The following is a 112,523-nucleotide window of genomic DNA, read 5'->3' as shown; positions in this document are numbered from 1 at the left end:
AGCAGGCCTCTGGGCTGAGGCATCAAGAGATCACTTTTGCCAGTTCCCTTTTGAAACTACAGAGAGAGAAGTTTTTGTCTGTAGAAGACAGAATTCCCCTGTGCCCCTGGAGCACTGCTTGATAACCTCTGTATTTAAGAAGGTTCAAGGACTGACATTTCCCAGCAGACAGGAGGCTGAACAAGAATCCTGACAACAAAGCTGAGCTTAGGTTAAAAAATGATTACATGGAAGTGGAATGAGAGGAGAAATGTGGAAGAAGTCTGAGCAGGCAGAAGCTGAGTGTCCACTCCCCCATTCTTACCTGGTGGGGAAAGGTGTGAGGTGGGCCCAGGGCCCTGTTAGACTGGCTGCTGCCCAGAGAAATGTGCCCTGCTGACAGCACTCCACCTGCTCACCTCCTGGCCTAGGAGGAAAGAGTTGGGCAGAAGAACAAAAGCACTGAAGGGGTGGAGAACAGCCAGGAAGGAGGGAGGTGTTCTGCAGGGGCTGGGTGAAGGCAGCTGTCCACTGAGCCTTTAACACAAGGAGGGAATTTGAAGCAAAGCCCAAGACTCCACACTTCTCTGCTGGCTTCTGCCGTGGCCATTTGCCTGCTCTGTCAGCAGAGGTCAGCCCAAACCCACCAGACAGGCACTGCTCCCTCTGCAGAGCAGAGCCCAGCTGAGAGCAGTGAGCTCTAGACTCAACCCACCCTGCCCCCGGGGCTCTGCACGCTGCAGGGCAGTGCTCAGCCTTCTCCTCACCCCAGGAAGGAGCCTGATTGCTGCCAGGTTCCGATTATGGTGACCCTCAAGGGCTCATGTGATTGATATGGGGCAGGTGACCCTGATTCAGGTGCTTCTGCAAGAGTCTGTCACTGAGTTGAGCCAGGATTGTGCCCTCGTGGCCAGGAAGGCCAATGGCATCCTGGGATGCATTAAGTGTGGTCAGCAGGTCAAGGAGGTTCTCTTCCATCTCTGCTCTGCCCTGCTGAGGCCTCCTCTGAATACTGTGTGCAGTTCTGGGCTCCTCAGCTCAAGAATGACAAGGAACTACTGGAGAAAGTAGTGATAGGACTAGTGGGAATGGAATGAAGCTGGAGGTGGGGAGATTCAGGCTGCAGGTGAGGAGGAAGTTCTTCCCCATGAGAGTGGTGAAGCCCTGGAATGGGTTGTCCAGGGAGGTGGTTGAGGCCCTGTCCCTGGAGGTGTTTAAGCCCAGGCTGGATGAGGCTCTGGCCAGGCTGATCTAGTGTGGGGTGTGGGGTTGGAACTGGATGATCCTTGTGGTCCCTTCCAACCCTGAATGATACTATGATACTATGATAGCCCAGTGGGGAGGCAGCACTGTCTGGCAGCCAAAGCACAGGACTCCTGCAGACCACCCTGGACCTGGGACCACCCAAGGTGGGCACTCAAAATGCCCAAATCTGGATTACAATCTTTGCCCAACAACTGTCCAAGCCTTACAAGCAATACCTGCATAAGACAGACACTAACAAGTCCTTGAAGAAGAAACTGTTTGACATTAATCCCTCCTCAGAGAGCACTCTGGTGACTGGGCTGAAGACTGTCCAAATCTCACTCCTCCTCCTTTCTGTCTCCATCTACCCCAATCCCCCTGTGCTGGAAGCTGCAGCCTTTTAGAGCAGTTTATGCTCCTCAGGAGGGGCTGAGGAGGTCTGCAGGGTGATACTGGGCAGTGACCAAACTTCAGTGCAAGCTCTGGAGCTCCTAGGCACCACCAGATGTGGGGGCTGAGAGCTGATGTGTCCCCTCTGCTGAACTGCAGGAGCAGTGGCTCTCACTTTGGGATTTAAATCCCACAGAATTTTCTCTTTAGAGGCCACAGGTCTCCTCCCATGGATCTGTCCACAGAAGGTGGTGTCTGCCTCCCTCTTCCTCACCTCAAGGAGGCCCAGCTCAGCCAAGGAAGCCCTCTCTGTCCTGAGCAGAACAAGAACCACATCAAAGCATTGCTTCTATTTAAAAGCTGCCATCAGCTGCTGGCTCCCAGATTTGAAACAGTTCAGCTTCTAACTTGGAAGGAGCCCCTGACAATGGATGAACTCAGTCACTCTTTATAGAGCCTGCTGGAAGCCTCCAAGTGCTTGGATCCCTTCTACTCCCCTATTTTCTCTCCTCTACGTCACCTTTGTTGGAACAGGTGCTGTGACTGCAGCTCCTGGCACGTTGTGCAGCCCCCAGGACAGGCCCTCCCCTCAGGAGAGATCATCCACACTGCTCCTTCCCCAGCTCCCCTGCTGTCTAAAAACAGCCCTTCCAAAACCAAGCCACTGGAGGCTGCTCCAGCTTGTAAACAACCCTAACACAGCCACCCTGAGCCTGCTTGGATCAGAAGTACTGGAAGTACAGCAGTCTAGAACATGGCAGGGCTGGAGGTTGCTTTAAGCTTCCTATACATGGAAGGCTGAGAGGCCCCAGAGTTACTGGGAGCAATTCCCACTGGAGAGCCACAGCCTTGCTGTAACCACAGGTTACATCCCACCTTTGTAGGGTCCTCTTTGCTCCCCATGGCAAGGGGGAGAGTTTGCCACCAGTGCCTTGTTTTCACCAGAGTGTACCTGGGACATCCCTCATTACTCCCTAGGTTGGAGCACTGCATCCAGTTCTGGTGCCCCCAACACAAGGATGTGGAACTGTTGGAGCAGGTCCAGAGGAGGCCACAAAGGTGATCAGAGGGCTGGAGAACCTCCCCTATAGAGGCAGGCTGAAAAGAATTGGGGCTGCTCAGCCTGGAGAAGAGAAGGCTCCAGGGAGACCTTAGAGCAGCCTTCCAGTGCCTGAAAGGGGCTGCAAGAGAGCTGTGGAGGGACTTGTGACAGGGGCTGGGAGTGAGAGGACTAAGGGCAATGGCTTTGAGCTGGAATAAGGGAGATTGAGACTGGAGAGTAGAAGAAATTCTTGACAGTGAGGGTGGCTCATTTCAGGGAGCTGTAGAGAGCAAGGAGGTCTCCCCTCAGCCTCCTTTTCTCCACACTAAACACCCCCAGCTCCCTCAGCTGCTCCTCACCAGCCAGATTCTTCATCAGCTTCATTGCCCTTCTCTGGACCTGTTGCAGCACCTCAGTGTCCCTCTTGGAGTGAGGACCCCAAAACTGGGCATCAAGTGGTGCAAGCCACATTGCATCCCTCTCCTGCTTGCTGTGCCCACAGCCCCAGCAGGATGCAAGGCAGGCAAGATCTGAGTCAGCAGAGCAGCCTCCCTGCACACTGCTCCATTTCCATCAACAGATTAAGACAGAGCAGGCAAGGAGGTGTCACTTCCATGTCAGTGTTACCCTTTCTCAGGTGAAATGTTTGCACTTGCAGCACAGAGCAGCTTTTCCCAGGAGTAAACTCAGGATGAAACCAAACCATTCCATCTGTTCCCTTCAAACACTTGGGATTTCCACACCCACCAGTGTCTCAGCCTCAAGAAAGGAGCTGAAAACAGAAGTTTAGCAGCAAGGAGTCCAAGGCATTTGCATTCTAGCAGCCATTTTTTTTTGTCTGTTTTATTATTTAAAGTTAAAGAGCACTCCTCAGCTCACAAATTAACAAATTCCATTCCTGCAGTTTAGTTCAGGTTTCAGCCAAAAGGGAAGGGGGGGGGAGAAAAATAAAACAAAATAAAAGAGAAGGCAGCTACACTAACTGCACTTTACAGCTCAAGAGAAGTTAAACCTCCTTGCTTTATATAGAGTTAACACTGCAAAAAAAAAAGGCCATGGCAGGATCTACAATACCTTGAAGGGGCAGAGAGCATTGGGTTATTGAGGCATATGGAGATGCTGGCTATAAATACAAGTAGAGAAGCTTCAGTAGCAAACAGTGCATGGTTGGTTGTCAGGGCTCTGCTCTCCCAGTCCTGACCTTTCCCAAAGCTCACAGGCAGCTGCTTCACCCCCCCCTGCAACTGTGCTTTCCACTCTGGCCAAGGCCAAGAAATGAGCCCCAGGCTGCCAAGGCCCAGTCACTCCCCCTGCAAGAAGATAAAACTGCTGGAACAGCCTCATGTTTACCAACACTGCCACCCAGGAGGGAAATAACCTACCCCCAGACTAGAGACTGAACAGTTGTGTGCAGATCCTAATTAAAGGAAGGAGCTTGCCCAAACTGGCTCCAAAGGAGATTGCAACTCCAATCTTTAAAGTAGCACCATCCTCAGTGAAGTTGTAAAAAGAATGGAAAGCCCAAACCAGAGGCTGACACAACCCACTCCAGGTAAAACCAGAGGCTAACACAACCCACTCCAGGTAAAACCAGAGGCTGACACAACCCACTCCAGGTAAAACCAGAGGCTAACACAACCCACTCCAGGTAAAACCAGAGGCTGACACAACCCACTCCAGGTAAAACCAGAGGCTAACACAACCCACTCCAGGTAAAACCAGAGGCTGACACAACCCACTCCAGGTAAAACCAGAGGCTGACACAACTCACTCCATGTAGGTCTTCAGAATGGGATAATGACCTGAGCCCAAGCAGCTGCCACTGAGAAACCTCAGAAGAAGGCACCTCTTAACTTTCATTTCTTCCTTGCTCCTTCCTTCAGACCACCCTCATGCAAACATGCCACCACACTCACCTGCTTTAATAATCCCCCTCAAGCACCACCCACACTATGAGGACCTCCCATCCTAGAGGGCTTGCAAGAGCACATCTTCCAAGAGGTTCAAAGTGCACTGGCTTGGTTCTGAAACCCAGCCACATCCACCCTGCACAGCCCCAGCCCTGAATGACCTCTGGAGCTGAAGGGCTTGATGTGGGGAAAGGAGTGAAGATGTGGAGAAAGGGCAAGCTAAGGGCCTGAAGGCCACAGCAGTGTTTTGTTTTTCAGGTAGCAGTTTTTCCTCCCCATTCATTAAAAATAAAAACATCTATCAATGAAACTTGGATAACCAGAACTGACCTTACTACATCTTACAGGATTGAAGAAGTCTTGCAGCATAGATAGGGCCTGGCTCTAAAAGAGAAAAAATAACCCAGCTTTATGCACCATCATTGACATCCCAGGCCATTACCACCACTGGGCCAACCAAGGGAGAACAAAAACCCATCCTCAGCACACCCAGCCCTACTGCCATGCAAGGCAACTACCTCAGCAGAGCACAAGCCACTCGGCTGTTAGACTGCACCACGTCTGAGAAGGCAGTGGGGAAAGAATGAGGTGGAAGGGATTTTATTCCTCACTTGCATTCCTATCTGTTCAGTATGAGGGATGGGAAGGGCTAGAGCAGGTGTGTGATGTGTAGCTGCTCCGAAGCGTAACGCTGAGTTAATCCAGCACTAACGGGAGAGGCAGCAGGTCCCAGGGAATCTCCGCTCTCCTTCCTCCTCAGGACAAGATGGATGGCATGGGAAAGGGCAGGGGCTGAGGCCTTCTCTGGATACAGTGCACTGGAGATTCCTGGTACCTGAAGATGACAACAATGAGGGACAGCCATGAGCTCTCGAGCCTCCTCCTCCCCTACCCCTGCACAGGCCAGCTCGGTGGCGACAGAAGAGGACAAAGCTCGCAGCCCATCTCAGCGCAGCGATGGCCTTCAGCACCTAGGCAAGGACGGCTCGAGGCCTCAGGCTGCGCTACCTCTGCAGGGTGAAAGAGGTGACAGGGAAGGCTGGGGACTTCAGCTCTCCCGCCCTAGTGCAGTTCAATGAAGGCTTCCAGCTCCTCAGGGATGAAACCTTTGTAGGGAATCTTGTGCTTGTCCAGGGCGCGAGCAGCAAGGCACTGGAGGGTGATGTAATTGAAGGGCTGCATCATGCTCTTGGTGAGCAGCTTCTCATCCAGCAGCTCGTAAGCAGTCTGCTTGAAGGCGTTGGTGGCATCCATGTGAGCTCCGGCCTCCATCAGGGCGCTCATGATCAGCGGGCAGTTGTTGCGGGCGGCCACGTGCAGCGGGGTGTTGTTGTCGTAGTCACGGCTGTCTGGGTCGGCCCCGCACTCCAGCAGCAAGTTCACGACGTGGAGCGAGGGGAACTTGCCCACAGGGTAACGCCCCACAGTGGTGGTGTCTTTGTCCACAGCCATATGCAAAGGGGTGAAGCCGTTCTTGGCCCGGGGGCTGCACTTCAGCAGGCGGTAGATGGTTTGGCGCTTCTGGTGCTCCTGCTCCGGGGTGCACTCCACCTTCTCCAGCAGGAAGACCAAGTGGAGGATGATGGCCAACGTCTTGGTGAACTGTGCCGAGTCAACCACAGGGTCCTTACCGTGCACGAGGGCCCGCTCCACCTCCCGGACCCCCTTGCTGAGGACGCCCATGAGGTCAGAGAAGCCCAAGTGAGTAGCTAAAGTGCCTTTGGAGCGGTCCTGAAGCACGTACGAGAAAAGCTCAGCAAAGGAAAGGAAACTGCTGGCAGTCATGGGGCTGAGGGGCTCCAGGTTGCCTTGCTGCATGTCCAGAGCATACTTCCACAGGTTAATGCAGCGCTCGAAGTTGCCGGAGTCGGCGTAGACCGCCCCTCGGTAGCGGATGTAGTAGGACGTGTCTGGGTGGGAGGGCCCCAGGATGCGCTCCCTGATCAGCAGCGCCTGCATGCGCATCTCGTCCGGATCCGTGATCAGGGCCTCCAGCTCCTCCAGCGAGCTCACTTCCCGGGAGTAGTCGTAGGCCAGGACCAGCTGCCGGGGCTCGGGCTTGGGCAGGTACTGCCCCCCCTCACACCGCAGCTCCATCGCCCGCCGCCAGTACTTGTGGGCTCCCAGCAGGTCGCGCTTCTTATCCACAAAGGTAGCCCCCAGCAACTCCAGCGCTTCCACAGCAGCCTCTCGAGTGCAGAACACGCTAGGGGCCTGCTGCTCCTCCTGACAGGAAGCCGAGGCACAGCAGCTCTGGCACCCTCCGTCGCAGCCCCGCGGAGCTGCCTCGCCGGCGCCGCCGCACTTCTGCTGGCTCCCACCCGAGGCGCAGGTCCCGCCGTGGCTTCCTGCGCCCTCCTCCTCCTCCTGCTGCAGCCCGCCCTGGATGAGGTACTCCACGATGTTGGTGTGGCCGGTGACGCTGGCGGCGAGCAGCGGCGTCATGCCGTAGCCGTCCTTCTCCATGCGGGCTTTGGAGCGGAGCAGGAGCTGCAGGATCTCCAGGCTGCCAGACTCGGCGCAGTCGTGCAGGGCGGTATTGCCCTTCACGCTGCGGCGGTTGACATCGGCGCCTTTCTCCAGCAGGTACCGGGCAATCTCCCGGTGCCCTTTGTAGCAGGAAATCATCAAGCAAGTGTGTCCGTGCCGGTTGGCCACTTCCAGGTCAGCCCCGCGCTCGCCGACTAAGTACCGCACGATCTCCAGGTGCCCGTCGAAGCAAGCGGCCCGCAGCGGCGTGGAGTTGGTCAGCGTGGTCTGGTTCACCGAGGCGCCGTGATCCAGCAGGCTCCGCACCACCCCCAGGTGCCCGGCCGCCGATGCCGCCCACAGCGGCGGGGCGCCCTCGATGGTCTCCCCGTCGAAGTTGACCGAGCCGCCCTCCTCCACGCGCGCCCCGCAGTGGTCCAGCAGGTACTCCACCACCTCCAGGTGCCCGTGCCGGGCGGCGATCAGCAGCGGCGTGCTCCCTCCCCCGGGGCCGTCACCCCCGCCGGGCCCTGCCGTTAGCGCCTCCAGCTCCTCCCGGCTGCGGCTGCCCAGCAGCTTCTGCAGCAGCTTCAGCTTCCCATCGCGGGCCGCGTTGTACACAGCCGTGCGCAGGTCCATGGCGACGGGGGCCGCGGCGACCGCACCGGCCACCTCCTGGCCATGGACCGGCCGCTCCTCCACGCCCCCAGCTCGGCTCGGGGCAGGAGATGGGCGAGAGCGGCCCGCCGTGGGAGAAGAGCCCTGCGGGGCCGGAGGCGCCCGGCGAGACGCCCCTCACCTCAGCGCAGCAACCTTCAGTCTCTTCGCCCGGCCGCCATCTTAGGTTGTAACAAGAAACAAAATGGCGCCCGCCGGGGCCCGGGGGCGGGGCGGGAGAAGGACGATGGGAAACGCGGTCCCGCGGCCGGCTTGCCTGGCAGGGACGGCTCCCGGCGGACTCGGTGTCCCGGCAGGCTGCGGGAGAAGGCGGGGCCGGGGCCGCGACACCGCCCGCGCGGAGCACTGTGGGAAGCGCTGCCCCGGAGGCCGCGAAGCTCCTCCCCCGCGGTCCCGGCGGCGTCCAGACTGCGCTTCCCAGGGTGCATTGCGCGGCCCGCGGGGGCTGCTGGGGGCGCGGGGCCGCGGTCCCGGCTCCAGTTCGTCTTCCCCGGGTTCTCTTCTCGCTCCTGCTCTCTTGCTCAACCCCTTGCCCCCCCTCCCTTCCCGCCCCTGCCCCCGCTCTCGCCGCAGCCCCTGTGCTTACCCCTGCCGTGCTCGCAGCCAGTGTAGCCCGGTCCAGACCGGATGGTGTGGCCATGGCTCTTAGAGGGTTACGGCCAGGACCGGGCTTGGGGCCGGGCTGACGGCAGGGCGAGGGTGAGGAGCCCGGTGTGGGATGGGACCCTGGTCCTTACTGGGAGTGCCTGGGAAGCATGGGGAACGCGACCCGGGGTCTCTCCCTCCGTGCAAACCTGCGGCGTCTGTGGCTGTGACAGTGTTTCTGTAGCCCCACAGCGTGTGTAAATCTCTGCAGGAGGTTTTATGTCTGTGAGGTGCCTTGAATTGATTAAACTTCACCGAACAACAGCATGAGTCTGACGTGGCTTTAATTGAGATTCCTGGTTTAAAGTACAGCTTCTTCTGCCCTGGAGCAGAGGGGCTGGGGATGGCACTGCCTCCTCTGTGGCAGCAAACACAAATGCATTCCCTTCGGACCCTGCCACAGGACAGTGTGTGCACCTTGAATGACAATGCATGACTGGGGAGAGGGGGAAATACTGAAAGCAATAAATAGCCTGGCTTAGCTGAGCCAAGCTTTAGTTACCAGAACCTATTTTTAGGACAGAAGTCAAATTTAAGCAGCTCTAATCTTTATATGGGGAGCTGGCAGAGGGTTCCTCCTGTTGTTTTATATTTATAGCTGTTTCTTCTCCTGGTTTGTTTTTTTTTTTCTCTTTCCCAAAGAAATGAGATTAGCTTCATTATTTCCATCATTATTATTCTGCCTGTCATAATTATTATTATTATTCAGCCCAGCCAGCCAGCCACCCATTTAGGTCTTGTCTGGAATTACCTAGGATTATCCTGCTAATGCCTGTTGCCTTCACACAGAATATCATTTTTGTTGCTAAGAAACTGCTTTTGCATAACAGACAGCGTGGGCCTCTTTTTTTCCTCTTCAGCAGCTGTTGAAGTCAACAGGAGCAGCAGGTGCTTGGTGCTCCTGAGAGCCAAGAGCCAAAGTGGCCATGGCAGGATTCCCACACAAGGCCTGGCTGTGCCTGTGAGTGTCACCCACGTTGTGTGTGATGTGCCTGGGGACTTGATGGCTTAGAACAACCCAGCCCTGAAGGTGTGTCCCTGCTGTGCTGGGGCAGGAGGAGCAGCTGTGTGTGCTGCCATGTGGGACTGCTCCTGGGTGTGAGTGTGCACCTGTGGTCACAAGGGAAAAGCTAGTGAGTTGTTTAGGTTGGAAAAGACCTTGAAGACCATCAAGTACAACCCTTAACCCAGCACTGCCAGGTCACCACTAAACCATGGCCCTTGGTACCACAGCTCATCGAATCCTAGAATGGCTCAGGTTGGAAGGGACCTCAGAGATCATCTGCTTCAACCTCCCTGCCATGGGCAGGGACAGCTCTCAATTAGACTCTGCTGCTCAAGGCCTCATCCAGCCTGGCCTTGAACACATCCAGGGAGGAGGCATCCACAACCTCCCTGGGCAACCTGTTCCAGAGTCTCACCACCCCCATACTGAAGAACTTCCTCAGCTCCACTCTAACCCTGCTCTCCCTCAGCTTCAAACCATTCAAACCATTAACCCCCCATGGCAGGGGGGTTGGAACTAGATGATCCTTGTGGTCCCTTCCAACCCTGAATGATACTATGATACTATGGTTCTCCCTTGTCCTGTCTCTAGACACCCTCAGGAAAAGTTCCTCCATCAGGGATGGGGACTCCACCACTGCCCTGGGCAGCCTGTTCCAGGGCTTGACAACCCTTTTGGGGAACAAATTCTTCCTCATGTCCTCTCTAAACTTGCCCTGGTGCAGCTTGAAGCTGTTTCTTCACATCTTGTTCCTTGGGAGAAGAGACCAACCCCCACCTGGCTCCATCCTGCTGTCAGGGAGTTGTAGAGAATGAAGCCACAGTCTTGTAAGCAGACAGCTGCCAGCAGTGAGTTGGGGCAGACGTGGTCCATGTTAATATGAACATCTCAGCCCTCCTACATCTGTGTCTGTGTCCCCCAGCTCCCTGTGTGTAAACATCTGAGAGCTGAATGTGAGCAGGCTGTGTGCATGTGGGGCTGTGCCCCTCTCTGTGAACCTGTCCCCCACTTGTGAACATCCATGTGTGAAATCCACAGCACTTAGGGCTGTTTATGCTGCAGGTCAAGGCACACGCAGGGTGACATTTCCTCTCCCTGCTGGCTCTTTCATGTTGCTATGGTGATCAGATGCACTCACCCTTTTATCTGAAGTATCTATTAACTAAAGCTTCCTATTAATTTCCCCTCCACAGAGCACATATGGGATTCACCAGAACACCAAGCAGGCTTTTTGAGGTCCCAAATTTACATCAGAGCCAGCCCCCAGCTCCTGGGGGGCGAGGGGGGACTGTCAGAGACATCAGAAGGTAGAAATGCAGCTGATGGAAATGGTTTTTCCATGAATAAAGAAATTGCTTCGTAATGAGAGAATAAAGAGCACGAGGAGCAGTGTCACAGCAGCCTCTCCCTGTAGATCCATGAGTGCCAAACCTACTCCAGCCTCAGTCCCTCACTCCCAGCCCAGCTGTGAATGGAAGACTTGGTTTGGGAAGCCAAAGGAGCAGGGTGTGTGGGTGTGTGTCTGGGCTGTGACTGCTCCAGCCTGAAAGGGCTGGGCAGGATTTTGACCCTGTGAGGGGCAGAAACCAGAGGTGATCTGCTGCAAGTCCTTTGTCACACCGGTTCTGCTGCATTGCAGAATCACAGAAGGCATTGGGTTGGAAGGGACCTTTAAAGGTCACCTTGTCCAACCCCCCTGCAGTCAGCAGGGACAGCTGCAACCAGAGCAGGTTGCTCAGAGCCCCCACCAAGCCTGACCCTGAATGTCTCCAGGGATGAGATCTCCCCCACCTCCCTGGGCAACCTGCTGCAGTGTTCCACCACCCTCAGAGCAGAGAACTTTTTCCTAACATCCACCCTTCAGCTTCTTTTACCGAGGCCAGCACCACAGGAATTCATGAGCCAAAGCAGGGCTGCAGGGCGATGGGGGCATCACCCAAAGGAGCAGGCTGCCTCCTGCACCAGGCTGGCACCAGAGGCACAGCTCCTCCTTCCCCTGCCACGACGATCAGGATGCAGCTCTGCCAGCGTGTGCCACCCCATCTGGCAGCGTGGCTGGTGCCCACACAGAGGGTGCTCCCTGCGTCCTCCTGCGGAGCTTCAGCTCCTGCTGCTTGTCAGAGGAGCTGCCAGGAAACCTCCCTGCACGGCTGACAGCTCTGAGCAGCGCAGGCTGGATCTGAAGGTCTGGGCTAGACATGAAAGGCTCCAAACCGTCCCATCCCTCCAGCTACAGGATGCGTCCTCCAGGAGGCCCTGGAGACTCCTGTGAAGGTTTTGGAGGGGAGTGCAGACAAAGCCCAGCCAGGATGCTCCGAAGGGAGAGGGAAATTAAAAACCCTCCAGAGGAAGAGAAGATAACAAATGAGACATTTTGACAGGGCTGCCAGACTGTGTGGCAGGAGGGCTAATTTTTTTCCAAACTGCCATTTCATATTCCCTTTCAGACAAGCTGAATTACACACTGCTGGCTGCTGCTGCTGCTGGAGGAGTTGCATAATTTTCTTCCCAGAAATAATGACAGGTTACTCAAAAAGCAAGTGAAGGGATGGCTAAAGTGTTGGGCAGAGACTTCAGACAACGTAGGCTGAGACCTCCACCTTTGCTAGAGGCTCATTTTGGTGACCTTGGGCTGGTCATTTAATCTTCCTCCATCCCATTTCCCTGCCAATAAGGTGGGAGTAACAACTGCTCTTTGCCTGTCTGGCTTATTTAGCAAGACTCAGAACTTGCAGGTTGCATTTTCTGTGCTTACAAGGGCAAGCAAAGCCAAAGAGCTTCAATCCAGGCTGAAGGGTCTGAGACAACCTACCTTGCAGGTGAGAACAAAAGGGCTTGGCTGTGTATTTTGCAGCCTTTTTAGGGCTCAGGGTTTCCTCATCCACTATTCCACACCTTCCCCCTCCAAAGGTGGAGAAGTTTGGATCCCAAAGCACATAAACAACTTCAGAACAAAGCCTGTGCTGAAGGATTGGAACCCTGAGGTCCTTCTGAGCCCGGGAGGGGAAAAAAACTTGATGCCTGCAACGTTTTCTGCAGGGTGCTCAGTCTGTCACTGCGTTTGGGCTTGGCAGCAAACTGAGCTGAGATTCTCCTTTTAGTTTAAATTTAGCTTTGCAGGCAGCTGTGCACCAAATTTCTTTTCAGCTGAGCTTTGCAAGGCAGCTGTGCAGCAAATACATGTATTTTATTTGGTGTGTTTTCTCAATCTGCCTTTGCAGGCAGCTGTGAACCAAATATTTTCTCAACTGAACTTTGCAGGCAGCTGTGCACCAAATCCTTTTTTATCTCAATTTAACTTTGCAGGCAGCTGTGCACCAAATCCTTTTTTGTTTCAATTTAACTCTGCAGGCAGCTGTGCACCAAATCCTTTTTTATCTCAATTTAACTTTGCAGGACCAAAATTTAGTTTAATTGACCTCTGCAGGCAGCTGTGCACCAGAGAGTTATTTTTTCTTATTTCATTATGCAGGCAGTTGTGCAGCAAAAATTTAGTTTGATTGAACTTTGCAGGCAGCTGTGCAGCAAAAATTTAGCTTAATTGAACTTTGCAGGCAGCTGTGGACCCAAACCCTTTCTGATGTGGCTTTGCAGGCAGCTGTGGAGCAAATTTTTATCAAGCCCTTCAGCTTTCAGGGCTTTGTCTGATTTGCAGAAGTCAGAGGATGATGGCTGCTGGCTACGGAGGTCCACCGAAGAGAAGATTTTCTCTGTAGTTAAGCAACCACCTGAGAAATTTGCTGTACAAAGAGAACGATTCTAAAAATAGCAAGAAATGGCACAGTGACATTAGCAGGAACAATGACCCAATACCCAACTTGCTGCAGGGGCTTTTGTCCTATAACTACCTTCATCATTAAGCCTTGTGATGACATTATTTTCTGTGCTTATATAGGGCATGAGGCCACAGCTACCTGGAAGGAAGGATTTTGATCAGGCTGCAGAAGATGAACAAGCTGGAGAGGCATGTTGGGGAACACTAAATCAATGGAGTTTCATTTACATTAGACACCAGCCTGGCAATTTCAACATTAATGGCTGCACTGCTGCCCTCGGAGTGGTTGTGGATTTAATCTATCAGTGGGGGAGTAAAAGAGGTGGGGAGCGGGGGGGGAGTGAGTGGTTCTTGCTTGTGCTCAATGGAGATTTTCTTTCAGGAGTTGTCAAAGGACAGCAATTTGGGCAGCTGCTAAGTTCTTGTGGCAATAGATTTCCTGGGATGAGCATCTCTCTGCTCCTGCCTCATGGATTAGCTTCCATGATAACAGCAAGAGGCTGCAGAGGGACTTCTCCTGTGGGTGTCTAGCAACAGGACAAGGGGGAATGGTTTGAAGCTGAGGGAGAGCAGGGTTGGACTGGAGCTTAGGAAGAAGATCTTCAGTGCAGGGGTGATGAGACTCTGGACTAGGTTGCCCAGGGAGGTTGTGGATGCCTCCTCTCTGGCAGTGTTCAAGGCCAGGCTGGGCTGGTTTGAGTAATTTGGTCTTGGGGAAGGTTTCCTATCACTTGTTAGGAAGGACGAGAGGCCAACCCCCACCTCCCTCCAACCTCCTCTCAGGGAGTTGCAGAGAGCAATGAGGTCCTCCCTCAGCCTCCTTTTCCCCAGACTCCACAACCCCATTTCCCTCAGCTGCTCCTCACCAGCCCTGTCCTTCAGACCCTCCTCACACCCAAGCGCTTCAGCCCAGACTCAGCTTAGGGGTCCAGGGTGGCCGCAGCCAACACGGAGCTCTCCAGGGGCAGCTGGGCAGCGAGGGTTCAGGTCTGTGCTATGTGGCAGGCTATGATTTGTTGTCACCTTTATAAATCAGAACAACAAAATCACTAGTCTTCCACACAGAGCCAGACCACCAAGAGCAGCATTTCCTCCTCAGGGACATCCTCCTTCGTGTCTTCTGCTGCTGCCCTTCCTTGGTGGCTGTCATTCTTTCAACCCTTGCTTCTCTTCCTTTTGCAGGGAAGGCAAAGCTGTGTTCTTTGTGTCAAACCTCACCAGCACTGTCTGTCCAACAACTGTACCTGTTGAGTTTCTGCTCCATCTCCTCCCTCTGGAGACTGATAACAATTTGGATAATGATGTTTTGGGTTGGGTTGGTGGTTGGGTTTTTGTTTTGTTTCTGCTGTATTTTTTTTCAGGGATATCAGGGCTCAGCAGGGTTTCCTTTTTCCTTACCCTAGGATAAACTCCTCCAGCAGCAGTCTGTCAACCTGTCTATTCCTCAGCTGTATGTTGGTCTGACTGAAATGAGGCTGGAGAAAGGGAGGCAGTTAGCAAATAAAAAGATAATGACAGCGCTGAGTTTCCTGGGATCCTGCTGAGAGCCTGATTTAAGCATGGAAAAAAAACAAACCCTGGTTTGGGGGTTTGGGTTTTGCTGCTTCCTTTTTTGGTGTTTTTTTTTCTCCTCCCCCTTCTGAATTTGTTGATCAGCAAAGCTTTGTTTTATTTATTGTAACTTTGCTTTCACTACTCAGCTTTCTTCTGTTCATACCTCACATATGGCAGGAATAAGGTGTGAAAGGACAATGCTGGCTCACATCCACGGAGAGGAGCTGACTTGGTTCCTGCTGTTGCCTGAGTGAGGCTTTTACTTACCTCAGCTGCTGAAAGCAGAGGAGGGGACGGTGTCCTTCCCATCTCCAACCCAAGCCTGTTAAATGTACTTTTGGAAGCAGTTGTGAATGAATAAATAAATAAAAAGGGAAAAGAAACAAAAGTGTCCTTCAACAAGCCTGGGCTCTGCAGAGCTGCTGTGCTGAAAGGCTCCTTTCAGAGGCAGAGAAAGGGCTCAGCAAAAGGAGAGGGTTCGCTGCTGCTGCTGGCAGAGGTTGTGCCCCATGGAAGCTCAGAGCAGCCCAGTCCCTCTTGTCCTCCCTCCCTCTCTCTGTTCCCCCCTCCCTTTTAACATATGTGCTTTCTATGGGCACTTTAATCAAACTCCAGATGGGTTGTTTCAATCTGGGGATTTGTGCTGCTCAGGAGATAACAGCCCATTGTGCTAGGCTAGGTAGCAAGAGTGTTTGTGATAGCTGGAGCTGATACCAGGAGATGTCCAGGTGGTCTTATTTAACAGGGGGTATTAGTGATACTGCCATTGTCCAGGCAATCAGATAAAACTCTGCTCCAGGTGTTACCCTACACCCTGTTTGTGTAATGACATTGCCAACTGCTGATTGCTGCCTCCATTAAACAGAGACCAAACGCTGCAGAAGGCTGATATTTTCTTCTGGGAGATTGCCCACAGCCCCAAACTTCCTCCACTTAAAGTGCCAAATTCAATCTGAACAGCAAGTGGAGCAGCAGTGAGTGTGCTCTCAGCTGGACTCTGAGTCCTGCCTGTGCCTGGCCTGGGCTTGCAGGTCCTAAACTAAGGGAGTTTCTAAACTGAGATTTCCTAAGCTAAGGGAGTTCTTAAACTAAGGGAGTTCCAAACTAAGGAGAGTTCCTAAACTAAAGACAGTTCCTAAACTAAAGAGATTTCTTAAACTAAGGGAGTTCCAAACTAAGGACAGTTCCTAAACTAAAGAGAGTTCCTAAACTAAGGGAGTTCCTATACTGATTTCCTAAACTAAGGGAGTTCCTACATTAATTTGCTAAACTAAGGGAGTTTCCTAAACTAAAGATTTCCTAAACTGAGGGAGTTCCTAAACTAAAGAGAGCTCCTAAACTAAAGATATTTCTCAAACTAAGGGAGTTCCTAACCTAAGGGAGTTCCTAAACTAAAGACAGTTCCTAAACTAAGGGAGTTCCTACATTGATTTCCTAAACTAAGGGAGTTCCTAAACTAAAGAGATTTCTTAAACTAAGGGAGTTCCAAACTAAAGAGAGTTCCTAACCTAAGGGAGTTCCTATACTGATTTCCTAACCTCAGGGAGTTCCTAAACTAAAGAGAGTTCCTAACCTAAGGGAGTTCCTATACTGATTTCCTAACCTAAGGGAGTTCCTATACTGATTTCCTAACCTCAGGGAGTTCCTAAACTCATTTTCTAAACTAAGGGATTTCCTCCAAGCCATCACACATTTTCCCCTCATCCCTATCACAGAACATTCTCAGATAAAAGCCTTTTGGAGGGCAAGATGATTTTTGCCCAGGACAATTCGATGTTCTGCCAAGGGTAATGAGAAGAGGGAATGAAGTGTGGTGATGAATGAACTTGAGAGAGAGAGAGAGAGAGAGAAGATATTTTAGGAAGTGCTACCCTGGACTGTAATTTCAGATGACAACAACACTTTACTGTCCTTGTTCTGGAACAAAGCTGCCCAGCACAGTGATTCACCAGCTCCAGGAAGGGATTTGCCACAAATTGTCACTAGAAAATTGTGTAATAATCAAGGCAGAATTATAGAATTCATAGAATGGGTTGGATTGGAAGGGACCTTCAAGAACATCCAGTTCCAGCCCCATTGCCGTGGGCAGGGACACCTCCCACTAGCACAGGTTGCTCAAGGCCTCATCCAAGCTGCCCTTGAACACCTCCAGGGAGGGGGCACCTCTGGGCAACCCATTCCAGAGTCTCACCACCCTCATACTGAAGAACTTCTTCCTCAACTCCAGTCCAACCCTGCTCTCCCTCAGCTTCAAACCATTCCCCCTTGTCCTGTTGCTAAGTCACCCTCACCACCAGTCCCTTTGCAGCCTTCCTGGAGGATCCCTTCAGGTACTGGAAGGGAGCTCCAAGAAGCTTGAGCAAGGGATGAGGTCCTCTGCTGCTTTTGCAGTGCTTTCCCTTTTGGAGCTGGTTGGTTAGTAGAGAACCTCCCTTCCAGGCTCAGAAAGGTGTGTGAGCCTTTTGTCCAGGCTTCAGCTGGCAAGCTCTGTCTCTCCAGGGTGGTATTTCTCAGTGTGATATTTTTCAGGATGGGATCTGCCACTTCTAAGTTTATCCCAGCGATTTCAGCAGCCTGGAAGCTTTAGGAAGCTCTTTGGAAGGCTGGCAGACGACCCCCCTGGCTCTGAGAGGCTGCTGTAAGTTTCTTTGCAATTGTTTCTATAGAGAGGATCTAAACTTAGCTACAGAACATGGGGCAGGGGAAATGAAAAAAACCACCCAAACAAACAAACCCAACCTGGTTAGAAAGGATGGGGACTGCAGAGCTTAGCCTCCAGCTATCTTGCAAGAGGCTGGCTCATCACTGAGAGCTCCCCAGCTGCACTTCCAGGCTGTAAATTAAACAAACAGCATTTCCTCCAGACCAGACCAGGGGGATGGCAGAAAGAACAGCGTGGCCTTATTGCTGTCATTTCCTTTGGTTTCAATCTCTGTCCTCTGCCCCCTTCCACCTCCTTCCTCAGCCTGGTGTTGCCCACTTTACCTGATTTGTTATTTATTACAAAGGTTTAAAGAGAGGCAAGGGGAAAGGGGGTGGGGGGAGGTAGGGAAGGGTGAGGGGGAATGCTCAGTGCAAATTATATTTTGAGCTGTTGTGCTTTGCCTCTTTGGTGGATAATAAATCTCTCTGGCAATGCTCCTCCGTATAGGATTTGTCATTAAATGCAATTAAACAAACCCTGCAGGTGTCCATGATCAGGCCTGCAGCAGCCCATTCACAACTGCAATGTTATTATCATCCTGACAACAAAACACCAGATATTTCCTGAGCTCCTCTGATCGATGAGCTCGCCTGACTTGGAACCGGAGGGAGGAGAGAAAAGGGGAGAGGAGGTGGGGGGGTGGGGGGACACCAGAGTGGTTCAAATGCTCTTTAGCCCTATTGATGGCAAAAGTCAAAAAGCTGCTCAGCAATCAAGAGAGAAGGTGGAAAGAGGTAAAAAAAGAAAAGGCAGAGGAACGAGGAAAAGAAAAACGAGAGGAGGGTTTGGGAACAAAAAGATAGAAATGAGGCAAAGGCATCACCTGGCATCCATCCACCCAGGGATCCTGGTAATGAGCAAGGCTGGGGTTTGGGAGGCAAGCAAGGTGGTTTGGGTATGGTCCTCCTCATGTTGGTGGAGCCTGGTAACAGTCAGGTTTTGAGGGTTAAGTGAATCATGTAGGCTTCCTTAGCAGGCAGGGCAAAACCGAATCTCACCCTAAGACAGGACTGGACTGGTAGGTGGACCTCTGTCTGCCTGCCTCATCTGTAGCTCAATGGTTGAATCAGACACTCAGCTGCCACAGAATCACAGAGTGCCAGGTTGGAAGGGACCTCAAGGCTCATCTGGTTCAACCTTTCTAGGTAGTAGTAGAGTTGAAAGGAGCTGGCCCAGCCCCGTGGCAAGCTGAGTCTGAAAACTGCCCCATGTAAGGACGAGTGAGTGCAAATCCCAGCCCTGGCAGCCAGCTGGCTGTTGCTGAATGGATGTTCCTTGCTATCTTCATTCACAAGGAGGCTTTTCCTGGCACACCTTGGAGGAGAGCATGCTACAGAGGCATTGCTAATAGCCTTTGGAGCAAGCAGATGCAACAACCTTTGCACCAGACACGTTGTGCGCTCTGACAAGCAGGGAACAGGAGGAGAAAGTCCTGTGGTTTATTGCAGCCATCCCAGGCAGCCTGCAGAGAATGAAGGTCAGGGATTCACAGGGGACTTGCTGCCATCATCCAGTGAGAGAGAGAAAAAATTTGCAAACACCAGGCAAATTATTCTGCCTGAATCATTTGTTCAGCTCAGCCTCAGGGTGCTCTCAGGATGAACCTCTCTCCTCTGCTGTGCTCACCCCAGGAATCCTGGCTTAGTCTGGTTGATTGCTGGGGCAAGAATAGAACTGCAGTGACAAGGGACTGTTAGCAGCACTTTTGCAAAGGTGGAGTAGCAGAGAAAGGTTGGATGAAGGGAGTTAACTGAGCAGGCTTCAGGGGTGGCTGTGTGTATGTGGAGTGTAAGGGATGAGTACCTCCTTCTGCAAACAAAAAGCTGTTGCCAGAGCTTTGGGGCTAAGTTTTTACAGCCTCATCTGGAATGCCCAGCAGAGCAAACAGCACAGTACCCTCCTCAGTGGCATCAGAGGTGAAGTTGGGATTACTGCAGAAGGAGACAGGGTTTCTGCTACCAACCCTTGGGGCTCAGGATGACAAATCCCCAGGCCGTGCATCTGGATCGCTGTGCAGCACTGGTTCTGGCTCCCTGGTTGCTAGAACAGTCCAGATCTGTGTCATGGGAACACAGAATGATCTCAGCTGGAAAAGATCTTTAAGATCATCAAGCCAAATCATTCTCTAACTCTGCCAAGGCTGGGGCTAACCCATGGCCCTCAGCACCACATCTCCGTGTCCCCTCCACGGACGGGGATTCAACCACCTCCCTGGGCAGCCTGTTCCAGCCTGTGAGAACCCTTCCAGTGAAGAAGTTTCTCCTAATGTCCAACCTAAACTTCCTTTCTCTCTTCCTCTCCTCCTCAAACACTTGCTGTGCCCTTCTTTCTACCCCTTAATCTGCTTGAGGTGCCATTGGATCAGGACCTTTGGGGTCCATGCACGTAGGCAAAGCCCCTCAGCCTCACCGGTCACGCAGCACTGCACCTCTCTAGGTTCTTCCATTTCCTCCAGCTCTGCCTCCTCTCTGCTCTCAGCCACATCTGCCAAAATCTCGAAACATCTCTGCTTTCCTCCTCCAGATGCTGGAGGATTTGCACAGGCGTGACAGAGGTGACACAAAGGGATGTGCTCCCTTCTAGGGAAAAGAGAAAAAGACGACAAGAGCTGGCATGTCCTGGCTGCCAGCCCGAGGAGCCCAGTGACTGCTAATGAGTGTCCCTGGGACAGATCTTCAGCTGGTGTAAATGAGCACTGGCTGATTGCAAGTCCACAAGGACTTCAGTGGGACTCTGTTGATTTACACCAGAGAAGCAGCTGCTCCAGAGCTTGGGCTGGCTGGGGAAAAAACCCCTGGAGTTTCCATCAGTGGGTGTGAGAGTGGGCCAGGAGCTGGCTGTGCTGAGAGGGGGTGCAGAAAGCAAATCAAGGGAGGAAGGGGAAATGCACATCTGACTGCATCGACTTCTCCAACAGACACAGGGTTGATTTTTTTCCCCCCTCTTCTTTCCACCTCCCTTCATCCCCACCTCCAGCAGCTCCTCTCACACGCTCCCTCTGCACTGCTCATCCCCCTTTGTGCACCTCTTCCCTGCACTCTCCTCTCTAAACAGGTGCAGTTGCCACTCAATAGACTTTAATTACCACTTCAAGGGCTCTCACCGGGGTCTGCTGGGAGGGTGGAGATGAATTTTCCTGAGGATTATGCGTGTGCTGGAGTTGTTTTTAGTCAGATGGCAACATAGCTCTCAGGCTGTGTATCCTTCCAGAGATTGTTTCTCCATGTTCTCCCTGCTTGTGTTAACAACAAAAAACCCCACCACCACCACCAACAAAAGGCAAAACTGCTGATGAAAGAAGAAAACCTCAGCCATTAGCTACATTAATTATCAGGACAGCAAATTGGTCTGGAGAAAAAAAAAGCCAACAATGTTATGGACAGCTTGAGAAGACAAAACCCAGGAGCTTCAGTTAGGCTTCCAAAACATGATTGGAGACCTGGTTTTCACAAGTGAAGAGTTCAGCATCTCCAAAGATTTCTGTGGGAGACCAAGGGGCTAGAAATCCAAGTTGTTTTTAACCACTTTACCTGGCTGTGGTTTTTATTCCCCTCCATACTCTTCCCATCACAGCTCACTGGAGGAGCTCACAGTGAATGCATTCTGCTGGTACCCCCCAGGGCTTCCTCCAGAGGGAACATCAGTTTCTGTCTTCAGCAGAGTTTGCCTATGGTGGAGAGTTATTCCCAATGTTTAACTAGGAACCTAGGAGTTGTTGTGGTTATTCAGATCCCCTTCAGAAGACAATCCTGGAGGGTGCAGAGCAGAAGCTGACCTCTGTCAGATCTGCTTGGAATCAGTGGCACAGCCTGCAAGGGTGGATTTGTGTCTTCAGGGAGAGGAGATCTGAGGCTGCTGGAGCCCTGGAGCAGGCTGCCCAGAGAGGTTGCGGAGTTTCCTTCTCTGGAGGAGGTGTGGTGATGTGCCTGCAAGAGACCTCTCCCTGTGCAAGCACAATTGTCTGTGTCATTTGCTCTGGACTCTCTCCTCACTCTGAGGGATTCATTCCCTTCTTCCTTTACTTCTCCACCAGGAACCCTGCAGTCCCTTCCTCTCCTATTCCTGCCCTTCTCTGAAGCTCTGCCAGCCCTGCTGATGCTCCCATTCTCATTTCTCAGCTTGTGTCCTCCTTCTCCTCACCTTGGGCCTTTCTCTCAGCTTCTGGGATTTAAAAATCCTTCTGTCTTCATCGTCTCCTCCTCCCTCCTTCCTTTTCCTGTGCATTTGACTTTCCAAGCTCATCTGCCACATGCTCTCCTGCCATTTCTGCGGGCCTGGGATGAACATTGATCACAGCCATCTCAAACCCATCTCTCTCCTTTCCCAAAGAGCCAATGAAAATGTCACCCATGAGATAATCACCATGTTGCTCACGTCCCTTAATTGCTCTCAAAAGTACACATCGAGGCTGCAGAGCCCCTTTGAAAGGCAGGTTCTGGCCTTTGGCACGTTATTGACAGGCTGTTGATGGGCTCCTTTGTCGAGGAGCAATTTTGTCCCTTTTGCTGTACAATTTTTGGGTTGTATTTTGTTGGTTTTTGGTTTTTGTTGTTTTTTTTTTAAGAGAGAGCCCTTTAAGAAAGAGTAGATTTTAAAGCCAGAGCTGAGCTTTGAATGAGCAGGCAGCCAGGAAGAAGCAGTGGCATAGATGGGAGAGATGAGAGCTACGTCTCGTGCGAGACGAGAGCTGCCAGCACCTTTCAGGCAAGACTCCATCCAAGCTGCAGGGACCGAGAGCTTCATCATGGTTGCTTTTTTTTTCCTCCTTTGATTCCTTTCCCCTCTCAGACCTGGTAATTAGATGTTTACTTGCAGTGTGTTACTAAACCATTTAAATGTCTTCTGTGGTCCCAATGTGTGGCCTTTGGTAAACAGGTAAGGGAAAGTTGGCGCTCAAGCTGTGCGGCGACTCATTTGCCTCTCCGAGCGGTGATTCTTTTGTTTAGTTAATACCTGCTGATTAAAATGGGCTAAGATTGCCCCAGCACAGCAGCCCTTGGCTGCCTCAAAAGCTGCACAGGTCTGGGGCAATTGCTGGTGTGCCTGCTGAAAGGGAAGGTTGAGAGCAGAACAAAGCTCTCCCATTACTGTCATGGGCAGAGATCCTCCATTAGCAGCCTGCAGCCTGTGACAGGTAGCAGAGCAATTCTCACGTCAGCTCCTGATTCCTGTAGTAGACACAGGCTTTAAAGCCACCTCTTTACTACAGATTTATTTTAATGTGCCCCCCAGCTCAAGCAAGCTGGGGTCCCACCGTGGGAGATGCTCCATGACCACCTCAAGTTAACCCTGTGAAAGCCTTCAGCGTGGGGCTGAGCTCTGCTCTCCATCTCAAGGAGACTTTCAACACAACCCTGAGCAAAAATCTCCAGGCTCTATGCAACAACAACAACAACAACCACCAAAAAAACCCTCCCAATCCTGACTGGAACGAAATTCTTTCCTCTCTGAAACAATGTCCCTTGGAATGATTTGGCTGTTAATGAACCCTGACTGAGCTGCTGTATTTTGGAGCCACTGGTGTGCATTTTAACAAGGAGCTCTCTCCGTCTGGATGTGCATCAACATAGCCAGCCCCATAATGGGAGTCTGTTCAGCATTGTAAGTCCTGCATTAGGCTCTGCCTGTAGGAACCCTGGGATGTTCCACTGAGACTGCCTGAAGGTAATCAGCTCTCCCAGCCCTCCTGGCTGTCCCTAACCAAGTGCTCCTCTCACATCTATTCCAGGAAACAGCTCTGGAGATTACAAAGTTTAGGCTCTGATGCGTTCACTAGGAACAAGGGGAGGGAAGTGCTGTTTGATTAGGGATGGGAAAGGAAAATGCAAAGGGGTTTGGTATTCAGAGACATCTCCAGCGTGCTGCAGTTTGGTTGTCGAAGCCAGGAAGGGACTGGAAGCTTTTGTGCTTTGTTGTTTTCTCTGAGTCAGCTCAGCCCAGTCATAAGCAACACTCAAAGAAAACATCCTCCACCTCAAATTCAACTTAGCATACTGCATGATGAAGGTGATGCAGCCCAGTGCTTCACAGAATCATGAAGGTTGGAAAAGCCTTCTAAGATCTTCGAGTCCAACCTTCTACCCAGCACCTTCATGACCACTAAACTATGTCCCAAAGTGCCACATCTGCTCTTTTTTTGATCACCTCCAGGGATGGTGACTCCACCACCTCCCTGGGCAGCCTGTTCCAATGCCTTCCCATCACAGAAACCTATTTCCTATGCTACATTGCCTTAGAGACACATTTTGTGTGTGTGTGCACATCAAACACACATCCCAGGGAGCAGAACACCTCTGCACCCTCAGAGTGGTGTATGTCACACAGAATGGAGCCCATCCTGTCCAAACTCAGGCCAAGGAGTTCTTTCACCCCCCTGCCAAAGCAGGATCACCCAGGGCAGGTCAAACAGGAAACACATCCAGGGGGCTTTTGAAAGTCTCCAGAGAAGGAGACTCCACAACCTCTCTGGGCAGCCTGCTGCAGGGCTCCAGCACCCTCACACCAAAGAAGTTTCTCTTCCTGTTGAGGTGGAACCTCCTGGGTTCCAGCTTATACCTGTTCCTGTACCTATCACTGGGCACCACCAAAAAGAGCCTGGCACCTTCATCCTGACACCCATCCCTCAGATACTTATAGACATGGATCAGATCCCCTCTCAGCCTTCTGAGCCCCAGGTCTCTGTTTTGCCTCATAGGGGAGATGTTCAAAGCCCTTCATCATCCTTGTAGCCTCCATTTGCCTCTCTCCAGCAGATCTCTGTCTCGCTTGAACTGGGGGAGCCCCAAACTGGACACAGTATTGCAGGTGTGGTCTTACCAGGGCAGAATAGAGGGGGAGGAGAACCTCCCTAGATCTGCTGGACAGATTTTTCTTGATGCACCTCACTGAAGAACACTGAAGAACATCCAGCCTGTCTTCTAGACAAAAGCAGCCAGCTCAGTTAGCCTGTAAAAGCTGCGACCTCATTAATTAGCATCTCTTATTCTACCTACCTGTGCTGGGCAAAACCTGCACATCCCTCTGCTGCCAACCACAGCAGCAGCAGCAGGCAGCCAGAGCTGTGCTGAAAGAAAATGTTGAGCTGAATTAGATGGAGGAGATTAGAAAGATGATAAAAGATAAGCCAGGAGAAAATAAGACGATAAATAGGTCTGGCAAGGTAGATGGATAATCTTCCTCCCAGGCTAAACATGACAAGATAATAACCTTTTGCTTTTCTCTAGTTCCATTTGCTCCTGGATCTTCAGAGCTTTATGAATATCACTTAATTTGGTCTTCTGGTAGCCTGGGAATTAGGTATCACAATGTCCTTTTTGTACAGGAAAGGGAAAGAAAGGGCTCTGAGCTGCCTGGCTTAGGAATGGGTTGAAGTTTTCAGGTGAGGATTGCAAAAATCAACCTGACCACTCTGGTGGCTTGGTTCAGTCCTCAGCTCTTGCTGTGCCTTGGGCTGTGCTGGAGACAAGCTGGGAAAACCAGGGAGCTGCAGCCACCAACTCACCTCTGCCAAGCTGCCTGCACAGCCCAGCCAGAGCAGGAGAGAGTCTTGGCCTCTCCTTCAGAGTGGCACTGCTCCTGTCACCAGCTGGGGACAGTGGCTGTTGCAAGAGGCAGCAATGCCGAGAGCTGGCTGCAGCTGCAGGGAACAGCAGAGCTCTCCTCCTGCTCCTTATCCTGCTGGGATCTGAGAGGGATGGCTGCACCTGCCGGTGGGATCAGGTAACTCCTGGCCCCTGGGCTTGCACGATATGGATGATTGCTGAGCAAACCTAAACAGCCTGAATGAGCAGCTGATAACTCGTTAAACATTCAGGACTGTGCCTTTCTGAACTCGGAGAGGGCTTGTCTGGATGGCACTGTGCTCAGGTGGCCCAGAAAGCCACCAGCATCCTGGTCTTTATCAGCAATAGTGTGGCAAACAGCCACACTTTGAGTACTGGGTCCAATCTTGGGGCTCTCATTCCAAGAAGGACATTGAGAGGCTGGAGCAGATCCAGAGAAGGGCAACAAAGCTGGGGAAGGGTCTGGAGAACAGGGCTGGGGAGGAGCAGCTGAGGGAGCTGGGGGTGATCAGCCTGGAGAAGGGGAGGCTGAGGGAGACCTTCTGGCTCTCTACAACTGCCTGGAAGGAGGTTGGACCAAGGTGGGGGTTGGTCTCTTCTCCCTAGGATCAGGTGGTAGAAAGAGAGGAAATGACCTGAAGCTGCACCAGGGAAGGTTTAGGTTGGAGATTAGGAAAAATTTCCTTGCTGCAAGAGTGGTCAAGGACTGGAACAGGCTGCCCAGGGAGGTGGTGGAGTCACCATCCCTGGAGGTGTTCAAAAACTGCATAGACAATGCCCTTGGGGCCATGGTTTAGTGGCCAAGCTGGTGCTGAGCTGATGGTTGGACTTGACAATCTTGGAGGCCTTTTCCAACCCAACCAATTCTATGATTCTGTACCTGCCCTTTGCTCTCCTCACCCAGGAGAAATTCCTGTTGCTTCTGCCAGGTTCAGTGCAAGGTCTCAGCCTGCAGCCTGCAAAGCTTTAGGTCCTTCTCTGGAACCTTTGCTTTCCAGGCAGTGCTCTCCCAACAGAGCAGGAAGGCCAAAACAAAGTTTTCTCCTGCTTTCTGCCATCGATTTTTCCATGCACCTTCAACTGGCAACTCAGAGCAATGGAATATTTGATTAGAAAGAATCACAGACCACAACATGAATAATTTTGTGAGCTTAACTGGCAAGATTTGCTGTTGTTCTCCCTGGGAGCTCTGCAATTTTCTCCTTCTTCTTAAGAGAAACTCTCTTCTTGATGCAGGGAGCAGCAGCAGCAGGTCAGCAGGTCCTGCCTGTTGCTCCTGATTCAGGGGGCTTGAGTCTGTGTAGTTTCCATCTGGGCTGGAACCTTGAAGGGGTCTCCCCTCAGCCTCCTTTTCTCCAGACTGAACACTCCCAGCTCCCTCAGCTGCTCCTCCCCAGCCCTGTTCTCCAGACCCTTCCCCACCTTTGTTGCCCTTCTCTGGATCTGCTCCAGCCTCTCAATGTCCTTCTTGGAATGAGAGCCCCAAAACTGAAGCCAGTACTCCAGGCATGGCCTCAGCAGTGCTGACTCCAGGGGGACAATCCCCCCAGTCAGTCATGTTGGGCACCTGGAAACAACAAAAGCTTTGGAAAATCACAGAGGGCTGCTCTGGTTCTGAACACAGCTTGAGAAGACCTCCAGCAACACAGGACAAAAAGATGATCTTGGTAGAACATGATGGCAACTCCCTTAATCCTCAGTTCAGCCAACTTCAGGCATGTATTTGATTCCTGTGGGAGTTAAGTGCTGAGGTTCCTGCAAGTGCAGCTGTGTTCTCCTGCAGTGGGGCCTGAGGTTGGGGAGGTTTCTGCAGGTTTGGTTAATCAAAATAGAATTCTCAATTAAGAATGAAACAGAAGGCAAAATTCACCCCTGAAGGAGGGGAAAAATCCTCTTTCCCTGAGGAGAAATGCTGAGAAGGATACAGAAGGCTTTGGCATGTCCATGCATTCATGTGTGGAGCCACAGACTGCCCCATGCCTACTCTTTGCACTTCATAAAAGCCCCAAGCCCAAGCCACAGAGGGGCTGAAGTGCTGAGCAAACACTGAACAAAATGTCCATGCCCCAGCCTGAGCACTTGGATCTGTTGGAGAGGATCCAGAGCACCACAGATAGGATCAAAGGGCTCCTACAAGGACAGGCTGGGAGAGTTGGGGCTGTTCAGCCCAGAGAAGAGAAGGCTGCAGGGAGACCTTAGAGCAGCCTTCCAGTGCCTGAAGAGGGTACAGGAGTGCTGGGGAGGGACTTGTGACAAGGGCTGGGAGTGACAGGACCAGGGGGAATGGTTTGAAACTAGAGCTGGGTAAGTTTAGATTGGACATTAGGAAGAAGTTCTTTGCTATGAGGGTGGGGAGACACAGGAACAGGTTGCCCAGAGAAGTTGTGAACACCTCATCCCTGGAAGTGTCTAAGACCAGGCTGGATGAGGCTTTGAGCAACCTGGGCTAGTGGGAGGTGTCCCTGCCCAAGGCAGGGGGTTTGGAACTGGATGATCTCTAAGGTCCCTTCCAACTGAAGCCATTCTGTGATTCTATGATGCAGCTGGGATGAAGCCTTCAGATATCCTGGGGAGCCTTGGGACCCTCAGGCACAAGTATCAATTCTGAAGATTGCATTAACTGTCCCTTAGCTCTTTTATTTTTCTTCTCTCCTTCTCTTATTTCATTCTCTAGGCTTCAGAAGCTTTTATTGTGTTACTGTCCCGGCAGCTATTTCACTGAGGGCATTTACAAAGATATTGCAGCAGCTAAAGACAGCTCATTTAAATAGAATTCACTAATGAATTTGGAAGCCCACTCCACTTATTTTCCAGGTGAGATCTGCACTGTCTTGGTTCACAGCTCCCACCAGAACACTAAGGTTGGTTCTAAACTCCTCCAGTTTTAAGGAGCTGTTAAGCAGTGACGCACTCGGAGGCCGCACAAGGATCACAACAGCCTTTGAGGGAAGGCCACTGCAATTTTATCACCTGCTTCTCATCTCTTCAGTGCTTTGGGTCCTTTGCAGGGCCTAGGGGTAGTTCCATGGGAGGTTTATTTCTTTTGCTTTCCTAGTAACAGGTTCCTCTGGAGGGGCTGATACCTCAGTGGAGACAACTCTGTTGATCTCCGCGAGCTGAAAAGCCAAAAGCTTTGCTCAGAATTCTTCCTTAAGATCCCTTTCTGGCCCCAATTCAGTTGCACTCCTAAATCCTGCTGAAGTGCTTGCTCAGCTCAGAGGGGGGATGTTGGTGTTCCAGCTCCTGGCTGAACTAGAGCCCTCATCTCCTGATATGGCCAGTGGAGAGCATCGGGGGAGGCAGGACCGCACTGGTGTCGCAGTGCGGTGCTGGACCATGGCGCAGGCAGGGACAGCCACAGCCTCTCGCTCACAGACAGCCACATTTCTGCAGGTGTCCAAAGGAGCCCACGGGTAAAATGCAGTGTGGGATGCAGGTGCCTGGAGCAGCCATGGTGCCTAGCTCTCTGTGCCAAGTTCAGGTGTCTGGGGTGGAGCAAATCTCTGCCAAGGCGAGGAGGACCTGGCTGTGTTTATCCAGGCTGGTGCAGATCCTGCGTCTGAAATCCACTCTCCTTTTCCTGCTGAGATTCCCAAGCACCTCCCAGCTACTCCCAGCTACTCCCAGCCTCAAACCCTTCCAGATGCCACGATTGCAGTGGAAAAGCAGCTCATTACTGGAGTGGCAGGCAAGGCACAGACAAATATTTGTGCAAGGCACCCGGAGCCCAGCGACTGGAACACATTGTCTCTGTGATGGAGGAGGAGAGGCGAAGGAGGATCTTGCCTTCAGCAAAATTAAATAACAACAGCCCAAAAAAAAAATCCCAGCAGTGTTTATTTCTAGCAAAACTTAACAGGGTTTCCTTCCAGCAGGCAAGGTGAGAACCTCCTGCCAGCTCGATTTCCAGCTTATGCATTTTGCTTAACTAAGGGTCAGGAGTTAAACTGAATTAAGTTGAGCTCCTGCCCTGGGTTCCCTCTTCTCCAGAGCCCTCTGAGTTTATGCATTTTGCTAAATAAGGCTCAGGAATTAAATTGAATTAAGCTGAGATCTTAGCCTGAATCCCTTGTTCTTCAGAGCCCTCTGTCTCAGGGCTGCTCAGACAAGAGGCAGGATTTTATCCTTCTGTGAGATGCATTTGCTTTGAGCTGGGCAGAAAAACTGCCGGGGGGGGGGGGGGAAGACAACAACAACAAAGAGGTGACAAAATGCTCCCTAGACAGCTGGAAATGTGACCTGGGCTAAGCAACATAGCTCTGCATGATACCAAATGCAGTTAGCTGTGGGGATGTGATATCATCAGTCCTAATAGTTTTGATATCAGATCTGAAATCTGATTAGGCAGTTGCCCAGAGTGCAGAACACAGCCATAAAGGCAGGAGGAGGTATTTGCTGCAATATCATTTTCTGGCTTCTCCTCAAGTTCTTTGCACGCCTGTGTTGGGGTAGGAGATGGAGGAGAAGGTTTCTTGCCCTTAGTAGACAGCTGGACTTGAAAGGGAAAAGACTTTCCAGTGATGTTGGAAGAGAGAAGGCACCACAAGCACTGAACCCCAGCTTCGTGCTGCACGGAAGGGAGACCCCAAGCAGAGCCACTGTGCAGAGCCAGAACTGAGGGAGGATGGGAAAGGATTTACAGGTAGCTAAGAGGAAGAGATCTCAACATTCCATCCCAGGGAGCTCTCCATCCCAATCCCACAGGCAAAGCATTTCCACCACTGCTTTGTTCAGCATAGAGATGTGGTGCTGCTTCAGGATATAGTTTAGCGTTCATGGGAGCTGGGTTGTGGTTGGGTTTGATCATCCTAAAGGTCTTGTCCAACCTAAATGATTCTATGAAAGCAAACTCTGAAGAGAAAGAGCATTTCTCTCTCTTTTTTTTTCCTTTCCCCCTCTTTTTCCCTTTTTTCCTCCTTTTCCCTTTTTGTCCTTTCCCCCCCTTTTTCCTTTCCTCTCCCTTTCCTCCCCTTCTCCCCCCAACACTCCATTCTAAAGCACCAAATGGGAACTTCCTTGAAAGGGAGAACAGCTCTGTTCCCCTCTGCCTCCCTCAGCCCAGTGCCACTTCAGAACAACATTGGTGTAGAATCACAGAATGGTCTGGGTTGGAAAAGGCTCTTAAAGCTCATCCAGTTCCAACCCCCTCTGGCATGGTGTAAAGAGAGAGATCAGAGCCCTGGATTCTGTCACCTTGTTGAGCTTTCCTTCGGCAAAGGCTTTCAGCCTGTGTTTAGCAGAGCTGGGGGAGGATTTTCAGGGAGCAGGACTCACTTAGTCCCAGCTTCCAGACATGGAGATAAAACAAACACAGACAATCTCTCACAGCTGACAACAGGGCTGGGAAAGGCTTCCTCCTCTAAGTGCTCTCTTTGCCTTTTCTATTTTCTATATATCATCCTTTCAATGAGATCCATGATTTAATAAAGCTAATCAGGGGGGGGAAAAAAAACCCCAACCATTTTCTTCCAGCTTGCTCAAATTCCTGAGCTGAGGCAGAGTCAAAGACTTTGTTGGTTTCATTTTTGTCCCAATTAAAATGGGAAAACTTTGTTTCATTTGATCCCACTTGATCCAGGGGGGAGGGGAGGGGAGGAGGGGGAGGGAGGGTTAAGGATTTTGTGACCAAATCCACTCTGATAGAGCCACTGAGCACTTAAATATTGCAGACTCTGCTGATGGAGCCTTAAATGTACCACTGAAGCAAGACAAATGTTGAGTACTCAGAATAAATTATTGAGGAGAAATCTCTTTGAATCATTGTTCATTAAGAACTGGCTCCCAAGAGCAGCAGGCTGAAAGATTTCTCCTTCTCCCCTAAACCAGAACATGTTAAGAACTTCAGACACCAGCAACCAGACCACCACATTGCCAAAGGCACCCACTGGAGCTTTCCAGCACGAAGCTTTGAGCTGGGAGCAGCTGGACAGTGAGGCTCCCCTTCAGACCCACACACTCTTGGCTTGCTCAATGATTTCAGCCCCTGCCCTACCCCAGGCCTCATGCTGTGGTCAAAGCTTTCCCAGGGCTGTGAGGGGAAGCACAGCTCCCTCCATCCACCCCCAACTCCCTTCCCAGCCCATTCCAACCTTGACTCCTGGCCACATCCCAACTTTCCCAGTCGCAGCCTCCCCAGCGCCCTTCTTGGTGGAGCTTCCTGTGCTGGTGTGGACCATGGATCACAGTTGGACCATGAAAGAGCATGGGCATTTCTGCCCCCACACTGGGCACTGGGCAGGTGACTGGGGCTGTGCCAGCTCCCCTTCCTGCCTTCTCCAGACACGCCTTGCCACTGTCCCCTCCAGGACTGGACTCACCCTGGCCCAGTTCGTACCCAGGGAGCAGTTTAGCATCAGGCTCTGGGAGGGGGACCAAGCAGTGGTGCCCCAGGGAGAGTCCTGCCCCAATCTTCTGAGCCTGGAGCTGGTGCCTGGTGCCAGTGCCTGGTTCCAGTGCCAGTCTCAATGCTGGTGCCTAGTGCCTGGTGCCAGTTCTAGTGCTGGTACCTAGTGCCGGTACCTAGTGCCTGATACACAGCACCCAGTACCAGTGCCTGGTGTCCAGTACCTGGTACCCAGTGCCAGTCCCCGCTGCTCAGTGCCCAGTGCTGGTTTCCAGTGATGGATCCCAGTGGGGGGTGCCCGGTGCTCTGTGCCAGTGCCCAGTGCTCATACCTGGTGCCCGGTGCCAGTGCTCGGTACTCGTACCCAAAGCCCTGTTCCCGGTGTCGGCGGCCGGTGGCAGTGCCGCTTTGCAGTACCCGGTGCCCGGTACCTGCTACTCGGTGCAGGTACCCGGTGCCCGGTACCCGGTGCCCGCCCGGACCCGGCGCTCGGGCGCTGTCCGCGGTGCTGATCCGCGCTCCGCAGCCCAACCCAGCCCAGCCCAGCCCAACCCAGTCTAGCCCAGTCCAGCCCAGTCTAGCCCAGCCCCCTTCCCTTCTGCCCCGGCTGCCCCCAGGGCAAGGACCGGGGGAAGCCGAACCTTTCCCCTGAGCTCCCTCCGGGTGCTCCCCACGACCCTGCCCGGGGTCCCTCTGCCCCTCCCGGAGCTGGCAGCGGTGGCACCGGCTCCACAGGTGCCTTCCCCCGGGCATCGTAGCATCCCCGTGCTGGAGCTCACCTGTCCCCGGGTCACCCTTGCGAGCAGAGGGGCTGGGAAAGCTGCCCTGCCTCTGCCTCGGGGCTTTTATCAGCCGTGGCGGGGGGCGGGGGGGGCGGCGGGAGGAGCGCCCGGGCGGGGACTCTCGGCTTTGGCCAACGGGAGGCGGCTGCTGCCCGCCAGTGCCGCGGCGGCACCGATTACATCATGGAGAGCCGCCTGCGCTGCGGCCCCAGCCTCCTCCCGCGGCCGGGCGGGCAGCGGCAGCGCTGCCAGAGAGCAACAGGTCTGGGCACAGGCAGAGAGGCGCCTGGAGCCCCTGGAAAGGGGGCGGTGGAGGAGAGGAGAGGAAAGAAGCTTTCCCCATGCACGGGTGGGACGGGAGAGCCGGGGGGATTCCTCCTGTGCTTCAGCTCCGGCAAGGACCTGCGGGGTTTGCTTGGTGGCTCTAAGGCACTGCGTGTCTCCCAGGACCGAACCCTACCCAGCCTGTCTGTTCCATCCCACTGCAGCATCCCCCGGTGCATGTGGCTCATCCCCTCTGTTTTCCCACCCCGAGGGGTGTGCTGAGTTTCACCCTACACCCCCTTTTATCATCCTGGCTTTGGAGCTTGCACAAAACTCCAGCCCAACTCCAGCCTTCCCAGGGATTCTGAGCCGAATTGCAGGACAGATCTGAGTATCAGGCATCAGTTTGGCTCTCATATTCTCAGAGCAAGGAGGTCAGACAGCTATTCCCTCGAGCATGCCAAAGAACAAATCACTCTTCAGAGAGAGCAGATTTCTTCCCTAACCCTGGCTCACCCAGCACACATCTCTCTGTGGCTGTGGCTGGGGGGTGTCAGCTGGGATGGATTTGTGTTGCACCTCTTGGGCTGCCAATGCACAAGTTGCAGACACCAATTCCTCAAGGCTGCCCTGGATGGTCAGAGGGTTGAGGCAAAGCTTTGTCTCCCAGTCCATCCTGTGCACAGGATTTATTACCACATGATACCAAGGGGGAAATAATGATTGTAATCATAATTAAATAGAAATAGAAATGGCCCAGAGTTAAAGGCTTGGTCTAGGTCATACTTGAGGTCCATGTTGGGATCTGATTTGGTGAAGCTGCTGCCTGCTATGAAAGGATCTCCTGCAGTTAAGTAGTGAGGTCTCATGATCTGGATCTAAAAGCAGATGAGATGTGGGGAGCTCATTTTCATTGATTCACAGAATGGTTTGGGTTGGAAGGGACTTTCAGGATCATCCAGCTCCAACCCCCCTGCCATGGGCAGGGACACCTCCCACTAGTTCAGCTTGGAACCTGACCTCAAACACCTCCATGGAGGGAGCATCCACAGCCTCCTTGGACAACCTGCTCCAGTGTCTTCCCACCCTCACTGTGAATTTTCAGTGGCACTGGATGTTATTGCAGGGACGCCAGCATCAGAATCAAGCCAGGTGCTCTGTTTCCAACTCTTATTTTCTGTTCTTCCATCCCATGGTGGATTTGGGGCCAAGTTCCCAGGCTGGGTTACATGGGTCCAGAATCCCACCGGCCACGGCGACAGTTCTGCTGCTGCTGAAGATGGCTCTGAGCAGAATGTGCCAGCATGAATCAGTGAAGACCCTGGGAGCCTTCAACGCTGATCCCTGGAAGGAGGAGATGGAGACTGAGCAGTGCCCAACGACCTTGCACTGTATTAGTCACAGCAGCAAGAATGCAGCCTGGTGTTTGGGTAAAGGATGTTGCAGCCTTGCTAGTGCCTGGCCTTGAACGTGTGTCTGCGAGAGCTTTTCAGTCAGGAGCCAAATCTCAGAGCCTTTGCTCCTTGGCTTTGTCCAGGCAGAGCAGGAATTTGGGGGAAATGTGAAAAGCAGAGGAGCTGAAACTGTAAAGAGCATCTCTGGGGGTGCCCAGGTCCCTCCAGAACACAAACAAAACAGCACAGTGAGTCTTGGGGACCCTTAGAAGATGCTGCTAGAAAGGAAGGGGCTGAGATCAGTCCCAGCTGGATCTCTTCATCCTTAATTTTCCCTTTCCCTCATGTGCTCACCAGGACTCTCCCAATTTGTTATCCCTTCATTCTTTATGTGGGAACTGCTACTATCTCCTGGCCCAGGCTACAGCTACAAAATCATCTTTGATTTTCCTCCAGCTTCTGCCTCAGAGTTTCTGCTCCTAAGTCAAATGGGCAATGGTCTGAGATTCAACCCAGGTTAAACCTGGAGTTTATTTCTTAAACCTCAACCCTCATTCCTTAAACCTGAGCCTAAAGAAATGGGCCATGAGGGATGATGAAGAGAGAAACCTTCCAGCTGCACATCTACCAAGCAGAGCCATTTTGCAGTTGTTGACAAGGGATGAGAAGTGTACAGGCACTGCCTGTCCTCCTGAGAGCTGTGCCCTCTTTGTTCAGAGGTATCAGGCAGGACCTGGGGCTCGAGTCCTCCCTGTGCCACCTAGCCAGCAATTTTGGCCAGCAATTTCAGCTGAGACTTCAAAAAGTTGATTTTCAAAGGGACCTGAGCTGTGAGCCTGAGGTGCACCTGTCAAGCCCAAGCTGTTTCAAGCCTGAGCTACTTGTTCAAAAGATGTATTTGAGATGTTGGGTGAGAAGAGCCCTGGAAACTCTCTGTGTCTACAGCAGCTTCTTTCTCTGTGGCTGTTCCACCTTGGGGGACTCCCGAGCCTCACTCATTTGCAGTCTAGATCCGTTTCAGGGGAAGGGGGGATCGGACAGCTCTTTTTATCTCCTGGAGAAAGTCTGGGATGAACTTAGAAGCCAGAAGAGGAAAGGTCAAGGTTTTATTTAATTATTTCAAGTTGTTTTCCACCCCCTACTCAGAGCAGCCTTTAGGGCTCGGTAATTAGCAAGGAAGTGAAGGGGGGAGCGAGCTGGACTTTGGCCCTGACTGACCTGATTCATACAACACGTCTGATTAATGTACCTGGTCACATGGCAGCTGCCAGCGACTTGTTGCTGGGCATCCAGAGGTTTCCAAGGGAACCGCTCCTGCTCCTGCCGATGCTCCTCAACGAGCGCCGGAGAGCCGCAGCTCCAGGGGCCTGCCGCCCCAGCCGGCTGAAAGAGAGAGCAGAGAGGGGCGCCGAGAACCACCCCGAACAGAAAGATCCTGCACCAAAACTGAGGGAGCAAAGCAGCTCAAAGAGGCGTGGGGCTGCCTCTGCTCAGCCCTTCCCAAACCCCCTCCCCTGTGCGGGCAGCCGGAGCTGGCGCTCCCCTCTGCCAGCCCACGCACGCTTCGCTCATGCACGATGCCAGCTACGCCCCAAAGACACCTCACAAACAACACAGCAGCGCCCTGCTCCCAGCCACACGCTCCCAGCCCCCGTGTTTCCTCCTCCTTTTGCAGAGGAGCTCCACCACGCCTTCCAGATCCTTTCCCGAGGTGTGCTTAAGAACTCTCTTTCATCTCCGAGACCTCAGCGTCCCCTAGAACACTCCCCTCCGCTGCAGGCGCGGATCCAGCCTCCCTCTGCGGGCTGGCACACAGCTCCCACCTAGACCAACCTCATCTCCCCCCTCTCCCGCTTCCCAGATCCCCCTCCCTGCACGCACAGCCAGAGTGCTGCCTACCCACAGCCGTGGTGGCTTCCACATGCCCAGCTGCTCTTCGTGCCTCCCCTGTCCTTCCACATGCACACACACATGGCACTGCCTGAGGGCATCTCCCTCCCTGCACACACTCCTCCCACCTTACACCCTTCTTTGCAGACAGTCCTGCTTGTTTCCTCACAGGTGAGGCACCCTCATCATAGCACCACAGATAGTGTGTAATGGTGAGGGTTGGAAAAGACCTCTGGAGATCACCCAGTCCAAACCCCCTGCCGGAGCAGGATCACCCACAGCAGGTTGCACAGGATGGTGTCCAGGTGGGTTTGGAATGACTCCAGAGATGGAGACTACTCCACAACTTCTCTGGGCAGCCTGCTCCAGAGCTCCAGCCCACTCAAAGTGAAGAAGTTCCTTCTCATGCTTAGATGGAAGTTCCTGTGTTCAAGTTTGTGCCTGTTACCCTCTCCAGCTCTCCTGTAGGCTCCCTTCATGTACATTCGGTGTCCCTGACACCTCTGGCAGGGCCTTCTGCTAGCACACACCCTCCATCTCAGCTCCCCTTCCCTGTAGCTGCAGGGGGGTGTCTCTGCATGGTCTCACAAGCTCAGCATGTGCTATACACATCCACACAGGCCAGCAGCTCTTGGCAGGAAGAATCAAGTCCCTGAACTAGCAAACACAGTTGACTTGGCAAGCAGCAGCTCTGGAGCTCCAGCCTTCCAAATGCAGCAGGCAGGCTCATGGCAGCCTGGCTTCCCTCATTTCCCCTCTCTCTGGTGCAGGAGGATGGGCAGGGTGTGTGTATTTGTGCTGTGTGCTCCAGCAGGGACTTCTCAAGCTTGGTAAGGCTGCTCTGGGTTTAGAATCATAGAATTGGTTGGGTTGAAAAAGGCCTCTAAGATCATCCAGTCCAACCATCAGCCCAACACCACCCTGGTCACTAAACCATGGCCCCAGGTGCCATGGCCACACATTTCTTCAACACCTCCAGGCATGGGGACTCCACCACCTCCCTGGCCAGCCTGGTCCACACAAATAAATTCTTCCTCATCTCCAGCCTAACCCTCCCCTGGCACAATTTCAGGCCATTTCCTTTCATTCTACCTCCTGATCCCAGGGAGAAGAGACCAACTCCCACCTCGCTGCAACTTCCTCTCAGGCAGTTGTAGAGAGCAATGAGGTCTCCTCTCAGCCTCCTCTTCTCCAGACTATACACCCCCAGCTCCCTCAGCTGCTCCTCCCCAGCTCTGTTCTCCAGACCCTTCCCCAGTTTTGTTGCCTTCCTCTGGATTTGCTGCAGCCCCTCAATGTCCTTCTAGGAGTGAGAGGCCCAAACTGACCCCAGCACTCAAGCTGTGGCCTCAGCAGTGCCCAGTACAGAGGGACAATCCCTGCCCTGCTCCTGCTGGCTGCTGTTTGTTACTTGTGGGATGAGCATTGGCCGCAGCCAGGCTCCAGCAGTTGTTAGCACTGTGCTGGGGGAACTTCCATTCAAACCTCACCTACCCCTGGCCCTTGGCAGCTGACAGCCAGCCTCATTCAGCTGATTTTTGTAGAGCCACATGGCTTTATCCCTGCTGACACAATGGTTTGCCCTCCTGAAGGACATGAACTCTCAGGGAAGCAGCTCTCAAACACACCTGGTTTCCTCACAGCCCTTTGCCTTCCAAACTCTTCCTCCTTTTCCCCAGGGAGGCAAAGCCTCCTCGCTGACTCCCAGGACCAAACTGTGTTCAGGAGATGCTTATCCACTATCTTTTATCTCATCTTCCAGACTAGAGCATGTGCCTGCAGGAGTGTGAGATGGGAAGGGCTTCGTGAAGCAAACTGGATTTACATGATGGGAAGAGAAAGCTTCCAATGGTCTGGTTCCTCTGCCTCTTAACTCTGCTTTACACCAGATCAGAACATTTGATACGGGAGGTGTACCAGACTGAGCAGAACTGTTTGGACTAGGCTCAAAGGCTTAAGCAAGAGGAGGCACGTTCCAAACAGCACAAAAGAGAGTGGAAGCTGCTGCGAGCAGTGAGCACAACTCCGCGGAGGGCAGGGAAGGCTCCGAATGAGCAACTGCTCATTAGAGCCTGTGTCAGGACTCAGATGTGCTCGTGGCAGGGGGAGCTTCTCCCTCACCCCCTTCTAATTCCATGTGTGAGCAAGCAGGGCTGTGAAAGGACAAGGGCATGGGGATGTGTAATGAACACACTTCTAATGAAGTGTCTGCAAAAGGCGCAATCAAGGAGCAGCAGAACCTGCTCCTGCCCCGGGGGAGTGCGGGGAAACTCTATCTCCCTGCCTTTATCTCTACCTTGTATTAAGCCCCATGTGCATGCACTTGAACTGGTGACACTGAGACCATCACAGATATAATGAGGAGAAAGAGGTCACTCAGACAAACTCGCCCAGCCTCGGCTGAGCCTGCTCTCGCGTCTCCAGCAGCAGCCTCTCCGCTGCTGCAGCAGCTAAAAGGAGAATCTTGTAGAAATAAAGCCCCTGCTAACTGGGTAAACAAGAGAGCTTGAGCACTGGATCTGTCAGGGGCTCGAGCAGCTTGTCAGCAGAGGTTAGAGGGAAAATAAAACAAATACAAACAAGCTGAAGAGCAAACAAGAGCACTGGAGGCAATATTTTCGTAAGCATTAAAAGCAGGACCCGAGTTCCATTTTCAGAGGTGGTTTTAACACTTGGAAGTCAAAAATCACATCACCTCTCAATAAAATCCGGGGTTCTGTGCCCTGGTGATGGTTCAGATGCTGCTTCTCTCCAGACAAGGAGTTGGTGCCCCAGTGAAATTATCAGGCAAGTTGAAACCAAAGCAGAAGAGGAGCTTTTTCACACAGCGTGTAATTAAGTTTTGGAGCTCGTTTGCCACAGGATGTTGTGGAGACTGAAAGGATAAAGAGGTTCAAAAGGGTTTAGACAAGTTTATGGAGGTTTGGTCTATCTGTGTTGATTAAACTTAATAGTCTGGATGAAACATCCAGGCAGTGCTCACAGATTGCTGGAAGCTACAGAACCACAGGTAGGAGAAACCTTGGAATCAGAATTGTCAGGGCTGGAAGGGACCTCAAGGCTCAGCCAGTTCCAACCTCCTGCCATGGGCAGGGACACCTCACACCACAGCAGGTTGCTCACAGCCACCTCCAGCCTGGCTACAAACACCTCCAGGGATGAGGCTTACACCACCTCCCTGGGCAACCTGTGCCAGGCTCTCACCACCCTCATGGGGAAGAATTTCTTCCTTTCATCCAATCTGAATCTCCCCATTTCTAGTTTTGCTCCATCCCCCCCAGTCCTATCCCTCCCTGACACCCTCAAAAGTCCCTCCCCAGCTTTCTTGGAGCCCCCTTCAGCTACTGGAAGGCCACAAGAAGGTCTCCTCAGAGCCTTCTCTTCTCCAGACATCTGCTCTGGTCACAGATGTTGCTGCTGACTGCAGGTGTGCCTGCTGACCTTTAAAGGTCTGTTCCAACCTAAAATGTTCTATGATTCTGTGATGCTCTGCTTCTGTGATGCTCTGCTTCTGTGATGTTGATTCTATGATTCCATGATGCCCTGATTCTATTATTCTATGATGCTCTACTGCTCTGATGCTCTGATTCTGTGATGCTCTGATTCTATGATGCTGATTCTATGATGCTCTGATTCTATGATGCTGATTCTATGATGTCCTGATTCTATGATACTATGATGCTCTGATTCTATGATGCTGACTCTATGATTCTATGATGCTCTGATGCTATAATTCTATGATGCTCTGATGCTATAATTCTGTGATGCTCTGATGCTGATTCTATGATGCTCTGATTCTATTATTCTATGATGCTCTACTGCTCTGATTCTGTGATGCTCTGATTCTATGATGCTCTGAGTCTATGATGCTGATTCTATGACTCTATGATGCCCTGATTCTATGATACTCTGATGCTATAATTCTGTGATGCTCTGATTCTATGATGCTGATTCTATGATGCCCTGATTCTATGATACTATGATGCTCTGATTCTATGATTCTATGATGCTCTGATGCTATGATACTATCATGCTCTGATTCTATGATTCTGTGTTGCTCTACGCTCTGATTCTGTGATGCTGATTCTATGACTCTATGATGCCCTGATTCTATGATACTATGATGCTCTGATTCTATTATTCTGTGATGCTCTACTGCTCTGATTCTGTGATGCTCTGATGCTCTGATTCTATGATGCTGATTCTATGATACTCTGATGCTCTGATTCTATTATTCTATGATGCTCTACTGCTCTGATTCTATGATCCTTTGCCCTCCCTTCATTTCCCTTCCCCTTCTGCTCTCATCCATTCTCCTTTCCTGCTCTCCTCTTCCCTGCTGTCTCTTACCCTCCCTGCACCCCACTCCAACTCAAACATCCAAGCTTAATTTTTTCTTGGTTTTTTTTGGATGAAAATGATGACAAATAAACCCCTTGTGAGGAGCTGCAGCATGTTCTGTGCCAGAGAGTGGTCTTGTTCATTAAGGGAATGGTCTTGTACGCATTTGGGCATGTTATCAGTAACACTCCAAAGGGAAACAGACTACTTAAACCTATTATATCACTGCTTTATTCACCATGTGCTGCCATTTACCTCCTACATGACACTGGGCTCTAATAGCAGCAGTTCTGAGAAACCCTGCACATTAGCCACAAGCAGCTCATTAATCCTCTGTTTTCATTCTTACAAAACAACCCCCAAAAAAATTAATCAAAAAGAATGGAAAAAAAAACAAAAAACCAAAAAAAAAGAGGCTCCAAGCACAGGAGAGCTCAGCTGCTGAGAGCTCAGCCAAAACCAAAGCAGCTTTGCTGTGCCAGCAGCTCTGAGGTAGCCCCAAGGAGAGCACTGCTTTCTGGGGCGCGCAGGGAGTCTTTGGGGCCAGGGATGTGCACTAAGGAAGGGGATCAAGCTGTCAGCCAGCGAGCTGCTGCAGGGAGACTTGGAGAAGCCAATTACTGGGGGCTCCAAGCCAGGGCTCTGCATCCTTCTGGCCTGCTGAGACCACAGCTGGAATACTGCGTCCAGCTGTGGGCTCCTCGGTTCAAGAGGGACAGAGATCTGCTGGAGAGAGTCCAGTGCAGAGCTGTGAGGATGCTGGAGGGACTGAAATGGCTCTGCTATGAGCCCTGGGGCTGTTTAGTCTGGAGAAGAGAAGACTGAGGGGGGACCTGATCAATATCTGAGGGGTGGGTGTCAGGATGAAGGTGCCAGGCTCCTTTTGGTGGGCAAGGCACAGTGGGTACAAGCTGGAACCCAGGAGGTTCCACTTCAACCCATTGCTGTGAAGGTGCTGGAGCCCTGGAGCAGGCTGCCCAGAGAGGTTGTGGAGTCTCCTTCTCTGGAGACTTCCAAAACCCATCTGGATGTGCTCCTGTGTGACCTGCCCCAGGTGACCCTGCTTGGGCAGGGGGTTTGGGCTGGATGGTCTCTGGAGATCCCTTCCAACCCCAACCATTCTGTGAGTGCCTAGAATCAGGTCCTGGCTGTTGATGCAACTCCACCCCAGGATATCAATTGTCCCAGAGAGAAGAAAGAGAAAGGAAGATGTCTCTTGAACTCCAGCATGGGCAGCCTGTGAACAGACAGGGGATGGGCAGAATTAATTCAGAGCAGGTAGAGAGAGCTCTTCCTCAAGAGCCCTTGAAGGAAATGAAAGGCCCCATGCCCCAGCCCCGAGCCACAGCTCCGAGAGCCTTTTTGCTTCGCCTGCAGCACACAGTGGCTGTGGCACAAAAAAGCAGTCCCATCTGCTTCATCAAAGAGAAGAGCCCTGCTAAGGGCCCAGCCTTTCTGTCCCCAGTCCCTTGATTGCACCACGCTGAGGAAGCAAGCTGCTCCATCTCCTGGCTGCCTGGGCTGCCTGGCCAGCTCCTCTCCATCTGAGGGCAGAGCTGGCTGGAGGCTGGGGCAGGTGCCTCCAAACGTGATTGTTTCTGCTCGGGTCTCCAAGGCTAACAAACAAACCCTCCTGACTAGAAGATGTGCAGCTCGTGGACAGCAGCTCACAGGGGGAAACGACCTCCACACATCCTTGTGGGAATAATGGAACATCTGTGTCCACACAGCAGGCACAGAGCAGAGACAAGAGGCAATAGCTGTTTGTGAGTGGGACTTGAGGAATCTGGGATCTTCTGGGACCTCTTTTGGTCACTTTTTTTCCTGCCCTATTTGTCAAGCCAGCTGCTGCTCCCTGGCTGCAGGTCCCTGCTTTCTGGCAGAACAAAGAGAAACAGAAAGGCAGGAGGATCTGGCCAGGGTCAGTGGTGGAAACAGCAGCAGACTGCAGGAGCTGCTGCAGTATTTCACAACCCCAGTCTGAGCCCTGCCTTCCATTTCAATCATTCCAGTTCATCTGCAAGCTCAGCCACAGTTCTGCTCTGTCATGGCCAGCCCCAAAGCCTCAGCTCTCCTTTGCACTCTTAGGGAAAGCTGTTGCAGAGGCAGTGGATCTAGAGATGCAAATCTCAGCCTTCAGCGCCTACAGCACCTCGTGCTCCTCTTCCAACCAAAGGGATCCCTTTCCCAACCAAAGAGATCCCTTTCCCAACCAAAGGGATCCCTTTCCCAACTGGGAAGAAGGGGAGAGATGCTGCTGCTCACAGAAGAAGAGGAGCTGGATGCAGGATTCAGCCCTGGAGATGGAGTGGGGCAGAATTAACTGCAAGAAACAGTCATCAAAAATTGGATCTCCTCTGCTTCGAGTTCCAAGCTGCTGCTCAGCAAGCAAGCCCCCAAACACTGCCTCCCTGCCAGATGTGCACAGCTCTGTCCTGCTCCCAAAGCCCTTCCAAAGTCACTGGGGGGTTGGTGTTGCTCTGTTTGAGATGGCTCAGTGAAAAATCTGAGCAAGGAGAGAGAGCTTGGAGGTGTGGACTGAATTAATTTCTGCTCTTGGGTGAGGACATGAAGCTACAAGAAAGCTGGGGAGGGACTTTTGACAAGGGCTTGCAGGGACAGGACAAGGAGCAATGGTTTTCAGCTGGAAGAGGGGAGATTGAGACTGGAGATTAGGAAGAAGTTCTTTCTATTGAGGGTGGGGAGACACTGGAACAGGTTGCCCAGGGGGGCTGTGGATTTCTCCTCCCTGGAGGTGTTCAAGGCCAGGCTGGATGAGGCCTTCAGCAACCTGGGCTGGTGGGAGGGGTCCTGGCATGGGGGTTGGAACTGGGTGGTCTTGAAGGTCCCTTCCAACCCAAATCATTCTGTGATTCTGTAATTCTATGAAAAGGGAGGTTAGGGGTGGGAGAATTCCAGCCTGGCTGGGCTAGGAGGTCTGCTCAGGAGAACCTACAAGCACCCAGTTCAGCCTGCCCAGGGAGACCACGGCTGATCAAGTCCCTGCTGCCAAAAGGAGATGTGGTTGCTGGCCTGATCCTGCGCCCTGCCTGCTCCAATGTGCCTGTGCAGAGCTGCTCACAACCAGCACAGGGCTGAGAGGCACTTACAGAGGCATTTAGTGGAACACAAAACATTCTCCTGGGGCACAAGGGGGGTGGAGCAAGGCTGGGCAGGCTGCTCTCCATTGAGCTCAGCTTCATTGAAATCAATACATTATTATGGCAGCGACTCCAGCCCTTAATATCCCTCCTCTGAACAGCATCATGTTTGTGTTGCAGAAGGAAGGCTTAGGCTAAACACCAGGCAAAATTCGTTGTGGTGAGAGGGGCAGTGAACTCCTGGAGCAGAGCCCTGGGCAGGGGCTACAATTCCTGGTGCCCAAGGGATTTAGAAAGAAGCTGAGACAGAATTCTTCCAGAAGGGATGGGAGGGAGGGAGGGGGCTTGAGGGCAGCAGGATGGGATTTCTGCACAAGCCTGCTTCTGCTCCCAGGAAACAGAGGTAGAGCAAACTTTACAGAGCTGCAGGAGGATCTCCTGGCAGCTCTCTGGACAGCACAGGTGCTGGGCCCTGGCTCAGCTGTGGTCTCCCTGAGCAGGCTGAACTGGGTGCTTGTAGGTTCTCCTGAGCAGACCTCACAGCCCTGCCAGGTTGGAGTTCTTCCAGCAGGAGCAGCCCTCTACTGCTCACCTCCCTTTTCATAGAATCACAGGATGGTTTGGGTTGGAAGGGACCTTCAAGATCATCCACTCCAAGCCCCCTGCCATGGGCAGGGACACCTCCCACGGGAGCAGGCTGCTCCCTGCCCCTCTTTCCCACCTCTCTTTTCTAGCCCTTCGCTGAAGCTGATCTGCTAACTGACACAGACACCAAGCCCCCCTCTCCCCCTGCCTCTGCCTCTCCCTGCCCCGCCTGGAGCCTGTTTTCCCTTTCGATGCCTCTAATGAAACTAAAGTGGCTGCAAGCAGAAAGTTTCCACTTTCTGCCTCCGGGCTGATTACCGCGGAGCTGACACCGGCAGCATCCTGCGCCGGAGCCTCTCTGGATGGGAACCCTCGGGGGAAGGGATAAAGTAATGCTCCGTGCCCTCGGCTCACCGAGCACCATTAGAGCACTGCCTGCCTAACCTGGCAACCTAGGAGAGCAGGACCTCAGCAGCCTGGCTTCTGGGGCCAAGGTCCCTGGAAAACATGAGCTGCTGCACGGCTGAGTGATATAGAGCCCAGAATCGTTTGGGTCCAACCTCTGTGTAACTCCATGGCTGGTGCTAAACCATCCTCTGCAGCCCCCAACGCAGGGACTTGGTATCAGGACCTACAAAAGGCTAAGTGAAGCTCTTTTATCAGCCACACTGCTGCAGTCTTGGCTGAGGCTGCTGCAAGGGAGCTGCTCTCACCTCATGGCTTCCTGTGGGCTTCGTGCTGTCTAGAGACAGCTCCACGGTGCTGCTGGGTGGAGACTGCTTACAGCCTCAGCAGGGACCAAAGCAGCAGCTGGAAGGTTCTGGGCCACCTCTCCAAGCCCTCTCCAAGCTGGTGAGGGAAGAGTTCAGCATGAAGACCACTTCAGGCCCTTGGTTTTCCTGCCAACAAGGGGTTTGGAGCAGCCACCAGTTTCTGCCTGGCCAGCAACACAGGGTGAGTCAGCTGGGCTCCCCAGGGCTCCCAGATGCCCAAGACACCCTGAACATCACACACACTTGAGCTGTAGAAGGCAGGGTGCTGCCTTGTTGTTCCCCTTCCCCCTGCTCAGGAGTGGGGATTGCAGGCACAGAGCTTGGCTGCAGGCAAGGTAAGGGCTCCACCAAACACACCCTGTGGTTCCTCAGCAGTCTGGGCACTAACCAGTTCACTGCCTGTTGCTCCTGGCACTCTCCTGCACCTCTCCTCACCTTGCCCCTTGTGAAGCTTCACTCTGGATTTCTCCTTTGGCCCCTGTGCTTGCTTCTTGCACGTGAATCCCAGGCACAGCATCCTGAGCTGGCACAGCATCTTGGGCTGCACTCTGGCTGAGATCAAGGCTGGCTGATGCCACAGTGCCTGATCCCCTCAGAGATGGCTCTCAGGTTACAGTCCTGCACCTCTGAATCCTGGCCACTCCTGGAAATCCAGCAGGGCTCAGCTACCCTACATATCACCTTGCTGACACGAGGGGAAAGTAAACAAGATTCTGCTCAGCACTGCAGAGACCAACTGCTCCAGTGTTGCCTGGCAGATGGGGCCCAAGAGGGAGGCCATCTGTTCCTGAGTGAGGCCCTAAATTTCTCCCTGGGAGCTTCTGGGCTGAAGACATCCAACAGAGTTCAGTGGGTGCAGAGGGGAGCAGCCATGACCTCAGCTTCAGTCCTTGGTGCATCCTGCAGAGCTGTGCCAGGGCTGGGACCTTGGTTCCAAGGGTTGTTGGATTCCTGCAGCATTCCTGTTCCCTATATCAATTTTGTTGTTTCTCTCTCCACATCTCCACCCTCTTCTCCTCTCTGCAGTCCTTCCCACATGCATGCAGTGCTTCAGTACAGTTTGTGTTCCCTATTGCAGAGCTGGGCAGAGGCTCTGTAGTTCCTTTCCTTGCAGCCCTCAGAGCTGTCACGACTCTGTCTTCTACCCACTCTGCTCTCCTTGTCCAAAAAAAGGACAACTGTCCTGTGCAAAGGCCTGAAACCTGGCTGCTGACAGCTCATCTGGCTCTTCCAGCACATTCTGGTGGCACCAGAGGGTAGGTTAAAATGAGGTACGCTGAGGAGGCTGCAGAAATGCTGTTAGAGCTCAGGGAAGGGGCCAACATCTCAGAGGGAGAGAAGGGGATGACATCCAGGGCAGGCTGGGGAAGGAAAGAGCAATCTGCTGACAGTCAGCCTGTCTGAGGAGCGGGGAACATACTGCACTAAACCAATAATACCTTGAGCAGCAGGGTGGGAGCTTCCATCTGGCCTCATGCTGAGCTTGGTCTCTCTCACTTCTTGCCCCCTACAGCCAGGGAATCTAAGGTGCAGGGCTAGCCACAGGTCACCCAGCCTGGCTGCGGCAGGGCAGGGACAAAGAGAAGAGCCCCCAGGGAGAGCAGGGTGCTGAGGAGCAGCAGTGCAGCCTCTTGACTCTCCTTTCGCCCCAACTAGATCCTCCTTAGGCCTGGGAGGTGGGAAGGCACTAGAGCTCTTTGCTTAATTAGTAGCAACAGCTGAAGCACTTGAGAAACAAAAGCTCCTCTCTCTCTGCCCCACTTTCACTTGGGAGCCAGGGGTGGGGAGCAAATTGCTTGGAAGCCAGAAAGCGCCCTCGATCTTGTCACCATGGCTGCACAGACACAGCCTCCTGTTATCTCCAGAGGAACAAAACCCTCCTCCCACCCTCTCCTGTCTCAGCTGGAGCTGATAAATGAAGAAGAAATCAACAAAACAAACAATAATAATAACAACAACAATTAAATAAATAAAACTACCCCGGGCCCAAAGCAGCAAATAAAGCTGCAGGGAACCAAACCAGCCTGCTGCAAAGCAGCATTGATCCTGCCGGGGGGGTGCTGGAGAGCTGAAGGGCTCAGGTGAGCACTGCAGGTTAGAGCCCATCTCAGTGAGGCTGGGACTTACAAAAACCCCAATCTGGGCACACCCCAGGTCCTGCCACTTGCTTGAGAGTAAGGACCTCCAGCTCTCTCAACATCTCACTCTGTGGCTCTGCTCTATTTGTACGGAGATGTTTGTGCTCTGGACACGATTAGAGACCCTCTTAATGCCTCCTTGTTCAAAACCCACAGGGAGCACATCTGTAGGGTTGTCTGAGCCAGCTGGAGTCTTGCTCTTCTGCCTCTGCATTGCACCAGGAGCAGGGAGAGACACCAGAGGTAGCAGCAAGCCAGCGGAGGGAAGCAGCAGAGCAAATCCTCGAGCAGAATTCTGCGCTCCCCCAAACTTTGCTGGCGGTGCCTGGGCACCTCCAGGGCTTCCTTGGGTGGGGGGGGGGGGGAGGAAAAGGCCCTGCAAATACAACTGTGGGACTCTGTTGTGGTGGTGTTTTGGTTGTGCTCTCACCACCACAACAAAATAAAAAGAGCTAAAACTGTGCCAAGCAGCAGAGCAGCGAGGCAGCGAGCGCTAGCAGCCCTCTGTTTGTGTTTGGAGAGGAATTAGGGCTATTATGGGCGCTGCAGACGGGCTTCCTGCAGCAACTGGGGAGATAATTTCACTTAGTGCTTCATGCATCACAGCTCTGACCATCTGGCTGAACGTGAACATACCTTTTAGCAGCATGTCTCATGTTGGCTTGGTGCCTTCAGGGCCACCTCCCTACCCCAGGCAACTATTTCAGTGCTCGATTACGCTCGCCCCGCAAAAGAAAAACCCCCACCCCAACCCCCCGACAAACTGAGTCTTATTTTTAGTGTGGGACTTTGCAGTATCAGCTTCTGGCCACTGAAGATTCTGCTGTCTGTCTCTGTGTGTGTGTGTGCATGCAGGAAGCTGCCTGCTGGCCCTGCTTCTCCATGGATGAGGTTCAGGCACTGCTGTAGAATCAAGCAGGGTGGAAAAGACCTCAGAGATCATCAAGTCCAACCTATGACCTCATACCTGACACCTCCTGACAACTAAACCAGGGCTCCAAGTGCCACAGCCAAGCCTTTTTTTGAACACCTCCAGGGATGGGGACTCCACCACCTCCCTGGGCAGCACATCCCAAGGGCAAATTACTCTTTCTGGGAAGAACTTTCTCCTCACCTTGAGCCTAAACTTCCCCTGGCACAGCTTGAGACTGTGTCCTCTTGTTCTGGTGGTGGTTGCCTGGGAGAAGAGACCAACCCCCACCTGGCTACAACCTCCCTTCAGGGAGTTGGAGACAGCAATAAGGTCTCCCCTGAGCCTCTTCTTCTCCTCTTGTCTTCCATGTCCCAGGACAATGGTTTTCCACCTTCAGTGCATCACTTCTGTGGTAGCAATCAGCTCAGCATGGAGCATTCCAGGTGCCTGGAAGTGCTGGGTGCTACCTGAAGGCTGGACTCGATGGTCTTGGAGGTCTTGTCCAACCACAGCAATTCTGTGATCCTTCTGAAATGAATGGAACAGCTGAGTGGACAGGCTGAGGGAGCTGGGTCTCTTTAGCTTGGAGCAGAGGAGCCTGAGGGGAGACCTCATCCTTGTGCATAAAGATGTGAAGGGCAGGAGCCAGGCTCTGCTCAGTGATATCCAAGGACAGGGCAAGGGTTGGATGTTGTGGAGGCTCCAAGCCTGCAAAGGCAGGCTGGATGAGGCCTTGAGCAGCCTGGGCTAGTGGGAGGTGTCCCTGCCCATGGCAGGGGGTTGGAACTGGATGATCTTGAAGGTCCCTTCCAACCTAAACCATTCTAGCATCCTATGATCATTGTTGTCACATCTTTGCCTCTCAGCCAGTTACAACCAAAGACCAATTTCCAGGATGCATGGCTGTGCTCTCTCATCCCTAGGTGACAATTTTACTCCTGCAGAGCCAGGGTTTGACCTCTCCATCCCCTGCTGACCACATTCCCCCTTTTATCTGCTAGCATCAAGCGCTGGCTGGAGCGTCTGCCCCTCTGCTATCACTCATGTCCCGATAGCCCTCATCTCCCAGCACTCACCAACTCTGAGCATCTGTGCCACTTGCTTGGCCTCTTTTCCTTTATGCTGCTCCCCTCCACACTCGTGTGACTGCTATTGTGTGGTCCCTGCCACACAAAAGCCAGCCTGACCTAATTTAAATCAGTGCTATTGAAGCCGTTCTTGTTTTATCTCCCACCACAAGGGCTCTGCTCCCCATTTCAGAGGTAGGAGAAATGAATGGCTAATTGGGGGGGTATTGTGCAAGGCAGCCGTTGTCTCCCAGCCCCTGATTGTCAGCTTTCCTGCTCCACGGTGCTCCAGAGCATCCCACTCCTGGAACAGCCTTGCAGGCTCTTCAGGGAGCGGAGGGAGGAAGAGGGGAGAAGGGAACTCGGCAGCAGCCATCGCTGCATGCCAGGCAAACAAAGCCCAGCGAGGCTGCCATGCTGAAAGGGCTGGCTGGGGGAGGGCTGCCTTGTTCAGAAAGGGCAGATGCTGGTGATAATAGTAGAGAATATCCATCCCTCACCTCCAAACAAACCAATATCCATCCTTCACCTCCAAATAAGCCCCCTGCTTTCTGTTTCCCAGCTATCTATGTGACAAATCCTTCCCAGCACTGTGGAGACTGCCTGGGGAGAGAGTTGAGGCGGGGGGGGAGGTGTCTGGGGTGTGAGCAGTGCTGAGGGGTGGTGAGCTTGGGGAGCAGAGGAAGTGGGATAGGTCAGGGGCTGGAGGGGAGAGTGAAATGCTGAGTCTCTTTGTCCTGCAGGGTGAGTGGATCCTTGTTAGTAAAGCAAGAACATCCCCAGAAGCCATTCCAGCAAGCAGTGACCAGCATGAAGAGGGAGCTTTGTCTGGGCCCTCTGAGGCAGAGTTGTCCATGCAAGGAAGATCTGGAGCCCACAAACCACCTGCACAGTGTGCCAAGGCTACCAGGGCTCAGTCCTGCCTTCGTGAGGAGCGACCACAGCATCTTAGTTAGGCAGGTTTGGGAGCTAACACCAGCAGCACAATGTCTGTGACGTGCTGTGATTCTCTCTCTCATCTAACTTCAGAGAATCATAGAGCATCAGGTTGGAAGGAACCTCAGGGATCATCTGATCCAACTTTTCTTGGTCTAGGTGAGATGTCCCATCACCTGTCCAGCTGAATCTTAAAAGTGTCCAGTGCTGGGGACTCCACCACTTCTCTTGGGAGGTGATTCCAGTGGCTGGGGACACCACCACTTCCCTTGGGAGATGATTCCAATGGCTGATTGCCCTTGTGAACATTTTTCCTCCTGTGTCTAATTGAAGTCTCTCTAGGAGCAATTTGAGCCCATTACCTCTCATCCTTTTCATGTGACTCCTTGCAAAAAGGGAGTCTCCATCTTCTTTGTAGCCACGCTTTAAACACTGGAACATGGTGCTAAGGTCTCCTCCAAGCCTGCTTTTCTCAGAGCTGGATGAACTCAGTTCCCTCAGCATTTCCTCTCATTTCAGCCTTCCCTGCCATAGGGAGCAATTTTTTCTGCCATAATTTCTGCCTCCCACAGGCACTTTCTGAGAGCTTCCTCCCTGGGGCTGCCTGGGCTACAGCTCTCCTTCCTTCCCTCATCATCAGACTGAATGAGCTGTGTGAAAGAAAAACAAACCCCTAAAGCATGTGGATCTTTCCATTGATGGTCTTGGGTCACTTACAGATCCACCTCCTCCCGCTCTAGGGAGAGGACTTTGCCCCCAAGCTATTGATTAGTTTTGCCCCCAGCACACTCGGCAGATGCACAGCACAAAGGTTGCTGCCAGAGTCCTCTCCCTGCAGGCTCTGCCAGCCGCAGGCAGAAAGAGCACGAAACATTGGGATGTTTACCAACAACGTGAGGCAAACACATCCCAAGGCTTCAGGTTTGCCACGGACTTCAAAGCCACGCTCTAAACCTCAGCACAAGTCAGAGCAGAACAAAGTACTGGCAAGTTCTGGAGTTAAAAGATGTGTAGCGACCTCCTCTCTATTCCCTTCTGACCCCAAATCAAGAGACGAGCCACAAAGACGTGAAATTAAAAGTGGGTTCCTTCAGAAAGTGGTTTGCATTAAGTCAGTTTTATGAAAAGTCAACTTTATTTAGAAGTCAGTTTTATTAACAGAGAGGTTCTGCTCCCTTTCATCTGGGCTTGTGATTCACTTCTCCCTCCCCGGCTTTTATCTGCAGCCAGCAGAGCATAAAACACTTCAACAAACAAAGCAAAACAGGAAAAAATAATTCTCACTTTGCCACCTGATTCCAAGGGCTGAGGTTTGACCAGAACAGTTGCCAGGGGTGTGTGGGGTTGTTAGCACTGCACTGAGAGGATAAAAAGAGGAACTCGAATATTCCTCGAACCACCTGGGACTGCCAAAACGTCACCGATGGGAAACTCGGCGATGGGAAGCTGGCATCGCCTCACCCTGCTCTGGCCACAGCAATGACCCAAGGGCTGGAAGCCCTCTGCTGTGAGGCCAGGCTGGGAGAGTTGGGGTTGTGCAGCCTGGAGAAGAGAAGGCTCCAGGGAGACTTCTGGTGGCCTTTCAGTGCTTAAAGGGGCAGAGAAGAAAGCTGGGGACAGGCTTTTGAGCAGGGTCTGTTGGGACAGGACAAGATCTGATGGTTTGAAACTGAAAGAGGGAGACTGAGATTGAAGAGAAGAAAGAAATTTTAATGCTGAGGGTGATGAGAGCCTGGCCCAGGCTGCCCGGAGGTGTGGGAGCTGCCCCATCCCTGGAACCACTCCAGGTCAGGTTGTTCTGGGCTCTGAGCAACCTGCTCTGGTTGGGGATGTCCCTGCTGACTGCAGGGGGGTTGGACTGGATGAGCTTTCAAGGTCCCTTCCAAGCCAAACCAGTCTGGGATTCTCCTGCACGGCTCCCGGTGCCTCGCAGAGAGACACCAGTGCCGAGAACAGAGCCTGGCGCCGTTGTGCCTGAGCGAAGCTTCATCTCCAGCGACAGCAAACTTCACCCCAGCGCAGCGAGAGCCCCGAGGGCTCTCCCTCTGCTCAGCAAACAGCCCCCGGCCCCCGGGCTGGACCCTCTCCCCGTGGAGCAGCTCCGCAGGGAGCTCCGCTGCCTCTTGCCATTATTCTACCGACATCTGGTGGCAGCTGCCTTAGGGAGGAGCGATCCTTCTGCCCGGGGTCCTGCCCCTCCATCCCTGCCCTCGGCTTCCCCGCCCGGCTCCGAGCCCGCCGTGCCCAGGGGATGCGCCCAGGCAGCGAGAGGGAGGCTGGGCATGGAGGCTGAGGCCAGGTCGGGGGCCCACGGCAGCGCTCATGGCTGGGAGTAGGGTGCAAAAGCCAGCTTGGGGGTGAGCCCTTCCTGCTCCCTCCCAGCGGGAAGCGGCCAGGTTCCTTCTTTGAGGGGTGCGCTATCGGTATGCAGCTCGGCAACGCTGACTTCAGCCGCCGAGGAGAGTGGGGCTCTGGAAGCACTGATGACTCTTTAACGCTAATTATTTGGGAGCCCGTGCGGGGTGGTTAGGGTAAGTACGAGTCAGGGTTGCCATCAGGGGAGGGGACAGACGAATGCCTAGAGCCGCTCTGCTGCATTCATCCACAGAGCGCAGGAGGAACCGGCAGCGCGGGTTTCCGTAGTGTAGCGGTTATCACGTTCGCCTCACACGCGAAAGGTCCCCGGTTCGATCCCGGGCGGAAACACCTGTTTTGCCTTCTTCGCACCTGACTCTCCACACCGTTTGATTATTGTTGGTTTTTCTTTTTTTTTTTTTTTTATTCCGCCCTTTTATTTTTTTACTATTTTAATTTTTCACTTTGGTTTCTATTCATTTCTCCACCGTCCCCCAGACTGTTCGGGGCCTCGCTATGGGCTGGCACAGAAGGCACAGCACCGCGTGCGGGACCAACCGGGCAGCGCCCGCGGCCGGCCGACGACGGCCGCCGCGGTTGGGAGGGGTGACCCGCAGCCCGGCTGGGGGGGTTCCCGTGCAGGGGGTCCTGGATCAACCGCAGAATCAGGGAAAGAAAAGAAACAGTGTGAAGAAAGAAAAGAAGCGCTGCGTTGGCCGGGAATCGAACCCGGGTCAACTGCTTGGAAGGCAGCTATGCTAACCACTATACCACCAACGCTCGGCGGGAAAAAGCTCTCTCGGCCTCCCTCAGCAACCTTAACCGCCGGAACCAACCATCCCCTAGAGACGAAAGGAGGAAGCGCGGGGAGGACCGCAAAGCGCACCGCCATTATCTCACGGCGGCAATAAGCGCCCGGCTCTGAAGCTGGGTGGGGATAGAAAATTCTCTTCGCTCGTTTTAACCCTCAGTTCTCTCGCTCTTCGCCCCTCCTTCCCTAAGGAGACTAGCTCCATCCTCCCGCGGCCGCCTCCCACACACGCACCTCCCACTCAGGGCTTCCTCCCCCGCCCCCACCACTTGGTACTTTCCCGGCTCGCGCGCTCCCGCCACTTCCGCCGCCGGGTGAAAGGTCGAACCGTGGCACGGCCGCCGACTCCCCCCCCCCTTTCCCCTCCCCTCCCCCGTTTCCGGGGCTGCCCAGTGTCCGGGACATGGAGCGGGAGTGACGGAGCCGCTGCCGCCGCCGCTTTCCCCCCCCCCCCCTCCCCCGCCCTCCCGCAGAGGAGCCACCCCCCCGCCCGCTGAGGGGGAGGTCGCCGCGCCCCGGGGTGAGTGAGGAGGGGAGGGGAGGGGAGGGGAGGGGGTGTCCCCGGGCGCCCGCGCGGGTGGGCGGCTTCCCCCACTCCGGGAGGGGCTGGGGGGCGGGGGGGGTCTGCCCCGGCGGGGACCGCTGACGGCGGGCAGGGCGCGCGTGGCCCCGGCGTGGGCTGGGGGTGCCGGGGGGGGGGGGGGGGGTCGGGAGTTGGCTGCTCGGCTCCCCCCGAGCCTCGTGTCCGCCGCCCCCGGCGCTGCGAGGCCGTTTGTCCTCCCGGCACGGAGGGCCGCCTGGCCCCGAGGGGGCTGTTCGTATTGCATTACCTCGTCCCCCCGCCGAGGGATGGGGCGATGGGGCCATGGGGCGATGGGGCGAGGGGGCGGGACGCCCTGGCCTGGGAGGAGAGGGAGCCCTTTGCCCACCCCCCGCCAGCAGCCTCTGCTCTGCCCTGCTAGGTGAGAAGCTGCCAGCTCCTCTTTTCCCGCAGGCACACAGCTGCCCCCGGCAGTGGAGGGAGGTGGGGGGCACACGTGCGGGGTGCTGGCTCCCCTGGGCTCCCCCCGGGCCTGGCTTCCCCTCTGCAGCCAGGGCAGCAGCTCCCCGGCAGGGCTTTCCCAGCGCCGCCGGCGGTGCGGAGCTGGCCACGGGCTGCTGGCAGCCTCTGCCGGGGCTCGTAGCTCCGGAGACAGACCCCCCCAGCCGTTTATTCCACCCTCCGTGGCTTTTACTGTGGGTGAAGGACATCCTCAGGCTCCTGCCCGTGGCAGGCACAGGTCTGTCAGGGCTCCTGTCGGGGACTGTGTGGCTTTGGCTCTTCTGAATGCCCCAGCAGGCCCCCGGGGGTCTCGCTGGCAGATGACTGTCGTGATTCACGCTGGGTTTCTGAGCTCTCCTGGCTGTGGTGTTCAGGTTCTGGGTTTGGTCGTTGGGTTTTTCGGTGGTTTTTTTGCTTTACCTCTGAGTCCAGCCTTGGAGGCTGTTATTGTTCCTGCTCTGGGTGCAGTGTGTGAGCTGTGGTGGTGGGCTGAGGTGGGAGATGTTCCTCTGAATCATTAAAAATCGTAGAAGAACCAAGCTTAGAAAGGACCTGGGGGAAGCCTCAAGCCCAGCCCCTTGCTCCAAGCAGGGGCAGCTGTGAGCCCAGACCAGGTTACTCAGCATTCTTCAGCATCCCTCCTGCTGCCCTTCATGCCTACATCCAAAATTGCCCTTACATTACTGGCTGCTGCTCCTTCATCCCTCTCTGCTCTCCCCTGCAGCTCGGGAGCTTCGCTGCTGGTGCCTCTGTGCGACGCTTTGTCCCTCCTGGGAGTGTGGTTTTGGTGGAGGAGAGGCTCCCAGGGCAGAGCAGTGGCCTTGGCAAAGGACAGTGGCAGGTGTTGGGTGTGCCTGTGATTCACAGCTCCCTTCAGGAGGAGACTGAGATCTTTGTGCTGGAGTGTATTTGGGGAGAGAGGACAATGGTGAAGGTAGAGCCTTCTGTGCTGGTGGGAAGGGAGCTGCTGTGGGGAGCTGGCTGAGGCAGAGGGGAGCAGCAGGCTGGCTTGGAAGGCAACTGTGGCTTTTTATCTCCCAGGTGGGACTTGGAGGCTGTTGGCAGTGGGGCTGCTGACCCTGTGTCTGGCTCCTTATGGTGTCCTTTGTTTGACTCTTGCCTGTGAGTGTGGGGACCAGACCCTCTTGTTTTCTCAGCTCCTAGTGCCTGATGCTTCAGAACACTTCAGGGCTTGGGGGGAGGGGGGGGAAGGAATGCAAGGAAGGGTCAGAAGTTGAGGATTCTCTGGTTATGTTTTATAAGAAGAATTTTGTGGGGAAGAAGGGAAGAAAGAGAGCACAGATCTGAGTGAGCCCTATTGTTCAGGTGTCTCTGGCCTGCTAACATCCAGCACGTGCTGGCAGAACACATTTGGACCACAAAGTGCAATCCAAGGGAAACTTTCTTGGTGCTTCCCTCCCTGCTCAGCTGGAAGTGTGACCTGTGGAGGATGCTTTTAGGCAGCCTTATTCCTCTGATGGGAGAAACTGCAGTTATGTGAAATCTGCTTTTTTTATGTGTGTGTGTGTGTTGTTTTTTTTCCCCTCTTCCTTCCCAGTTTCCTGTCCTGCCCAGCTTGCTGAGTAGTTAATGCAGAAGATAAAGAGGGTTCGTCTGGAAAACGAGACTGCAGGAAGTTGGAGAAGGTAATGGTGCCCTGGTTCCTCCCAGAGCCTTTGCTGCCCTCTTGGTTGTGTGGGACAGAGGAATAGTCACCTCCTGGGGTGCAGGAGGCTGCTGACAAACCCCAAGTGTCTAATTCTGCCTGAGGAGCTCTCTGCCAGGAGCTGTGGGTCAGGAAGTGACTCAGGGAGATAACTTCTTTCACTGACTTCCAGTTCCAAGCTTCATCATGTTTTGTTTTTTCCCCTCTGCTGCTCTCTCACCTGTACTTGCTTGTTGCCTTCACAGTAAGGCTTTCCCCTTGAAGGAGGGCTTGGTGGGGGTGTGCCTGGTCCATCTAACCTGGCAGGAGAAGCATGGAGATGACCTCCAAGGGGTAGCTGGATGCTTTGGGGAGTGGGGCAGCAGTGCTGCTGCAACAGCATTTACCAGCTTTAGCAGGGAGGGTGAACTGGGTCATGGAATAGCTCAGGTTGGAAGGGACCTCAGAGCTCAGCTGCTCCAACCTCCCCACCAGTGGCAGGGACACCTCTGAGCTAGACTCAGCTGCTCAAGGCCTCATCCACCCTGGCCTTGAACACCTCCAGGGAGGAGACATCCACAACCTCCCTGGGCAACCTGTTCCAGAGTCTCACCACCCTTGTACTGAGGAACTTCCTCAGCTCCAGTCCAATCCTTCTCTCCCTCAGCTCCGAACCATTCCTCCCTTATCCTGTCTCTAGACACCCTCAGGGAAAGTTCCTTGCAGCCTTCCTGCAGGATCCCTTCAGGTACTGAAAGACAGCTCTAAGGTCCCCCAGGGTCTTCTCCAGGCTGCACAGCCCCTGGTCCCTCAGTCTGTCCACACAGCAGAGCTGCTCCAGCCCTTGGATCATCTTTGTGGCCTCCTCTGGACTTGCTCCAGCAGCTCTGTGTCCTTTAAATCATTGGAATCCCCAATTCACTTTGCAGTTTCAGGTGGACAAGTCCCACTTACACTTGTTGACTCATGTATGTGGTGCTGCCAAGTGCTTGCTCTGTGTTGTCCAGATGGCTGGAGCCATGGGTGAAGCAGTTGGATCTTCTTTTTCCCTCTCCAGCCTGCCAGGACCCAAGTTTTGTGAGGCTCCAGCACACTCCAGCTGTCTGCTGGTGGTATTTCCCAACACCTCCACCTAACTGTGTGATGGCTGCTTTGCTTATCCTGCTGCTCCATTCTGTTCTAGTGTCAAAATCAGCAGGGTGAGAAAAGTTCCAGGCTAAAAGCTGAGCCTTTCACTTCCCTGGTGAGTCATTAAAAAGAGGATGAAATTGGAGAAGAGCAGATTCAGACTGGATGGTAGGGAAAAGCTCTGCACCATGAGGGTGGCTGAGGACTGGAGCAGGTTGCCCTGAGGGATGGCTGAGGAGAATATCCCTGGAGATATTCAAGGTGAGGCTCAAGAGGGCTCTGGGCAGCCTGATCTGGTTGAGGATGTCCCTGCTGACTGCAGGGGGCTTGGACTGGATGAGCTTAAGAGGTCCCTTCCAGCCTGGGTGACTGATTAAGACATGGCAGCACAGTGTGGAAGGGGCTCCAGCCTCCAGTTCAGCTTGAGGCAGTTACCAGTGAGCTGTGTCGAGCCCTCAAGGGTGTAGCTTTCCCTCTTGAGTGCTCAAAGTGGCTGAAGGAGATGGTTTCATCTGCTGGGGGAGAGACCCCCAGGTTTCAGACACCTTGAGCCAAAGGCAGATGGTTTTAATTGCCTGACTTGACCTGCAGGTGGGATTGAGTCGAGAGAATTTTGCCCAGCTGGAGCTCTGGGGTTTTTCTGGGGTCTTCCTGTCATGTGTTTCTGTTAGGCAGCACTTCTGCCTTCAGATGTGATTCTGCTTGCTGAAATGGAGAGCCTGGATGCAGGCAGCAGAGGCCACAGCCACACTCACAGCCTTGGAACATCCCATCACGTTCTCTTCTCGTGGTTCCACTTGGGGCTTCCTGCCTGCCTCTGATTGCAAAATGCTCTTCATTTCCAGGCTGTGGCTTTGCTGCTGGGCAGTAGGTACCAGGAGTACCTACAGAGGTATTTCAGGAGCTTGCTTCTTGGCTCATTACTTGCACTTTTTGTACCATTTAGGGACTTAGCAGCTTGAAGATGTGATTCCATTTCCAGCCCTTGTGCCCTGTGCCTGCAGTTGAAGGAAGTGCTTTGGTTTGGGTTTGCTCATCTCCTGCTGTAATTGCATGAGCTCTTGGGCTGGGTGAGAACTTCCTGTTGGAGAGTTTGTTAGAAGGTGCAGACAATCCCCACAGAACACTTGGGGTGCTCCTGGTGGGTAACAAGTTCTCCAGGGGCCAGCAATGTGCCCTTGTGGCCAAGAGGGCCAGTGGGCTCCTGGGGAGCATTAAGAGCAGTGTGTCCAGCAGATCCAGGGAGGTTCTCCCCTTCTACTCTGCCCTGCACCTGGAATATTGCATCCAGCTTTGGCTTCCCAGTTCTAGAGGGACAGGGATCTGCTGGAGGGAGTCCAAGGGAGGGCTGCAAGGCTGATTGAGGTACTGGAGCACTGCCCTGTGAGGAGAGGCTGAGGGGCCTGGGGCTGTTTAGTCTGGAGAAGAGAAGACTGAGAGGGGATTTAATAAGTGTTTTATAACTATCTGGGGTCAAGAGGGAGGGGACAGGCTCTGCTCAGCTGCTTCCTGTCATATACAAGGGGCAATGGATAGAAGCTACATCCCAGGAGGTTCCACCTTAGCATAAGGAGGAACTTCTTCACTGTGAGGCTCACAGAGCCCTGGAGCAGGCTGCCCAGAGGGGTTGTGGAGTCTCCTTCTCTGGAGGCTTTCAAGACCCCTCTGGATGCATTCCTGTGTGACCTGTGCTGGATTCTCAGGTCCTGCTCTGGCAGGGGGATTGGACTGGATGTTCTTCAGGGGCCCCCTTCCAATCCCTAACATCCTGTGATCCTGCAGAATCCTCCTGGTAGAACATGGGCAGAGGTGGGAGTCTTCTGGTGCTGATGTAAATAACCACCCTTCTCCTTTCCCCTCATTCTCTCTGCTGGGAGAGAATTCCTTGTGCATCTTCCTGGGGCTGAAAGCCTTCAGAGATTTGCTTTCTGTGTCATTCTTGCTTAATCCTTGCTCTCAGAAGCTGCTCTCCTGTCAGGATGCAGGTGGCTGTCCCAAATGACAGGCAGCACTCAAGAAACCTCTCATTTGGCAATGTAAATCTTGGGGCTGCTGAGGACAAGTTGCAATCCTCAGCCTCTGCTTTGCTGTCTGGGTGCTGTGTGGTTCTCTCTCCACACAGCAAACTTCTCCAGCCTCATGGTTGGGTGGTTTTTTTTTTGTCAGTAAACTGAAGTTCTTGTGAAATCCTTTGTCACATCCTTCTGGGTACCCCCAAACCCCCTCAAAACCTCCTCAGGGAGGGCAGTGCAGCTTCTCCGACGTCGCGGAGGGAAATCCGCTCTTGGCTGGGGTGCCCCAAACTGGTTTCCCTGGTCCTGGGCTCATTCCTGCTTTGCAGTAGATTGCATCACTGACCTTGGGCAAGTCTGTTAGTCCACCTTTCCTCACATTAACATGTGCTGTAGTTGCATGTGGAGGTGTTCCTTGGAGGCTCTCCCTCAAGAGCTTGTGTGAGGCATGCCTGCCATGCTGGGCAGGGGACGGCCAGGGTCGGCTGGCTGCTAGCAGAGATCCCTGGGCTCTTTTCTTCCTCTTTTACCATCTCTTCTCCTTCATTCCTGGCTGCAGGAGCTTGTCAGGTAAGTGAGGTGCTGTGCTTGGGCTTAAGCCTCTTCAAGTGATGGGTTTGCTTTCCCTCAGGACAGGAAGGGGACTCCACTTTTGAGGCCTCCCATGCCAGGAGCCGATGTGCCTTTCCGATGGGTCATAGCTTTGATGACTTAGCCACCCACATTCCTGGGGTGGTTTTCCTTTGAGTCAAGCTGATTGTTCTGTGCACCAGAATCTGCTGCTTGTACTTCCTTTTAACAGCTGATCTCTAGAATCACCTAGAATCTGGGAGAGGGAGTTTCTGAGCTCACTGGAAACGTTCAGCCCCTGCCTGGCTGTGTTCCTGGGTGACTTGCTCTGGCAGAGAGAGGGCTTGGACTGGGATGCTCTTTCAAGGTGCCTTCCAACCTTTAACATTCTGTGAGATCTTCATTTAGCAGGACTCTCTGAGGTCAATATCTTCCTTTAACAGGACTCTGAGGTCAATATCTTCATTTAACAGCTCTCAGTATGAGATGGGAGATGGATTTTTCCTTCTGGTGGATGCTCACAATGCAAACCCTTGAGCACAGAGGCTCCTAGGAGCTGCAGTTTGAGTTGCCTGTTCTTTAAAGCTTCTTGCACCCTTAGAGCTTGCTTAAATCAAGCAGGAATGGTTGGTTGGGGCTGTGTGTGGGGTTGGTTGGGGCTGTGTGTGTGTGGGGTTGGGGCTGTGTGTGTGTGGGGTTGGGGCTGTGTGTGTGTGGGGTTGGGGCTGTGTGTGTGTGGGGTTGGGGCTGTGTGTGTGTGGGGTTGGGGCTGTGTGTGTGTGGGGTTGGGGCTTGGTTTGTTTTCTGTGTGTTTTTAAGGCTTCTTAAGGTTTAATTCTTCTCCCTCAGTCTTTTGTCCAGCCCTGAAGGGGAGGAGAGGATGACCGCAGTGGACGCGCTGTCGGACAGCTCGGAAGTGGTGGAGATGGAGGATGTGCCTTCCCAATTCCAGGTGCAAAAGCATTCTTGGGATGGGCTGCGTGACATTATTCACAGCAGCAGGAAGTATTCAGGCATGATAGTCAACAAAGCTCCCCATGATTTCCAGTTTGTCCGGAAGACAGAGGAGTCCAGCCCGCACTCCCACCGCCTCTACTACCTGGGTAAGCTGCCGGGGCTGGGGGACAGCTCCCAGGCCAAACAGGGGAGGGGAAGGATGCTTAGGGGGTGAGGGAGCTGGGATGAGAGCTGCTCAGGGTTTGCATACTCGCTCACCGGCGAAGCCTGCAGCTGCAAGAAGGATGATGAGGGCTAGGAGCGGGCCCGGAGGAGGGCGATAGAGCTGTTTGGAGAACAGGGCTGGGGAGGAGCAGCTGAGGGAGCTGGGGATCTGGTGAGGTTTTGGGCAAGATTTGCTCTGCATTGGGCCAGGCTTTGGCCAAGTTCCTCCCTCAGCCTGGAGAAGAGGAGGCTGAGGTGAGACCTCATTGCTCTCTGCAGCTCCCTGAAGGAATGTTGGAACCAGGTGGGGGTTGATCTCTGCTCCCAAGGAACAAGAGACAGGATAAGAGGAAACAGCCTCAGGTTGCACCAGGGGAGGTTTAGAATAGAATTACCCAGGTTGGAAAAGAGCTTTTGAGATCATCCAGTCCAACCTCTCACCCAGCACCATCTAATCAACTAAACCATGGCACCAAGGGCCTCATCCAGTCCCCTCTTAAACACCTCCAGTGATGGGGACTCCACCACCTCCCTGGGCAGCACATCCCAGTGGCCAATCTCTCTTGCTGGGAAGAATTTCTTCGTAACATCCAGCCTAAATCTCCCCTGGCACAGCTTGAGACTGTGTCCTCTTGTTCTGGTGCTGGGTGCCTGGGAGAAGAGACCAACCCCCACCTGGCTACAACCTCCCTTCAGGGAGTTGGAGACAGCAAAAAGGTCTCCACTGAGCCTGCTCTTGTTTGTGTTGGACATGAGGAACAGCCTTCATCTGTCAGATGTTTACACACAGTGAGCTGAAATGCTCAGGAGGGCTGAGGTGTTCATATTAACATGGACCACATCTGCCCCAGCTCACTGCTGTCCACCTGTAAGAGCACAATTTCATTCTCTGTGACTCCCAGAAAGGAGCTTGGGGCCAGGTGGGGATTGGTCTCTTCCCCCAAGCAATAATAATAATAATATGGAATAATATGGAATGAAGCTGGAGGTGGGGAGATTCAGGCTGGATGTGAGGAGGAGGTTCTTCACCATGAGAGTGGTGAAACCCTGGAATGTGTTGTCCAGGGAGGTGGTCGAGGCCCCGTCCCTGGGGGTGTTTAAGAGCAGGCTGGATGAGGCTCTGTCCAGCCTGATCTAGTGTGGGGTGTCCCTGCCCATGGCAGGGGGGTTGGAACTAGATGATCCTTGTGGTCCCTTCCAACCCTGAATGAAACTATGAAACTATAATAAGCAGCAGGACAAGAGGAAACAGCCTGAAGTTGCCCCAGGGGAGGTTCAGGTTGGACATGAGGAACAATTTCTTCCCCAGAAGGGTTGTCAAGCCCTGGAACAGGCTGCCCAGGGCAGTGGTGGAGTCTCCCTCCCTGGAGGGATTTGAAAGCCCTGTGCATGTGATGTTGAGGGACATGGTGTGGTAATGGACTGAGCAGTGTTGGGGCAGTGGTTGCACTTGATGATCTTAAAGGCCTTTTCCAGCTTAAGTGCTTCTGTGGTTCCATGGCACCTCTCCAGCCCCACACAACCACAGCAGCTCTGCTTGGTGACCAGGGGAAGCACAGCCAGACCTACCTGCTGATGGAGCTGTCAACTCCAGTGTCCTTTGGCAGCCTAGGTGATGGGGCAAGAGAAGGGATGTTCCTCCAACTCAGGGCTGCTGCCTCATGCCTCTAGGCCAGGAGAAGTGGGATTTGCCTGATGGATGAAGGGAGTTTGCTGGCAGGAATTGCTAACTGTGTGTTGCAAGTTCTGTGTGCTCAGAGGGGAGGTGCTGGTGTCTCCCTGCTCTGTGGAGTGCCAGGTAGAAGGATTTCAGGAGTGGGGGTGGAAATAAACCCCTGAGAGCTGAGGTGGGAGCGAGCTGGGGATGCTGTTTGCAGGGAAAGAGCTTTTTTTTCCCCTGTCCCCTCCTCCTTCCAGCAGGACTGAAAGAAGAGCAGCAAGCTGTGCTGCACAGGTCCCTCATTATCCTTGGAGCCAGAGTGTAATTAGTAACAGAGTGGCTGGATTTTAGTAACTGGATAATTTGGTGGTTGGTAGCATGGGGGAAGCTTTATAGGCTTTATAAAGAGTTTGTTATGCTTTGGGGCATGAGCTGATCATTACTGGGGCCAGGAAAGGCAACTCCACACAGCCCTGGCTTTCCTGAGATGACCTTTTTTGGGGGGTTGGTTCCTTGGGTTTATTGCTGCTGCTTGCCTTTGGTTTTTTTCCCAGTTGAGTGTAGGTCAGGGTAGGACACAGGATGCTGGATTTGAGGGCCTGATTTGTTTTGTCATTAAGCAGCTCCTGACTTGACTTGTTACAGCTCCTCAAACATTCTTAGGACACAGGAGCTGCTGTAAAGGGCAGCAGCCAGAGTTAGATCCTTTTTTTTCTTCCCTTCCCCCCTCTTGAGTCTGAAAGGTGAGACTTGATTTAAAGCTGTTTAAAATATTTCAAGGCCAAGCTGACTTTGAGGTAGTTTTTCATCTAGAGGACTAAAGAAATGAGGACTTAAGTGGCTAAATGAAAAGCTTTTGTATGTTCTTCTCTTGGATGAAGTGGCAGCCAGAGCAGCCCTGGCTGGTTGGTGTTCTGCAGGGCTGGCACCTCTGTAGGAGCCAGGAGCAGGAGGGAAGGGAGATGAGTGGCTGTGCAGTGAACAGGGCACAGAGCAGGCTGAGCCATCACTTCCAGATCAGTGTCTGCCAGATGATGCAGGGGAACCTCTTCCAGGCATTCCTGCTGAAGGAGAAATGCCACAGTGATCATCTCTTTGAGTTGAACACCTTAAGTACCAGAGCCTGTTTCAGCAGCTCAGGAGTGGCCAAGACCACTGTGCTGTGGTTGTCATCAGAGAAGCACAGAATGGGTTGGGTTGGAAGGGGCCTTCAAGGTCATCCAGTTCAAGCCCCCTGCCATGGGCAGGGATACCTCCTAGTAGCCCAGGTAGCTCAGGTCCCTTTGAACAACTCCAGGCTTGGAGCCTCCACAGCTTCTCTGGGCAACCTGTTCCAGTGCCTCACCACCCTCCTGGGGAGGAATTCCTTCCTAATGTCTCATCTAAATCCAGCTTCCTCCAGTTTGAAGCCATTGGCCTTCTGCCCCAGCATTAAATCATAGCATCATAAAATGGCTTAGGTTGGAAGGGACCTCAGAGATCATCTGCTCCAACCTCCCTGCCATGGGCAGGGACAGCTCTCAATCAGACCCAGCTGCTCAAGGCCTCATCCAGCCTGGCCTTGAACACCTTCAGGAAGGAGCCATCCACAACCTCCCTGGGCAGCCTCTTCCAGAGTCTCACCACCCTCATACTGAGGAACTTCTTCCTCAGCTCCAGTCCAACTCTATTCTCCCTCAGCTCCAAACCATTCCCCCTTGTCCTGTCTCCAGACACCCTCAGGAAAAGTCTCTCTGCAGCCTTCCTGTAGGATCCCTTCAGGCACTGGAAGGCACCTCTGAGGTCCCCCTGAAGTCTTCTCCTCTCCAGGCTGCACACCCCCAGCTCCCCCAGCCTGGCCTCATTACAGCTGTTCCACCCTTGGGTCATCTTTGTGGCCTCCTCTGGCCTCACTCCAGCTGCTCTGTGTCCTCCTCCTGCTGGGGACACCAGAACTGGAGGCAGGATTGGAGGTGAGGTCTGAGCAGAGCAGAGTCAAGGGGATAGTGATAGTGACTGAGTGCTGAGGAAGAGGATGGAGCCTCCTGAGGAACTTCCCTGCATGCCTTCTGTCCCTTGGGAGCAAATCTGAGTCTCTTTCTGGGAGGGAGGCAATATTCCTCTCGTAGTCAGCCTGAGGTCAGTGTAGAGGGGAGGAGGAGAAAGGAATCCTAGGTCCCAGTCACACAAGTACCAAATGTGGATATATGAGAGGTCATTTGTTCCTATTGCCAGGTTTGGGGTTGGGTTCTTTTTTCCCCCCCTCTTTGGACATCTTAAATCACTCCTGGGCTGTCCCCATAGAGTTTTCTGTTGTATGATGACAGATGCTGCTTATATTAAACACCACATGCTCAGCACTTTGCTGTTTCTCCCTCTCTGAGGGTTCTGTGCTCTCACAGATTGCTTTCTGCTTCCTGAGTCCTTATTAATATTTCAGTTTTTAATTTGAAGGAACTTCCACTGCTGCCTTCTCCAGCTCAGAAAGCTTCCTCTGCCCAGCACATGTGCAGGGCAGACAAAATATCCCAGCCCCTTTGCCCTGGGTGTAATTCTGCTCAGGGAGAGGGGGGAGCCTCAGGAAAGATGCTCCAAGGAGCATATGTAGAGGGCAAGCTCCTGGGCTTTTGATTTTGTGGAAGCTGCCAAAATTCTGTGTCAGGGTGGGTTTATTGATTGGGGGGGGAGGGGTTGGTGGTTGTTTTGGAAGTTGGATGAGGGCCAGCAGCTCTTGGTAGCTAATGGAACATGGCAAGGGCTTTGGAGTGTGCAGTGCTGGGGTTCACACTGGAAAGGCTTCTCCAGGGCTTCCAAGCTTGCTTTTCTTCCCCTCCTCCCCCCCTTTCTCTCTTGCAGGCTGTTGCCAGCCTTGGCCTGAATGAGGTCCCTGTAGCAAATTCCTAGCTGGGAGTTCATGTTGAGTCACCAGGTCAGGGAGTGGCTTCTTGCAGAGTGCATCTGGGGCGTGGGCTGAACAGTCCACAGAGAGGAAAAGTTGGATGTAACCAGCTCTGAGGAGGTTGCTGGGTGGTAAATTGTGCTTAGGGGAAAGCTCACAGTAAATCAGTGTCTGAGTGTAACTCAGTTGGATGTTATTCCTGAGGGAGCTGAGGGCTGCTTGGGAATGACAGCTGGGAAAAGCCTCTGGACAGCCCCAGCTCCTCTGTTACCTGTGTTACTGTTAGTGGTGTTCAGTCTGCTCTTGATCCTGGCTCATTAAGCTGAGGCAGGAATGCTGCTTTTGTCCTCCTGACAGGAATGCCCTATGGGAGCAGAGAGAATTCCCTTCTTTACTCAGAGATCCCCAAAAAGGTACGGAAGGAGGCCTTGCTGCTCTTGTCCTGGAAGCAGATGCTGGATCACTTTCAGGTAAGCCAATTCCTTACACTGAGAGTGGGGAGACACTGGCACAGGCTGCCCAGGGAGGCTGGGGATGCCCCCTCCCTGGAGGTGTTCAAGGCCGGGTTGGATGAGGCCTTGAGCAACCTGGTCCTAGTGGAAACCGTCCTTGGCCCTGGCAGAGGGGTTGGAACTGGATGAGCTTGAAGGTCCCTTCCAAGCCAAACCATTCCATGAGGGTGTGAGGAGCCTGGGCTGACAGTGCTTGGAGAAAGTGGCTGCCTGGGGGGCTCTGGGGTGGGTACAGCTCTGCTGTGCAGATGGAAGCATGGCAGGCACAGAGGATGGTGCTGTAGCAAGGTTTGCTTTGCTTCATAGCACAAAATAGTCACCTGTGTGTGCAGCATGGCTGGCAGTGAGCAGGAAAGCAGCTGATGTGGCAAGCAAAGGGCTGACCTAGCAAAGAGGAATCTGAAGCAGCACCTCTCCAGTCTGCCTCTGGTTCCAAGCTGTCAGGACAGTGCACCTTTCCTCTGGGTGTCCTGGCTGGGCTCTTGGTGTGCTCAGGGCAGTGCCCGTCTGTCATCTGTCCTGCTTAACTTCAATTCAAAGTGCTGCTTCTGCCCTAAACTCCACTGCCAGTGAAGCAGAAAGGAGGTGAATTTTCCCTTCCCTGCTGTCCTTTGTCACTGACAGCACTGCTCAAGAGGAGAGTGGAGGAGGTTTGTCATTCTTCCCTACTAAAAAGGCTCCTGGTGGAAAACCTGCCCCTGTTTGGAATGCTCAGTCCCCTCCAGGGTAATTCAAGCTCCCCGGAAGAGCTTTTGTTTGCAGTGTCTGACATGGAAACTGTTTGTGAAGGCTGTAGATGAAGTCATTAAGTTAATTGGTTACATCTGATTTGCATAAGCAGAGCAAGTGCAGCTGTCCTCAGTGCCTGCTGAAGTGCCAACTGCAGCAGTGACAGGTTGGCAGTTCCTCCCCCTGGTGCAGAGGAGACCTGGGGGCATGTGGTTGGTCTGGTTCCCCTGGAGCACACCTGGAGGCTGGACTGCAGTGGTTGTAGAATCACAGAATGGTCTGAGTTGGAAGGGACCTCCAAAGCTCATCCAGTCCAACTCCCTCTGCAGTCAGCAGGGACATCCCCAACTAGATCAGGCTGCCCAGAGCCCTGTTGAGCCTCACCTTGAATGTCTCTAGGGATGAGGCCTCAACTACCTCCCTGAGCACCCAGTGCTCCATCACAATCATGGAGCAGAACTTGTTCCTAAGGTCCTCTAATTTCAAAGCCTTGCCCCTCATCCTGTCACTGGAAACAGTCCCTCTGCAGCCTTCTTTGTAGGCCTCCTTCAGCCCCTGAAGCCCTTGAGGCACACAGCTTATGGCCCTGTGTGGTGAGGCTGCTGCCTGGCTTTGGATCTGGGGCCTTCACAGACCTGCTGCTGCCAGTCATGGAGCATTCCTGAGTTCTGTGTTGAAACTTCTCTCCTTGCAGATCCTTTCAGGTTTTCTTTTGCTTCCACCCTAGGCAACCCCTCACCATGGGATGTACTCTAGAGAGGAGGAGCTCCTGAGGGAACGCAAGAGGCTCGGGGTCTTTGGGATCACATCTTACGACTTCCACAGTGAGAGTGGCCTCTTCCTCTTCCAGGCCAGCAACAGCCTCTTTCATTGTCGAGATGGGGGCAAGAATGGATTCATGGTGAGTCTGCCAGTGAGCTTACCAGTGTCACTCAATGGTTTGGGCTGGGGATGGCTCCACAGTCGGCTGGTTGTGGTCATCCCTCTCGTGCCACAGGGGCAATGTTGGCTCTTGTTCCCAGGGCTCTGCTCTCTCTGTGGCTGAGACCTTTTCAGTACAGAGCTGTTTGTGTGTTTTGTTGCTGTGTAGGTGTCTCCAATGAAGCCTCTGGAGATCAAAACTCAGTGCACAGGGCCAAGGATGGATCCCAAGATCTGCCCAGCTGACCCTGCCTTCTTCTCATTCATCAATAACAATGACCTCTGGGTAGCCAACATTGAGACAGGGGAGGAGAAGCGAATGACTTACTGCCATAAAGGTAACTGCTGGGGGCAAAAGCAAGCCCCTTCTGCCAGATGTGGGCTGGAAGGGCTCATGTCTTCATGATTTAGTCCCACCACACTGCTCCATGTCACAGAATAAGTTTGGTTGGAAAAGATCTTTAAGCTCATCCAGTCCAACCATTCTCTAACTCTGCCAGGGCTGGTGCTAAGCTGTGGCCCTCAGCACCACATCTCTGTGGCTTCTGAACACCTGCAGGGATGGGGATTCAGCCACCTCCCTGGGCAGCCTGTGCCAGGGGTTGAGAACCCTTTCAGTGAAGAAGTTTCTTCTAATGTCCAACCTAAACCTCCCCTGGTGTTGTTTCCTCTTGTCCTGTCACTTGTTCCTTGGGAGCAGAGACCAACCCCCACCTGCTTCCAACATCCCTTCAGGGAGCTGCAGAGAGCAATGAGGTCTCCCCTCAGCCTCCTCCTCTCCAGGCTGAACACCCCCAGCTCCCTCAGCTGCTCCTCCCCAGCCCTGTTCTCCAGACCCTTCCCCAGCTTTGTTGCCCTTCTCTGGACCTGCTGCAGCCCCTCGATGTCTTTCTTGTTGTGAGGACCCCAAAACTGGACCCAGCTCTTCCAAGTGCATTCTTCCTTTGGACCAGCTGTTTTTTTTTGCCAGGAGATTTAAATGCAGTCTCCTTTGTTCCTCTCCAGGCTTATCCAATGTCCTTGATGACCCCAAGTCTGCTGGGGTAGCCACTTTTGTCATTCAGGAGGAGTTTGATCGCTTCACAGGCTACTGGTGGTGTCCCACAGCTTCCACAGAAGGTCAGTCAGTGTTCTGCTTAGCAAATTCTGCTGCTGCCCCTGCTGTGAATGGTATTTTAGAGCAAGGGTCTGGGGGTTTGGTCTGTTCCTGGGGAGCTCACCTGGAGGAACAAGCCTCTGAGGGATTGGGCTTGAGCTCTGGGGAGTATTTGCAGGTGGTGCTGCCGCAGTGCTCAGGGCAAGTCAGGAGCAGCTGGCAACAGACTGCAGCAGAGGTGCTTGCTGTGTGTCCTAGGTGCAGAGGATTTAAAAACACTGAGGATCTTGTATGAGGAAGTGGATGAGTCAGAGGTGGAGATAATTCATGTTCCTTCACCTGCCTTGGAGGAGAGAAAAACAGACTCCTACCGATACCCCAGGACAGGTAAGCGAAATACCACAGGGCTGCTAATGCTGCTCTTGGCTCCTGCTGTGGGATTTGTGCTCTGAACTCTTGGATGAATCTGGGTACTCAGTGGGGTGTAGAATCATAGAACTCCAGCATCATTTTTGGTTGCTAAAGACCTTGAAGATCCTCCAGCCCAAGCATTCTCTAACGCTGCCAAGGCCGCTGCTGAGCCATGGCCCTCGGCACCGCAGTTAGGAGCTGGTTGTCAATGTTGAGACCTAATTGAGTCTCTGAGCCCCAAAGAAAGGAATGAGGTTTAAAATTCAGCTTCAATGAAAGGATTGCTGAGAAGATGGAATGTGTCTGGTGGAATGCATTTTGAATACCAGCTTTCCTCTCCCTCCTGAGAGCACACCGAGCCAACTGTGCAAGGCAGAAGCAAACTTCAGCCGTGCCCAGTGCAGCTCTTGTGATCACAGTGGTGTTTGCTCACAGCAGTTTGATGTTTGTACATTCACACAGAGCCATTTTAGCAGGAGCAGAGTCAGTTCTCCTCTGGAATCATAGAATCATTAGAGAATGGCTTAGGTTGGAAGGGACCTTAGGGATCAGATCATCCCCCACCGTGGGCCGGGACACCTCTCAACTAGACTCAGCTGCTCAGGGCCTCATCCAACCTGGGCTTGAGCACCTCCAGGGTGTTCCATCCACAGCCTCCCTGGGCAGCCTGTTCCAGAGTCTCACCACCCTCAGACTGAAGAACTTCCTAAGCTCCAGTCTAACCCTGGTCTCCCTCAGCTTCAAACCATTCCCCTTTCTCCTGTCTCTAGACACCCTCAGGAAAAGTCTCTCTGCAGCCTTCCTGTAGGATCCCTTCAGCTATTGGAAGGCAGCTTTAAGGTCCCCCCCCAAATCATCTCCTCTCCAGGCTGCACACCCCCAGCTCCTCAGCCTGTCCTCATAGCAGAGCTGCTCCAGCCCTTGGATCATCTTTGTGGTATCCTGAACTTGCTCCAGCAGCTCTGTGTCCTGCTGGGGACACCAGAACTGGCTGCAGTACCTGAGGCTGTGCATAACCATGGTGTTGAAGTTATTTTGCTGTATTTTCCCTCCCACAGGCAGCAAAAACCCCAAGATTACATTGAAGCTGGCAGAATTTAAGACAGACAGCAAGGGGAAGGTAAGTGCTGCCAACTCACAATGGGGTATTGCAGAGGGAGGGCTCACTGCTGCTGGAGCTCCTTAGAATTAAGACAAGGCCACTAAGAATTCCTGAATGGTGTTCCAGTAGGAATTCCTAGAGAGTGTCAGCCTTTGTTTCCAGCAGCTGGGTCTGTGATGTGTTTGTCCAAGAAACAGAAACACTTCCAAGTGCTGAGAAGTATTGTTCTGGTGGGCAGGCAGCTGGGAGCAGGGAGGGAGAGGTTGGGTTAGGCTGGTACTCCATGCTCAGTAGTAGAGCAGGAGGGCTGAAGCTCAATCTAATCCTGGGCATCAGTCCCTGGCTGTATCCTGTGTGGTGGCTGAATGCCAAAATCATTTTGCTTTGGAGCTTGCTTTTGGCTTTTTTTCCTCCCTCCCTCCCTGCCATTTGTAGGCAGATTTGCTTCTCCTGGCCTGCCTCTTGATGCCAGGAGTCAAACTTCCTTATTCTCCTGTTTCACTGAGCTCCCCTGGGAGGAGGGGGGAGATGTAGCTGCAGTCTGACTTGCTGTTGGACCTTTTTGCTGCAGATCCTGTGTGCCCAGGACAAGGAGCTGGTGCAACCTTTTGCTGCCTTGTTTCCCACCGTGGAGTACATCGCCCGTGCCGGATGGACCCGAGATGGCAAATAGTAACTAAGCTTTGCTTCCAAACTAAGGCTCCCCAGAGCTTTCCTGGCCACTGCAGGCCCTCAGCATGCTTTGCTTTTGTAGTCACAACCTGCTTTGAAAGCTGTGAGTGCCACAAAAGAAAAGGGGCACACGAGGATTTGACTTCCTCAGTGTTACGACGCCCTACAAGCAGGAATTGATCAGATGGAGGCCAGAGTGCCCAGCTGGGGGGGGGTCTAGTTCTCAGCCACCAAGTTGAGATGACATTGGGAGTTTTTTGGGAGTTGAGAAAGTTTAACACAAGCCCCACAGCTTCCTGCTGAAAAGGAGGATGTGCTGGGAGGAGTTTTATCATCCAGCCTGTGATCGATGCTAAATGTGTCAGGGGGAAGGGAGCAGTTTGTGGAGAAGGGGAAAGATTGCTCTGAGACCTGGCTGCTCCCACAGCTCACTTGCTGCATGTGCCAGCCACAGGCTCATGCTGGCCTTGCCTGAGGACTTCCAGACCCCACACCCATCTGACTGATTTCAGATGTTAAAGCTCTTGGTTTGTCCTCCTTGGTTTGTCCTCTTGTGGCCCCTCAGAAGCTTGCTTGACTATGAACCACCTTCCATGCAGATGGAGTCAGAGTGACTTAGCTCTCTTTTTGAGGACTGCATTCTGTAACTCATCATTAACTTTCTGCTCTGGAAACTAAATTCATACAGCTTTATGGAAGATAATCCCCACTGGTGCTGCTGCTGCTGTTCTGCACCACAGCTTATCTAAATGTGCTGAATACATCAGTCCCTGAAATCCACAGGCACTGAGGTGCTGAGCAGAGCCTAGCTCTTTGCAAACTCTGCCTTAATGATGAGGCTTCCCTTGCTGCACTTCCAGGCCTTGGGGTAGCCTCACTATGCTGTGGTGCCTTTGCCATCTGTCATGTTGAGAGACCTGCAGTGCAGCACTGCTTCAAATGACTCTCCTTGGAGAGGAGCAAGGCTGAGCCTGAAGTGGCTTCTTCACTCAGCACTTGTCTTTGGTCTGTGCTTTTCCCTGCTAGAGCAGCCTGGTCCAGCAGGAGGTGTCCCTGCCCATGGCAGGGGCTTCACAGGATGTTAGGGGTTGGAAGGGACCTCTGGAGATCTGTCAGAGCAGGACCTAGAATCTAGGTCACACAAGAACATAGCCAGAGAAGGAGACTCCACAACCTCTCTGGGCAGCCTGCTCCAGTGCTCTGTGACCCTTACAGTGAAGAAGTTCTTCCTCATGTTGAGGTGGAACCTCCTGTGCTGGAGTTTCCATCCACTGCCCCTTGTCCTGTCACAGGCAGCAGGTGAGCAGAGGCTGTCCCCTCCTCCCTGACACCCAGCCCTCAGACAGGGCTTTGTCACTGGGTGATCTTGAAGGTCCCTTCCAACCCAACCCAGCCTGTGATGAGGAAGCCACAAATGGCATCCCTGTCAGAGGGATCACTCCAGCTTGTTAGGAGCTTGCTGGGAAACAAATGGTGCTGCCTGCTGGAGAGGCTGCCCAAGGAAGAGTGATGTGCAGGAGACAGGGTTCTGCTAACAGTGCTCCCTTGGAATAGACACTGGCAAAGCTGTCAGACATCTTGTCTGAGCAATACCCTGGTGAAATCCCAGAGATGTCTGGCAATCCCTGCTTGCTGGCACAGCTTCCAGCAGATTAGAGAGCAGCAATGAGGAGAAGAGCTCTGCATTCAGATGCCTCAGTCCTGTCTGCCAGTGAAGGCTGGAGGGGGAGGGGGGGAGAGAGGAGAAAAACCACCCCAAAACACCAAAGGCTTGCATGCTCTGAGGGGTAGGGAGGGACACCTCTTCTGTGGTGCTGACATTCCCCTCCCACCCTCTCTCCCCAGTGCCTGGGCTATGTTCCTAGACAGACCTCAGCAGCGACTGCAGCTCATCCTCCTGCCCCCAGCGCTCTTCATCCCGGTCCCCGAGAGCGAGGAGCAGCGCGCTGAACTTGCCAAAGCCGTGCCAGAAAACGTCCAGCCATTTGTCATCTATGAAGAAACCACTGATGTGTGGATAAATGTAAGGGCCTCAGGGGCTGGGGGCCCTTCCTCCTTCCTCCTCCTCCTCCACCACCAGCTTGCTGTTGGCTGTGCCTGGCTCAGGCCGTGCTCCAGCAGATTGCTTTGCTGTTTGTTCAGCGGTGCCAGAGTCGGTGTTGCTTCAGGGAGGGTTGTTTAATCCATGGGAGGGATTTCACTTCCATGCACTCAGCACTGGAAGGGATAAGGGTTTCCTCCTCATGAGGGTGGTGAGAGACTGGCACAGCTTGCTCAGAGAGGTGGTGGAAGCTTTATCCCTGGAGGTGTTTGCAGCCAGGCTGGATGTGGCTCTGAGCACTAGTGTGAGGTGTCCCTGCCCATGGCAGGGGGCTTGGAACTGGCTGAGCCTTGAGGTCCCTTCCAACCCTGATGATTCTATGATTCCTGCCCCTTGAAGAGAAGAGGGAGCTGTTGAGGTGCAAGTGAGGGGGTGTGTGTTGGCAGACTGCTGTAGCAGGAGCTCCAGTGACAGTGTGGTGGCCTCTGCTATGGAGACAGACTCAGAGAGTTGGGGCTGTTCAGTCTGGAGAAGAGAAGGATCAGAGGAGACCTTCTTGTGGCCTTCCAGTATCTGCAGGGAGCTACAAGAAAGCTGGGGAGGGACTTCTGAGAGTGTCAGGGAGGGATAGGACTGGGGGGGATGGAGCAAAACTAGGAGTGGGGAGATTCAGATTGGCTGTGAGGAAGAAGTTGTTCCCCAGGAGGGTGGTGAGAGCCTGGCACAGGTTGCCCAGGGAGGTGGTGGAAGCCTCCTGCCTGGAGGTGTTTGCAGCCAGGCTGGATGTGGCTGTGAGCAACCTGCTGTGGTGTGAGGTGTCCCTGCCCATGGCAGGGGGTTGGAACTGGCTGAGCCTTGAGGTCCCTTCCAGCCCTGACAGTGCAGTGATTTTGTTTTCCTGCCATCTCCTTGCAGTTGGAATTGTTCACTTAATTCTTGCTGACATTCCTGGGGAGCACAGGCATGTTGGATGTGACACTGCCATTTGTTTGGGAGTGCTCTCCTGCAAGCTCAAATGGCTTCTTGAAGTGTGAGCAGCCTTAACCCCTGGGACCTGGTGTACTTTTTTTCGGGGGTAAAAGACAGAGAGAGGACAGGGAATAAAGTCCAGCCTCTAAGAAGTGAGAAAGGAGCCTGGAGCTGCCACCATGGCACTCCTAAGGTGCTGGATAGCAGCCACCTGGTGATGCTCTCATGGCTGAGATGTCCCTCTCAGAGGCAGGGCTGCTCTTGGTGCTGGCTGTGGGAAGCTCAGAGCCCCTTGGTGCTCTGTGAGCCCAGAGGCTGTGTGGGAGTGGGAAGCTGTGGGCTGGCTTTTCCCCATTCTCTCTTTGAAAGCCCAGCACTGGCTCCCTGGGGTCTGCACTGTCTCAGCACTCACCACTCATGGGTCCTTTGCCTTCTGTGCCAGGTTCATGACATCTTCTATCCTTTCATCCAACCGGAGGGGGAGGAGGAAGAGCTCTGCTTTATCCGAGCCAACGAGTGCAAAACAGGCTTCTGTCACCTCTACAGAGTCACAGCAGTCCTGAAGCCAGGCAGCCACAACTGGGTGCAGCCATATGTCCACACTGAGGGTAAGAGCTGTGCTTTGCTGCCCTTTCCCTCTCTGGAGGAGGAGTTCCCTTCTCCTGCAGAAGAGAAGACTTTGAGGAGACCTTAGAGCAGGCTTCCTGGATGTGAAGGGGGCCCTAGGAGAGGGACTTGCTACAAAGGGGTGATGGCTTCCAACTGGCAGAAGCTGGATTTAGATGAGACTTCAGGAAGACATCCTTCCCCAGGTGGGTGGTGGGGCACTGGAACAGGTTGCCCAGGGAAGCTGTGTGGAGTCTCCAAGCCTGGAAGTGTTGCAGGCCAGGTTGGATGGGACCTTGAGCAAGCTGGGCTGGTGGGAGGTGTCCCTGCCCATGGCAAGGGGGTTGGAACTGGGTGCTCTTGAAGGTCCCTTCCAACCCAACCCAGTCTGTGGTTCTCTGGTTTGCTGGTGCTGCCTCTGGGGGGAGGGCAGTGATTGATTCTCCTGTTGTTTTCTCCAGATGACTTCAAGTGCCCTATTAAAGAGGAGATTGCCTTGACTGGTGGGGAGTGGGAGGTGCTGGCCAGGCACGGATCGAAGGTAGGTTGTTGTTTTCCTCCGCTGGCAGGGCTGGGGCTGTGCTTTGTCTGCCCACACTCCTGGCCCACGCCCCCTGCTACGCCTGGGACCTGCTAGAACCACTTAAGCTTCATTTTGTTTCTCTTTTTATTGCTGCCTCTGTTTTCCCCAGAAGTGCTGTAGCCTGCTGCACACTGAACTGATTGCCTTTTTAATCAGGCTGCAGATTGCTCCTTAGCTAAATCCCCAGAGCAAGGCAGACCCATAAACCAAAAAGAAATAAAGAAATAAAGGACACAGAAGGCTGAGCTCCAGGAGCCAGCAAAGAGCTGGTGTGGGGAGAGGCTCAGGATTGCTGCAGCATTTTAACCCCAGTGAGCAGTTGTGAGCTGGGGGCAGGTCCCAGGGCTTTGGGTGAACTCTTGGCCTCCAGCTGATCCCCTCCAGAGGAGCCTTTGGGAGGAAGGCATTAGGGATTCCAGAGCAATTCAGGATGTGGAGAAGCTGAATCTTATTGGCTGCAAAAGAGCCAGAGAGGAACTTTTTGAAGCCTGGAGAAGCCCACTTCCATTGCTTGCTTTTTTTTTTTTCCCCTCTCCAGGAATTAACTCTGAGTCTGATCTTTTAATGCTCCCAGCTGACTCCTGTCAAAATAAAGACCTTGTGTGCTCACTTCCAATTAATCTGAGTTTTTCACTTCTCACTTGCTAAAGGGCCCTGCAGCTCCACACATTTTGGGCACTGTTGCTTTGCCTCAGCCTGCAGTTAACCTGCTGTCCCCTCCCCATGTGGGTTCTCACTGTACAGGCTGTTGATTTTGGCCCCAGCTCTTCCCTGCATGTGTTGTGGCTAAAATTGTGTTAGCAGCAATTACTGTGATGCATTTGGTGCTCCACAGGGCTCTGCCTGGTTTCTCTGCCCAATTGAGTTGGATTTTCTTTTGTCCCTTTCTTGTTCCCTGTGCTGTCCACATTGGTCCTCAAACTGTGGCTTAGCCAGAAATAGCATCTGGAGAGTGGAAGGTGGAAAACAGTTCAGTTCCTGTTGCTGGATCAATGCAGTGTTCAAAAGCTGTAGGCTCCTAGCCCTGGTTGGCCCAGGTGGGGTTTGGGAGCAGCCTTATCTGGGCAGGACAAGTCCATTGTGGGGTGGCTTGGGTGCTGTTAGAGCTCTCAGGCTGAGCCTTGCACAGGTGAGGTTGTTCTCAGGGTTGCTGGAAAGAATAGAGAATCCCCAAAATTCAGCACAGTGAGGGTTGGAAAGGGACCTCTGGACATCACCCACCCCCAGCAGCCTGCCCAGCAGGGCACCCCCAGCAGCCTGCCCAGCAGGGCACCCCCAGCAGCCTGCCCAGCAGGGCACCCCCAGCAGCCTGCCCAGCAGGGCACCCCCAGCAGCCTGCCCAGCAGGGCACCCCCAGCAGCCTGCCCAGCAGGGCACCCCCAGCAGCCTGCCCAGCAGGGCACCCCCAGCAGCCTGCCCAGCAGCCTGCCCAGCAGCCTGCCCAGCAGCCTGCCCAGCAGCCTGCCCAGCAGCCTGCCCAGCAGCCTGCCCAGCAGCCTGCCCAGCAGCCTGCCCAGCAGCCTGCCCAGCAGCCTGCCCAGCAGCCTGCCCAGCAGCACAGTGTCCAGGGGGGGTTGGAAGCTCTGCAGAGAAGGAGACTCCACAACCTCTCTGGGCAGCCTGCTGCAGGCCTCCAGCAGCCTCACACCAAAGGAGTTTCTCCTCCTATTCAGATGGAGCCTCCTGGGCTCCACTTTGTGCCCACTACCCCTTGTGCTGTCCCTGGGCACCACTGAGCAGAGCCTGGCCCCAGCCTCTTGCCCCCCACAGCTCCTTTAGCTCTTGCTGAGCATTGCTCAGCTCCCCTCTGGGGCTGCTCTTCTGCAGGCTCTCAGCCCCAGGGCTCTCAGCCTTTGCTCCTCCCAGAGCTGCTCCAGGCCCCTCAGCAGCTCTGCAGCCTCTGCTGGACCCTCCCCAGCAGTTCCCTGTCTCCCTTGAGCTGAATCTATGAACAGCTTCACCCTTACAGCCTCTCCATGAAGGGGCCACATTTAAGCACAGAATCTTCCTAGCTTCACCTGAGAGCCCAGCTTCTAATGCTCATTTAGCAGATCCTTTGAGTCTCTCAGTGGCCACCTCTCATGAGCTCCTGGGCCATGTGCAGTTCCCTGTCCCTGCTGTGTGTGTGTTCTCTGGCCTCTCCCATTAGCAGTGGTCCCCAGAGGTACCTCCCAGTCTGTTGTGGGCTGTTGGTGCTTAAAGCTGCCTCTGCCTGGGGACAGACTGAAGTGGCAGAAGAGCAGCAGTTGTCCTCCTCCTGTTTCTCAGCCCTCTCTTCTCCTCACAGATCTGGGTCAATGAGGCCACCAAGCTGGTGTATTTCCAAGGCACCAAGGACACCCCCCTGGAGCACCACCTCTACGTGGTGAGCTATGAGGCTCCCGGCGAAATCGTGCGCCTCACCACCCCAGGCTTCTCCCACAGCTGCTCCATGAGCCAGGTTGGTTGGTTCTTGGCCACAGGATGCCCTCCTCTGCCCAGCTGACAGAGATCCAGACTGGGAGTGGCAATGAATCGTGGCCAGGGATGAGTCCTGAGGGCTTCTTTTGTCTCAGTCGTTTGGGGCCCCCAGCACTGGAAGGGTCTGGAGGGGCTGGAAGGTGTCCAGAGCAGGGCCACGAGGAGGAGCAGAGGGCTGGAGCTGCTCTGCTGTGAGCACAGACTGAGGGAGTTGGGGCTGTGCAGCCTGGAGAGGAGAAGGATCAGAGGAGACCATTTTGTGGCCTTCCAGTATCTGCAGGGGGCTCCAAGAAAGCTGGGGAGGGACTTCTGAGGGTGTCAGGGAGGGATAGGACTGGGGGGATGGAGCAAAACTAGGAGTGGGGAGATTCAGATTGGATGTGAGGAAGGAGTTCTTCCCCATGAGGGTGGTGAGAGCTGTAGAAAGCAATGAGGTTTCTCCTCAGCCTTCTCTTCTCCAGGCTGGATTGTTAGCAGGAAATTCTTCCCTATGAGGGTGGTGAGAGACTGGCACAGGTTGCCCAGGGAGGTGGTGGAAGCCTCATCCCTGGAGGTGTTTGCAGCCAGGCTGGATGTGGCTGTGAGCAGCCTGCTGTGGTGTGAGGTGTCCCTGCCCAGGGCAGGGGGCTTGGAGCTGGCTGAGCCTTGAGGTCCCTTCCAGCCCTGACACTTCTGTGATTCTGTGATGAGGGAGCTGAGAAGTGCACAGGGGAGATCAGATGTGGGATTGGGGGTCAGGCCTGGTCCTCCTGACTCTGCTCTCTTGCCCCCTGCAGAACTTTGACATGTTCATCAGCCACTACAGCAGTGTCAGCACTCCACCTTGTGTGCATGTCTACAAGCTCAGCGGCTCTGACGATGACCCTCTCCACAAGCAGCCCAGGTTCTGGGCCAGCATGATGGAGGCAGCCAGTAAGTCCTGGAGCCCCTTGGCAATGCTTGCTTCCCTCTCTGGATGCCTTCCCACCGTGCTGGTGGAGAGGGAAGTGGCCTGAGTCACTCCCTTCCAAGGGAGAACGGTTGTGTTGTGTGGCAGGGGAGGGACCTCCAGTGGGAGGCTCATCCAGGAGATGGCCTCTGGGCCTTCAGGGTGTCACTGTGTCATGTCTGGAGAGCAAGCACTGCTCCAGGGGGCAGCTTTACAGGGCTGTGGCTTGAGGTGTTTCTTGATTTCTCTGAAGAGGGAAGGGACCAGAATCTGGGGTGCAGTGGCTGCTTCCTTTAGAGCTTTAGATACAGCTCACAGCAGCAGCTGAACCCTTCCTGCACATTTGCTGACCCCATCCCTGTCCTGAACCTTCCACATCTTGCTGTTGGGGCCCAGAGTGCCTCATCTAACACCCAGCTGATGATCCATAGATTGCTTTGGGTTGGAAGGGACCTTGAACCAACCCCCTGCCATGGGCAGGGACACCTCCCACTAGCCCAGGTTGAGCTCTTCACTCCATGCATTGTACATTGCCCTGTGCAGGCAGGCAGAGGCTGAATGCTTTCAGATTGGTGTGGTTGGCATGGGAGGAGCCCAGCCTAAGGTCAGGTTTGACCAGGATGAGCTCATTGAGGTGGGGTAGGAAGCAGAGGCTGCACTGCCAGGGTCTGCCTGCACCTCCCTCCTGCAGGCTGCACTGCCAGGGTCTGCCTGCACCTCCCTCCTGCACTGCCAGGGTCTGCCTGCACCTCCCTCCTGCACTGCCAGGGTCTGCCTGCACCTCCCTCCTGCACTGCCAGGGTCTGCCTGCACCTCCCTCCTGCACTGCCAGGGTCTGCCTGCACCTCCCTCCTGCACTGCCAGGGTCTGCCTGCACCTCCCTCCTGCACTGCCAGGGTCTGCCTGCACCTCCCTCCTGCACTGCCAGGGTCTGCCTGCACCTCCCTCCTGCACTGCCAGGGTCTGCCTGCACCTCCCTCCTGCAGGCTGCACTCCAGGGTCTGCCTGCTCCTCCTCCTGCAGGCTGCACTCCAGGGTCTGTCTGCTCCTCCTCCTGCAGGTTGTCCCCCGGATTATGTCCCACCTGAGATCTTCCACTTCCACACTCAGTCAGACGTGGAGCTCTATGGCATGGTCTACAAACCTCATGATGTCCAGCCTGGGAAGAAGCATCCCACGGTGCTCTTTGTGTATGGAGGCCCTCAGGTAACAACCCAGATGAAACTGGCTGCTGCCAGGTGTGGGACTGCTGCCCAGGGCAGAGCTCTGGCTGGCTTGGTCACGCAGCAGGACTCACACTTGGGTAGCAGCAAGCTCTGAACCTCTGCTCTGACCTCTGCTTCAAACCTCAGATGATTTTTGCAGCATTTAGTCTGATCTGCCTGGCTCTGATAGCTCCATTAGTGGCTGCTGTCCAGCTGAAGATGCTTCACAGTAGGACAAGCAGCAGAAGGTATCAGAAGGCAGCTGCTCAGCTCTGATACCTTTCTTCCCTCCTCCTGCAGGTGCAGCTGGTGAACAACTCCTTCAAGGGAATCAAGTACTTGAGGCTGAACACCTTGGCATCCCTGGGCTATGCTGTGGTGGTGATTGATGGAAGGGGATCCTGCCAGAGAGGCCTCAAATTCGAAGGGGCCCTGAAGAACCAGATGGTAACCTGCTCCTTTGGCTGAGGAAGCTCTGGTGTCTAAGGCTCTGTGTTCTCTCCTCTCTTGAGTGCTGCTCTTTTTTTCTGCCTCTAGATTTAGAGAGCTGCTAACCTGAGCTTCCCTGTTGCCTTTCCAGGGTCAGGTGGAGATAGAGGACCAGGTGGAAGGTTTACATTATGTAGCAGAAAAATACGGGTTCATCGACTTGAGTCGGGTAGCCATCCACGGCTGGTCCTACGGGGGGTTCCTCTCCCTCATGGGCCTCATCTGCAAGCCCAACGTCTTCAAGGTGAGTCTGGCCATGGAGCTGCACCTCAGGACACTTGGTTCTCTCAGCTTTGGTTGGCTGCTCTGGGGTTTTGTTTTCAGCTTGATGTTTGTGATGCTTGGGGGGAAAAGCTCTCGGCCCTGCCTGCAGCGGCTGGTGAGGCTCTGGGTTGGGCTCCCAGATTGTACCTGGGTGAGGATGAATGAGGATGGAGTTGTTGCCCCAGGGGCTCAGTGGAGGACTGAGCCTAATCCCTTTCTCAAGTCCTCAGCAGAGTTTCTGGATAATTCCACATGTCCTTGAAAAGAGGAAGCCTGTAGTGCTGGTATGGAGTCATAGAATCATTCATGCTGGAAAAGACCTTTAAGGTCCCTGAGCCCAGCCATTAACCCAGCCCCACCGAGGCTGGTGCTAAACCATGGCCCTCAGCACCACATCTGCATGGCTTGTAAATCCCTCCAGGGATGGGGGCTCCACCTGGGCAGCCTGTTTCAGGGCTTAGACAACCTTCTTGGGGAAGAAACTCCTCATGTCCAGCCTAAACCTCTCCTGGGGCAACCTGGGACTGTTTCCTCTTGTCCTCTCTCTTGTTACTAGAGAGAAGAGACCAACCCCATCTGTCTCCAGCCTCCCCTCAGGGAGCTGTAGAAAGCAATGAGGTTTCCCCTCAGCCTTCTCTTCTCCAGGCTGGATTGTTAGGAGGAAATTCTTCCCCATGAGGGTGGTGAGAGCCTGGCACAGTTTGCCCAGGGAGGTGGTGGAAGCCTCCTGCCTGGAGGTGTTTGCAGCCAGGCTGGAGGTGGCTGTGAGCAACCTGCTGTGGTGTGAGGTGTCCCTGGCCATGGCAGGGGGCTTGGAGCTGGCTGAGCCTTGAGGTCCCTTCCAACCCTGATGATTCTATGGTTCCTGCCCCTTGAAGAGAGGAGGGAGCTGCTGAGGTGCAAGTGAGGGTGTGTGTGTTGGCAGATTGCTATAGCAGGAGCTCCAGTGACAGTGTGGATGGCCTACGACACCGGCTACACCGAGCGGTACATGGACGTCCCCGAGAACAACCAGCAAGGCTATGAGGCTGGCTCCGTGGCACTGCACGTGGAGAAGCTCCCCAACGAGTGAGTGCCGCAGCCTTGGCTGGGTCAGCAGCTCACAGCCCCCTCCTGGCTCCTCTGTGGTGCCCCCAGATGCACCCCTGCTGAATCCCAGCGGGTTGGACCGGGATGGGTTGGAGTCCAGATGGGTTTGACCGGTGGCACTGGTCTGCAGCATCACAGAGTGCACTGGGTTGGAAGGGACCCTCCAAGGGCATCTTGTCCAACCCCCCTGCAGGCAGCAGGGTCACCTCCAACCAGAGCAGGCTGCCCAGGGCCTGCAAGTCTGATCTTGACTGTCTCTAGGGCCAGGGCCTCAACCACATCCCTGGGCAGCCTGTTCCAGTGGTTTACCACTTTGTACCCCCAGCCCCTGGGCCAGGGAAGGGTTGAGGACCATGTCTGTGGCCACAGGGCTGTCTGTCCATCACTCAGCTTTGACTTGCTGCCTGGCAGCAGACCTGCTGCAGAGCTGCTCAGGTGGTTTCTCATCCTTCTCTCTCACCTTTCTTTCCCTCCCCACCTCCAGGCCAAACCGTTTGCTGATCCTCCATGGCTTTCTGGATGAAAACGTGCACTTTTTCCACACCAACTTCCTGGTATCACAGCTCATCCGGGCTGGAAAGCCTTACCAGCTGCAGGTAGGAGGACGAAGAGTGAGGTGGGAAGGGCTTTCGCATTTGGAGAGGGGGGTGGGGAAAGTTTTCTGCTGTATGTTGTGGGGGTGGGAGAAGGTGGAGGCAGGCAGGCAGCTGCTGGCACGTCTTGCTGGAGGTAGATGCCAGGAAATGCCTGGGATGAGGCCGGGAGGTGGCACTGTGGCTGTTCCACTGCTGGCAGCTGTGGCCTCTGTCTGAAAGCATTTTGCAAACAGGGCTCCTGCCCTCAGGCCTGGAACTTTCCTTCTGGCTGAACTGCTGCTCTGTCTCTCTTGGCTGGTGGCAGCAGCAGTGGGGAGGGAGGGAGGGAGCTGCTGCTCCTGGCATTCCCTGGCACCTCTTTGTGCCGATGGAGACTGGCTTGAGGGAAAAGGGCTGCCAGGGAGACCTTAGAGCTGCCTTCCAGTACTTGAGGGGGGCTACAGGAGAGCTGGGGAGGGATGTTTGACAAGGGCTGGGAGTGACAGGATGAGGGACAGTGGCTCAGAGCTGGTAGAGGGGAGGTGGAGATTGGAGAGGAGGAAGAAATTCCTGGTATTCCAGTACCTGAAAGGGACCTACAAGAAAGCTGGGAAGGAACTTTCTATGAGGACAAGAGGGAATGGATTGAAGCTTGAGGAGGGGAGATTTAGGCTGGAGATCAGGAAGCAATTGCTTCCAGTGAGGGTGGGGAGGCACTGGCACAGGCTGCCCAGGGAGGTCCTCCCCCTGGAGGTGTTCAAGGCCAGGTTGGAACCTGGGCTGGTGGGAGGTGTCCCTGCCCATGCAGGGGGGTTGGAGCTGGATGATCTTTCAGATCCCTCCCAAGCCATGCCATGGTTTGTCAGGGGGTTGCCGGTGCTGCAGGAGCAGCTCTTGGCTCACTGCTCCACCTCTCCGCTTCCTGCCCAGATCTACCCCAACGAGCGACACAGTATTCGGTGCCCCGAGTCGGGGGAGCACTACGAGATCACGCTGCTGCACTTTCTACAGGAATACCTCTGAGAGCACAGAGCCTCTGCAAACTGGACACTGACAGCTCGCCTGGCCCGGCCCTGCCCTGCCCCGCCGCCCCTGCCCGGCCGGCTGCCCGCCCCGGCCGGCTGCCCGCCCGCGGGCTGGGGGCGCGCGTGCCCCGCCAGAGCCGGGGGGAGGCTGGGGGGCACCTTCCCTTTTGGACAGTGCCACCTTCTTTCACTTCCCAAGCTGGAGGTCTGCCCCTGCTCGGCTGCTCGTCCCCTTTCCTCTCCTCCAGCCTGGCTGTTAATGCTTTTTTTGCTGCTACTCCCTCTTTATCCTGGGAAGCAATGGACCGTGGTCTGTCTCCCGAGGCTGAGGTTTGTGTCCATCTCTCTCTTCCCCTGTCCTCTTTTTCCCCCTCCTTCCCCCATCCCTTTCCACTGCACCTCTGCGGTTCCCACACTCTCAACCTGCAAGAACTCAGTGCCTGTGCTGGAAATGGAAGAGCTGATTCAGCAGCTGCCTTAAGCCAGGAGCAGGAGGGAAGAGAAGAACTCTACCTACTGGTGAGCCCCGGGGAGGGAGCTGAGCGCCGCTGCTGTGTCCTGGCCCTGCTGTGACAAGGTGGAGCCCTGGGGTGCCAGGGGAGCTCCACAGAAGCATGCAACACTAAAGGCTTTTCTTTTTTTTTGGGGGGGGGGGGTTTGCTCTTTTTTTATTTGGGAGCTTTTGTTTGAATCTTGCAGAGCAGATGGAGGGAAGTGGCTTGAAGGTCGCTCAGGGCCTCCTCTGCCACCTTTCTCTCATGGCAGCTCACCAGCAGAGTTGTGCCAACAAGGTAGCACAGCGGCCTGAAGCAGCTGGCTACAAGCAGAGGTCACCTCTCCAGAGCTCACAGCAGCAGTTGGGGTTTTTGCAAGGCAAGGTGGATGATATTTATGCAAATCCTCCCTCCCTCCACCCTCTGTGCTGCCTCCCCCCCCAAACCCATCCCACCTTCTCCTTCCCCAGCTCCCTGAGCTTTCAGATGTGCACTGAAAATTGGCTGTGCTTCAGTTCTCTGCGGGTCAGTGACTGTTCCCCCCCCCTCCCTGCCCATCTACTCAGCAAATGCTCTCTGCTGGTTTTTATTTACCTGCTCAACAGGAACTGCAGTTCTGGGGGGGAGGAGAGTTGGGGGTGGGGGTTAAGGGGAGGGGATTGAGCAACCTGCACCTCAGGGGAGCAAATATACACAACCCCCACCCCCTCCTCCTCAAGCCAAGGGTTCTCCTGGGGGCAAGAAGACAAGGCAGCAGGCAGCAAGCCCCCCAGCCCCCAGCTTGCCCCAGCTGAACCACGCCGACTCCCCCGGAGGATTTTAAGTGCGTATTACGAAAAGAAAATATTTTTATGGATTCTTATTCTTTTATAATTATGAGTGTAAGATGTAGCAACTCAATAAAATATTGGGGAAGAGAGAGAGGAGAGCCTCTGGCTGCCTGTGCCTCTTGGTGGGGAAGGCAGGGAGGAGGAGGAAGCAGCAGCAGCAGCAGCTGGCTGCCCCGAGCCAAAGCCCTGTCTGTGCTGAAAGCAAAGAGCTCTGTTCGCTTTCTGGGCCGAGCAGTGGAGAGAATATTAAAGGCCCTGATGGTCCTCGGGGGGAAAGCATGATCCAAGCGATTGGAGAGGCAGGGTGGAGAGTTGGGAATCCTGGGCTCTGTGTTTCTTTGGCTCTGCCAGCCGGGAGCTGCCTGACCTTGAGCCAGTTGGATTGCTTGGGGCTGCTGGGGGCCAGCCCTGCAGGTTGCTGCCTTGCACAGCACCCCTGACTTGCAGGGGGGGACACAGAGCTGCTCTGCCCCAGCCCCCGGGGGGGGCACAGAGCTGCTCTGCCCCAGCCCCCAGGGCAGGGGGGATGGAGCTGCTGTGCCCCGGCCCCCAGGGCAGGGGGAATGGAGCTGCTGTGCCCCGGCCCCCAGGGCAAGGGGAATGGAGCTGCTGTGCCCCGGCCCCCAGGGCAAGGGGGGATGGAGCTGCTCTGCCCCAGTCCCCAGGGCAAGGGGAATGGAGCTGCTCTGCCCCAGACCCCAGGGCAAGGGGAATGGAGCTGCTCTGCCCCAGTCCCCAGGGCAAGGGGGAATGGAGCTGCTGTGCCCCGGCCCCCAGGGCAGGGGGAATGGAGCTGCTGTGCCCCGGCCCCCAGGGCAAGGGGAATGGAGCTGCTCTGCCCCAGGGCAAGGGGAATGGAGCTGCTCTGCCCCGGCCCCCAGGGCAAGGGGAATGGAGCTGCTCTGCCCCGGCCCCCAGGGCAAGGGGAATGGAGCTGCTCTGCCCCGGCCCCTAGGGCAAGGGGGGATGGAGCTGCTCTGCCCCGGCCCCCAGGGCAAGGGGAATGGAGCTGCTCTGCCCCGGCCCCTAGGGCAAGGGGAATGGAGCTGCTCTGCCCCGGCCCCTAGGGCAAGGGGGGATGGAGCTGCTGTGCCCCGGCCCCCAGGGCAAGGGGAATGGAGCTGCTCTGCCCCGGCCCCTAGGGCAAGGGGGAATGGAGCTGCTCTGCCCCGGCCCCCAGGGCAAGGGGAATGGAGCTGCTCTGCCCCGGCCCCCAGGGCAAGGGGGGATGGAGCTGCTCTGCCCCGGCCCCTAGGGCAAGGGGAATGGAGCTGCTGTGCCCCGGCCCCCAGGGCAAGGGGAATGGAGCTGCTGTGCCCCGGCCCCCAGGGCAAGGGGAATGGAGCTGCTGTGCCCCGGCCCCCAGGGCAAGGGGAATGGAGCTGCTCTGCCCCGGCCCCCAGGGCAAGGGGAATGGAGCTGCTGTGCCCCGGCCCCCAGGGCAAGGGGAATGGAGCTGCTGTGCCCCGGCCCCCAGGGCAAGGGGAATGGAGCTGCTCTGCCCCGGTGCCCAGGGCAAGGGGGAATGGAGCTGCTCTGCCCCAGCCCCCAGGGCAAGGGGGAATGGAGCTGCTCTGCCCCGGCCCCCAGGGCAAGGGGGGCACTGCTCCAGCCCAGCCCCCAGGGCAGGGGGAGCTGCTCCTTGCAGGTGCTGGGCCTGCCCGTGCCTGTCCCCTCTGGAGCTCAAAGCTTACAAGCCCCAACCTTGCTGTTTTCTGTTCTATATGAGTCAGGCATTAATGAAACCACTGCTAAATGCCCCCAGGGTGTGAGCTGGAGGCTTCTGTTTTAAATGCAAAGCATCTCAGAGCTTGGAGTGTTTTGCTGTCTGAACATAAATGTGAAGGTATTTGTTACCCCCTGCACAGAAACTCAGCGGGGTGGGGTGGGAAGGGACCTCTGGAGCTCACTCAGTCCAACCCCCCTGCTCCAGCAGGGCAGCCACAGCAGCTTGCCCAGGAGCACAATTCCCAGGGGGGGTTGGAAGCTCTGCAGAGGAGACTCCACAACTCCTCTGGGCAGCCTGCTCCAGGGCTCCAGCAGCCTCACACCGAAGAAGTTTCTCTTCATCTTCTGATGGAACCTCCTGGCTTCCAGTCTGTGCCTATTGCCCCTTGGCCTGTCCCTGGGTACCACTGAGCAGAGCCTGGCCCCATCCTCTTGCTCCACACAGCTCCTTTAGCTCTTGCTGAGCATTGCTCAGCTCCACTCTGGGGCTGCTCTTCTCCAGGCTCTCAGCTTTTGCTCCTCCCAGAGCTGCTCCAGGCCTCTCAGCATCGTTGTGGCCTCTGCTGGAGTCTCCCCAGCAGTTCCCTGTCTCTTGAGCTGGAGAGCCCAGAACTGGACTCAGTAGTGCAGCTGTGACCTCCCTAGGGCAGAGCAGAGGGGAAGGAGAGCCTCTCTCAACCTTCTTGCCCTGACTGTTGAAGCTGTTTCACCTTCCACCCACATCCCCCCCGTGCGCAGCCCCTGGTGCAGCCTTTGAGGTCAGAGGGAGCGGAAGGGGACAGCGATGGAGGAAATTGCACATCTCTGAAGCTGCCTTGAGGGAGACCTCTGCAGACAGGAGAGTTTCTCCCTGCCGCCCTCAGAGCCTGGTGGGTGCTGGTGGAGGGTAAGGAGCTTGGTTCTGCAGGGGGGTTTTGTTTCTTTTCAGTCTGAACTTGAATTGCTTTTTCCTGTCCTGAATGAGCCAAGTGTTTCTTAAAATGCCTGCGATGCACTCTTGAAACGCTCTTGTCTGGGAGAGTTTACAAAGCTGTCAGCTCCTTTGATCCTCCAAGCTTACATCTGAAGCTGAAGGATTATTTGATGCCATCAAAAAGAGGTGGTTCTGGGTTTTTTGGGGGGGTTGGGGGGGGGGGGGGGGCATGGGAGGGTGGGACCTGAGAATCCTGAGCGTTATTAACTGGGAAAGAACCAACCCCCAGCCCTGAGCTTCCCAGCACGGAGCAGCCTCGGTCAAGGGGTGAAATAAGAAGGATGTGGATGGTGCCCACCACAGCTCTCCTGTGGGGGAGCACCAAGCAGGGTGCAGCTGGGTCCAGGGTGGCTCTTGGAGAGAGGGTTTGCAGCTGCAGAGTGGAGCTGAGTTCATTTCCTGAGCGGGCTGAGGGCTGGGGCTGCAAGGGGTGAAACTGGGCACAGAAAGCTCTTCCTCAAGAAGCTGGACTGAGCCTGGGAGCAGCCTGGGAGGCATTTCTCCTGTGAGCACCCAACATGTGGGGCTTTATTTTTAGGCAGAGGATGTGGAGGGAGAACAGATGTTCCTGGGGACTTATTTTTACAGCACCAACGCTTCTCAAGCCGCAGAATTAGCTCCTGAAAGCCACCACTTCACCCTGAGAGATGCTCAGATGGAAAACTTCCTGCTGTTGCAGTACCTGAGAGAGGGGGCTGCAAGGAAGCTGGGAAGGGACTTTTGACAAGGGCTTGTTGTGGTAGGATGAGAGGGGATGGACTGAAGCTTGAGGAGGGCAGATTCAGGCTGGAGAGTAGGAAAAAATTCCTTCCAGCGAGGGTGGGGAGAGCCTGGAACAGGTTGCCCAGGGAGGCTGTGGATGCCTCCTCCCTGGAGGTTGGAACCTGGCCCAGAGGAAAGTGTCTGCCCATGGCAGGGGGGTTGGAACTGGATGATCTCGAAGGTCCCTTCCAAGCCAGCCCATTCCATGGATCCTATGGCTCTCCACTCCCAGAGCGTGTGGAATCAAGGTGTGACTCCAGCCCTCGCCCTTGGGAGGCCACATCAGTGGAAACTCCGTGCTGAGCGCTGAGGGTGGCCAGAGGCATTTGATCTGCCAGGGCCCTGCTGTGTGCTGGGGGGCTGAGCAGAGCAGCACCCCAGGAATAACTGAAGTTGCTCAGGAATACCAAAGGCCAGCACGGGAGGTGTGGGGCGTGCGGCAGTGGTGATGTGAGGAAGACAAATGGCTGCGGTGGAGGGGGGGCTGGGGGTGGCAGGAGCAGGGCTGGGGCTGGGAGAGGGCTGCCTGCCTGTGCTGGCCCAAAGAAAGGCTGTAAAGTGATACTGGAAAATCCTCAGGGAGGGATTTTGGGTAAGCACGTCCCAGGGCTTCCTGCCCCCCTGCTGGGACAGATGCAAGGCTTCAGTCATCGGCGTGGGGCAGCAGCTCCTCTGCACTCCCACCGCTGCAGGCAAGCCTCTTGGCTCTGCTTCCAGCCCAAGCCCTTTGCTTGGAGGCTGGGGCAGCTTTCTCGTTCTTTGGGGGCAGCTTTCTGCTGGCTTCCAAGTGAAACCAGCTCTGTCCTGGCCCAGCAGCTGCAGTTCTTGCTCCGCTGGGCTCTTCAGAAGCAGCGTGGCCAGAGATGGAGGGAGGGGATTCTGCCTCCCTGCTCTGCTGAGACCTCACCTGCAGTGCTGTGTCCAGCTCCAGGGCCCTCAACACAAGGAGGACCTGGAGCTGAGGGAATGGTTCCAGAGGAGGCCCCCAGGATGATCAGAGGGTTGGAGCACCTCTGCTATGGGCACAGGCTGGGAGAGCTGGGGCTGTTCAGTCTCCAGGGAGACCTTAGGGCTGCATTTCAATACCTGAAGGGGATCCACCACGCTGGGATTTGGGGGTTCTGTGAGCACAGTGGGGCAGGGAGGGGGCAGAGCCAGCAGCTCTCACTGCCCTTTTGTCTGTGTTTGCCTCCTCCTGCCATCCAGGCTCTGCTCCCCGCTGAAGCTGCTCCTTCCTCTCCTAAAAAGGACACTTAAATGCCACCCAAAGGACAGCTAAGACCTCCTAAAGCTCCTGTCAAAACAGCAGTGTGTGGCCAGGCAAGAGCTGATCCAGCTGAAGGGCCCAACCTGTCTCTCTCCCTTCTGGCCTGGCTGCTCTGTTTGCATTTCTTTGCCTCCCCCCTTGCCTCTAATCCAGGGCTAGGAAGGACTCATCCTGCTGCCAGCCCATGGCCCCAGCTGGTAGCTGTGGGGCTCAGCACAGGGACCCCTTTGACCCCACTCTTGCCCTTTCCCCAGCTGGGTGCCATGGCCATGCTGCTGTGGCTGCTGCTGGCGCTGCTGGGCTGTACCACAGCACCAGATCCTGCCCTGGAGGAGATGTGGGAAGGGTGGAAGAGCCTCCACGCCAAGGAGTACCCAGCGGTAGGTCCTGCTCCCCTCAGGCAGGGGCTGGCTCTGAGGCCCTTGCACCCAGAGTCACCCAGGTGCTCCCAGCCCCCTCCTGTGCCCCCATGCTCCTGAGGCAGGTTTCTGCTCCACGGCAGGAGGCTGAGGCCACTCGCAGGGAGGTCTGGGAGAAGAACCTGCGGCGCATCCGGCAGCACAACCGGGAGGAGGCGAGGGGGCAGCACAGCTTCCGCCTGGCCATGAACCACCACGGGGACCTGGTACTGCCCCCCTGCCCACCGCCTCCCCTGGGGACTGCCCACCCCCCAGTGCACCCAGGACTGGGGCTGGGGAACCCCTGCTGCACCCAGGGCTGGGGCTGGGGACCCCTGCTGCACCCAGGGCTGGGGCTGGGGACCCCCTGCTGCACCCAGGGCTTGGGCTGGGGACCCCCTGCTGCACCCAGGGCTTGGGCTGGGGACCCCTGATGCACCCAGGACTGGGGCTGGGGACCCCTGCTGCACCCAGGACTGGGGCTGGGGACCCCTGCTGCGCCCAGAGCTGGGGCTGGGGACCCCTGCTGCGCCCAGAGCTGGGGCTGGGGACCCCTGATGCACCCAGGGCTTGGGCTGGGGACCCCTGATGCACCCAGGGCTTGGGCTGGGGACAACCTGCTGCACCCAGGGCTTGGGCTGGGGACCCCTGCTGCACCCAGGGCTTGGGCTGGGGACCCCTGCTGCACCCAGGGCTTGGGCTGGGGACCCCCTGCTGCACCCAGGGCTTGGGCTGGGGACAACCTGCTGCACCCAGGGCTTGGGCTGGGGACCCCTGCTGCGCCCAGGGCTTGGGCTGGGGACCCCTGCTGCACCCAGGGCTTGGGCTGGGGACCCCCTGCTGCACCCAGGGCTTGGGCTGGGGAGCCCCTGCTGCACCCAGGGCTTGATCCAGGGACCAGTTATCCCCTGATTGTTCCCCTGGAAGCTGCAGGTGCCCCTGGGGCTGGGTGGCTTCCCATGGACTGAGCAGGGGTGAGGAGCTCCAGGGCTGCTGGGCTGACTCCTGGCATCACAGCAGCTTTCCCTTGGTGGCCTGCAGACAGATGAGGAGTTCAATCAGCTCTTGAATGGCTTCAGCCCAGCAGGGTGGGATGAGCCAGCACTGATCTTCAAAGCATCAGCAGCCCTGAAGACCCCAGCAGAGGTGGACTGGAGGACAAAAGGCTATGTGACACCTGTAAAGAACCAGGTGGGCAAGAGCTGGGTGCTGGGTGTCTGGGCACAGAATCATTGAATCAGAGAATTGTCAGGGTTGGAAGGGACCTCAAGGCTCAGCCAGTTACAAACCCCCCTGCAGGGACACCTCATGCTAGAGCAGGTTGCTCAGAGCCACCTCCAGCCTGGCTGCAAACACCTCCAGGCATGAGGCTTCCAGCACCTCCCTGGGCAGCCTGTGCCAGGCTCTCACTACCCTCCTGGGGAACAACTTCTTAACATCCAATCTGAATCTCCCCACTTCCAGTTTTGCTCCATTCCCCCTAGGCAGAACCAGGCAGCAGCATCCTCCCAGTCACCAAAACCATCTCTGGGCAACCCAGAGAAGCATCTCCCACAGCCTGGGCTGCGGCAGTTTTGCAGCTGAGGAGCTGGAGAGCGGCAGCAGGGGGGCAGAGCATCCCCCTCCGGCAGGCTGCGGGGCCGTGCTGCGGGGCCGTGCTGCGGGGCTGTGCTGTGACCTCTCAGGCTGCGGGGCCGTGCTGTGACCTCTCAGGCTGCGGGGCCGTGCTGCGGGGCCGTGCTGCGGGGCCGTGCTGCGGGGCCGTGCTGCGGGGCCGTGCTGCGGGGCTGTGCTGTGACCTCTCAGCCTGCGGGGCCGTGCTGCGGGGCCATGCTGCGACCTCTCTCTGTCCCCCAGGGACACTGTGGGTCCTGCTGGGCGTTCAGCGCCACGGGGGCCTTGGAGGGGCTGGTGTTCAAGCAGACAGGGAAGCTGGTGGTGCTGAGTGAGCAGAACCTCATCGACTGCTCCTGGAAGCTGGGCAACCACGGCTGCAGCGGGGGCTACATGACCTGCGCCTTCCAGTACGTGCGGGACAACGGAGGCCTCAACTCGGAGCACCTCTACCCTTACACAGCCGTGGTGAGGGCTGCCTGCTGGCCCCTGGGAGCTGCCACACAGCCACAGGATGCTAAAAGGGGCTGGAAGGGACCTTCAGAGAGCAGCCAGTCCGACCACCCCCCCCCCCCCAGCCAGAGCAGGAGCACCCAGAGCAGGTCCCACAGGAACACAGCCAGGCAGGTTCTGGGCATCTCATGAGAACGAGACTCCAGAACCCTCCCTGGGCAGCCTGCTCCTGGGCTCTGCCACCCTCACAGGGGAAAAAGCTTTTCCTCATGGTTCCATGGAACTTCCTGTGCCTCAGCTTCCACCCAGTGCCCCCTGTGCTGTCAGAGCACTGCTGGCAGGTCCCAGCCCTGGCACAGATGATTCCCACCAAGGTTGGAAAAGGACTCACCCAGTCCAAGCAGCAACCCAATCCCACCATGGCCCCAAGTGCCCATGGGCCACACATCCCTTGAACACCTCCAGGGATGGGGACTCCACCACCTCCCTGGGCAGCCTGTTCCAGCCCCTGACCACTCCTGCAGCAAAGAAATGGTTCCTAATATTCAACCTCACCCTCTCCCTCCTCTTCAGGACACCTCTAGGTGCCAATACAACCCCCAGGACAGGGCAGCCAACTGCTCTGCCACCTGGCTGGTGGCTCAGGGCAGTGAGGCAGCGCTGGAGCAGGCAGTGGCCACCATGGGCCCTGTGTCTGTGGCAGTGGATGCCAGCAGCTTCCACTTCCACTTCTACAAGTCAGGTACAGTCCTGCTCCTGGTGGCATGGGTGGGGAAACTGAGGCAGGGCTGCCTTGCTGCAGGGGTGGGTTGGTTGTTGAGCCCTGGGGGATGCTCAGGGGAATGGGATCCACCACCCTGCTTTCACCTGGAGAAGGATCCACCAGGGCCAGCTCACCCCAGCTCTGCTCTCCCCAGGCATCTTCAGCAGCAAGTTCTGCAGCCAGAGGGTGAACCACGGGATGCTGGCTGTGGGCTACGGCACGAGCCAGGAGGGTGGCCACAACGTCAGCTACTGGATCCTGAAGAACAGGTAGGGGCTGGGGGTGTCCCCACAACCTGCTGCCCTTCCCCCCCCCCCCCCCCCCCCCCCCCCCAGCCTGTTCCTCCTCTCCTGCCCACGGGGTCCTCCCCAAGCAGGGCTGGCTCTCCATGGGGGAAGGGGGCGGCGAGGGGAGGAGTAGACTTGATGGGGTGCTTGGTGCCATGGGTGAGCTGTTTGGGTGGGTTGGATTGGTTGATGGGTTGGACGTGATGACCTTGAAGGTCTCTTCCAACCTGGTTTGGTTTATTCTAAATAAAGGAAGGGGGCGGCGAGGGGAAGGGGGCTGTGAGGAAGGGGGCTGTGAGGAAGGGGGCTGTGAGGAAGGGGGCTGTGAGGAAGGGGGCTGTGAGGAACGGGGCTGTGAGGAACGGGGCTGTGATCCTGCTCCCTCTCTTCCCGCAGCTGGTCGGAGCGCTGGGGTGAGCAGGGCTACATCCGCCTGCTCAAGGGTGCTGACAACCAGTGTGGGGTGGCCACCCAGGCCAGCTTCCCTGTGCTGTGAGCCAGGACCTTCCTCCCTGCCCTGGCTGCTTCCTTCTGGAAAGAGGCTTTTGGTTGTGTGCTGTGAGAAGCAATTAAAAGTGGCGCTGCCGACGGCTCTGCACCTGCAAAGGGTGGCCGGGCAGGGTGTGGGGGCTGGGGCACAGCTCCCTCCCCACGATGCTCTGCAACCTTCCTTCCAGCTTGGCCATCTCCCTTCTCCCCCTCCCCGCGGGCCCTTTTCCTTCCCGGTGCATCCCCAAGGCCACCAGCCAGGGCTGGATCTTCTGGCTGTGGCTGCAGCTCTGCCCCAGGCCGAGGTCCTCAGCCGGCACCGCTGCCCCACGCCGAGGTCCCGAGCTGGCACCGCTGCCCCACGCCCGGGTCCCGAGCCGGCACAGCTGCCCCCAGTGCCCTGAGCAGAACTTTACCCCATTGAAGCTGCCCCACAGGCACGAAGTGAACCTTCCCCACCCTGCTTTTTATTCTTGTCCCTCTCCAGAGAAGAAATTGTGGGATTTAGTGCCAGGCACGCACAGCTCACAGGGTCAGAAGGGCTGGAGGGCTGTGGGGGCTGCTTGGGCTCCCCACAGCAGTCCCTAACCCCAGTGGGAGCCACCCCACAGCAGAGAGTGGCCCCACGGGCACTGGCTCGGGGGTGAGCTCTCTCTGTCCCCCTTGTTGCAGATCCCAGCGGCTCCTTGCCCCACCGTGCCCATTGCCTTTGTCCCAGCAACCCTGTTCCCACGGCCCCCTCTCCCTGTGGGCTTTGTCCCAGCTGTGCCTTGGCTCCGTGCTCCCCTGCCCCACGGCCCCACAGCCTTTGCTCCGTGTCCCCGTGGTGGCTGCACAGATGATGCCCTGTCCCCGGGCTCCCCTGTCCCCGGGCTCCCCTGTCCCCACGCTCCCCTGTCCCCACGCTCCCCTGTCCCCGGATCCCCTGTCCCCGGGCTCCCCTGTCCCCACGCTCCCCTGTCCCCCCGCTCCCCTGTCCCCGGATCCCCTGTCCCCACGCTCCCCTGTCCCCACGCTCCCCTGCCCGCACCGCGGCGCTCCAAGGGTTAAGCCGCCCGGGCTCGCCGCCCAAACCCAAGATGGCCGCCGGGGCGGCCGCAGCCCGCCTTGACCCCTCCCGCCCGCCGTAGCCCCCGCTTCCTTTCCAAGATGGCGGCGCCCAGCGGGAGGAGCAGCCGGTGGCTGTGGGCCGCGCTGGTGCTCGCCGCTCTGCTGTGCCTGGCGGCCCGGGCCGCGGAGGAAGCGAGCACGGCCGAATTCGACGTGCGGCCTGGCGGGGAGGTTCACTCCTTCTCCCGGAGCCTGGTGAGAGCCGAGGAGGGAGAGGGTGAGGAGAGCGTACGCGCCTCCTCTTCACTGGCTGCGGGGCATGTCGCTCCCGCCTCCCCACACGGGGATTGGCTGTCAGCGAGGGAAGGCGGGACTACCTATGGGCGAGTTGTGGGGGTCCGGGCTGGTGGGTGGGGGGCTTTAGCCTCTGACAGGGTCAGGGAGGGGGTACCCAGGGGAGAGGGATCCCCACGGTGCGGTCTCCAAAGTCAGGAGGCTCCCGGGGGGAAGTGGGGTCTCCAAGGAAAGAGAAACTCCTATCCGGAAATGGTTCTCCAGCGAGAAGAGGGTCCCCGGGTGGAGTGGTCTTCAGAGGCAGGAGGCTCGCAGGCAGAAGAGGGATCCCCTATAGAGGAAGAGAGGTCGTATGGAGGGAGCCCCCCGTGAAGAAGGGAGTCCTTGAGAAGATGTCCCCGAGGGGAGTCTCAAATCGGGAGGCTCCCAGGGAGAAGAGGGATCCCCTGTAGAGGGAGAGAGCCCCCATGAAGGAATGAGTTCTCAAGGAGAATAAAGTTCCTAAGAGAAGTGTCCAAAGACAGGAAGCTCCCGGGGATAAGGGAGGCCCCTAAGGAGAGAGAGACTTCCACAAAGGAGGAGGTCTCCAGAATGAAGTCTTCATCAGGACATCCACAAGGAGAATTGGTCCCCCAAGGTGGGACAGTCCTGTGGTGAGGAGGTCCCCAGGCAGGGAGATTTGCTGTGGAGAATGGCCCCAAAGGAGAAGAGGCTCTCCAGGGGGGTGTCTAAAGGGAGGAGGTGCCCCAAGGGGAGGGAGGGTCACCAGTGGGAACAGAGTCTCAAAGAAAGAGGGTGCCCATGGGGAGGAGACTCACCATGGGGAAGAGGCTCAGTGGAGAAGGGGGTTCCTGGAACCCCAGAACACAAGTCCTCACCACAGGGCATCCCACAGGGGATGAGGACTGCATGGTCCCTGGCTCTGTCTGTGCTCCTCCAAGGTCTGGATGTGGATGTGGTGTGTGCTCCTCCTCCGTCACCCTGGAGTGAGACCACGAGGGGCTGCACCATGCCACCCTGACTCTCTCAGGTGTCCCCAGATCTCATCTCATCACTCAGAAGTGGCTGCTGGTGAACAGTGAGAAGGTCCTGCTTGGGTGAGGCTGCTGATAGTCCTCTTCTCTTCTTCAGGGGGATTACAGCTGCACCTTCACCTACTCAGCTCAGGGAGGAACGAATGAGGTGAGTTGGAGCAACCTTGGAGCTTTTCCCTTGCGCTTGATCTCTACAGCTGGACAGTGAAAAGCTGTTGAGGACAATTTCCTCTGTCATGAGCTGATTCCAGGGGCAGGAGCTGTGAGGAAGAGGGACTGCACCATCTCCAATGCTGTCTGTTGGCAAAAGTAGCTCTGTTGGACTTGCTCCCTGGACAGAAGTGTCCTTCGTGTGGCGCAGCCATGCTGCGGCTCGAGAGGCCATGGCTTCTGTCAGGCTCAACAAATCCCTGGGCTGGATGCCTCTGGAGAGCAAGGGGTGATGTCTTCATACCCCAGTTGGTAGGAAGGACCTCCTAGGAGCAGCTCCTAGGAGGCTCTTGAGGAGCCTTGAAGGTTTGTGTCCCTTGCTGCTGTGCAGACACACAGTTTGTACTTTCTTATCTCCAAGCCCTGTCAGAATCAAGGCCAGGATGAAGGAGGCCTTGAGCAAGCTGGGCTAAGTGTGTCCCTGCCCAGGGCAAGGGGGTTGGAACTAGATGGTCTTGAAGGTCCCTTCCAACCCAAACCATTCTGTGAATCCTTCTCTTTGAGTGCAAAGGGTGCAAAGGCTTTCACTTTTTGACTGTGCTGATGAAGTTCTGGTGAGGAGAGGCTGAGCAGGCCTTGGCTTTTGTGTGACACAAAGGAAGAGCTGTGTTGGTTTAGAATGGTTGAAACTTGTCCTGCTGCAGGTGGGAGGGGAGGTGACTGACCTCAGGGCTGAGCAGGAAGGAGGAGGCTCTTGCCCACAGTAACTGTTTGGACCTTTCCCCTGTGCAGCAATGGCAGATGGACGTTGGAGTCAGTGAGGACAACCTGCTCTTCTCCTGCTCCCTCTGGAGGTGTGTTCAGTAACCCCAAACTCCCTGAGCCAAAAGCAGCAGCAAGGCAGGTGGGATCTGGGTCAGGAACCCTGCCAGAGGCTGTGGACCTTGCCTCCTGCCTGGGTTTGCCTCTCTACAGGGCAGCTCCTGAGGGTTTTTGCCTCTCCCTGTGCCTCTGGGTGGGCTCTTCAGCCAGGTAGAGGGAGCTGCAAATGCTGTGCCTCCCCCTCGCCACCCTCCTCCTCACTGGATAGAGCTACACAAGAGCCAGAGGTGGTTGTGGAGGGAGGGAGCTGTGAATCCTGAGCTCATCTGCACCTCCACTCTCTCTTCTGATGTCAAAGACTCTGCTTTCTTCTTGCAGGCCCCAAGGGAAGTCTTATCTCTTCTTTACCCAGTTTAAAGCTGAAGTGAAAGGAGCCAAGATCGAGCATGCCATGGCTTATGTAAGTCCCAGCTGATCGCTCGCAAGCAGGCGTGTGGGAGGCTGCTATAAAACATGAATTAGACATGGAAAACATTGATTAGACATCTGTGCAATCAAATGTGCTTCATCACCTCCCTAATTAAAGACTGGTGGCAGGCAGGAGAGTGGCTGCAGGTAGGCTCTCCTGCACCACTTCATTCCTGCTCTCTCCACGCTTCGCCGCTGGCTTTGCCCCAGCGTCAGGGAGCCCAAGAGGCTCTGCCCTGCCCAGGGTGCACAGCGTGAGGGGAGCCTTGGTTTGCCCCAACAGGTTCAGGTGTGAGGCAGGGGGGAAGTCAAAACCTCTGCTGGTGCTTTGGTCTGGTTTGTGCTTCCATTTCCCAGTTTTCAGTGGTGGGGTTTTCAGCCACCTGAAGGACCCACATCCATGGTTTAATAGGAGAAGGGAAACCAGCCAGGGATTTGCCTTTAGATTTCTTTTGTGGGCTGAGTTCTTTCACTCCACATGGCTCTAAAACATGGATTCATTCTTTTTCAGCACATGCTGTGCTTGTTTGCTTTAAAGGCAGCAGCTTCTTGGATTGCCTCAACTGCCTAAACTGCTTCTTCCTTCCCATTTCAGTCTCAAGCTGCAGCGGGTGCCCGAAGCGATATCCCCTTAAAACAGGAAGAGTTTGAAGTCACTGAAACAACAGGTCTGTGCCCAGGAGAAGGGGGTCAGAAAGGGGCTGGGGTGGGAGATGAGCCTGGCTGTCCTCCAGGAGACCATTCAAGAGGACAGGGAAGTGCTTGAGAGGGTACAGTAAAGGGCTACAAAGATGAATCATTGCTGAAACTGGAGCAGGGGAGGAGTAGGTTGGGCATCAGGAGGAAGTTCTGGGGAGACACTGGAGCGGGTTGCCTAGGGATGTGGTTGAGACCCTGTCCCTGGAGACATTCAAGGTCAAACTTGCTGGGGCCCTGGGCAACCTGATCTAGTTGGGGTTGTTCTGCTGACTGCAGGGGTGCTGGACAAGGTGGCCTTGGAGGGTCCCCTCTAGCCCAGAGCCTTCTGTGAGTAGGGGTCTGGAACATTTCTCTTCTAGGCTGAGGGACTTGGGGCTTTTTAGTCTGGGAGAGAGCAGCCTGAGAGGGATCTCATCAATGCTGATCAGTACTTCAAGGGTGGGTGTCAGGAGGGTGGGCTCAGGCTTTTTTCAGTGGGGCCCAGTGACAGGACAAGGGGCAGTGGGCACAAACTGGGACATAGGAAGTTCCATCTAAACATGAGGAGAAACCTCTTTGCTTTGAGGGTGCTGGAGCACTGGAACAGGCTGCCCAGAGAGGTTGTGGAGTCTCCCATCTGGAGTCATTCCAAACCCACCTGGATGCCATCCTGTGCTCTGGCTGACCCTGCTTTGGCAGGGGGATTGCACCTGGTGATCTCCAGAGCTCCTTTCCAGCCCCTACCATTCCACAGTTCTGTGATTTAAGCTTCCTGCAGCCAGGTGACAATGTGCAGGAGGTGAGGGCACCTCCTGGAGCTGGGCTGCTCTGGATCCATAGCTGGCAGCTGGATTTTACAGCTCCCATTGCAGTGTCAATGTTGGTTTAGCAGGAGGGGAGAAGAGCTTTATCGCGACGCTCTCCTCGGGGGAGGAAGTGCAGTGCCCGACTTGTGCTGCCTTTAGCCTCCTGGAAGGGGACCAGCAGGGCTGTTTGGTTCCTGCTTTCCCATCTGTTTACCCTCTGCTTGTTTTCTCTCTTTCCCAGTCTCTCACAGGGAAGGCAAGTTCCGTTTTGAGCTCTCCAAACTCATGATTGTAGCGAGAACGCCCCGTGATGAGCTGTGACCCCGTGGCCAGGGGGGCTTGGGCCAGAGGAGCCTGGCAGATCAGGAGGATTTCTTTCTTAACTGAGGGCTTTTTCTTTCTTCTTTCCTTGATTTGGTTTTTTTTCTGTTGGATTTGGGTGGGTTGTTTTGTTTTGTTTTGTTGTGTTTCAGTTGGTCAAACCTTTCCTGTTGTCCAAACCTTTCCTGTTGTCCCTATTGAACTGGTGCTGGGGTCCAACACACAAAGTGAGCTGTGGAGGTGTTGAAGGCAGCTGCATTCTGTCTGGTGTCAGAGTAACAAGGTGCTTTGCAGCTGGAAACCTCCTCTGAGGCTCCTGATCTGCAAGGCAGCCATTCTGTCACCCTCTTGCTGCTTGGTTGATCTGCTGAATATGGTAAAGCTCCCCTCCAACAGGGGCTCCTTATCTCCCTTGCTGGGAAAGAGCAATGCAGAAAGATAAGTGGCTGGATTTAACCAGGGCTGGCAAAAAAAAAAGGGAAGTTAACTCTTTAGTCTCTGGAGGGGAAATGGGCAGGGTTTCTCCCTCTGCAAGCATGGCAGGAGGAGATCATTCAGTTGGGTGAGGGAAGAGGAGGGAAGAAGGGACAGGGTTGGCCAAATCTCCCTTCTGGAGCGTGGGGGAGGGGATGTGCTGGGGCTGCCTCGGTGGAGAGCTGGGAGAGCTCAGTGTGGGGGAAAAGCAGAGCTGACAAACCCAGGAATCAATCCAAGCAGCACTTCTGTCTCAGTACCTGCAGGACTGTTTGCTACCTACAGAAGTGACTTCTTTAGGGTTTTTTTTTAGTTATCTGGAGTACTAAGAGTGAGGGAATGTGGAATTCCTTTCCTCTGTAAACACCACACAAATAAAGAAACAAAGCATGGTGCTCTGGCCTAAGGTTGCTCTGCTCTCTGCATCTCCAGCTGGGTGCCCAGCAAGTGCCACCCCCTTTGGCATTTGGCCAGGGGGGAGCTGAGATGGCCCAGGGGAGTTTGGGGGGTTTAGGGGGGTGCTGCCCACCTGAGAGGAGTCTGAGAAGAAGGCAGCAGCTGTGTTTCTGTGGAACCCAGCCCTGTCATGAGCACTTTTGCTGCCTGGTGATGGTCATGGTCGTTGGTAGCTGCTTTTGCCTGCTTTGGGGAGGGTTCCCTGTGTTTTGGCAGCCCTTTGCACTGGGAATTTAACAAGCTCAGCTTTTCAGGCTGCTCCTAAATACTTCTTTCTCTGCTGTGCAGCTCTTCCAGGATCTGCAGATCATCTGCAGGGGCCAGGAATGGCCTCAGCATGCTCCTGCCTGAGCTGTATTCAGGGTGCTGACGTTGCAGGGCTTTGACTTTCTCCCTCTTTAACCAGTTACTGGGAGAGAACCAGATCAAAGGTTGTTGAAGGGACTGGTTCCCCAGATGTACAGGCAGGGCTGGGGTGGGAAACCCAGGCCATAAATTGGCTCTTCTGGCAGGGGGTGTGCTCTCCAGGGCTTCCCTGGGACAAAAAGGCAGGAGTGTGGGGACAGGGTGGCTGTGGGGGAGAAGTCTCAGATTCAACCCTTGAGCATGGAGGAAAGCTGGTGGCAGGCATGTGGTGAGTTAAATGTGGTCCTGGGGTGTACAAAAAGCCCTGGGGGATGAAGGGAACAGGCATGAGTCAGGGCTCATCTGAGCAGAGATATTTCATGCAATTAAGGAGCATCTTGCAGCTGCCACCACCATGCACCTCGAGAAGGGAGCAGCCAAGCACTGCTGTCACCTCAGCACAGCCACCACTGCAGCCAGCAGCCCCCTTCTGCTCTGCCTGCTCACAGCATCTGCTGGTAGCTCCACTGAGACCACTCCAGCTGCCAGCCCAGGGTGGGACAGGAAGGTCTCTGTTCAAACACTGTGGGCCAGAAGCCACCTTCCCCCTGCCCTCCCTGAGGGATCAGTGCCTTGGTGGAGCTTGGAATCACAGAGCCATTAAAATTCATAAAGACCTTTAAGGTCAGGCTGTTTGGGGCTCTGAGCACAGAATGCCAGCCTGCTGGGGGCTGGTAGGTCTGGAGAGCATCCAGTCCAAGCCCTGTGCTAAAGCAGGGCACCCACAGCAGTTTGCTCAGCATCACAATGGCCAGGGGGGGTTGGAATCTCCCCAGAGAAGGAGACTCCACAACCTCTCTGGGCAGCCTGCTCCAGGCCTCCAGCAGCCTCACACCAAAGAATTTTCTCCTCCTGTTCTGGCTTCCTCTTTGTGCCCATTGCCCTTTGTCCTTTTGGTGGGCACCACTGAGAAGAGCCCAGCCCCATCCTCATGATCCTCCACCCTTTAGCTCTTGCTGAGCATTGCTCAGCTCCCCTCTGGGGCTGCTCTTCTCCAGGTCAAACAGCCCCAGGGCTCTCAGCCTTTGCTCCTCACAGAGATGCTCCACTTCCCAGCCAGCTCTGGCTGCAGATGTCCCTGCTGACTGCAGGGGGGCTGGACTAGATCACCTTGAAAGGTCCTTTCCAAACCATTCTCTCCAAACCATCAACCCACCACCCCCATGCCCACCACCCCACGCCCCCAGGCTCCATGTCTGCACGTTTATTGAACACCCCCAGGGATGGTGACTCCACCACTTCCCCCTTCTCCTCTGTGCACATCTGCCGAAGGGCTTCACCCTCCCCACCCCGAGCTGCCTTGCACAGCTAAAAGGAGCTGGTGCCAGGCCTGTGAAGTGGCAAGAGATGGGGACTTCATTTCTTTTCTCTAATCTTTTGAAGCTGGGACTTATCAGTGCCTTGAGCCAGCGCTGGAAAGGGAGCAGCGAACGGGAGCCGTGGAGCTGCCGTTGGCAGCCTCCTGTGCCTGGAGACGTCTCATGGAACAGGAGGCACAAGAAGGTCACTGAGATAAGGGCAGCTGAGATTGTGCAGCCTCTCTTCTATGCTAAAAGGGCAATTTTTGGTGCTCAAAGCCCAGAGCTGCCTGCTGGAAGCAGGCCACAGCTGGTGCAGCCACGCTCTGGGAGCTCAAAGGCTTTCCAAGGCTCCTCTGTTGAAGTCGGCAGAGCTGCCCGGAGCTCCCTGGGCTCTTTGATGCTCCTGGGATGCAGGGAGGAGGTGCAGGGCAAGGAGCACGTGTGTGATTTGCTCCTCTGGGAATCCCAGCCCTTTGCTGTTGCATGGTGCTGGGGTTTGCACCCTCCCACTGGCTGCCCAGGAGCGGGAGCAGCCTGGCCAGCAGCGATGCCATGGGATGGAGAGTGAAAAGCTCAGGTCACAGAGAGGGCAACCACCCTTTGAAAGACAAAGCCAAGTGTCTCCAGAGATCATTTTTGTCCCTGTCAACAGCCTTTGTAGCGACCACAGGGAGCACCCCAGCCAAAGAGGTGAGTTTTATTTAAATAACTCATCAGGGCTACAGAGTTTGCTACAAAACAACAACCAGGACTCAGTGGAGGACACACAAAAGGTACAAAGTCCTAGGGAGAGCTTTGGACAACCACCTGGGAAGGCGTTGGAGCCATCACAGTGGTACCACCACGGGTGGCTGGTGGGAGGGGGGTCTTGGATGAAGGAGTGTACCTGGGATGCAGGGATGGAGCAGGTCCTTCCAGCTCCCTCCCTGCCCTGAGGGGACAGCTGCTTGCCCAGGGGAGGTGGGATCCTCCTGGATTCGAGGATCAGTCTTTCAGGAGACCAAAGCTCAAGCTAGCCAGTGAGGTGCAGAAGCACCTTCCTACCCTGGGCAACACAAGCCTGGAGCCCAATTTCCTCTCACCTCACCATGGAGCTGCTGAAAGGCAGCCACAGAGCTCCACAAGCCTCCAGCAACAGCTTCTCACAACCATTCATCCAAGGAGCTGCCCACCCACTCAGAGACTCCTCAGAGGTGTCCCACACCGTGAGTCTTTGGTTTGTTTTTCCCCCAGGAGGGTCATGATGGTGTTCAAGGTGAAGAGTCCAGATCCTTGGACTCTGAGTTAAGAGCACTTGGTGAGCAAAGGAAATCCAACTGTACAGCAGGAGCCCAGGAGCACCTGGACTGGGACTCAGCCCAGTGCAGGGAGGGGTTTGCAGACCCTGGGCAAGGGTTAGACAAAGTCAAAGAATCAGAGAACTGTAGAATTGTTTGGGTTGGGAAAGACCTCTGAGATCATTGAGTCCAACCAGCATCATCGAATCCAACAAGCATTGACTCCAACCAGCACCACTGAGTCCAACCTGCATCATTGGGACCAACCAGCATTGAATCCAGCCAGCACTGAGTCCAACCAGCATCACTGAGTCCAACCAGCACCACTGAGTCCAACCTGCATCACTGGGTCCAACCTGCATCACTGGGTCCAGCCAGCATTGAATCCAGCCAGCACTGAGTCCAACCAGCATCACTGAGTCCAACCTGCATCACTGAGTCCAACCTGCATCATTGGGACCAACCAGCATTGAATCCAGCCAGCACTGAGTCCAACCAGCATCACTGGGACCAACCAGCATCACTGGGACCAACCTGCATCATTGAGTCCAACCTGCATCATTGGGTCCAGCCAGCATTGAATCCAGCCAGCACTGGGACCAACCAGCATCACTGAGTCCAACCTGCATCACTGGGACCAACCAGCATCACTGAGTTCAACCAGCATCACTGGGACCAACCAGCATCACTGGGACCAACCAGCATCGTGTCCAGCCAGCATCATTGAATCCAGCCAGCATCGAGTCCAGCCAGCATCATTGAGTCCAACCATCAAGACCTCTGATCCAGGCTGGAAAGGACCTCTGAGATCATCAAGTCCAGAGATCACCAAGAAGAGGTTCAGTCTTTTGCAGACACGAGGAGGGAAGGAGTCAGCACTACAGAGGAGAAGAGGCCACCCAGCCTGGCGAGGGGCAGGGCAGGCACGCGGCCTGCCTTCGGCCTCACCGGGAGGCAGAGTCCAGCGGCAGCTGCCCGTCCCAGCGGCTGCCCAGCTTCATATGGTGTCCTCCTCCAGCATCTTGTTCACCCCTTCGCAGATCCTCTTCAGGTGGCTGCGGTAGGGCTCGGCTGGGCCGTAGAGCGCCGAGAGGAACTCGTAGTCGGCGAAGTGGTTGAAGACGTGGTTGATGCGGGAGTGGGACTTGGCCGTCAGGTGGCCGTTGACAGCCTGGTGCAGGAGGTCCCTGCACTCCGTCAGCACCCCTGCCAGCACCCTGCGGTCGAAGGTGAAGTCTATCTGGTGGAAGCTGACGGCCATCATGGCCAGGGTGTGCACCTTCTTGCGGAAGCGCTCCAGCACCAGCAGCTCCTCGGGGCTGAACTGCCCGTTGCGGTACAGCACGCCCAGCTTCATCACGATCTTGATCAGGTTCTTGATGATCTTCTGGGCCTCCTTGCGGTTGTGGGTGTACTCCTTGGTGGCCCTGTACAGCTCGTCCAGGATCTCGCTGCTGGTGTCGTCGATGAAGACGTTGGCGATGGTCTTGGTGGCCATCTTGCTCAAGAGCTTCTTCTGGGCCTGCAAGGCCAGGTTCTTGGTGCTGAAGGTGTCCATCTCTGCGGAGGGAAGAGGAAGACACAGAGTTCAGCTCCTGGCCTGGGTTGATCCCCGTCCCCCCTCCTCCCCAAGAAGCCCTTTGGGAGGGGAAGGAGCAGCCCCGGGCAAGGGCAAGAGGAGCAGCCCCGGGCAAGGGCAAGAGGAGCAGCCCCGGGCAAGGGCAAGAGGAGCAGCTCCAGAGCTCCGGGCAAGGGCAAGAGGAGCAGCCCCGGGCAAGGGCAAGAGGAGCAGCTCCAGAGCTCTGGGCAAGGGCAAGAGGAGCAGCTCCAGAGCTCTGGGCAAGGGCAAGAGGAGCAGCCCCGGGCAAGGGCAAGAGGAGCAGCTCCAGAGCTCTGGGCAAGGGCAAGAGGAGCAGCCCTGGGCAAGGGCAAGAGGAGCAGCTCTGGGCCAGGGCAAGAGGAGCAGCTCCAGAGCTCTGGGCAAGGGCAAGAGGAGCAGCCCCGGGCAAGGGCAAGAGGAGCAGCTCTGGGCAAGGGCAAGAGGAGCAGCTCCAGAGCTCTGGGCAAGGGCAAGAGGAGCAGCTCCAGAGCTCCAGGCAAGGGCAAGAGGAGCAGCTCCAGAGCTCTTGGCAAGGGCAAGAGGAGCAGCCCTGGGCAAGGGCAAGAGGAGCAGCTCCAGAGCTCTGGGCAAGGGCAAGAGGAGCAGACCCGGGCAACATCAAGACCGAGAGGAGCTTGTGGGTGCCAGGAGCTGTGAGAGCTGAGCTCCTGGCCCAGGTTTTACTGCAAGGGGGGTTTCAGGGTGTTCCCACCTCCCTCCCCCCAAGCTGTGGGTTGAAGCTAGAAGGCACCAAGCAGCCTTGGAGCTGAGCAAGGTCTCCCTACCTGAGTGCCGCCCCTGACCCTCCATCCCCGACTCCCTCCTGCGCCTGCTGCCGCCCTGCTCGCAGGGCAGAAGAGCTCTTGCCCCATCATTTCAGCAGGGGTTTGTTCTGTTTTCCTTCCTTCAAACCTGACTCATTTCCTGCAGGGTGAGCTGGGGACAAGCCAGGTGACGTCTGAGTCACCCACAGCAACCAGCACAGCCACGTGTTGGCATGCAGCTCCCCGAGGCCGCGGTGCCACGGCCGCTTGGCAGCACCCATGAGGTGTGGTGAAGGCCTTCTGCCTGGTGTTTCCCACCCTGTTACACCCACCCCAGGGCTCAGACTTGTTCTGCCACCCACACAGATACCTCCAGAGCTGGCACAAGCATTGCATGGAGGTGACTGAGTTCAGTGAGGAGCTAAAAGGTGGAGGTCATGAGGATGGGGCATGAGAGGGCATCTGATCAATGCTCTGCAAGAGCTGGAGGGGCTGTGGGGGCAAGAGGATGGGGCCAGGCTCTGCCCAGGGACAGGACAAGGGGCAGTGGGCACGAACTGGAACCCAGGAGGCTCCATCTGAACAGGAGGAGAAACTTCTTTAGTGTGAGGGTGCTGGAGGCCTGGAGCAGGCTGCCCAGAGAGGTTGTACAGTCTCCTTCTCTGGCCATTGTGCTCCTGGGCAGCTGCTGTGGGTGCCCTGCTTTAGCAGGGGGGTTGGACAGGATGATCTCTAGAGGTCCCTTCCAACCATTCTGTGATTCTGTGAAACCACTTGGAGCCATGGGTTGATGGCCAAGGTGGTGCTGGGTCGAGGGTTGGACCCAGCGATCTTTGAGGGCTCTGCCAACCCAAACAATCCTATGGTCTGCAGCAGGTGACAGCATTAAAAACCACCCTGAGTGACTAAACCAGCCTCAACCCTGGAGATGCAGCTTGGCCTGGATAATCACAGAGCTACAAATCACAGGGAGGCAAGAGCAGAGGGATCCCAGCCGGCTCCTGCGCCGGGATGGATGGAGGGGCAGAGCTGGGGGCTGCTTATGCAAGAAGCCAGCACGTGGCACGGTCAGCACAGCAAGGCAGAGCAGGGAAGGGCTGGGATCATGCTATAAATACATCACCAGGGAGGGTGAGGAGCTATTTCAGCTCTGAGGATGCTGCTGGTGTGAGAATGCAAAGGATAAATTGGATCCCTGGGTATGCAGAGGGAAGTTAGCATTATTCCATCACAGCACTGAGCCTGGGCAGCCCCAGGGGCACCCTGAGCTGAGCCTCCAGCCAGTCACAGACCCACACTACCCCCAGCTTGGAGCACACAGCAGGCTCCTGGGAGCAAAGCCTGGCACCTGTGGGGCTTGGGTGCCCCATTGACACCCAGGCTGTGACCACTGCAGCTGGTTGTGCATGGGCTGTGGTGCACAGGCAAAGGTGCAAGGGTGATGGTGCAAGAGTGATGGTACAAGGGCAATGGTGCACAGGCCAAGGTGCAAGGGTGATGGTGCAAGAGTGATGGTACAAGGGCAATGGTGCACAGGCAAAGGTGCAAGGGTGATGGTGCAAGAGTGATGGTAGAAGGGCAATGGTGCACAGGCCATAGTGCAAGGGTGTCAGTGCCAGGGTGATGGCACACGAGCAATAGTGCAAAGGAGATGGTGCACAGGTGGTGGTGCAAGGGTGATGGTGCAAGAGTAAGGGCAGTGGTGTTCAGGCCCTGGTGCAAGGGTGTCAGCACCAGGATGATGGCACAAGAGCACTAGTGCAAGGGAGATGGTGCACAGGTGATGGTGGAAGGATGATGGTGCAAGAGCAATGGCACATGGGGTGACAGTGCAAGCAGATGGTTGAAACCCAGCAGTGCATGGGTGATGTTGCAAGAGCAATGGTGGAAGGGCAAGGGTGCAGAGGTGGTGGTGCAAGCTGAGCTCCAGCACCATCCTGCCACCAGCTCCCCGAGCCCCAGGGCAGCCAAGGCTCTGCCAGGGCACGCATCAGGCGAGGTGGGAGCAGAGCTGCTGTCTCCATGCACTGCTGCATGCAGCGTTATTTACAGCCCTGGGGAAAAGCAGGGAGGTCTGTGAGTGTTCCCTTGGATGTGAAAACATTGATTTTTGCCAGCATGAGCCTCGAGCTGAGGCTTAATAAGACAGAAATGCCAAAGCAGAGGCTGCCTCTTGCAGAGCCTTTGGCAGATCCCAGGTGGGTTCAGGCTCATTGAACGGCGGCGGCCCCGGGCCTGAGAAGCTGCCAGAACGGAGCCCAGAGGGATGGGCAGGGGAAGAGCTGAGCCTGGAGAGGTGGACAGGAGGGGCAGGGGGAGAGCTGAGCCTGGAGGGATGGACAGAATGGGCAGAGAGAAAATTGAGCCCAGAGGGACAGACAGGATAGGCAGGGGGAGAGCTGAGCCTGGAGGGGGGGACAGGATAGGCAGAGGGATAGGTAGGATGGGCAGAGAGAAAGCTGAGCCTGGAGGGATGTGCAGGAGGGACAGAGGGAAAGCTGGGCCTGGAGGGATGTGCAGGAGGGGCAGAGGGAAAGCTGGGCCTGGAGGGATGTGCAGGATGTGTGGTGCTGGGAGAAATGGGAATTCCCACACCTGAGCTCTCTGTTGGACCACTGCAGGCACAAAGTGCAAAGTCCACCTCCAGAGCTGAGAGCACATGGGCAGAGTGGCTACTTGGGAGCTGCCCCACACACCCACAGCTCCCAGGTACCACCTGCAGGGACACCTCTGGCACTGGAGAATGCCTGGCATCTCCCTGGCAAGGCTGGAGAGATGAGCATCACTTGTGGAGGGAAACTGAGGCATGCCTCCTCCCTGGAGGCGTTTAAGGCCAGGTTGGACAGGAGCTTCAGCAACCTGGCTCTAATGGAAGGTGTCCCTGCCCATGGGAGGGGCTTTGGATCTAGATGATCTCTAAGGTCCTATCCAACCTAAGCCATTCTGTGATTCCACAAAGCAGGAAAAGGAAGAGGTCTTTCCTGGACCCTCTCAAGACACGACCTGCTCCGTCTCCAGCTCTTTGGTAGGTCACTCAGCGCAAACCCCAAGGAAAGGCAGGGCTCAGCTCCCGCTCAGCACCGGGCTGGTGAGCCCAGCACGCTCCTCCTCACCACCAGGCTCTGCCCCGCAGGCAACCTGCTGACTCAGCACCAACCGGGAGCTTTCAGCCCTTTTCCTGCCGGGAAGGGCCCCCACGACCCCATTGTTCACGGAGGGGCTGCTAAGCCCTGCGCAGAAGAGGGAAGCCTTGCCCCGACCGAGACCGAAATAAACCACCCCATTTCCTTCCTGTCGCTGAAGTTTCCAGCCCTGCTCAAACCTTGTTTTTTGGCCTTTTTTTTTCCCCCCTTTCCACTCCCCTCCCCTCTCCTCCCCCCTGCTTCTTCTTTTTTAATGAAAACGCCCTCAAGATGCAGCTTCTTCAACCGAAAACCAGCAGCTGGGCGTTGCCTTCCCCCTGTCCCTCCCTGCTCCGGGGCAGCACGGAGGGCTTGTGGTCCCAAGGATGACTTTGGGGGCAGCCACAGCCCCTTTGCAGTTTTCTCTTTGCGGGGGAGGGGGTGTCTTCTACCCGTTTTGTAGGGTTCAGGGTGGTTTTGTAGCCCTGAGGGCTTGGCTGAGGGTTGGGACTTGTGGATGTCCTGCAGGAGGTGAAGCCCCTGCCCTGTGGGACAGACACATGCCAGCAGCAGGGCACCCATGAGCATCCCTTCCAACACCACACTGTGCATGGGCCCCTCATCCCATGGAGACCACCCACAAAACCTCTCCCACACCGTGGCTGGGCAGCTCCCAGCACTGGGGCAGCCACGAGCATCCCACCCAACACCACGCCGTGAAACCTCAGCCCCCAAAGCGTCTTCCACACCACGGCTGAGCACGAGCAAGATCAGAGTCCAAACTCTCTCGTTAAAAAGCATCAACTGAGGCTCCTGCCTTCAGGGTGGGGCACACAAGACCCTGCTGTCACCCTGCCAGCACCGGGGGCCGGTGGCACTGGCACATGCCATGGCAGAGCCACTACCTGAGCACCACAGCAGCTCATTTATGGCAGAGGGGCCAAGTGCAGCGCTGACGCTGTCCCAGGGCTATTTGTACCACCCCCAAAGCCCCCTCTCCCCTGACTGTCCCCATCACCAGGTACCCACCAGCAGCTCCAGGTGCTCGTGTCCCCAGAGCCCCCCTCCAGCTCCCCTGGCAGTGGGCTGAATATTTCATGCAGGAACGAAGCAGCACTTAAATAATTGATGGGGCAGAGCTTGCACGGAGCAAGCGTGCGGCACAAAGGGAAACCTCCACGAAGCTCCAGCTGAAAGCAGAGGCCCCTCCGCCTCCTTTTCCTCCCCCTCCTCCTCCTCTTCCTCCTCCTCACCAGGGTCACATTAACTTGTCTTGCTACAAGCTTCCTCCCACACAGAAGCATCATCTCCCCAGCCAAGCCAAACATTTAACGGAGGAGATCTCCCTCATTTTCCTTCCACCCTGTGCACCACTTTCCCCCCACTGCTCTGGAAAAGACCTTGCTCTGCACCCCAGCACCCCCAAATCTTTGGCTAGAGGCTCAGGGGGTGGGATGGATGGATCCCACCACTCCCCTCCCCATCCCCAGCATCACTTTCCACCAGCCCCAACCCCTATTAATTAATTAAAGCTTTTTGTCTGGGAGCGCCGGCGCAGCGCGGGGATGTAACCGGAGAGCCCAACCACACTCACCGACACGTGCCCCACCACCCGTGACCCCTCCAGCTCCCAGACCCCATTTTACCACCACTGGGGGTGGGGTGGGGGGTGGGGGGTGACAGAGGAGGAGCAGGAGGAAGAAGAGGAGGAGGAAGGCCACCCACCGCTTTCTGCAAGAGCCTTGCACGTTGCCATGGGTGCAAACAGTACCGAAAGCCACCGGGTCCGGCGCGTGTGTGCCAAGCGGGGTGAGGCCGGAGAGGAAGCCACTGAGTAAACATCTCACCCGTGGAAAAACTCAGGTCTTGGCAAGAGCAGCCAATAAATCCCCCCCCACAACACTTTGTGGCCACTGTGGCTCCAGGGAATCACCAACCAGCCTGGAGCAGGGATGCCACTGGCATCGCCTCAGCTGGGCACTGCAGGGTTGTATCTTGCTCCACTTGCTCCCTGGTGCTCATGCCAGCAGTGCTTGGCCATGTCCCCACCATTACTGCCACCAGGATGGGACATCCCCTATCCCATCATCTCCTTTTCATACGTCCCTACCACCCTTGCCACCAGGGTGGGACATCCCCTATCCCATCATCTCCTTCCAGGAGGTGCCTGCTTGGGGCTATGAATGCTGCTGTGGGAAGGAGCAGCAGCCTTTTGGTTTCTCCAGTAACTCCAACATGTCTGTGCAAGGGGGCTCTGGAGATGCCAACCCCAGGGTGTGGGTGGCGAATCCCGCTGGCATTTCCCTGTTTGCTGGCACAGCGTGGGAATGGGATCCTGGCACATGGTGAGGTGCCAACTGTGGGTGCTTCTGTGTGGGGTAGGGATGGGGGTGTGTGTGATAATCTGTGTGTAATCCCTGATTTGGGATGGGGGAGTTGATCTGGAATCCCCCCCTCCCCGGGATTGTTGTGTGCCGGGGGGGAGGCAGCTACAGCATGGAGAGGGGGAGGAGGATGAAGAGGAGGAAGAGGGTTTATTTTATGGAGAGGAGGAAGGGGAGGTTATTTTATGGGGAGGAGGAGGAGGAAGTGAGGGTATTATATGGAGAGGAGAAGGAAGAGAAGGAGGAAGGGGGTTATTTTGTGCAGAGGAGGAGGATGAAGGGGGGGGGAATCTTTTACAGAGAGGAGAAGAAGGAGGAAGAGGAGAAAAAGGAGGAGGAAGGAGGAGGAGGAGAAGGAGGAAGGTGGGTTATTTTGCAGAGAGGAGGAGGAGGAAGGGGGGGTTGTTATTTTGGAGCATCTGTCTCGCCTTCCATTTCCTCCTTTTCTCTCCCGAGCTGCCATCAAGCTGCTCTCTCCAGCAGCAACTTCCTTTCCCCTTCTCTCGGAGCAGACGAAGGCTCAGGAGACTCATGGGGAAGTGGAAAACAGAGCCGGGGGGGAAGGAAACAGAGGCCAAGCCACCCTCCGTCTGTCCGTCCGTCCTGCGGTGCGGACCTTGGTACATCACATGCTTCCTGCCCTGGGATCGAGCGAGGACAAAGCTGCTCCGGGAAGGCAAAACAATAAAAAAGCTCCATGGGACAATTGGGAACCGCTGCTGGACTCGGGGTGACCTAAATCCCTCCCTGCGGTGGAGCCGACGGAGCATCGCCTGGGGGGGACTTGGGAAGTTTTGCACCCAACTCCGTAGCTGCAGGCAGGATCCGGCCTCGCCGGAGGGATTTGTCTCTCTGGGAATGGAGGAACTCCAAAATTCCATCCTTCCCAGCCCATGGGACTCAGAGCGTGGACAGAGCCGTGCACGAAGCCAAGTGCTGCCATGGGGCAGGGCCCTGCCCTGGCACATGGGCGCTGGAGATATCCCCACGGGGAGGGCTCTGGTGGCTTCTTCAAGCTCCCGCTGACCGTCACCCACTGGACCCGGCGGCGTTTCAAGCCCCCCCTCCGATCTCCCAGCTCTGTGGGGGAGTATTCCCCTTGTCCTCCTGCTTAACCCCTAGCCGGGGTCTCGCAGGAACAGCCCCGGGCTCTGCCCACCCAGCAGCTCCCCAAATCCTCGGTGTCCCCCCGCCCGGGGCTCCCTGGGGCCGCGCTGCCCCGTGCTGCCCGGGATGCCCCGGGAAAGGGGTGCGCTCGCCTCCTGGGACAAGAGGCCTCTCCCCACTGCCGGTCCCGCAGTGGGAAGCGCAAACCGAGCCGGTACCGAGCGCCTCCTCCCCCACCGACCAGGACAACCGGGAGGACCCGTGAGGACCGGGAGGGTACCGTGAGGACCGAGGGGTGCCCGATCCCGGCAGCGCTACACCGGCGGGCAGCAGAACCCGTATGGCCCTTACCTGCTGCCAGCCTTGGGGGAGAGCGGCGCCGGGACCGGGGCTGCTCCGCTGCCCGCGGCGGGATGGGGCGGAACGGGACGAAACGAAACGGGACGGGGCGGGGCGGGGCAGGGCCGGACGGGGGCGGCTCGCTTCCCCAGGCTCCTCTCCGTGCCCCCGGAGCCGGTGCCCGGTGCCCGGCGGGTCCGGGGCTCCCGCCCGCGGCTGCTGCCAAATCCCAAGCGGGGCACGGGAGAGGCGGCGGGGGCGGGGCCCACGGGAGGCACCAGCCAATGGCGGAGTGGGGCTTGCTACGAAGCAGCCAATGGCAATGCGAAGAGTGCCCGGGGGTGGGAGCGGGAGGGTCCCGGTAGCGCGGGGTGGGCCCCGGACCGTGGAGCGGGCACGGAGGGGCCAGCGGGGCTGCCCGGGGCTGCGCCGAGCCGGGGGTGACGGGGCTTGGGTGGGTGATGGGACCCGGGTGGGTGATAGAGACGTGAGTGGGTGATGGGGACTCACGTGGGTGACAGAGTCCCTGGTGGGGGCCTGGGTGGGTAATGGGGTCCTGGATGAGTGACAAGGACCCAAGTGGGTGCTGAAGACCTGAGTGAGTGATGGGTACCCGCACGGGTGACGTAATCCCAGGTGGGTGATGGGGACCTGGGTGGATGATGAAATCCTGGATGAGTGACAGGGACCTGAGTGGGTGATGACGACCTGGGTAGGTGATGGGGACTCACGTGGGGGATGGGGACTCACGTGGGTGATGGGAATTCATGTGAGTGATTTAATCCCGGGTGGGTGATGGGGTCTCACGTGGGTGAGAGACCCAGATGGATGACATAGTCCCAGGTGGATGATGAAGACCTGGATGGGTCTCCTCTTCTTCCTTGGGGAGGCGGGGGCTGTGGGGTTGTGACACCCGTGGGAAGAAGAAAACCGTGTGGGAGGGGTCCACAGGATGCCTGCTCTGGTGCCAGCATCCCTGCACTGGGTCCATTTCTGTTCTGCTTCCACCCTTCACTGGGAGCAGCATGCTGGGGGGTGCAGGTGGCTCCTGCTTGGGGGACTCTGGAGTGGGGGGAGTTGGGAGAGAGCCCCTAAAACCCCCACACAGCTCCAATCCACCCACGGCCACCAGTACAAACTGGGGATGGGCATCTCCTCCACTTGGGTGGGCGAGCGTGGGATCTGGCA

The 112,523-nt window shown here is 55.4% G+C and overlaps 5 protein-coding genes and 2 non-coding genes across 17 annotated transcripts; 4 read left to right on the top strand and 3 right to left on the bottom strand.

The window, feature by feature from the left end:
- Positions 1 to 3,471: 3,471 nt before the first annotated feature.
- On the bottom strand, positions 3,472 to 7,902 carry FEM1A (fem-1 homolog A). Its single transcript, XM_068164913.1, has 2 exons — positions 5,575 to 7,902; positions 3,472 to 5,401 (listed from the first exon to the last, which is right to left on the bottom strand). Exon 1 carries the CDS (start codon positions 7,672 to 7,674, stop codon positions 5,629 to 5,631), a length of 2,046 nt encoding a protein of 681 aa, XP_068021014.1. The 5' UTR covers positions 7,675 to 7,902; the 3' UTR covers positions 3,472 to 5,401; positions 5,575 to 5,628.
- Positions 7,903 to 52,119: 44,217 nt separating this feature from the next.
- On the top strand, positions 52,120 to 52,192 carry TRNAV-CAC (transfer RNA valine (anticodon CAC)). The gene has a single exon. It is a non-coding gene; the product is annotated as a tRNA-Val (tRNA).
- A 357-nt stretch (positions 52,193 to 52,549) lies between these two features.
- On the bottom strand, positions 52,550 to 52,621 carry TRNAG-UCC (transfer RNA glycine (anticodon UCC)). The gene has a single exon. It is a non-coding gene; the product is annotated as a tRNA-Gly (tRNA).
- A 387-nt stretch (positions 52,622 to 53,008) lies between these two features.
- Positions 53,009 to 83,842, top strand: DPP9 (dipeptidyl peptidase 9). 5 transcript variants are annotated; one of them, XM_068165030.1, is made up of 22 exons: positions 53,010 to 53,172; positions 55,253 to 55,340; positions 59,899 to 60,001; positions 60,098 to 60,152; positions 65,106 to 65,218; positions 66,717 to 66,890; positions 67,080 to 67,248; positions 67,916 to 68,029; positions 68,265 to 68,393; positions 69,476 to 69,537; positions 70,091 to 70,191; positions 72,037 to 72,214; positions 73,644 to 73,809; positions 74,269 to 74,348; positions 76,678 to 76,830; positions 77,627 to 77,762; positions 78,839 to 78,984; positions 79,284 to 79,430; positions 79,564 to 79,716; positions 80,662 to 80,804; positions 81,310 to 81,421; positions 82,331 to 83,842. In XM_068165030.1, exons 2-22 carry the CDS (start codon positions 55,285 to 55,287, stop codon positions 82,421 to 82,423), a joined length of 2,583 nt encoding a protein of 860 aa, XP_068021131.1. In that variant the 5' UTR covers positions 53,010 to 53,172; positions 55,253 to 55,284; the 3' UTR covers positions 82,424 to 83,842. The 5 variants fall into 5 exon arrangements, with proteins under 5 accessions (XP_068021130.1, XP_068021132.1, XP_068021131.1 ...); XM_068165029.1 differs by having other exon boundaries at positions 53,009 to 53,172; positions 59,899 to 60,152; positions 68,271 to 68,393; XM_068165026.1 differs by having other exon boundaries at positions 59,899 to 60,152.
- Positions 83,843 to 86,256: 2,414 nt separating this feature from the next.
- Positions 86,257 to 92,582, top strand: LOC137454668 (procathepsin L-like). 5 transcript variants are annotated; one of them, XM_068164811.1, is made up of 8 exons: positions 86,257 to 86,363; positions 88,734 to 88,859; positions 88,982 to 89,104; positions 89,919 to 90,068; positions 90,735 to 90,959; positions 91,518 to 91,686; positions 91,862 to 91,976; positions 92,391 to 92,582. In XM_068164811.1, the coding sequence occupies exons 2-8, from the start codon at positions 88,743 to 88,745 to the stop codon at positions 92,488 to 92,490; spliced, it is 999 nt and encodes a 332-aa protein (XP_068020912.1). In that variant the 5' UTR covers positions 86,257 to 86,363; positions 88,734 to 88,742; the 3' UTR covers positions 92,491 to 92,582. The 5 variants fall into 5 exon arrangements, with proteins under 5 accessions (XP_068020912.1, XP_068020916.1, XP_068020913.1 ...); XM_068164812.1 differs by having other exon boundaries at positions 86,265 to 86,346; XM_068164814.1 differs by lacking the exon at positions 86,257 to 86,363 and adding an exon at positions 86,570 to 86,576.
- A 1,022-nt stretch (positions 92,583 to 93,604) lies between these two features.
- MYDGF (myeloid derived growth factor) lies at positions 93,605 to 98,986 on the top strand. The gene is made up of 6 exons (XM_068164764.1): positions 93,605 to 93,788; positions 94,959 to 95,009; positions 95,804 to 95,865; positions 96,212 to 96,293; positions 96,897 to 96,969; positions 98,027 to 98,986. The coding sequence occupies exons 1-6, from the start codon at positions 93,633 to 93,635 to the stop codon at positions 98,104 to 98,106; spliced, it is 504 nt and encodes a 167-aa protein (XP_068020865.1). The 5' UTR covers positions 93,605 to 93,632; the 3' UTR covers positions 98,107 to 98,986.
- A 2,429-nt stretch (positions 98,987 to 101,415) lies between these two features.
- TNFAIP8L1 (TNF alpha induced protein 8 like 1) lies at positions 101,416 to 111,578 on the bottom strand. Of its 3 annotated transcripts, none has more exons than XM_068164778.1 (2): positions 111,348 to 111,578; positions 101,416 to 103,579 (listed from the first exon to the last, which is right to left on the bottom strand). In XM_068164778.1, exon 2 carries the CDS (start codon positions 103,575 to 103,577, stop codon positions 103,017 to 103,019), a length of 561 nt encoding a protein of 186 aa, XP_068020879.1. In that variant the 5' UTR covers positions 103,578 to 103,579; positions 111,348 to 111,578; the 3' UTR covers positions 101,416 to 103,016. The 3 variants fall into 3 exon arrangements, with proteins under 3 accessions (XP_068020879.1, XP_068020880.1, XP_068020878.1); XM_068164779.1 differs by lacking the exon at positions 111,348 to 111,578 and adding an exon at positions 109,231 to 109,279; XM_068164777.1 differs by lacking the exon at positions 111,348 to 111,578 and adding an exon at positions 104,405 to 104,450.
- Positions 111,579 to 112,523: the final 945 nt, after the last annotated feature.

The sequence above is a fragment of the Melanerpes formicivorus genome, unplaced genomic scaffold (genome assembly GCF_026170545.1).
Source record: "Melanerpes formicivorus ecotype bairdi unplaced genomic scaffold, bMelFor1.0.p_v2 SCAF_83, whole genome shotgun sequence".
Lineage (NCBI taxonomy): Eukaryota > Metazoa > Chordata > Aves > Piciformes > Picidae > Melanerpes > Melanerpes formicivorus.
This window is presented reverse-complemented; position numbering and strand designations above follow the sequence as displayed.

What these genes read in the sequence shown, in the direction of transcription:
- MYDGF (XM_068164764.1), top strand. Translation starts at nt 93,633, where the DNA reads ATGGCGGCGCCCAGCGGGAGGAGCAGCCGGTGGCTGTGGGCCGCGCTG. An exon ending in ACTCCTTCTCCCGGAGCCTG is followed by an intron (nt 93,789 to 94,958) that starts GTGAGAGCCGAG and finishes TCTCTTCTTCAG; the next exon opens with GGGGATTACAGCTGCACCTT. An exon ending in TGAAGTCACTGAAACAACAG is followed by an intron (nt 96,970 to 98,026) that starts GTCTGTGCCCAG and finishes TCTCTTTCCCAG; the next exon opens with TCTCTCACAGGGAAGGCAAG.
- TNFAIP8L1 (XM_068164779.1), bottom strand. Translation starts at nt 109,261, where the DNA reads ATGGCAACGTGCAAGGCTCTTGCAGAAAGCG. An exon ending in CAAGGCTCTTGCAGAAAGCG is followed by an intron (nt 103,580 to 109,230) that starts GTGGGTGGCCTT and finishes TTCCCTCCGCAG; the next exon opens with AGATGGACACCTTCAGCACC.
- DPP9 (XM_068165026.1), top strand. Translation starts at nt 55,285, where the DNA reads ATGCAGAAGATAAAGAGGGTTCGTCTGGAAAACGAGACTGCAGGAAGT. An exon ending in ACTGCAGGAAGTTGGAGAAG is followed by an intron (nt 55,341 to 59,898) that starts GTAATGGTGCCC and finishes CTTCTCCCTCAG; the next exon opens with TCTTTTGTCCAGCCCTGAAG. An exon ending in TTGTGTATGGAGGCCCTCAG is followed by an intron (nt 78,985 to 79,283) that starts GTAACAACCCAG and finishes CTCCTCCTGCAG; the next exon opens with GTGCAGCTGGTGAACAACTC.
- LOC137454668 (XM_068164811.1), top strand. Translation starts at nt 88,743, where the DNA reads ATGGCCATGCTGCTGTGGCTGCTGCTGGCGCTGCTGGGCTGTACCACA. An exon ending in CTTCCACTTCTACAAGTCAG is followed by an intron (nt 91,687 to 91,861) that starts GTACAGTCCTGC and finishes TGCTCTCCCCAG; the next exon opens with GCATCTTCAGCAGCAAGTTC. An exon ending in TACTGGATCCTGAAGAACAG is followed by an intron (nt 91,977 to 92,390) that starts GTAGGGGCTGGG and finishes CTCTTCCCGCAG; the next exon opens with CTGGTCGGAGCGCTGGGGTG.
- FEM1A (XM_068164913.1), bottom strand. Translation starts at nt 7,674, where the DNA reads ATGGACCTGCGCACGGCTGTGTACAACGCGGCCCGCGATGGGAAGCTG.